This window comes from Oncorhynchus gorbuscha, linkage group LG05 (genome assembly GCF_021184085.1).
Source record: "Oncorhynchus gorbuscha isolate QuinsamMale2020 ecotype Even-year linkage group LG05, OgorEven_v1.0, whole genome shotgun sequence".
Taxonomy (NCBI): Eukaryota; Metazoa; Chordata; class Actinopteri; order Salmoniformes; family Salmonidae; genus Oncorhynchus; species Oncorhynchus gorbuscha.
Window position 1 is genome coordinate 49,917,976 of NC_060177.1, and position 144,179 is coordinate 50,062,154.

Below are 144,179 nucleotides of genomic sequence, written 5' to 3' on the forward strand. Positions count from 1 at the left end.
ACAGAAAATAGAGAACATCAGAAAGGGAGTAAATATTTTTTACGGCACTTGTATTGTCGTGTTTTTTTTTCTTCTCAAATGTTTCATGTTTTTCTTCTCTATATTCTAATTTTTTCACTGCATTGTTAGCAAAGAGTGCACAAGTAAGTATTTCACTTTACTGGTGTTCACCTGCTGTACCCTGTGCACATGACAATAAACTGTGAAACTTGATTCTGAATCCCCTATGGAGCAGTATGCACTAATTCACTTATTTACAGAAAGGAGGGAGGGAATGAAATGGTTCCCACACTTTTACAAAATATTGACTGTAATTGACTCAAGTCTATCACTCAGCAAAGAACATGTTTCTCGTTATCAAACGCTCGTTACAGGGATATCGGTATACAGTATACCAACCTTTCCAAACATGTATTGTATCCATCAATAAAATGATTGCAGTATTTTGGAAGAAAATTACCACATTTCCTTGGCCATTTCCTGTTTAAGTTGCATGATCTGTACCTGATCTCTGCTACGTGTTGTCCAGCCTGTCTGAACATGAAACACACTAACCTGGAGCAGCTGTCTGAGAAAGGCCCTTATCTCCCTCCCCTATTACAACCCTCCCTGGTGGGTTTGGACACTGCCTCTCCATCACTTTAGGGGGAGGGAAGAGAGGGGCCTCCCTTGTAAAATCCCTGTGAGCCCCTGTCTAGTCATGTGGTGTGTTGACTGGAGGATGAAATGATGAGTAGAGTAGTGGCACGGACAAGGTCAATGGCAAAGCACTATAAGCAAGGCGCTCTGGTTACAGTTTAACTTCAGGCACAGATCTAGGATCACCTTACCCAAATCCTAACCTTGTTGGTAGTGATCATTTGCTACCAAAATCAAAGTTTCAAACTTCAGAAGTCCAAGCCCCATGTCATTGGTTTTGTTGAACATCTCTGCAACTCCTCTGTGTTACTATTGATGACTGACTGGCTGTCCAAAGGTGATTAACACCTTTCCTATGATTGACACCTATCCTATGATTGACACCTGGTGCCTACCCTCCGCTTATGACTGACACCTGGTATTGACACAAGACAGTTGTGCCGTGCTCCCCTCATCCTCTGAGCGCCTGTTTGCAATTGCTAGCACCTTCTCTTTTTTTCTTTCCCCCTCTGAAATATTTTTAAAGGGGGACTGAACTTCCAATTAGGCCTGTGTTACGGTCGGCATTCCAGTTCATCCCAAAGGTATTTGGTAGGGTTGAGGTCAGGGCTCAGTGAAGGCCAGTCAAGTTCTTCCACACCGATCTCGACAAACCATTTCTTTACGGACCTCGCTTTGGGCAGGGGGCATTGTCATGCAGAAACAGGAAAGGGCTTTCCCCAAACTGTTGCCACAAAGTTGGAATGACAGAATCATCTAGAATGTCATTGTATGCTGTAGATTTAAGATTTCCCTTCAATGGAACTAAGGGGCCTAGCCCGAACCATGAAAAACTGCCCTAGACCATTATTCCTCCTCCACCAAACTTTACTGTTGCCACTATGCATTGGGGCAGGTGGCGTTCTCCTGGCATCTGCCAAACACAAATTCGTCCGTCGGACTGCCAGAGGGTGAAGCGTGATTCATCACTGCAGAAAACACGTTTCCACTGGTCCAGAGTCCAATGTCTGCGAGCTTTACACCACTCCAGCTGATGTTTAGCATTGCCATGGTGATCTTAGGCTTGTGTGCGGCTGCTCGGCCTTGGAAACCCATTTCATTGTGGTGACGTTGAACAGTAATTATGCTGACATTGCTTCCAGAGGCAGTTTGGAACTCAGTAGTGAGAGTAGCAACCTAGGACAGACAATTTTTACGCGCTACGGTCCCGTTCTGTGAGCTTGTGTGACCGATCAATTCGTGGCTGAGCCGCTGTTGCTCCGAGAAGTTTCCACTTCACAATAACAGCACTTACACTTGACCGGGACAGCTTTAGCAGGGCAGAAATCTGCATCTCCCCTGCCTCACATCCCCCTCCCCACAAAAAAACACAAACTACCGTCATCTGTTTTCATGGTTTACCAGTCTAGGCCAGAAAGCTGTAGGGAGGGGGTATAGTAGGTAACTGGCGGTCAACCCAGGGATGATTACAGTGTAGACATGCATGCAAAAGACACACTTTTAAAAGTGCCCCCAGGGGGCTAGGACCATCTTCACTACAACAGGCCGATAACTTCTGCTCCAGCTCTCATCTGGTCTGAGGAGTCCCTGAGACAAGGCAGTGCTTTCACACAATTAGCCTGCACAGCTAGCCTGCCAACCAGACCTGCCTGTCAGCTTTGATTAACAGAGGCCCCTTTTCAATGACTGCTTTTAAGGGCTGTCATTAGTGTTAACTTTGCACAAGGAAACTAAACGATATATGACTTTTGTATTTGCAGTGGTGGACAGCCAATCTGGATGTGCTTTCGAGGTTGTTCTCAGCATCACAGACAAACTGAGGTTTTGTCTATAAACGGGTTTTCTTCCAACCGTTTTATCTGAGTAAAGTACATGTCGAACACAATATGGCCTGGTGGTAACAGAATATGTATCGGCAAACTTTACAAATGTAGACAAAACAAAATAGCAAGACATGATGAGATATTTTAGTTTTGGTAAAATATACTGTGTGAGAAATGTCGTTTGACACGATTTTATGCCCAAATATTGTTATAATAAACATCATATCGAAGTAAACCTGGAGTAACGCAATGATATGGTGAGTGGTCCTGCTACTACGACTTGGGAATTCTTGCAGTTTATTAGGCTACAGATTAAATAATTTGTGAAAGTGTACAGTGATCTTGATGGTCCTTTCCAATAAATATCGAGGGTCTGCTTCTGGTGGCATGATCATCGATGCTTGGCTGCCTTTTGACAAATAAAAAATGATCTCATCATGTAGTCTAGACCTACAGTACATGTATCTAAACTGTTGTCTAGACAGCGCATGCTAATAACATAGTGGGCACTCTCACTATATATTTTATTTAACCAGGTAGGCCAGTTGAGAACAACTTCTCATTTACAACTGCAACCTGGCCAAAATAAAGCAAAGCGGTGCTACACAAACAACAACACAGAGTTACACATGGAATAAACAAACGTACAGTCAATAACACAGTAGAAAAACTCTATATACAGTGTGTGCAAATGGCAATAAATAGGCCATAGTAGCGAAGAAATGACTATTTAGAAAATGAACACTGGAGTGATAGATGTGCAGATGATGATGTGCAAGTGGAAATACTGGTGTGCAAAAGTAAATAAAGGCAATATGGGGATGAGGTACAGGTGGGCTGTGTACAGCTGCAGCGATCGGTAAGCTGCTCAGATAGCTGATGCTTAAAGTTAGTGAGGGAGATATAAGTCCCCAACTTCAGCGATTTTTGCAATAGGTTCCAGTCATTTGCAGCAGAGAACTACAAGGAAAGGCAGCCAAAGGAGATGTTGGCTTTGGGGATGACCAGTGAGATATACCTGCTGGAGTGCGTGCTGCGCGTGGGTGTTATCGTGACCAGTGAGCTGAGATAGGGTGTATATATATACGTTGTCTGCAACAAAACAATGTTACATTATATATATATATACTGTATATACGGTATATAATGCAACATTGTTTTTTAATGAAACCATCAGTATAGTAAAAAATTGTATTTTTTATTCAGTACATGGGAATTTAACCACTGTCAAACCCTGATCTGTTTCAACTGTCTTGGTGATTGTCTCCACCCTCCTCCAGGTGTCGCCCATCTTCCCCATTATCCCCTGTGTTCTCTGTTTGTCGGTTACCAGTTTGTTTTGTTTCATCAAGCCTACCAGCATTTTTCCCTCTGTTTTCTAGTTCCCAATTTTGACCTTTTCTGCCTGCCCTGACCCTGAGCCTGCTTGCCGTCCCATACCTTTGCCCCACATATCTGGATTTACTGACCTCTGCCTACCCTGACCCTGAGCATAACTGCCGTCCTGTACCTTTGCCCCAACTATCTGGATTACTGACCTCTGCCTACGCTGACCCTGAGCCTGCCTGCCATCCTGTACCATTGCCCCACCTATCTGGATTACTGACTCCTGCCTGCTCTTGTCATGTCTATTGCCTGCCCCTGTTGGATTAATAATCTGACGTTGTCTGCATCTGGGTTTTACCTTGAAACGTGATAGTACGAACTGGCCATGACTGACCCAGCAGACCTGGGCCAGCTGCGCAACACCATCTCCTCCCAAGGAGCCACCATCGGTCGGCGAGAGGAATTATGGCCTTATGGAGGGGGTACAAACGTTGGCTCAAATGCCATACCGGGCGTTGGGCTTTTTGCAGGAGCAATTCCGCGGGATGTCTGGGAGGCAGCCTACCACAGTGGTAACCCCATAGACCTTCAGTAACTCAGCTGTCTCATCAGTCACTCCACCTTCTCGTGAGCCCTGCTTAACTCCACCGGAATGCTTCAATAGAGAGCTGAGCACCTGACGGTCGTTTATAGCTGTGTGCCCTCGTCTTCGAGCTTCAGCCGTCCTCTTTCCGCTCAGATTGCTCCAAGACAGCCTTCCTCATCACGCTGATGTCCGGGAGGGCTCTCACCTGGGCTACTGCTGTATGGGAGAGGTGAAGGTTTTTGATGCCCCGTTCTCTGGGAGAGAAGCTGCCCAAAAGCAAATCCAGCTTCGGCAGGACTCCCGCAGTGTGGCAGACTGTGCAGTGGAGGAGGTCAAGGACAAGCTTGCTGCTCGGGAGTTACCTACAGATCTCAATTTCCTCATCGCGTTGACCATCCACATTCGTGGTGATTATGGGGACGGCGGAGGGAGACGAAATTCATGTTTGCCTGCAAGTCCAGGGATTCCACCTGGCCTCCGAGTCACCCCGGAAGTCCCCGATGGTCTTGTTGCCGAGAGAACACGAGGCTTCCTGACCTCCCCCGAGAGTCGACGAAGACGGCCAAGTCACCACTTCCCGAGCCTATGCAACCAGGCAGAGCTGGGCTGTCGCCAGTGGAACGGCATTACAGGATCAACACGAAGAGTTGTCTGTATTGCTGGACTCTTGGTCATTTTGTGCCCTCTTCTCCTTTAAAAGAACAGGCTCATCAGTAAAAGTGAGTACTCTGGTGTGCCATATGGAGAACTTTTCTGCTTCCCTTGCTCACATCCATTTTCATGTCATTCTGCTGTGGGGAAACCAGCCTAAATCCTCCAGGTCCTCATTGACTCTGGGGACAATGTCAGCTTTTTGGACTCTACCCTGGCTTCCGAGCTGAACATCCCCACTCAGTCCCTCTCCATTCCCATGGATGTTAGAGCACTGGACAGGCGCGAGATAGGCTGGGTCACTGATAATACCACTCCCATCAACCTTTTTATTTGTATCTTTATTTAACTCGGCAAGTCAGTTAAGAACACATTTTTACTTTCAATGACGGCCTAAAAACAGTGGGTTAACTGCCTTGTTCAGGGGAAGAATGACAGATTTTTACCTTGTCAGCTCTGGGATTCCATCTTGCAACCTTTCCGTTACTAGTACAAGGCTCTAACCACTATGCTACCTGCCGCCCCTACGGGTGTCGGGGAATCACAGCGAGACTATTCAATTTCCGCTCATCAAGTCTCCTCAGATTTCCGTGGTTTTGGGATTCTCCTGGCTCCAGCGATACAATCCCCTCATCAACTGGTCAGGGTGCCATCATAGGCTGGAGTCCGTTCTGCCACGCCCATTGTCTGAAGTCTGCGAATCCTGCCCCTGGATGTCTTCCTTAGGGCTCTGAAGGTGCCCCAGACCTCTCCGCCATCCCACCGGAGTACCAGGACCTCTGGGAGGTGTTCAGGATCTACTGAACGCCTACCACCTGGTGCGGATACAAGAGGGGGACGAGTGGAAGACCGCCTTCACCATGGCCAGCGGCCACTATGAGTATGAGCTTCTCGCTGTGAAGATGGCGTTGGAGGAAAAGAGGCACTGGCTGAAGGGGCGGAACATCCGTTCATTGTGTGGACCAACCACAAAAACCTGTAATATCCCCGCACCGCCAAGCACCTCAACTCCAGGCTAGCGAGATGGTCTCTGCTGTTTACCTGGTTCACCTTTTCCCTCTCTTACCGGCAGGGTTCCAGACTTGCCACTATAGCCCCATGTTTACCACCCCGGAGCCCGAGATCATCCTTCCTACCTCGTGCCTGGTGATTGCACTCAGCTGGGGTATAGGGAAACAGGTCTGGGAGGTGCAGCACCCACTTCATTCCTCTCCCCAAACTACCCCGCAGCCAATGACATTGCCCAGCTCATGGTGCAGAACGTCTTTTGGATCCATGGACTGCCCGTGGACATGGTTTCTGACCGGGGTCCTCAGTTCTCGTCCCGGTTCTGGAAGGCATTCTGCACCCTCATTGGGTCGTCGGCCAGCCTGTTCTCTGAGTTCCACCCCCAGTCCAATGGGCAGTCGGAGTGAGCCAACACGGACCACTAGACTACTCTGCGCTGCCTGGTCTCCGCCAACCCCACTACCTGGAGCTAGCAGCTTGTGTGGGTGGCATACACACGCAACACCCTTCCCTGCTCTGCCACGGACCTATTGCCATTTGAGTGTTCCCTGGGGTATCAGCCATCAGACCCGGCATGATCTTGGGCAGAACGTATGACAGAGGGTATATCCATCCGGGATCTGCCTCTCCGGGTGGAATCCCACAAACCTTCCCCCCAGGGTTTATCTGCTCATTTCTCATCTCTAAAATAATTAGCCCCTCTGATGTTTGTCTTCTGTTGCCCCGTACCGTTCGTATACACCCCACTTTTCATGTGTCCAGAGTTAAACCCATGTCTCACAGCCATTTGTCTCCTGTTTCCAGGCACACCCCTCTGCCTCGTCTCATCGACGGCCAACCGGCATACACGGTGAGGCGTCTCCTGAAGGTTTGACCTCGGGGCAGGGGTTCCAGTTCCTGGTTGACGGGGAGGGTGATGGGTCCCTACCAGGGACATCCTGGACACAGGCCTCATCGTGGATTTCCAACGCCGACACCCCGGTCAAACAGGTATGCGCCCAGGTTGGACTCTGGGCGTATCCCCCTAGGGGTGGGGGGGGGTGTAACTGTCACTCCCTCATGTGTTTCACCTGTCTTTGTGATGGTCTCCACCCCCTTCCAGGTGTTGCCTATCTTCCCCATTATCCCCTGTGTATTTCCAGTGGGGCAAAAAAGTATTTAGTCAGCCACCAATTGTGCAAGTTCTCCTACTTAAAAAGATGAGAAAGGCCTGTAATTTTCATCATAGGTACACTTCAACTATGACAGACAAAATGAGGGGGAAAAAATCCAGAAAATCACATTGTAGGATTTTTTATGAATTTATTTGCAAATTATGGTGGAAAATAAGTATTTGGTCAATAACAAAGTTTATTTACAGCGGAGGAACACACACATTCCCACCGTGTATCCACTGTAATGATAATGGAGTGAAATGTCAATTTTATTTAATGAATGATCATATAGCAAATTCAAGTCTAATAACATATCTAAGCACATAACAGGTGTGGTGGTCCCACTTTCCCCCACGTAAACATGTTGTCTTGCAAAGGTAGGTGAAACATCATTACATTCATGTTCTATTAACTCTCCTTTATTCTTTTTTAGTTGAGTCATTGGTTCAAAAACAAGAACTTTTAACTATTTTTGATAAACATGTTCCTAAACCTGGCCACGCATTTTTTTCCATTATGAAATATTTCATGGAGAGGTGGGATATTACACCTGAGAAATATATGATTTATCCCAAACAAAAAAAGTTATAGTGCACATATCATCAACTATTTTAGGAAATGTTAAGTCGAAGACAGGCTCCATGAGAAATCCATTAGGGATTTAAGAATGAACAGGCTCCTCTGACAACGATTTCGCAATGTAATCTCTTTTTAACAGTTTTGGTCACACACCTCCCCAGAGGTCCATCCAGCCTCTTTATCTGGCAGTAGCCAATGAACGGGATTAGCAGACAGGAGGTAACTAAGTGTGGTCCGGCCTCTCCACTGTGTGGAAGCACAAGGAAAGGGCAATTCACTTACTGTCAGATCACTCACTGGCTCTGTCGGGTCAAGTCAGTGGTCGTTCTCAGTTACCAGACCAAATCAGAGCTGTAAATTAGCCTAAACTACAGTTGTAGTTGGATAACCACAATGCCTCAAATATAAACGCTGGCATTTTATTTGCGTTGTCCATTGTGAACTTAATGAAATACTGCAATAGTTATTAGTGAATTTACTAACTTCTTATATTTCTGTACAGAAGATGAGATTATTTTGTTTAATTATCACCAATTCCCCGGGCGGTATGGTGGCAGGAAAAAACTGTTGCGCAAATGTTGACGTTTTTGCATCATTTGTAGCCCAGTTGGTTCGATAGGGCTGTATATGAATTTTGTCCAGTGGGCGACCATCTCCCTCTACAGTTGTGAGTGTGGTGTCCAACATGTTAGCTAGCACAAGGCCGTTAATATTGGGACAGTTGATTATGTTCAGCCTTTGTTCCTTTGCAAAACAATTTTGGACACCGTTTTATTCCAAAGGAATTCGTTAATCATCTACGGAATATCTTGGATGAAGGTATGGACAAAAATATAATAGCTCTGGTTGATAATTTGTATATATAATTGAAACATACACTGAGTGCACAAAACATTAAGAACACCTTCCTAATATTGAGTTGCACCACTTTTGCCCTCAAAACAGCCTCAATTTGTCGGTACATGGACTCTACAAGGTGTCGAACGCGTTCCACAGGGATGCTGGCTCATGTTGACGCCTATGCTTCCCCCAGTTATGTCAAAACTGTTGAGCGTGAAAAACCCAGCAGCGTTACAGTTCTTGACACAATAAAACCGGCGCGCCTGGCACCTACTACCATACCCTGTTGAAATGCACACATACACAATCCATATCTCATTTGTCTCAAGGCTCAAAAAAATAATTATTTAACCTGATTCCTCTCCTTCATCTACACTGATTGAAGTGGATTTAACAGGTGACATCAATAAGGAATGAACAAGGAACAACTTTAGTCTGGATTCACCTGGTCAGTCGATGTCATGGACAGAGCAGGTGTTCTTAATGTTTTGTACACTCGGTACATCATTATTTTGTATTTATAAAATTTACCGATGAGTACGTCTGTGTTCCAAACTGTTCCATTGAGAACGGTCCGACCAGTGCAAGTGATGTGTGTGATGTAGCAACAATCTTATCGGATGAGTATGTTCTTGTTGGACAGAGGGTCTAATTATGTTTTTTTTTCTCCCTCCCTAAAGTGTCCACTCAATTTTCGGACGGGCAGTGCGCTCCTCCTCTCAAACACTGACAAATTAACACAGCAGCAGTGATTGGAGAGGAACAGCGCGCCCGGGAAATAAGTGCTAAGCGCCGGACTTGCGGATAACATATTCTTGGGCACTTTTTTACGCATGGTAGTAACTGGAATTGTAAGGATATTAACAGATTCTTTCTCTATTTCATGGAGTTAAAACCGTGTTTAAGGTAATGCTTTGTATTGTTATTATTATCATTTATATTATTTAATTAAGCATTTTATTAGGGTTTGTTGAAATTGTTGAAATCCTCAAGAAGTTTCAATTTACTTAAAACATCCAGATACTTTGCTTTAGAATGTGTTATAAACATTAATGAGCCTTTATGATGACCTTTCCAAGGTTTATCATATTGTGTTTCTCTATTTGCCTTGGAACAGGGATTCAATAATAATCTAGAGCGACAAGTTACATTTTCAGATGTTTTATTTGAGCATCGTTTGCGGAGGATAGCTTCATTGGACAACACAGTTAAGTACGTGCAGCTTTTGTAGGCAACGTTGCCTTGTCCGTGTAGCCTAACTCAAAGTGTGTCCACATTTGAAGACTAAATGTTGTATTATTCTGTAGACTGTGTAGCCTGATAGGTGAAACCGTTCCACTCAGTTACGCGCCACCTTTCTGAAAGTGTATATTCTAATGGTATTGGTCAGATCAAGTCCTTAAATGTAAGCAACATTGACATAGGGTAGCCCACAGCTGTTTTCATATATACCGTAGTGGGAAAGGTTGACAATTAAAATAATCTCTGTTTCACAGTTCAAACTCGTAGCAAGGTGCATTTTATAGTGACATACAGCACTAGCCGCTTAATGGCAACCCCTCTTTTATCCTCATATGCGCCAAACACCTGTAACCAATTATACACCGTGGAGTGACGCTAATGCAGTATTCTTATATTATTCACCCAGCATGACTGCATTTAATTTCCCAAAACACTGAGAAACCTATTGAGGATTTCAACAATTGTATAAACTACGTGCTTGCACATATGCGCTTTTATGCACAAGCAGGGAGAACGAATAACACACACTATGTAAACCTATTTGTGAATTCATGCACAGTGTAAATGGTTATTGAAAAAATAGTTTAAATTGTAAAACAAGGCTATCCAAATTATGGCGCGCTATACACTGGTTAATGAGACTGTAGGCATAATCTCGTCCACCCAGACGGCTCTCTAGCAATTTTGCCTTGAAATGAGGCTAATAATATAGATAAATCAATGACAGAACGCGATGCCGTGCCACAGACAGACAGATTAATACATAGGCTACAACTCACTGACTACCCCCTCCACCTCTAAAAAATAAATAAAAAAGACACCTGTTTCTTTCGATAATTGTTCTTTTTAGGGTTGAGTGTATTGATTCACCTCTAGACTCGTATCACTAATTAACATGCCACAGAGTTTACCCGCCCTGAACTCTCCCGCAATCCACTCAAAGAGTGATATCAGATAAATGTGTTTCTTTAACATTTTTAATTGTGTTTACATAACCGCAGTGTAAATGAGGCCACTCACAGGCACTCTTCAGCGTCCCCCTTTATCCACACGTTTGTGATTTGACTCCACAGGAGGCTACCTCCATGGGGTTCTCAATCTCACCACCCACGCATTAGGAGGAAGTGACCAGACTGACAAATTACCCTTAGAGCACCTTTGGGGCATGATACTAGCAGTAGAGAGACCATGGATGCTTGTTCTGGGCTGTGAAATGACACTGCATCCAATTTCCCCCTATCAGGATTCCCTTATCATCCAGTTAGCTCCCCCACTCACTTCTGAATATGCTGACATGGCAATTTTATGAAATCTTCACTGTAATGAATGTGTATTTTGCCCACTTGGGTCTTGCTAGACCTTATAGCAGATGGGGGTATGTCTCATTATAACTATCAATTAATGCATTGCGTTTCCATCCCACCTTCAGGCTCAAGATGATACTGAATGTAAAACATATCCTGTGGTTATACTGCCTGTGTCAAACTGTATCTGGGCTTGGTAAGTGTAGCCTACTACTACTACTACTACTAATACTACTACTACTACTCTCTCTCCCTCTATCTCTGGGTGTTTTGCAAGTGGTCAGACACAACTTTTTGACCTCCAGTCAATTGCGAACTACAGTGTTGTATTGGTTTCCATTCTGTAATCATTGCTGTTACAACCCCATGTCTCACAGCAGTAAGGTTTCACCCCAGTCTTCAAGTGATGCAGACTGCACCAAGTCAGTGACTGTGAGCCCACAGCCCTGCTATCCTAGCAGGGTAAGGTCAGCCCTGTGCTAGGCAACAGTTGGCAGCTAGAGCCTCAGGTCCTTGGCCCTATCTCTGGGTACAGACATGACACCTTTCAAGCCCAGGTCCCAGTCTAGATTCGGCTAAAACAGCTGGATTCACATCTCAGCACTAATAAGTCTCTCTGTTTAGAGCCCTGGCTCATGCCTTAGGGGCTGTCCCACACCACTTACAAAACATTCTGAACATTGTTGCTCGGAACGTTCGGCGATTCCCTCCAATGGGATAATCCTGTTCCGGTGGCCTAGGTGATTCAGCCTGTTGCTCTGACATTGCGTCTGGCATTGTGAGGGTGTGCACTGTGTGTAGTGTGGCTCTGACTGTCATATAGACCGAGACTGGGAGTCACTTTGTGTGGATAACTTTATACAAAGGAATAGTTAAAGATAGGGAATTGTGAATAACCTTGCTCTAGAGGACTGTTGGCCTGTCTGACCTGCTGCCTGAAAGTGTTTTCCCAACTCCAGTACTCGAGTCCCCCAAAAACCACACATTTTTGTTGCCCCAGACAAACTCACCTAATTCAACTCATTGAGGGCTTAATGATTAGTTGACAAGTTGAATCAGGTGTGCTTGTCCTGGGCAACACAACAAATGTGTGCTGTTTGGGGGTAATCAGGGACTGGAGTTGGGAAACACTGGTCTAGAATGACCCGATGCGATGCTAATTTCACAGGCATTATCTGAACCCGGGTCTCACACAGGAGAATCCAACTTCTTGACCGTTAGACTTTGGGCAGAGGGCCAACAGTCATTTTGAAGTCTCAGCAATGGCTACCAATCACGAGACCATGAGCAACCATGTACCTGACACACGTCCTCTACATTTACCCTACATTCTCCACTGGAAGTGCTTCTTAGTCTGACTAGGCATAATCATTTACATTTTACATTTAAGTCATTTAGCAGACGCTCTTATCCAGAGCGACTTACAAATTGGTGCATTCACCTTATGACATCCAGTGGAACAGCCACTTTACAATAGTGCATCTAAATATGGGGGGTGAGAAGGATTACTTTATCCTATCCTAGGTATTCCTTAAAGAGGTGGGGTTTCAGGTGTCTCCGGAAGGTGGTGATTGACTCCGCTGTCCTGGCGTCGTGAGGGAGTTTGTTCCACCATTGGGGAGCCAGAGCAGCGAACAGTTTTGACTGGGCTGAGCGGGAACTGTACTTCCTCAGTGGTAGGGAGGCGAGCAGGCCAGAGGTGGATGAACGCAGTGCCCTTATTTGGGTGTAGGGCCTGATCAGAGCCTGGAGGTACTGAGGTGCCGTTCCCCTCACAGCTCCGTAGGCAAGCACCATGGTCTTGTAGCGGATGCGAGCTTCAACTGGAAGCCAGTGGAGTGAGCGGAGGAGCGGGGTGACGTGAGAGAACTTGGGAAGGTTGAACACTAGACGGGCTGCGGCGTTCTGGATGAGTTGTAGGGGTTTAATGGCACAGGCAGGGAGCCCAGCCAACAGCGAGTTGCAGTAATCCAGACGGGAGATGACAAGTGCCTGGATTAGGACCTGCGCCGCTTCCTGTGTGAGGCAGGGTCGTACTCTGCGGATGTTGTAGAGCATGAACCTACAGGAACGGGCCACCGCCTTGATGTTAGTTGAGAACTACAGGGTGTTGTCCAGGATCACGCCAAGGTTCTTAGCGCTCTGGGAGGAGGACACAATGGAGTTGTCAACCGTGATGGCGAGATCATGGAACGGGCAGTCCTTCCCCGGGAGGAAGAGCAGCTCCGTCTTGCCGAAGTTCAGCTTGAGGTGGTGATCCGTCATCCACACTGATATGTCTGCCAGACATGCAGAGATGCGATTCGCCACCTGGTCATCAGAAGGGGGAAAGGAGAAGATTAATTGTGTGTCGTCTGCATAGCAATGATAGGAGAGACCATGTGAGATTATGACAGAGCCAAGTGACTTGGTGTATAGCGAGAATAGGAGAGGGCCTAGAACAGAGCCCTGGGGGACACCAGTGGTGAGAGCGCGTGGTGAGGAGACAGATTCTCGCCACGCCACCTGGTAGGAGCGACCTGTCAGGTAGGACGCAATCCAAGCGTGGGCCGCGCCGGAGATGCCCAACTCGGAGAGGGTGGAGAGGAGGATCTGATGATAATCTGTGTTTGGGAAACCAGCCAATCTTTTTAGCGCTGATACCCAGGAAGAACAAGGAATCAGTTGGTCTTATGGTTCAGGACAACTTTTAAGGATGGAGACATGCCTTTCCTGTTCGACCTCTGTTTTGTGGGTGGAGAACATATATTTTATGTAATACACTTTTTTCTATACAGCACATTGTGAATATACAGTATTTCACTGGAAGGCTCCCCACCCATCATGTTGAGGATGAGGATTGACTTGCCAAGGGCCAGTTTGGTACTATGATCCATGTTTTGTTCTATATAGTCTTGGAGTGAATGTAACACCCTCTGTGTGTGTTATTGAATGAGAGGTTCATAGCAAAATAGCAATGCTCTTGACAGTAACACTTTACATTAAGTTGCCCCTATTAATATTTAACTACACAGTAATAACTGTAGTAACAACATAGTAGTTACATCGCTGTTTCTATGTAATTACATGTAATACGGTTGTGCCTCTAACAGTCGTTAGACAATTTGAACAGGGAATGTGTAATTACACATTCAAAGGTTATTCCACATGTGTAATTGCTGATAGCGCGACAACTTTATTACCGTGCATTTACGTGGAATTTCCTGCTCTACATACTCTACTTTGCTGCTACTGTTCATTATCTATCCTGTCACCTAGTCACTAGTCAAGATTGTTATATTGTAAGTGCAATGTAATTAAAAATAGTTATACATATTTGTCTCCTGTCTCCTAATTTCTCCTGGTCAGCCTATTGTCTGCAAAGGTTGTTACATTGAAACTACATAGTCATCATAAAGGTGAACAAACTGGGTTACACTTTACATTAAGTTGCTTGCTCCTGAGTAGGTGCATGTACGCCATAGATGCGCGTATGTAACTACAATGTTCTTACGTTACACTTGATTTGGTATAGCCTTTGAGCCAGGTCATAACATAGAAATGAAGAAATAGAACATGACCGGTAGTTAACGACAGGGTATGCCTTGTTACAATTGTTGTTGCCAGGTCCTAGCCCATTTATCAACCCTGCTATTAAGTTCCAAGTTTTAATGTCATGCACACAAGTATAGTGAAATGCCATTCTTGCAAGCTCTAAACCCAACAATGCAGTAATCAAAATCAATGTAGTACTACAAATATCATAAGGTAGAACAAAGACACATGACTAGGGCTGTTGCAGTGACCGTATTACTGCCACACAGGCGGTACTGCCACACAGTACTACACGAGTCATGAAGGCAGTCAAATTGCATGTGACTCTTCATTCATGGTAATTCGGCTTCTCCAAGCTCTGATGCTGCAGATGGTCTTTAGTAGCCTACCAAACTTGCCAACTGCCTGGTGTTCAGCACTCTATTTACCCTCTAATCACTCTGACTTCAAAGAAAATGTGTTCAAAACTCTAATCAAACACTTCATGAGAGCCCATGAGCTCATGTTGCGCAACATTTCTATTGGCTATGCAAGTGCACCAGAAAACAAAGTGATGGCCTGTACTAAAAAGAGGAGGATCCCATCAGCTTTCCATATTTATTTCTCAACTTTCCTAATATTAAGCACATAGTTTATCTTTACAACAGGAGTATAGCCTACCCGACAGGTATGAAAATGAACCATGGTAAAAGCGTCCTCAGTTCGCTATTTTAGTACCTAGATGATATGTATTTCTTCCCGTTGTCCCTGTTTCGAGATAGGTGCATGATAATGGTCCATTCCAAGTCAAAACACATACAGTACCAGTCAAAAGTTAGGAAACACCTCCACAATCACCCAGACCTCAACCCAATTGAGATGGTTTGGGATGAGTTGGACCGCAGAGTGAAGGAAATGCAGCCAACAAGTGCTCAGCATATGTGGGAAATCCTTCAAGACTGTTGGAAAAGCATTCCAGGTGACTACCTCATGAGGCTGGTTGAGAGGCTCACAAGTGTGCAAAGCTGTCATCAAGGCAAAGGGTGGCTACTTTGAATAATCTAAAATCACTGTTTTGGTTACTACATGAATTCATATGTATTATTTCATAGTTTGATGCCTTCACTATTTTCTACAATGTATAAAATAGTAAAAATAAAGAAAAACCCATGAATAAGTAGGTGTGTCCAAACTTTTGACTGGTACTGTATATTATTTAGTAAATGTAAAAGACAAGATTAAATCAAGAATAGTCTGATGGGTGACAATATTAGCCTATCACTTATATATTATCACTTGTGAATGATGCCCAAACATAAGAAACTGCCTTTTGTGACTTTTTAAAATCAGAGCAACACGTGTTGCTACGTGTTGCTACCATGCTGTGTTTTCATGTGGAGCTGCCATGCTATGTTGTCATCTTAGGTCTCTCTTTAGGTAGTGTTGTGTTGTCTCTCTTTGTAGTGGTGTGTGTTTTGTCCTATATTTGTATTTAATTTATTTATATTTTTTAACCCAGCCCCCAGCCACACAGGAGGCCTTTTACCTTTTGGTAAGCCATCATTGTAAATAAGAATTTGCTCTTAACCCACTTGCCTAGTTATATAAAGGTGAAATATATATATATATATTTTAAACTCATGTAGCCTAGCCCAAAGGCCTATATGTTTTGAAAAGGTTTGTATCACAACTAAAGTGGCCAAATAGCTTCTTAAAATTAAGCACATTCATTTGCTTTTACAAGGGGTTTAGAGTCTAACTGGCATTCAAAAGCAGCGTGTGAGTTTCAAGTTTGGGGAAAATCATTTTCACCGTAAAAATGCACCTTTATAATAAAAGCATTACATGCATAATCACATTTGCGGTCACTTTTGATAATGGTGTTTTCACGCTAATTGAACATTTGTGTTTATAGCCTACTGCCATGTGCGCATTGCTGCGCTTATAATGTGAAGAAATATCCTGATAGTTTCTCAACATTTTAAGCTAAATCTTCTAATCTGTTGCTTCCGCCACATTGCGTAAAAAAGGTATTTTGATGCTAGTGGTTGTATTAATTTGGGATCTATTGCATCCCACAAATGTCCCAGACTATGTAAGAAATATGTATTTCTTGCACAGAATAGAATAGGTAAACCTTTGTACTATGGGGGATAGAAGATTGAAACAGGCTAGTGATTTTGCTCTTCGTTAGGCCTACTCATCTTGTTGGCTGAAAAAAAAAGTAAATGTGGACAGTTCTTCCAATATCTTCAATATGCACCTCGGAATTAGATAAGGATGCGTGCAGTTGCGTCCCCGGTGTATCTGTCTTCACTTGGAGCCTATGAGAAAGACCCGATCACGTGGTGGAGAGCCATGTGAGTGAGAGGTGCTTAGGAGCATGCAGCACTCAGGGAGAAAGGCACAATGGCCACTGGCTGCAAAAGGCATGGATTTTTGTGCTGTACGGCCACAAAGGGGATGCCGCCGTGATATTCGAGGAACTGTCAAGTTCTGAGGAAGTGAGGAAGTGTTTACAGCCTGCGCAAAAAAACGAAGCAGTGCTCTCGCCTTTCAAGTAACTTTTTTCAAATCATCATTAGAGTCGCATTATGCAACCTTACAATATATATACAAATCTAAACATACAGCCCATCGTTTGTAGAACAACTAAAGTTACATGAGTAATTTCAAATGAAGGGTATTGGAGTACCTGTTTATGTGTTAACCACTCAACACAGAATAACCACATGTGTGCCCAATTTAGAGAAAATATTTATATTTTATTCAGCTTGGTTCAATTGTATTCTTCATACTATAAAATAATATAAAATAATGCCATGGAATTCTAAGCAAATCTTGTCTGCCAAATGAACTAGCGTAGCCCACAGCCATTTGGAATAGCCAGATCAGGACCTAACATAAGGACAACTCAAAATATGCTATCAGATTCTTCTGAAGTAGACTACATTTTCTTCGCATCATGCTTCTTTAGACCTGTCTAAAATAAATCATGGATATATTGTGAAGGTGTAGGCTATATTACAGGGATTTATTCAACTTTTTATTTGATTTTAAATGTAGACGTTCCAAAGGTCTGCATCAGTGTGCATATGCCAGGAGATGCTAATTGTGTTTATGTTAATTAACGGTCAATTACCATGAGCCTGACAGTTATTTGCCTGACAATCACCGGTTGACAAAATTTGGTGACCACCACAGCCCTACACATGACAAATAAAAATAAGAAATAAGAATATTTATTATTATTATTATATTATTAAGAACACGAGAGAGTAAGAAGCTATACACAGGGTCGGTTCCAATACCATATTTTCAATGTGCAGGAATACTGGAGTGATAGAGGTAGATATCTACAGTGTCAGGGTAAGGTGACTAGGCATCAGGATGTATGATTAACAGGGTAGCAGCAGAGTTAATGAAGATTGTATGTGTGTAGAATCAGTATAAATGTGTGTGCATGTTATGTGTGTGTTGGAGTGTCAGGGTGCGTGAGTGCGTAGAGTCCTATTAGTGGGCATAGAGACAATGCAAACATTTAAATAAATACAAGGGTCAAACTGTGGAGCCATTTTGTAAGCTATTTAGCAGTCTCATGGCTTGGGGATAGATCCCTTCAGGAGCCTGTTTACATGTGGATTCAATGGTAATACAAGCAAGTGGATGTGTAATTACACATTCCTTGTTCCAATTGCGTAATAACTGATAGCACTACAACCTTGTTACATGTAATTACATACTTACACCAATGTGATTACATCGTCGTTACTACAGTCATTACTGTGTATTTACATAGTAATAGGGGCAACTTAATGTAAAGATTTACCCACTTGACTAATTAAGCCTCTATAAAGGCTGACTTAAACTTTGAATGGAAGGTTTTACTTTGTGTTAAGATCGTGTCACAGACTACATAATCACATAGGTAGGTAGTGTGGTCAAAGGGGACAAACTTGAATCAACATATTGTGTTTTTTGTTGTTGTCCAGTATCACCCATGCTGGTACTGTGCCCACAGCTAACATTGTTATTCCCTGATTCCATTGGTTGTGAAAAAACATGCACTTGTTCAGTATCCTATCTATTTTCACTGCCTTACCGAGACTTGTTGTACTTTGTTTCCCAGTCTCCAACACATTACCCATGGCGAGGCCCGTGAGTGGCTCCCTCTCGGGGAAGGTAGTTTTGCCGTGCCAATTCTCCACCATACCCACTACCATGCCCGCCATCAACGCCAATGGCACCACCCCCAGCACCGACTACCTGCGCATCAAGTGGACCAAAATTGAAGGGGAAAAGGAATCCACAGTGCTGGTGGCCCAAAATGGCAAGATTAAAATAGGCTCCACCTACAGGAACCGTGTGTCGGTGCCCAGCCACCCAGAGGATGTGGGGGATTCTTCTCTGACCATGGTGAAGCTCCGAGCCAGCGATGCCGGCACCTACCGCTGTGAGGTCATATACGGCATCGAGGACACGCAGGACACGGTCAACCTCAATGTCAACGGTTGGTGTCATCTGGGTTTTTTTCTGTCTCTTTTCACCACTGTTATTTACGCCTCTCTAAAATGTATAAGAGGTCGAGTGAAGGTTAACCTTATAACAGTATGCCTAGTTCAGTCTTGTGTGCTATTGATTTATTGTTGTTGTCATGACGCTTATATTTGGCATTAACGGTTTTGCTGATGCTTACTTAATCCACGCTCAAAACATTTACAGCTATAAGTATAGTCAGTTTCTCTGCTCGTTCCCTTATGCTGGAGCAAAAATCCTCTCGGCACATTGACACCCTGGTAAGTTAATGAGCCAAGCTTTGAATGTAGCGGGCGGTGGCGGATACGTTTGAGTGACAATTCAAAGCACTTTCCTTCACTGTGCCAATCAGTAAAGATGAAATGAAGGAGCACGTGTGTTGACTGGAGACTAGGGGTTTCCTGCATTTTGTGCCACGGGCACACATTCTCACTAGAGATGTATCTCGTATGGGTTTTCTTCAAGGCCGTTTCTGATTGTAAACAGTGCGTAGTGGATGGGCTCGTTGAGCCTTCTCATCAGGACAACTGCATGATCAGAGCAAAGACACACACATAACGGGCAGTCATCGATAAGGTGTTACCATAAAAGTTTAACCTTGCTGTTTATAGTCCATGTTCCAAGTTGGTTAGAACAATTCCATAGCTATGAAATCTGCACCGTAGTCTCATATTACCATATCAGTCTGGTAATATGAGACTACGGTGCAGATTTCATAGCTATGGAATTGTTCTAACCAACTTGGAACATGGACTATAAACAGCAAGGTTAAACTTTACCGCTGATTACCGCGCACTATCATTTAACTTTGTAGGGAACTGTGGTGTAAATCTTAACTTAATAAGCCTCTATTCCCCCATCTTTATTTTGGGAGTTACTTTATCTGGGAGACATAGCTCCAATTTGGGATATGTTGAAAACAGGTGTGGGTTGACATGGGATAGCTTTGGCTTTCACAGAGACCCAACCGCTCATCTCTCCAACTCGCATCAATTATAATCAAGGCATCAGTCAGTCAGCTTACACAAATATGGGAAGTCAGGGCCATGGCATTGTCTTTAAATCATCCAGAGTTATCTTGTGGTCATTGCCGAGGATTCTAGTAATCTTCCACTAAATTGTAATATACTGTATCATCACAAGAAATGTAGACCCTGATTTATTTCACACGTGTGCTATTTAGCCTTGTTCACACTGCAGTCCTTAATGCTCAAATTGTTTTTGTTTTTCAAATCCGTTTGGGAATACTGACTGTACAATCAAAAAGTGACCAAATCGGATTTGTGTGTGTTCAGAGAGGAGTAATTTGCTGACATGGCTACGCTAGGTGTCATAGCAATGGCGAGTGAGGGGGCAGTAGTGCAGGCCGATATCTCAGAAGTTATGTAGCAAGCTAAGGTGACAACAATGCCTGCCATGGACAGAATCAGATTTGTATCTGACTTCAAATCATCTACGAAGGTGGTTTGAAATGTGGCTTGAAATATCCTATTTTTGTCTGTTCAGACTGCAGGAAAAAGAACAGATTCGAATTGGATATGCAAACATTTTGATCTGTTTCACTTCAAACTGCCAACGTGACCAAGGCTTTTAGACATTACCCCTGATTCAGTTGTACTCTTTTACTTTTTTTTACACAGGACCTAATTTTGTCTTCATGTATGTATGTGTTTATTCCCAGGTGTTGTGTTTCACTACCGGGCAAGCACCAGCAGGTACACCATGAACTATGAGAGTGCTGTCCAGGCCTGCCAAACAATAGGAGCCTCCATTGCCACGCCTGACCAGCTGAAGTCAGCGTATGAGGACGGCTTTGACCACTGCGATGCAGGTTGGATCGCAGATCTGTCAGTTAGGTAAAAAGGAAAATGATTAATCTCCAAAATATCGGTATTTCTAAAACAAGAAATAGAAAGTTGGTTGCGATTTCAGTTTAATCCACCAGAAAAGACAGAACAAATATTGTGTTTAAGCTCAAATGTACTAATTGACAAAGAAACATTCAATTATATCATAAATAGGACCGGTGGAGTAATGTCACACACGCAGCTAACAAAAATATATGGAAATGTCTGCTCTACTCAAATTTACAACCAACTAATTGCTGTATTACTGCAAAAATAGAAGAGGCGAGTAGAAAGGGGAACAAGTAAGGAGCTTATCTTTTGGCCCTGCATTAAAGACCAAAATTAGGGAAAGAAAATTGCGATAAATAAAAAAGTATACCAGTTTTATTTAAGGACCAAAAAATTGACAGCTGTGCCATAGATATTGCAAAATAGTTGGGAAGAGATTTTCAATGTAGCGATTCCATGCCACATGGTTTATGAACTGATAGGGAAAACAACGCCAGATTCAAAACGTACAATTTTTCAATTTAAATTATTATGCTAAATTCTTGGAACCAATAGAATGCTATATATATATATATATATATATATATATATATATATATATATATATATATATATATATATATATATACACTGTATTCTAGTCCATTTGTGTCGAAGACAAAGTAGACATCTTTGGTTTAATCAGAAAAGGACTGGCTCCCAGGCTACTGGTAACTGGTTTTTACAGGGCATAAAGTATAAAACTGCTTGGTTTACCCGCTCTGCCATAGTTGTCATTGGCCTGAATGTGAACTGCACATATACTGAGATTGTTCAAGCCAGTGACAGTTCCAGCTGTATTCTAAATCACCTGGCAGTCCCTTTTGTCTTTGTCATCATTTTATGGTTTGAGGTTGACTGACACAATGACATTTCCGGTTGCAGATCAATTACATTATCTTGTCTTTTCTTTGCATGTTTAGATACCCAATCACTAGACCGAGACCAGGCTGCTATGGAAACCTGCAGGGGAAGCCTGGGGTGAGGACATATGGACCTCGAAAGGCCACAGAGACCTATGATGTGTACTGTTATGTGGACAAGCTGAATGGTAAGAGAACGAAATGTGGGACATAGTGGCCTAGTGATATATACAATGAAAATCTATGCAAGATCAGCACATCCAATGGAACCACGCACAGGTGCTCTGTACACTGGTGCTAGTTAGGGGAGAAGTGAGTTTCTATACACCTGGAGATGGAAAGAGGTGACAATGTACAATTTAAGTCTTTGTCTGGTATTTTAATGTAAGCAAGTAAATTCACCTGGTGTGGCATTTCCTCTCCAAATATTTACTGGGCTACTTCTTGTTTTGTTGACTGTTTATAACATATTTTGGGGTATGTAAATAGAAATGAGTGAAATGTACAGTAACTCTTATGTAAAAGAGTGCAAAGTGCCAAACGTTTTTTTTCCCCCTGACAATCACAGCAATCAACAGAGACAAGCTGTCAGTCTCTCAACATTGGAACAGGCTCTAAAAGGTTCTAAAAAAAGACACCAGAAACTGTGTGATAATGGGAGCTTTAAATGTTGCTGGCACCATAAAGGAAAAGCTTCAGAGCTGCCAATGCACTTCATCCACTCTTTGTGTATCCTCCATGCTGAGCCTGATGACAAATTGAACCTCAGTTGCAGCGTGCCCCGTTGCTCGTTTATAAGCTCTAACATCACTCATCAGGCTGCTAAACTGAAGGCACACTTTTAGAAAGAAAAGCGCTTTCTAAAACCGAAAAGGGTTCTTAGTAGGTCTCGATAGGAGAAACCTTGGTAGAAGCATTTTTGGTACTAGGTAGAAGAACCCTTTTGGTTCCAGGTAAAACCCTCTTTGGTAAAGGGTTCTACCTTGAACCAAAAAGGGTTCTCCTATGGGGACAGCTGAAAAACCCTTCTGGAACCCTTGTTTTCTAAGAGTGCAGGCGTGAGATTAAAGATATTTGGGCTACTCACATATATCCCCCCACCACATCAGGTTGAGGGTCATATGGCTAAGGGGATGTCATTCTGGATCATTGGATCAGTCAGCGAGGAGTACGATAATATCATTGGCATGTGTAACGGTGGTGTATTAGTGGTATTGATTTTTATGCAGTGTGACGGGGGGCCAGCTGAGGAGCAGATGTAGTTGCTCAAGTACGGTGTCTGTTCTGATGTGTTAGATTATGTTGTCCAAGTTAAACACACAAGCCAATAAGTGTTGTCATCTTCATTTAGTGGGAAACCTACATTTTGAAAGATTAATTTGACCACATTAACTATGGACTGCCACACCCACGGTGGGGGACCTAATGGCATGATAGACAGACTGTCTTTGTGAGTGCAAACACATAGTCAGCATTGCTAGCCCACCTCAGGATAATGGAATGAATGCTGCACTGTAGTCCCAAATGAGCACGTTTGGGCCCAGAGCCCTCCACAGCATTGACACTAGGTTGCAATTATGGGTCTATATCCCCCCCATATCCATATCGACTGGATATATTGAAGCACTGTCACATAGAAGTTTATGAAAAGGTAAATCTACATTCTTATAATAGTGAGGACTGAATTCAAATGTAGGTATAACTTAGTGTTAACACTATTGTTTGTGTAAGGAGTTACAGTTCAGTATTTCAGCACACTAGATCAGTCATGGCAAACATAGACTTTGCATGAAAATATCCTGATAATCAGTCACTAGAAAGTCGCCTTTTACATGAAACCCCTATTTGTCTCAGGTGAGGTATACTACGCGCCCGTGACCCATAAGATGACGTTTGAGGAGGCAAAGGAGGAGTGTGAGAACAGGAACGCCGTCCTGGCGTCGCCGGGTCAGCTCCACTCCGCCTGGAGACAGGGTCTGGACAGGTGTGACTACGGCTGGCTGGCCGACGGCAGCGCTCGCCACCCCGTCGCGGTACCCAGAATGCAGTGCGGCGGCGGTCTGCTGGGCGTCAGGACCATGTATCGCTACAGGAACCAGACTGGCTTCCCAGAACCCATCACCCAGCTGGGAGCATACTGCTTCAAAGGTAAACATACATAGGCATTTTACTGTTATATTCTCGTGAGCAAATGTTACATTTTGGATTTGAAAGAGCACTCTAAGAGCACACTATTCATAGAGTTTAGTATTTTTTGCTCAAGGCCAGCGCTGTGAGTAATTGTGATGTTACCCTCTAAGGGTGTAGCTCCTGCACCCCTCCCCAATACTCATATTTGCAGCAACCTCTCTGACACAAATAATGAAATATCTACAAAACAGCCTTCTTGCAATATAATGTCTATAACTCATCTTGAATCAACTGTCAGGTTTTTTGCATGGTCACTTTCGTGTTTCTTTTGTTTGTTGATGATAGAAGATGAAACACAGATGAAACACATCCCTATGCAGAGCGAAGGAAACAAACAGATGAAACACAGATGAAACACATCCCTATGCAGAGCGTTGTGTGTTTTGTGCTAGAGCTAGGCTATGTAGCCCAGCACAGTGAATTACTGACCTCACTGCATGTGCTTTTGGGTTCACCGCCCGTTACCTCTAGGAACCAAAATTGGGATTGGCTCACAGGAGTGTGAAATCATCATTCTAAACTCATGCTGCCTTTGAACTCGATGCATAGCTCAATCTGATACTAAATGGAAGATATATTTACCAATAATGTATTGGAGAGTCCGACACAATCATTATCTGTCCGGTTTTATCCCCTGTATTACTGTACTTCAAGGCAGGACACGTGTTTTTGTTTCCTTTCTCTGTGGTTAGCCTCGGATAACCACATTGGCGCAGTTGAGCAGTGAAAACAGTCACGTACTCCTTCATAAAATATACAATATATAAGCTGTTAAAATACTTCATAGTATACGGTCCCTTTAGAAAGTATTCACACCCCTTCACCTTTTCCACATTTAGTTGTGTTACAAACTGAATTTCAAATGGATAAAATGTAGATTTTGTTTTCCTTCAGATTTTTACAAATTAATAAAATATGAAAAGCTGAAATGTCTTGAGTATTCAACCTCTTTGTTATGGCAAGCTTAAATAAGTTCAGGAGTAAAAATGTTCGTAATAAGTAACATAATAAGTTGCATGAATGACTACCCCATCTCTGTACCCCGCACATACAATTATCTGTAACGTCCCTCATTCGAGCAGTGAATTTCAAACATGGATTCAACCACAAAGACTACGGGAGGTTTTTCAATGCCTCGCATGGAAGGGTACCTATTGGTACATTAAATAACCCTTTGAGCATGATGACGTTATTTATGACACTTTGGATAATGTATAAATAAACTCAGTCACTACAAAGATACAGGCTTTCTTAATTACTCAGTTGCCAGTGAAGAAAGGGACCGCTCAGGGATTTCACCTTGAGGCCAATGTTGACTTTAAAAGCAATACAAAGTGTTACGTTTGGGGCAGATCCAAGACAACACATTACCCAATACCACTCGTCATATTTTCAAGCATAGTGGTGGCTGCACTATGTTATGGGTATACTTTCTAATCATTAAGGACTGGGGATTTTTCAGAATAAATAAGAAATGGAATGGAACTAAACACAGGCAAAATCCTAAAGGAAAACCTGTTTCAGTCTGCTTTCCACCAGACACTGGCAGATGAATTCACCTTTCAGCAGAACCATAACCTAAAACACAAAGCCACATCTACACTGGAGTTGCTTACCAAGAAGGCAACGAATGTTCCTAAGTGGCCGACTTAGAGTTTTGACTTAAATCTACTTGAAATTCTATGGAAAGACCTGAAAATGGTCAACAACCAATTTGACAGAGCTTGGAGAATTTTGAAAATAATAATGGGCAAATCGTGCACAGGGGTATGAATATTTCAATAAATGTCAAAAAATGTCTAAAAATGGGTTTTCACTCTGTAATTATCTGGCATTGTGTGTAGATGGGTGAAAATGTTTTGATTTAATCAATTTTGAATTCAGGGTGTCACACAACAAAATTAAGAAGGAAAATATATTTAATTAGTTTACTCCAATTAGGGGAGGAGTGGTAGGTTAAGGGGGAAAATAATAAAGATGGAAATAATCATTTACTAAGAAAAAACATATGTATAGGGGATTAGAAATGATGCAGACAATTACATTGATAGAAGCCACAATCCATTAAAGCTGATCCACCCCCCCCCCAAAAAAAGTTAAATAAATCAAGGGGTATGATTACTTTCTGAAGGCACTGTACTTATCTGATCGAAGTTAGATAAACTGCATCTGAACATGACTATATCCGTGTGACTAAAAGTGCAGATACAGCACCTGTCAGCCTATCTCTCTCTTTCCTCCTCTTTCAGATTGTTTCGGCTGTCAGAGTTTCCCCTTTTCCATCGCTCTCACTTGGTAGTTATCGGAGCAGACGTTAGGTTAATGGACGAAGCTACTGGCCGGACTTCTAAAGCCAGTCAGCCTCGGTGACCTCTGACCTGGCCTTTCCATCTTTTTAAAAGAGGGTCAGCGAGATAAGCTGCCCCCTACCAGGCTATTGGGTCTCCCAGAGAGACGCTAGCTCTCCGTGTGATAAGTCCCCATAGGGTTAGGAGGTCACACAAACAGGGCACCCTGACCTCCCGCTTTGTGTATTCCATTTTAGCGCTCTCTGTGCTTTTTTGGTTTTGTTCTCACCTAAGTGCTTTTCAAGTAACCCCTTTTACATTGGCTGGAATTCTTCACAATTTCCCCTTGCAGGAACACAAAAACACCAAAGAAGATGTTGTATAAACATTAGTCAGTTAGATGAAAGAGTGGCAGAGGAGGAAAATGGAGGGATAATTGGTCCCTGGACTGGAGAAAACAAAGGCCCCAGTAAAAGTGACCGCACACAAACATCCGTGAGATAATGCACTCCCTCTGCTTTCTTATAGACCAGGGTCTATTTATACTGTTAGTGAAAAAAGTTTCTCAAGCCTTACATTAGAGATAGCCGCGTGGAGAAGGAGGGCAAGTACGTAGTAGTGAACAGTTGCCCTCTGCTTTACGCAGTCTGTGTCGCGCCACCGAGGAGAGGATACTGAAACTGTCACACTGTCTGTGCCTATGTCTGTACGGTATATGAGAGAGGGAGAGAGAGAGAGGGTGAGAGAGAGTGTGAGTGGAGAGTGAGAGTGGGTCAGACTTTGGGACAGGGTGAGAACAAGCAAGGATGTGCCTTCTGAACAATCAAGCTTTGATCCAGTCACAGAGCAGTCTGGGAGGAATTCAGTCTTGGTCTCTTAGCAGCTTAACCTCTGTTATTCATACAGTGCTGTAACTTATAGGGAGGGATCATAATTATGATTAGTCTTTTTAACATGAATACTGGAGTAGCAGCCCAAGTGACCACGAATACAAATAAATCTAAAAGTCAGGAGCAGGACCACAGGGAGGGAAACACTAGTAAACACAGAGACTGTGGGAACACAGGCATGGAAGAGACCAGAAGACAAGACTCAGGGCCACTCCACAAAACCACACCAGAAGATGCCGAAAAGTTTATATGCTGTTTAATTGACTCTTAAATGGCCCTGTGAATGCCCGTAGACACAGTAGGACATGTAAAATGAATGTTCAACGTGTGCACCGAAATAGAAAGCTTTGAAAATGACCTCACCGACATTATCTGCTTTAGCGAGGTAAGTTAGCCCGTGTTAGTGGTGGGAATGGGGGGAAAAGAACGTTCAGAGTGGATCAACATGATAATATTGGACTTCAAGATACCGTTTACGACCATTGCTTGGTAATGTCCACTCTTGTTATGGTCACAAGCCTCTGGGGGTGGATACTGTGCTCAAGAGAGTCCCCTCCATACCATTTCAGAATTATATAATTAGTTCTTAGAGAGTGAAGGTGAATTTATGGTTGGACCAGGGGTAGAAACAGTAGCTGTCAAAGCTTTGTGGGTAAGTCCCACAAGACAATGATGTCTCTTTAAGTGTCATGTTATCTCTAAAGACTACTTCTCACTCTAGGGTTCATACTGAAGTCTATACTGGCGTTGTGTTGCATTGAGAGTGGGTAGTGCTGTGTGAAACCTGGTGGACTGAGTGAGTTGGCAAGGTATAGCCAAGACAAACGTGCCATTCTGGTGCCAGCCAAGGAGCCTCAGACAGGAACGGGATAGTTTGAAAATAGAATGAAAGATCCCAGATTAAATAGTTATGTGGTCCAAAAATAAAACGCTGGGATATTAATTTACCGTCTATTACTCACTCTGATTTTATGTAACAAAGTATTTTTGGGCCTGGCCAAATTTTCCTATGCTGGTCATTGCTTATTTTGGTCTGCTGTTTTTTTTGACCTGGGGATTTATTTGACAGTAATACACTTTATTTATCTTTCTCTATCCTCAGCTTGGAAGAAGGGGATAAATCAGATGACGTGGGTGGAAGTGTCTGTGGAGGGTGCTACTACATCCCACCCCATGCTGGCCACATCCGCCATTGGTACCACCACAGCTCTCTCTCCCCTGGACAGAGGCAGCACTACTCAGACCCCAAGTTTTGAACTTGTTTCAGAGACCGGAGAATCAGCCGAAACAGTGGCCCCTTCGTCTATGTTCTCAACCAGCATGGTATCGCCTCGCCCCACCCCGGGAACACATGAAGGCGATCTTGAGGAGGTGACCTCGCCACACACCACTGCCGCTGCAAAACAAGAAGGTGACATTTTCACGACAACATCCTTCCCCGATTACAATGTTGATGACTTTGAGGAAAGCCCAAGCCATGTGGAGTCGGTCCCTCCCCGTGGAGACACGTTCCAAGCTCCACCCACAACAGGAAGTCCACATCCTCGTGATTCTACCTTTCCTGCTCCCCCTCAGGCCACTGCAGTCATCCAGGTAGAAGATGCCACACCTGAAGTGTCCGTAGATACCGCCGTGGACCAGCCATCGGGCACAGTGTCTGGGGAGAGATTGGCTGAGCCCACAGAAGAATCAGAGAATCACTATGTGATAGAAGTGGGCACAGTTCAGCCTGACATTCTTCTAGAGGCCTCTCCAAGCACAGAACCCATGTTTGCTCACGGAAGCGTAGAGGAAACCACCCTGGAAGGGATCACTGCAGAGATTACCTCTGACCTGATAGACGCCCAATCAGTTTCGACAACCGAACCAACTGAACCAATCACCACTGAGAAAACTAAAGATGAACCTGTTAGTACTGAGGACACTACATATGAGTCCAGTCTACGTGTAACTGAACAGCCGTCCAGTCTTGAAACCACAGACGATTCCACAATGGTGATGGCCTCCGCCACTCCAGATGCGTCTGTAAGTGGAACTACTTCTCAACCCTTTGATCATAGCGAAGTGGAGGCCACTGCCCCACCCACAACAGCAGAGGTCCTTGAGGGATCCCCTAATGCAGTCACCACTGAAACTGCCCCACCCACAATATCCACTGTCACTCCCAGTATGGTTGTGACCTTATTCACTGAAGATGTGGAGGGCAGTGGAATGAGTCCCGAAACCATCGTTGACCTGGGCTCCACTGCTGCGGTCACCTTGTCACCTACACCAAGGTCATCATCTACAGTGGCAGTAAATACTGAGGACAGAAGCACTCTTAGCCCCCACACTGATTCATCAAGTCCCGCTGGCACAACAGTGTACCCAGAAAGAGAGCCATACTCTGAGGGCCTTCATTCAACGACCCCCTCCCCAGACTATGTTAATGAGATTGGAACTGCAGGTTTTGTAGAGGGTACCCCACCCGTTCCGCCAACCCAAGCGGTGCATGACGATCCCTCAACAAGCACCTCTTCCACCACTGTCATGGATGAAGCAACCATGATTACCACCATCGTGTGTGATACAGAGCCCAACTCCGGCATGGAGACCACCACCCCAACACAATCAGGAGGTACAAGATCAGCAATACCAACAAAGTCATCATCAAAGCCTTTAGATGGCTCAGCAACTGATGCCCCGACCACACCCTCATCCCAATACTCAATCATACAAGTTGTCACTCACCCAGCTGAGACAGAAGGCGCTTCTAAAGCTGAGCCCACACAAAAACCTCTTCCTCATGATGTAGAGACACCAGCCATTCTGTACAAGGAGGATGTGAGTCAAACACAGGACCCACCAAGTGATCCCACTACCACCACTTCACATGCAACCGTGACCTCTAAGGAACCTTCCTCAGTGAACCCAACAGCAGCCGCCATTCTCATCGACAGTGAGACGTCAGTTGAGTATGTGAGCTCAGGTGATCAGGTCATTGAAGAGTCCAACGCTAACTTTCCTGAGTCCCTCAGTGAAACCTTGACTGAAGTCCAGGACACCACCACAGACATCGATACAGAGTACTTGTCATTTGCTCCCTTGATCTCCTCCAGCGCTCCAGCCACTGTGGGCCCAGATGGACTCCCCATCCAAGTTATCAACATCAATGCCGACGAGCAGAAGCAAAACGAGTCAGGTAAGAAGAATACCTCTTGTTCACTATATTATATGATATAGGCTCGACATTTTAGGTAAATGTTGCTCTGTAACAATTCAGAGTTCAGTGACCTATATAAAGTTTGTTATATAAAGGTCAAACTCCAAGTATCTCTCCAGATGATGTCTTTTCCTGACATTAATCTTGTCTGCATGAGTTAATTGCGGTAGATATAGTTTGCTGTATGTCACCTGGAAAGACCAGTACTTTCTGTATTAGGATTAGGCCTATTACATAGTAATGTGGTGCATAAGGACTAGTTCTTCAGATCAGCCCCTGCCTGGGATCCTTTATGTCTGCTCTGGTAGGAGGTCAGATGTGTTACTGTTACTGCTGTGTGACTTCAACTTGATCACTTTCAAACTGTTGACTTGCCAAAAAGCTTATTGAAAACATAAGCATAGTACATGTTTTGGTTTTACTGTGGAGAGCAGCTCTTTATGTTTTGGCCTAGGCCCTATGTGACAGAGAGTGGTTGTCTGTAACATAGGCATGTGTTAACACTTATAGCATACTGTGCTGCAGCTCTCCCCCAATGCACATGGATGTACAGTAGAGGGTTTTTTGGCAGATACAGTAAGACCATGTGCTGTCCAGGGTCCTGAAGTGGGGGTTTTGACTCTCAGCCAAGGAGAATGCATGTGCTGCTCTCTCTTTCTCTCTCACACACACAGACATACAGACATACGCATACAGGCTACATCAGCATCTGGTTTGGTTGTCGTTCATTTCAGTACCTTTATGGAACATATCCCATCAGGTTTTCTCCAAAGCTTACACCAATCATAATTTTAGCTATAATATTTATAGTTTTTTGGCTTTGCAAATGGTGAAGCTCTCCTCTTTTGGAATACGCTAACAGTGTTCTGATTTAGCATGGGTGCTAACTATGCTAGATGATTGAACACATCTTCATGGGTGACAACACAGTTAGCTATCTAGTTTATCATGTATCTCTACGTGATCAAAAACGTTCTTTTGGTATTTGCTTTTCATTAGTCAATTGTTGATATCGACCCAAATCGTTTTGCATGTCAGCAATCATGTTTTTAAGATACATCGCTTTTAAAGTACAGAAATACAGCCGGTATGATTGTCATTACAGAAACAAACACATTAAAATACTGTAGAATGAATATGTCACAACCAAATCTCTATCTTTTATGTAAATGGGATGTTACAGTGCATTTGGAAGGTATTCAGACCCCTTCACGAGGTGACAGAGCTCCAGAGTTCCTCTGTGGAGATGGGAGAAACTTACAGAAGGAAAACCATCTCTGCAGCACTCCACCAATCAGGCCTTTATGGTAGATTGGCCAGACGGAAGCCACTCCTCAGTAAAAGGCACATGACAGCCTGCTTGAAGTTTGTCAAAAGGCACCTAAAGGACTCTCAGACCATGATAATCAAGATTCTCTGGTCTGATGAAACCAAGATTGAACTCTTTGGCCTGAATGCCAAGAGCTTGAAAGGATCAGCAGAGAAGAATGGGAGAAACTCCCCAAATGCAGGTGTGCCAAGCTTGTAGCCTCATACCCAAGACAACTCAAGACTGTAATCGCCGCCAAAGGTGCTTCAACAAAGTGCTGAGTAAAGGGTCTGAATACTTACGTAAATGTTATATATCAGTAAAAAAATGGAATATACATTTATATACATTTTGCTTTGTCATTATGGGTGTAGATTGATGAGGGAGAAAACTATTAAATACATTTTAGAATAAAGCTGTAATGTAACAAAATGTGGAAAAAGTCAATGGTTCTGACAACTTTCTGAATGCACTGTAATTTAAGGATCCGGGCACTTTTTAGTCATTTCACTTTCGCCAGTGATTCATTTACTCATTCTCGTTGTGTAGTACAGGGGCTCTGAAAAAAACATATGACATATGCTCAAAGAATACCCAAAATGCATCCTTTTAGAAATGGGAACACTCTCAGTAGAGTGATGCAGGTCTTTAGGCGATTGTACACATGAAATGGTCTGCAACGTTATATTCCATTTTGTGCGAATCAAGCTATTTCCACTATTCAGCTGTTCCATTCTCTGTGTAGCCTGCTGCTAGAATGGATTGAGTGGTAACAACCAAATGTCATTGGTAATAGTGAGAGGTTCGCATGTCTTGGCGGTATGGTTATTGAACCTCTGTAACCTTTTCACTCATCATTGTTAACGATTCATTCAGGATTATCCACAATCATCGTAGCATCCACATCAATATAGAAGTGTTTAGAAACATATTATATTCTTATTTACAATAAAAGTGACTTCAAAATGACACAATGGATTATTTACATTGGGCACAAAAGTATCTGAAACACAACCAAAACTAACCGTAAATGTATCCAACAAATTTGTAGTCACAAGCTTGATGAGGTCATTACGTGCTAGCAATATCGGACCATATACCAATTTTGACTAATCGATTTATAAGAATCTTTAGGGGTGTCAGTAATTTTTGAGAAAAAATGCATTAATTGTTCAACCAAATCCCTGAGCAATTGTATTCATGTCGTATAATTGTATATTGGAGCAAACAATACACATGTAGCTCAGTATATGAGGTATTTATTTTATTTCATACAGTCATTATTGCTCATCTTTATCAAGGGTGTTAATCATTTCAAACACCACTGGACATCCATCATTCCCATAATTGAATCACACATTTCAAAAACCCATTTCATAGAGAATGTTACAAACTGGACTACACTGTATGTAGCAACGTATTTTGAAGAGATGGTGATTGGGTCTAAATAGGTGTTTGGTAGTCTAAAATCAGTGTACTTGTCTTTAACGGCCATTTTCTGAAAGTCTCTCCCCACACACTCTCCCCACATGCCAACAACGTTTTCTGCATTCTGCATTCACCAAATTGTGTGTGGTTATCCTTAGACATAGTCTCCAGACGTGCATAGAGAATTGTTGATATGTAGTCCTAAACATTTTTGGGGGATGACATTTGTCTTCTAAAAGATACACCAAAAATGCATTTTTACCTACCTTTCTTTAGTATTTTACTGCTGGAAAGATTGAAAAACCTATTTATCCACAATCTGCTATGTATACATTCAGTCCTAGAGTACCTTAACAAAATGAAACCAACATATTTAGGCTGACTTCATCCAGTGTTCAGAATGTTTTTTTTTGTTTTTTTTTGTGTGATCTACAAATATGCACATATTTAATGAGGAATCACATCATTTGCATATTTTACATACACTATTTAAAATGAATTGTAATACAAAAAAGTTAAACATTTGTGTCCACATTCAACTGGTAAAGGTTGATTGTGATATGATTAAGGGAGAAAAATGACCTTATTAGGGTGTGTTGTCTGGCCTTAATTAAAATCATCACAACATTTGTCTCTATATAGACCACTTTAGCGTATTTTAAAAAAAAAAAAAAACTTTAAAAGACCAAGCAAGAATCATGTAGGCTATTTAAAAAGACCCTTCGAAAATGACAGAAGAAAAGCCCCTGAGTATCAGCCTATTGTCAGATTTTTACATGATCATACACTGTAGTTACAAAGCTCAAAAAACAAATAAATACCATGACTTTTAATCAAGTCAGTGGATTAAATAATAGTAAACAGGTATATATATATATATATTCCATGTCCACCCTTCCAGACCTATCAAGGGACCTCTTGCAAAACCCGTTTTTTTTTGTTATTGTTTTCCTATCCCCCCTAGCTAGCTCGCAAATTCCTCTGTGGGTCCTCCCTCCCACATCCGTTGACAGACTGCAGCTTAGTGCCTGGACCACCTCAACTCGGTCAGTCAGTCCAGCTGAACAGATGTCCAGACAGACATGGGGGTCATAGGGAAATAAACACTGAATGAAAAATGAAAAAGGCCACAATCTCTCGGCATGCAGCTGTTTATTGTATTAACAGGGTCTGGTGGTCAGCATAACAGTGAGGCCTCCGGAACCTCAGTTATGTAAATTATGGCTTAGGCTTACTCCCCCCACTTTTCTTTTTCGCTATCACTGGTAATTCTCCTTCATGGAGGCAGCCGCAATGGTGTAAGACAACGGAATGCGGTGTGTTGAGTTCCACAACTCACCTCACAGTCAATCGGCCAGTGGAGAGATTACTGAGCAGGAGTGTCTTACGACTTAGTAGGCAGGTTATTGGTTGGATGATGGTTGCTCAGAGTGGCAGTGTGTCTCAGGCTAAATTACTCATAATTGTTGAGTAATGCTGGGGTATAGAAAGGATAGCATAATTATAATATTTTACCATGAGTCATAATGCCACTGTTCAGTGTAAGGCCAGTAGTTTCTCCTGTGAAAAAAAGTGGCCTTTTAACATGTGTCAGTAACATTACCTCACCCACTTCACATTAAGAGTATATGGGAATGTTTTATACTTTTGCCCCTTGAGTCAGAGGATATGGCTGGTCTTGGAGAAAGTTGATGTAGAGAAATATGAGGAGAGAAGGAATAAATGCACATACATGGTTTCCAGCACAGCAATTACTCTATGTTATAACTGTGAGCATCCAAACAGAGCTATGCACTCAAGCGTTCCTGACCTAAAGTGGTGCTACACTAATTGTAAATAATTATAGTGTTCTGGCACAGTGGTACAAGACACACATGGTTTGGGACTGCCATGGGCAGATGGCTGCCATGGAGCCTGGGTACTGGTGATCTGGACTCCCTCTCCCTCTGAGTGCAGGCCTGCAGGTGCAACCTGGGGATGAGAGCCAAAGCTGTGTGCAGAGGAGCCACACCAAAGACCAAGGCCACACCCTCTGTGCGTGTGTGTGTGTGTGTATATGTGTAACTCTCTCTGCCAGCCTGGCAGCAAAGGAGGAGGCTTGGCAGCCTACCTGACTAAGCACAGATGCCTGTCATCACACTGCAGCCTGAAAACCAACTCAGGGCTGATGTCCCCACTAAAGTGTAAAGCATAGTCCACAGATGCTGAGACTCCATAGTCTGACGCACACCCGAAGACGCACCTCCCCACAATTCTCAACCAAAGCCGCTCTGGTACACGTCTTCTATGAATTTGAAGGTGTTGACAGTTGGAGAATTTGCTTTGAGCTGCGCTGAGAATTTGAAAAGTATATTAAATATTTTAGAACACTGCTGTGTGTACTCGTACACGTTTTGTACTATGATAAACATTTAAGGCAAAGTCTCCCCTCTATGTGCAGCCAGGCCACCTGTGGTACAGTATTTGACTTCCATCCACATCTGACGACTTCGGGAGAAGATGTGGAAACCGGCCACCAGGGGCAACTGTTACCTTCAAGTAGGATTCAGTTTTACTAGGGCATTGTGGACAGGGATGGCGGATGGGCTTAAGCATCTGCCTCTGATGCCAAAGGTTCGACATTCGATGTCTGGGAAACATGGATGAACATATGCCTCCGGTGTCAAAGGTTGCATGTTTGAATCGAACGATAGAAAGTTTGTTTGAGATTTTTGTTTTAAGTCTATCCCAAAGCTTAACTCTTACCTTAACCATTCGGAGTTAATGCTTAACCGTGACATTAAACACTTCGAAATTTGATGTTTGCAACAACTTTTAAATTTGACATTTGAGAAACATGGATGAATGTCTAATTCTGACATGGGACTGTGGAAGTTAGTTGCTCTGTAAGGACAGCTGAGCGCTGGTGTTGTGGTGGCCTGACTAGAGAGGGAGATGATGGGTGTTTTAGTGGCATATTGTTTGGTGCGACCAGGACGTTCACAGAAGAAACCCCTGTTTTATGGAAATTGGCCATCTGAAAGATACTGTCCGTTTTGTACACTCACTGGAGTCATAGTAAACAAAGGGCTTGAGAAGTTAGAATAAGCATTCACATCTCCCAGATCAGAAAGAACAAACAGATTCCATTGGTGTACATTGGTATTTTCCACTTATAATTTGATCGTCAGGTTTTAGTGTGTGGTCCAACCTTATTATGTGCTCTCCAGTGCAAAACGATTCCTTCAAAGCAACCACATTAACTACCTGCCCATTGAATTGCAGTAATGAGATACACAAGGCCCTGTGGGGCTGGTGAGTTGTGTTGCTGAGTTCATGATTTGCACACAACAGAGCGTTTGTGCCTGTCCTCAGCATGGAGCACTGCTCTTCCTCCCGAGCCACCGCTGGCCTGGGTTTATGTGGGCGTCTGTTTTTATTTGAACAGATTCGTAATACGGCACCAGGAGCTTGGGCAACGGCCACTGAGCAACTGAGGATGGAAGGGACAGGGGGGAAGCGGGGAGCCATGGCAATTGTGGTGGTGGGGAGTAGAAAGGGGAGGGGAGTGGTTGTGAGTTGGGGCTGTCGAGTGAGGTAAGGTACGGTGATTAAATAGGGTTGTGTGTGTGTGTGTGTGTGTGTGTGTGTGTGTGTGTGTGTGTGTGTGTGTGTGTGTGTGTGTGTGTGTGTGTGTGTGTGTGTGTGTGTGTGTGTGTGTGTGTGTGTGTGTGTGTGTGTGTGTGTGTGTGTGTGTGTGTGTGTGTGTGTGTGTGTGTGTGTGTGTGTGAGGGGTTGGGTTATTGCTCTCTTGTGTTCCCAGGCTCCACTGGCCTTAAACAGGTGTCAGACTCCTGCAGGTGTTCTCTCTCCCAGCCACTAATCTAGCTGAGCCACAGCTTGTGGGAAACTCCACTTTTCAGATGGGGGAGAGAGAGATGGATGGAGGAGGAGTGAATAGTGAATGAATAACCATTATCCCCTACCCTGGCGTTGGTTGGATTGCAAGTCACAAGCCAAAGAATGCAGAGCTGTTCACTATAACAGAGAGACCACAACACTGCTCTGTGTTAAGCCATTTGCCACCTGCTTCATAGATAGTTATAGTTTTGTCTGAACAGGGAGTGAAGCACAAAGTTTGTTAAAATTTTTGGAGAAGAAGAAAAAAAAAACAGGAGTGTGCGCCTCAAGGGGACGCGTGAGCACTTCTTTTCCAAAGGCTTTAGGCAGTTGTGTGGGCCGATCTTCGGATGTTGCGCATGTTCGTCTCCAGGGAGACACTGACATCCAGTGGATCTGCTCAGGGCAGGAACAGGATGTCTATCTTTGCTCAGGGCCTAAGCTGACTTGGGGTCTGAGAGGGACCTTGCAGCCCAAAGGGCAGAGGCTTAATAAGGTCAGTGTTACACCGAGCATTCAGCACAAGTATTCAGACCCTTGATTTTTTCCCACATTTTGCTACGTTATAGCCTTATTCTAAAATGTATTTAATTGTTTTTTTCCCCTCATCAATCTACACAATGCCCCATAAAGACAAAGCAAAAACATTTTTGCTAAAGTATAAAAAAAAACTGAAATATCACATTTACATTAGTACTCAGACACTTTACTCAGTGTACTTTGTTGAAGCACCTTACAACCTCCAGTCAGCTTGGGTATGACACTACAAGCTTGGCACACCTGCATTTGGGGAGTTTCTCCCATTCGTCCCTGCAGATCCTCCAAGCGCTGTCAGGATGGATGGGGAGCGTTACTGCACAGCTATTTTCAGGTCTCTCAACTTCAAGTGGTGTGTCTGGCCACTGTGCTGCAGAGTGCTGCAGAGATGGTTGTCTTTCTGGAAGGTTCTCCCATCCCCACAGAAGAACTCTGGATCTCCCTGACCAAGGCCCTTCTCCCCCGATTGCTCAGTTAGGCCGGGCGGCCAGCTCTAGGAATGGTCTTGGTGGTTCCAAACTTCTTCCATTTAAGAATGATGGAGGCCACTTGGGGACCTTGTGGACCTTCAATGCTGCAGATATTTTTTGGTACCCTTCCCCAGATCTGTGTCTCGACACAGTTCTGTCTCGGAGCTCTACGGACAATTTCTTCGACCTCGTGGCTTGGTTTTTGCTCTGACATGCACTGTCAACTGTGAGACCTTATATAGACAGTTGTGTTCCTTTCCAAATCATGTCTAATCAATTGAATTTGACTCCAATCAAGTTGTAGGAACATTTCTAGGATGATCAATGGAAACAGAGTGCACCTGAGCTCAATTTTGAGTCTCATAGAAAGGGTCTGAGTATTTATTTTCGCAAAAATCCGTAAAAGACTGTTTTCGCTTTGTCATTATGGGGTATTGTGTGTGTGAGGAGTTTTTATTTATTTAATCCATTTTAGAATAAGCCTGTAACATAACAAAATGTGTACAAGTGTCTGAATACTTTCCGAATGCACTGTATGCAATCAGTGTTCGAAACATTAGGAACACCTACCTATAATGAAGTTGCACCCCTTTTTGCCCTCAGAGCAACCTCACTTCATAGGGGCATGGACTCTACAAGGTCTCGGAAGCACTCCAGAGGGATACTGGCCTGTGTTGTCTCCAATACTTCCTACAGTTGTGTCAAGTTGCCTGCATGTCCTTTGGGTGGTGGATCATTCTTGATAATTACGGGAAACTGTTGAGCATGAAAAACCCAGCAGCATTGTAGTTTTTGACACACTCAAATCGGTGCACCGGGTAGCTACTACCATACCCCGTTCAAAGGCACTTAAATCTTTTGTCTTGCTCATTCACCCTCCGAATGGCACACATCCACAATCCATCTCTCAATTGTCTCAAGGCATGAAAATCATTCTTTAACCTGTCACCTCTCTTTCATCTATACAAATGAAAGGGGATTTAACCAGTGACATCAATAAGGGATCCTCGCTTTCGCCTGGATTCACCTGGTCAGTCTATGTCATTTAAAGAGCAGGTGTTCCTAATGATTTGTACATTCAGTGTGTATGGATTAATAATGCTCCCCGTAAGAGCCTGATTGAAGCATCAGTGCCAAACAATGTGAGGTAGGCCAGATGACATCGTAAAGCATTGAGCTGGCGAGAGTTAATTCAACTGCAGGAGGTAGGACAAACATGGGATTGATTTGATTTGTTTGGAATACCACTAAATACAGCTCCAGGTCATTGAACACTGACAGGAGAACTGTGGAGGTTTGGGAAAATGCCTTTCAATTCAGGTATTCATAGGAATGTCTTGTAGCACAAGATCAAATGTGTTCATCTGTAGATAATCCATGCTCTATTAAACATTTAACTTGGTTTTGAATCATGACGATGCTCTGACTTTCCAGTCTTAATATGCACATTCACAAAGAAATCAACCCTGTTTTGTTTAGGAAGGTCATAAAACAAAACATGCTATAAGTCAATTTATTCCAAGAGAACAGAATAGCACGTTTTGAGTAGCATTTATCTGTGCTTAGTAGCCGAGGCTATGGCTGCGTCATGCCAATCTATGGCTGCTCCATGCCTATGAAATCATCTTGTTCGTTTAGCAGACATCACAGGCCCTACCCTAACACAGTCAACACACATATATTTTACAGTAAGAATATAATGGAATATAACATAAGAAAATAGAAAGGATATTTCTTCCCAAAAGGCTATTGCTGATTGTCACCAGTAGCCTACTCAGATGACGGACACTCACAGGAGCCACAGTTATTCTAGGAAAAAGTGATATATTGAAACATAGACCGTCAGTGTAATGTGTAGAGTTTTTTGACAACCAAAAAATGTCATTATAAATCTTGGAATATGCTCTTTCTGCAAGTGTATAGCAATCAAAATGTCTGGCCTGCATGGACCTCTGTAGGAATGCATTAACTAAGGCTAGCCACACTATTGCTCATCATAGTGTCATTGTCATGTGTTTCATTCACTCTCTCATCTTTTCTCCCCATTTTCCTCTCTCTTTTCAGTGGATATGACTCTGCCGATCTTAGACACTCTGAGTCAGTTCCCTGTGTTCTCAGAGGTGCCTGACCTGGGTCAGTTCCCTGTCATCCCTGTCGTTCCTGACCGGGCCACCCCCTCCCTGGTGGACGGTGAACCTCTCCCGGGCCGTGGAGAACCTGACTTCTTCTCCTCTGCTGCCATCACCATGACTCCAACGCTGATCTTCATCAATGGCAAACACGAGGTGACCCTGGAGCAAGAGAGAAGACAGGTAGAGGAAGAAGCAGGGAGAGGAAGAGGTGACCAGTTTGAGGAGAATCTGATCGCGCTGGGTGGCAGTGAGGAGGAGGTGATGACCCCCACTGTGTTTGATTACTCTCTCATAGAGATACCTGATACTATACCAGATAAGCCTGATCATGAGGAGAGTCCTTTGGAGTCCACGGGGGACCCATTCTCACGTACCCCACTGCCTTTGTCGATGTCCACTCTAGATCAATTGTTTTATGACTATGGGCCTGAGGTGGTTCATGTGGAGTCAACTCCTACCACAACCCCAGAGCAGGTTGAGGAAACCACACAAGGCCGTACTATGCAAACAGATGTGACTGCAACCTCTGCACCTGTCACAACAATGGTGGGAACCACTCCGTCCAAAACGGAGCAAAGAGCTGAGGGTCTATCATCTGGTTCAGAGACCACAGAGGGACCAAGTGACGTCATAACTACATCCACTGCAGCAGTGTCCACTGTTTCAATATCTGGCACAGCAGTGAGCAAAACCTCAGAACAAACCCAAAGCCAAACAGCTCATGCACCCAAGACTCCTGAGGGAAACCAACATATCAGCACCTCTGTGTATGGCAAAGAGGTGGAGGGGTCAGGGATACAACCCCCAGATGATGACAGGGATGCTGAGGTGACTCAGCCAGAAGGGGAAGAGCCCTCTGTTTCACCCACAAAAGAAATACACGTGGCCACTGATGACAATGACACTGCAGAGGTAACAAAAAGCACCTCTGTTCTTCCGGATTTTGACATCTCCATTCAAACCCCTCTACTGTCTGTCTCGACACGCTCTTCTGGTGATGTTGAAGATGCATCAGTGCCAGCGACCATAAATGACATTGAGGGCACCACCTCAGGCCAGGAGAAAGGATCAGCACAGGTCACACACACTCCTGAGGAACCAGCTAGCATCACTCCGCCTCCCTCAATGACAAGTGGCCAGACTCATTTCGTAGAAACAATCAAGACTGAGGTGATGCCATCCAAAGAGGCAGGCAGCACGGAATCACCTTCAATGATCTCTACCACAGCTGAATCTTTGACAAGCCAGCAAGATGGAACAACGGTTAGCCTTCCTTCAGTGTCTCCCACAGTGAAATACACTACTGCAACACGTGTAATGTCTGTACCAGGGGAGGAGAGCTCAGGAGACCAAACTCTTGAAATGTCCACGACCAGGTCTCCATTATCCAGCACAGAACAGATTTTGTTAGGATCCACAAAAACATCACCAAGAACAAGTTCAGCAGACACTACACAACAAGCAACAATGGAAAGAGAGGTAATAGCATTCACCGAAGGCACAACAAGCACAGAAAAATATTCAGTTGTTACTATCATTGATGAGACTGAGACAAGCTCAGCCTCCACTTCCACAGATAAAGAGAGTCCTAAGAGTCCAGTGACATCTCCAATGCCAACCAAAGAATCTCCTGCAACATCTCCAATATATGGTACTATTCACATGGTTAAGACAACCATGGCATCTCTCTTAAACTTAGTCAGCCGATACACCACACAGGGCACAGTTGTGACAAGTGCGGTACCTAAACCAGAAGACACCATAAGCAAAGAAAAACCTTCACTTACCCCAAATCTTATGGAGGAGGAAAGTTCAGGTGATCCTGATATGTCTACTAGCATAGGTACTGAAAGACATCTCTCTCCTCTTTATAGTATAGTCAAAGCAGAAGAGGATGTGACCACAACCTCAACAGCAACCAGCGAGGCTACAGAGAGACCATCAGCAACTCCTGTTATTGATGACACAGAGACTAGCACAACCGTCACGTCTAAAGATGAAGAGAGTTCTGGAGAAAAGACAACTCAGATGTCAACTAAGGTGTCTCCTGTGACTACAGCATTTCCTTTGTTTAGCACGGGCAGAAAGGAGGATGATAGATCAACGGTATTATCAAGCATTGAACCCAGTGAAATGTTTGATCTATCATCAACAGTCGCACCTTCTGTAACTATCAGCACAGCTTTTTCTAGTGGTTCTGCAATGGATACTGAGGTAATAGATGTAAGCTCCACCTTATCCTCTACAGACGAAGTGACAGGTGACCAGGCAAGTGAGGTTTTCACCGAAGACACTGCAACTGACACAGTGTCGTCTCTGTATGGCCCTGATAAACCAGTAATTACTACAACAGTGTCACATAAAACTGCAGAGAGTGCAGTTACAGAGCAGACTGATAAACTGTCAGGCTCAGAAAAATCTTCATCTTTTCACGTTACAGAGAAAAGCTCAGTCCTTGATTCCACAGACGAAGAGAGCTCAGGTGATCAGACTCCTGATATGTTCCCCACCGAGTCTACAGCCACAAGTGGCGCTACATTGTTCAGCTCAATCAAAAAGGAGATTGAGATGACGACCACTAAGCAACCTGTAGATATAACAGTCGGAGATGCTGCAAATGAAGAGACATCAGTCACAGAAAAGCCCTCCACTGTCCACATAAGTGATGAAACAGAGACAAGCTCGGGAGACCAGATGCCTGATATGTCTACCAAACACACTCCAACCAGCACAGTCTCCTATCTGTTTAGCACTGAGAAACCAAACTATGTAATATCTACAACGTCACATGAAACAGAGGAAAGTAAAGCCACAGAAACTTCTGCTACTGATACAGAGACCAGCTCAATCCCCTCTGCAACAGATGAAAAGAGCTCAGTTGACCAGCCTTCTGATACGTTTACCAAAGAGCCTGTCAATACAGCGGTTTCTTCTGTTTATAGCACAGTCAAAGCAGAGCAAATGAAAACCACTGCCATGCCAGACGTAACGATCCCAAAAGGAGAAAGTGAAGTTACAGGTCAGACTGAGAAACCACCAGACTCAGAAACACCATCAGTTCCACCTATCATTGGTGACGCAGTGATGAGCACAGTAGTCTCCTCTACAGATGAAGAGAGCTCTGGTGACCAGACAAGTGATACCACAGACTCTGTGACTACAACAACCACAGCACATTCTCTGTTTATTACTGAGAAACCAAAACATGCAGTGACTACAGCATCACATGAAACTGCAACAGCTGACACTGAGACCGCTACCGCCACAATTATTTCTGTATACAGCACAAAGAAAACAACAATGTCACAAGACACTGCAACAGTGGAGACTGTCACAGGCGTCACAGAGAGGCACACAAACACAGAAAAACCTTCAGGTACCCCTGTTACTGGTTACACAGAGACAAGCTCAGTCACATCCACTACTGGTGAGAAGAGCGCTGATGTTCAGACAATTGCATCAGTACTTACCATTATAGATGGGGAGAGCTCAGGTGATCAGGCCCCTGATATTTTTACCCAAGACACTGCAACTACCACAGTGTCCTCTCTATTCAGTACAGAGAAACTAGGACTTCTAGGGACTACAGCGTCATCTGAAACTGCAACAGAATCATCCCAAGACTCGTCCATGAGTCCCGTGGTGACCCTCATAGATCCGACGTGGGAACCGATGGGGACATCAGCTATAGTGTTCGACACCTCAGAGGAAGTATTAACTGAGATAACAGAATCTAAACCAACCAAAGAAACGGGAAGGACACCAGGTGTTCCCATTATCGATGACACAGAGTCAAGCTCAATCCTTGATATGTTTACCAAAGACACTGCAACCACCAACGTATTACCTCTGTTCAGTACAGAGAAACTAGGGCATGTCGGGATTACATTGTCACATGAAACTGCAACAGGTGAGACATCAAAGGTGACAATATCTGCAGCATATTCTTTGTATAGCACTGAGAAACCTACAACAATGTCACAAGAAACCGCAACAGCAGAGAGTGGAAAGACCACGACAACTAAAGCAACATCTCTCTACAGCACAGAGGAAACTGCAGAAAGTACAGCCGCAGATAAACCTTCAGTCACTTCTGTTTCTGATGGCACAGAAAAAACTTCCTCTTTAACCACTACAGATGAAGAGAGTTCAGGTGACCAAAAAAGTGAGATTTTTACAAAGACTTCTTCCGTGACACCTGCGTCTTTTTTGTACAGAACAGAAGCAACAAGTTTAGTTTCCATTACTGTCACATCCTCCACGTTGCCAGATATGATTGAAGTGGTGGACTATGACACTAGTGAAGAGCTTTCACTTCTTGAATCTATACCTTCCGCTGTTCAAACAACCACAAAACCTGAGGGAGAACCTACAACCGTCAGCACCGCCCCTGTTACAAGTTCAGTCCTCACCTCCACGGAAGAAGAGAGCTCAGGTGATCAGACACCTGGAATGTTTACCAAAGACACCACAACTACCAGAGTGTATTCTCTGTTCAGTGCTGAGAAACCAGAACATGTAACGACTTCAGTATCAAATATTACAATCTCTGCAACTTCTTCTCTGTATACCACTGAGAAACCTTCAAAAATATCAGAAAAAACTGCAACAGCAGAGAGTGGAAAGGTCACTACAACCACAGCAACGTCTCGGTACAGCACAGAAAGAATTGCAGAAAGCACAGTCACAGAAAAACATCCAGTTTATCCTGTTTCTGATGGCACAGAAACAACTTCCTCTTCATCCACTACAGGGAGCTCAGGTGACCAGATTCCTAATATATCCCCCACAAAAAGGGCTTCAAGCACAATCAAAACAGAGCTGGAAACAACAACAACACAGCCTGATATAGAGAAAACAGTGAGAGTGAAAACAGGAAGATTAACTCCAGTTATTGCTGATGCAGCCATCAGGTCTATAAATGAAGAGACATCTGAGATGTCCACCAAAGAGACTCCAGTGACAACAGCGTATCCAATGTACACTACTGTTCAGATGATCAAGACAACCATGCCCTCTCCATCAGACTCAGTCAGCAGATACAGAACACAGGAAGCTATTGTGATAAGGGGTGTGACTGAGCAGAAAGTAGAAACCTCAAGCAAAGATACACTCTCAGTTACTCCTGTTATGGCAGGCACTACTATTACATCTCCAGTAATAACGTCTACAGATGAAGAGACCTCAGGTAAACAGACCCATGAAATGTTCACTGCTGTGACTTCTGCAACAAAAGTCCCTCTTCTGTTCAGCACAGTCACAATGAGGGACGAGGTGTCTACCAAATCAACAAGCGTTGGACCCAGTGGACATGCTAATGGGGCATCGACAGTGTCACCTTTTGGGTCCCCGACCACAGCAGGTACTGCCTCCACTTCTTTGGACGTTACCACAAAGACAACAGATGCAACTGTCCACCCATCAGTCACTGCAAATGTCGAAAAAACAGCATATTTTATATACACCCTCACAGAGGAGGGCTCAGCGGACACAACTGAAATCTTTACCCAGGAATCATCAATGACTCCCGTGGTTACCCTGACAGATCAGACATGGGAATCAATGGGGACATCAGCTGCAGTGATCGGCACCTCGCAGGAAGCAGTAACTGAGATAACAGAATCTGAACCGACTCGACAAACAGGAAAGACATCAGGTGTTTCCAACATTGGCGATACAGAGACAAGCTCAATCCTTGATACTTATTCCAAAGAAATTGCAACTACGACAGTCTCCTCTCGTTTCAGTACAGAGAAACCAAGCCAAACAGTGTCGGCGTCGTCACATGAATCTGCAACAGCTGAGACTTCAAAGACGGCTCTTACTGCAGCTTCATCTCTACATAGCACAGAGAAACCAGGACAAGTAACAGAAAATAATTTTGTTTCCCATATTACTGACGACACAGAATCAAGTTCAGTCCTCATCTCTACAGATGAAGAAAGCTCAGGTGACCAGACAACTGAAATGTTTACCAATACATCTTCCTTAGCACCTACATCTTCTTTGTACAGCACAGAAGCAACACATTTAGCTTCCATTACTGTCACATCATCCACTTCACCAGAAATTGATGAAGAGGTGGACTATGGAATAAGTGTAGAGCCTCCACTCGTTGAAACTATACCATTTACCATTCAAACAACCACAAAACCTGAGGGAGAACCTACCATCGTCAGCACTGCCCCTGACACAAGTGCAGTCCTCATTTCCAAAGACGAAGAGAGCTCAGGTGACCAGAACCCTGATATTTTTACCAAAGACACTGCAACCACAACAGAGTCCTCTCTATTCAGCACTGAGAAACCAGTACAATTAGTAACTACAGCATTCCATGAAATTGTAACCCCTGAGACTTCAAAGAATACAATCATCACATCTTCCTCTCTGTTTAGCACTGAGAAACCTACCACAGCGTCACAGGGAAGGGCATCAGCAGAGAGTGAAAAGACATCTGCGACTTCCCTCTTCGGCACTGAGAAACCAGGACATGTAATGGCTTCAGCGTCACAGGGAACTGTAACAGCAGAATGTAAAGGGATTACTATTGCTACTACAGATCCGTCTCTACGTAGCACAGGCACCATTGCTCATGTTGAGAGTACCATCCCAGAGGAGATCTCAGGAGTTCAGACTCCTGATATGTTTACTACACAGTCAGATGCAGCACCTATTGTCCCAGTGTACAGTACAGTTGGAACAGAACAGCAAGAAGAACCAACAGGCTCAGAAATGTCCTCAGCTATTTTCATCATTGATGAAACAGAGACAATTGCCATCCTCACTTCAGAAGAGGATATAAGCTCAAGTGGTGCCACAACTGAGATGCTCACCAAGGAATCTGTTGCAACTACGGCATTCCCATCAGAGTCAGTTAGTGAGTACACTACATCAAGAACAACAGTGAGCTCAACAGAAGAAGACAGTTCTGGTGACCAGACCCCTGATATGTTTAGCAAGGTGCAAGCTACGATAATTGAGTTTGTCAGTAGTTATACCACTCCTCATTCATCAACTGGACAGGTGACAGAACAAACTGGGGCCTCAACACAGGTTACTCACAGCACCTCTACACCCATAGACATGGAGAGATCTGGTATATCAACTACAGAGGATGACCAAGAGACAACTCAGCCAGAGGGTCCAGGTGAAGAGGTACCAGTGGAGACCTCCACTAATCCACAGGACCAGTTCACTGTAGCCACAGATGAGACGGAAATCAACCAGACAGAGAGTACATCTGATGCTCCAAGTGTTGCATCCTCAACACGGTCAACACAGATCAGCCAAGCATCTATGTCATCCCAATATACTGTCTCCACTAGTACAGCTGAAAACATACAATCAGCCACTGCTTCATTGCCTGAGCAGGGAAGTGGAGACTTCACAGAACCCTCTACTTCAGAAAGTGAGGGCAAAGAGGATGAGAGTTCAGGTGATGACACATATGCTGTTACAACAGCCCCAGTGCATACTACATCATCTTCAACAGACTCAATGGTTACAAAATCAGTAAGCACAGAGGTAACTGATGGAACCAAGGTGGTTGAACAGACTGCTGGCTCTGACTCACATGTGGCGGCCTCAGTGGTCACATTCACAGATGAAGAGAGCTCTGGCTACCTGACACCTGATATGTTTAACAAGGAATTTGCTACAGCAACATCACTAGGGTCAGAAGCTGTGATGACCAAATCTTCCTCCCCAATAATCAGCAGTGACCCCTTCCAAAGCACAACTGTAGGAACAGTCATCACACCCACAGAAGAAATATATGAAACACCGTTGTACACTCCCGCTGCAGACATTGAAACTCTGGAGCTTTCTGTGGACCAAACAACTGGACGAGCAAGCACATCAAAACCCTTTGTCACTTCCTTCACTTATGTAGACATGGAGGTCTCTGAAATCTCACCAACAGATGGTGTCCAGGAGAAAATCCAAGCAGAAGAGTCAGGTGAGGAGGCACAAGTGCAGACCACCACTGAACCACAGGACCATTTCATTGTTGCAACCAATGAGACTGAAATCAGAGAGACTGAAAGCACGTCTGAAACACCTCATGTTGAATCTTCAACAGAGTTCACACAGTCCCAGAAATCCACATTAATCCAATCTCCTTCCATGTCAAGCACAGATAATACAACAGAGGCTTCCACAGCCTCTTTCACAGAGCAGGGTAGTGGGGACTTGACAATAGACTCTACAGCTGAGGCTGAAGGGACAGAGGACTTGAGTTCAGGTGATGACATCTCTGACGTGTCTACTCGGAAACCTGCAAGCACAACTTCTCCTCCCCTGTCTAGTACAGCAACAACAAAGCAGGATTTTAACACATTTTCTTTCAGCACTGAAACAATCCAAGAAACAGATGTTGAGCTTGATGTAACTATATCATCTGGCACAACTGCAAAGGTTACTTCAAGCAAATCTCAGGCCCTGGAAAGTGATGTGACAGATAAACCATCAGTTGCTTCCATTTCACTCACAGACAAAGCCAGCTCTGATGACCAGACTCCGGATATGTTTACCAAAGAGTCTGTCACTGCAAAATTCTATTCTGTATACAGCACAGACAAAACAGAACATGTCACATCCATGACTCGAGATTCTTCTCTGTTCAGCACTGAGCAACCAGGAAAAGTATTGACAATAAAGTCACATAAAGTTGCAATATATGATACTGCAAGGACTGCTACAACTTCTGTTTCTTCTCTATACAGCACAGGTAAACCATCAATTGCTTCCATTTCAGATTTAACCTCCACAGATGAAGAACGCTCTGGTGACCAGACCCCTGATATGTTTACCAAATACTCTGTAAGTACAGTTTCTTCTCTGGATAGCACTAAGAAACCTACCACCACGTCACAGGAAACTGCAACAGAAGAGAGTGAAAAGACTGCTACAGCTACAGGAACTTCCATGTTCAGCACTGACAAGCCAACACAAATACCGACCACAGATGAGACTGCAGGATCTGCTCCAACTTCACCTTCTTCTCTTGTGTAGCACTGAAAAAACATCAGTTGATTCCAATTCAGCTTTAACCTCCAAGGATGAAGAGCGCTTTGGTGACCTTACCATTGATATGTTTACGCAGGAGTCTGTCACTGCAACTGTTATTTCAATATACAGCACTGACAAAGCAGAACAAGTGACAACCACAGTACCGTCATTTGTAATGACCACAGGAGAGAGCGAAGTTACAGAGAAAACATCAGGCTCAGAACAACTTGTTACTACCGCCACTTTCACACCATCCACTTTGCCATATATTGACGAAGTGGTGGACTATTTACCTTCACCTGTTCAAACTACCACAAAACCCGAGGGAGAAGCTACCATATTCAGAGTTCTCCCTAACACAGAGACAAGCTTAGTAGTTTCCTCTACAGATGAAGAAAGCTCAGGTGACCAGACCCATGATATGTTTACCAAAGAGTCTGTCACTGCAACATTGTCCTCTCTTGTCAGTACTGTCAAGACAGAACAAGTCATGACCACACCGATGTCAACAATAATGCAAGCTTCTCAGACTTCCATATCACCTCACTCTGACTACGCCACTCCCAAGACAACGGGTGTCGATGACATATCAAAACGGACGGCGTTCACAACCAAACAACAACCGTCAACTGAGAGAGACACATTCAGCGAGGCAACAGGTCAAACAGAATCCATTGTGTCAAGCACACCAGGCCCAGATGAGGAAGGTCATATCAGCCCTGACACAGAAACTACCATCTTTCCTGAGGCTACACAGCCCCCTGTTACTGTTACTGGGAGTGATCATACAACTATGAGTGAGCATACAACACACCAATTCCCTACAACCAAAAGAGACCATCCTACAATGAGAGTCCATACAATGAGTGATCATTTAACCACTGGAGACCACACTGTAGCAGGGGACCACACCACTGTCAGAGACCATACAACAGTGCCTTTTGGTTCACAGTCACCCATATCCACTGCCATCCCCTCTATTATCTATCAGGGTGTCACTGACCAGCAGGTTATGATCATCACCTCAACCAGCAGCCAAACCAAAACTAACCAGACCCCCACCATGGTGCTGCGTGGTACAAAACCAGCAACAAGCCCAGTTATCATATTTACAGAAGAGGCCATAGATGAGGACGAACTGTTCTCCACTGTTGTGGACAGCATGACCACAACCCCTGAGATTATCACTAAAGATGACACAATAATTGATGCTGATACTGTGACAATGGTGGACCCCTCCTCACAATTCCACCCCACCATATTTGCAGAGGAAGCAGGGGGAGTCACAGCCCTTACCATGACACCACACTCCTCAATTGCAATGACAGAGGAACCTGAAGGGTCTGGGCCCGATTACGACTTGTCTTCCACAATTGACCCACCGAGTCTGGCTACAACACATATCCCGTCAGTCACCTCCGTAAATATATCTGAAGAGGCAAGTGCTGAGACGACAAGCAGCTCTACAAAAGTTGAAGATTCAGAGACTGTAATAACAACCACCACATCATCTGTAGAGTATGTCGAGGCATCTAGTTCAGAGGTCATGTCCACTGTAGCTCAAACCACTCAAGCCACAACTGTTTTCACAGAGTCCGGCTCTCAGACGGCCTTCACCACATCATATATATTTGTTAATGCGTTTTCCAGAGATGGTGTCACTGAAGAGCTGTCCAATACAGAGACTACTCCTTCTGCTCCTGTATCATCCCATGCATCAACTCACCCCATAGATGCAAGCACACAGACCACAGTTAGCAGTGAGGATGATGAATCCCTGACAGATGAGATGGAAGTATCCACCACCCCTTCTCCTACTACTATTGAATCTGCGGGAGAAGGCCCTTCTGAGGAGGATTCTGAAGTGGAGAACACAACAACTTTATCTAGTTCCAAGCAAGCCACCGTGGTGTCTTTCACTGCTACACAACAGACGTCAGTGTCAACTGAGGAAGACAGAGAGACCGTGAAATCAACCAGTCCACTGCCTGGTGATGAGTTTTCTGGAGATGACAATTCTGAAGGCTCTGGAACCTCCGCCTCTGTCGTGGAGACCTCCCAAACCACAACTCCCACCCCAGACACGAGCTCAACCGCTACTGAGAAGGGTGCAGTGACAGAGGTTACAACTCCAGCACCTTCATTCTCAGAGGAGGGCATCTCTGGGGAGGACTTGACAACTTGGACACCCAAACTCTCTGAAACCACATCCTTTCTGAATAGCACAGATAAATCATCAGTTGCTTACACTTCCAATTTAACCTCCACAGATGAAGAACGCTCTGGTGACCAGACCCCTGATATGTTTACCAAAGTCTCTGTGACTACAGTTTCTTCCCTGGATAGCACTAAGAAACCTACTACAGCGTCACAGGAGACTGCAACAGTAGAGAGTGAAAAGACTGCTACAGCTACAGTTTCTTCTCTGTTTAGCACTGAGAAACCATTACAAGTAACAACAATGTCACATGAAACTGTAACAGATGAGACTGCAGGGACTGCTACGACTTCCGCTTCTTCTCTGTATAGCGCAGTGAAACCATCAGTTGTGTCCATTTCAGAAGTAACCTCCATGCATGAAGAGAGCACTGATGACCTGACCCCTGAAACGTTTTCCAAAGAGTCTGTTACTGTAAGTGAACAAATTACAGCCACAACTACAGTTTCTTCTCTGTTTAGCACTGAGAAACCAGGACAAGTAATAACATCGTCAAATGAAACTGTGACAGATGAGACTGCAAGGACTGCTACAACTTCAGCTTCTTCTCTCTACAGCACTGAGAAACATTCAGTTGCTTCCATTTCGGCTATAACCCCCGCAGATGAAGAGAGCTCAGGTGAGCTGACACCTAATATGTTTGCCAAAGAGTCTGCAACTACAACAGTTTCTCCATTTGACAGTATTGTCAAAATGGAGCAGGTAACAGCCACAACAATGTCACCTGAAAAATCAATAGCAGAGAGTGAAAAGACTACATCTACCACAGTGTCGTCTCTGGTTAGCACTGAGAACACAGAGAAAGCTTACTCCCAGCTGAGTTTGTCTGTCCATTCCACTGTTGAGCCATCTGTAATGCCCGATGTGGTGGTCCAGTTTGTCACAACCTTTGTCCCCGAGGTGGACATGACAATGCCTGGGAAATCTTTCCATCAGGCCAGGTCTGAGATTGAATTTACCCAACATCCTCTCATTGACATCTCATCTGAAAAAACTGCAGAGGCCACCACGAGTCCCATGTTGCTTGAGGTAGATTCAAGGGACTCCATTGACACTGTAACCACACCTGCACAGGGCTCAGAATCAACTTTTGTTGCCACAGCTGCTACAGCAATACCATTTAAATCAGAAGTTGAATCTTCAAGCCAGGGACTTACAACAGAGAGAGTTTCTACTGATACAGAGGTCAGCTCAGAACAAGACAGTGAGGTCAACAGGACTTGCACTCCCACCAGTATCTCTATAAAGGAGGAAGCGACCGGGTATATTGTTACTTCTCTAGTCACAGACATTGCCACTGCAGTGTACAGTACACCTGCTTCTGCTGTGGTCACATCTGCTTTGCCAGACATTGAGGAAGAGGCGGACCATGAAAATATTCCAGATCTGTCACAGGTTGAATCTGAATCTGCTCATCAAACAACCACAAAACCAGAGGGAGAACCTACAGCTGTCAGCACTGCCTCTGACACAAGTTCAGTCCTCACTTCCATCGATGAAGAAATCTCAGGTGATCAGAAACCTGCTATGTTTACCAGAAAGTATGCAACTACAACAACTACAGTTATTTCTCTGTTTAGCTCAGAGAAACTCACAACATTATTACAGGAATCGGTAACAACAGAGACTGAAGGCACAGACCAAACCGAGGGACCAGCAATTACTCCTGTTATTGATGAGGCAGAGACGAGCCCAGTCCTACATGTAATGACAACAGCAAAATCACCAGATGCGAGTGCTGCTTTTGATCAGACCACAAAAGCATCAGACTCTGAGGAGTCTTTTACTCCAGGTGTTGATGACACAGAAACAGGTTCAGTAGAAGGGACAACTCCAATGGCCACCCAGGAGTCTCTTGAAACAGAAGCTCATGTGCACAGTAGCACAGCCAAGCCATTGCAGACAACCACATCACCAGTCTCTGAATATGTGAGTGCCCTCACCTCTGCTAAAATAACTGGTGAGAGTGAAGAAACAGAACAGACAGAATCAACCAGCACAGAACAGCCATCAGACATTCCCAGTTCAATGAAAAGCACTGTGATCTCAGTCCTACCTGATACAGATGAGGAGAGTTCAGGTGACCAGACTCCTGATATGTTTACCAAAGAGTCTGTCACAACTTTAGCTTCATTGCTGTATAGCACTGGGAAACCTACTATATCTTCACATGCAACTGTAACAGCAGAGACTGAAGTCACAGAAGAAACAGAGAGGCCATCAGGCTCGAAACAGCCGTCATCTACTCCTGTTATTGATGAGACGGAGACAAGCCCAGTCCTCTCCTCTACAGACAAAAGTAGTTCCGGTGATCAAACCCCTGACATGTCTACCAAAGAGTCTGCCACTGAACAAGTGACAACCACAGCAATGCCACACGTAATGACCACAAGAGCACATAGTGAAAAGATGGCACCTACAAAAGTGTCTTCTCTGTACAGCGCAGAGAGTGACCTCGCCTCTGATGAAATAACTGCTGAGAGTGAAGGAACAAAACAGACGGAATCAACAAGCATAGAACAGCCACCGGGTGTTTCCAGTTCAATGGGAAACACTGTGAGCTCAGTCCTACCTGATACAGAGGAGGAGAGCTCAGGTGACCAGACTCCTCATATGTTTACCAAAGACTCACCAGCTGCTACAGTTTCTTCTATGTATAGCACTGAGAAAGCTACAACATCTTCACAGGAATCTGTAACAGCAGAGAGTGAAGTCATGGAGCAAACAGAGAGACCAGCAGGCTCTGACAAACCGTCAGTTATTGATGATACTGAAAGCAACTCCGTCTTACCTTCTACAGATGACAACAGCTCAGGGGACCAGACAAGTGAGAGTTTCGCCACAGATGGTTTTGCACCAGAAGCTCCTCTCCTGGCTAGTACAGCCCCTCCAATTGTCTCTGTCCATTCCACTAAGGTGACAACGGAGGCCAATGTGATGATCCAGTTTGTCGCAACATTTTCCCCCAAACCAGACTTGACAACACCTGAGGCTTCGCTCCAAGAGGGCCTGTCTGAGATTGCATTTACCCATCGTTCCCAACCGGACATATTTTCTGAGGAAACGGCAATGCCCACAACCAGACCCATGCCGCCTGAGGAAGATTCAAGCCAGTCTGTTGACACTTTAACAACACCCGCTCAGAGCTCTGAATCAAATTGTGTCTCCACTGCCTCTCCAGTGAAGACTGATGCTGTACCATCTACATCAGAGGAAGAGGAACAGGTTGAAGCTTCAAGCCAGGTACCTATAACAGAGGATGCTTCTCCTAGTGCAGAGGGCAGCTCCGAACAAGAGGCCGAGGTCAAAGAAACAGACATTTCTGCCATTGGCTCTCCTCTAACCGAGAAAGTGTTAGAAACTAAAGTGTATAGAACACCCACGACAGACGTTGATGAAGAAGTGGACTATGAGAGTGTTACAGAGCCCTTACAGGTTGAGTCGGAAACTTCCCTCATTGAAACCACCACAACACCTGAGGTAGAAGCGACCACGCTCAGCAGTGTCCCAACGGAGGCTCAGAAGATTGAGCATGCGTCATCAAGTTCAGAGAGCAGTTCATCGAGCAGCTCGGAGGAAGTGTCAAACCCGTCTGTGACTCAGTCAGCATTGACCTCCTCCGGCTCTGAAAGCAGCTCAGGAAGCGGCTTGGAGAAAAAGGTGACCATAGTTTCCCCTGTGAAGCCGGAGAGTGACACAGCAGAGGAGACCACCCCATCCCTCTCTGTTACTCAGGCAGAACTTGCAACCGCCATCACTGATTCACCCTCTCTCACGCATCCCAGGGCTGAAATTGAGCCAGCGGGTTCTGAGAGCAGTCCCGAAGGAAAGACGGCTTCTGAAGTTGTTACTCCTGCCACTAAGATGCCAATGTGGGAAATGCCAGAGTACACAACTGTATCGACAGCTGAAACACAGAGCCAGACAGAATCGGTCTCTATGATCCAAAGCACTCCTTCATCTGTGTCTGAGGAGGAGGAAAGTGTGGACTATGATAATATATCAGGACCTACGTTAGTCGAGGGTGAACCCCCCATCAAGGTAGTGGAAACTATCACTTCAGCTGAGACTGGAATGGATTTGGGCCAGATGACTGTTGTTGAGATTGCAGGTATGTCATTTTAAAAATGGTGGTATGTCATTTTAAAAATGATACAATGCTATTGTGTGTAATGGAAATAATATCATCATATCATACTTTTTAACATTTGTCATTTCACATTTGTCTTCTTCTAGAATGTGATATCAATTGAATGTTTGTTTTTCTCATTTTACTTCTGATCTAACCCACAGGCATCCACTCCTGCACTGAGAACATTTGTCTGAACGGGGGCTCTTGCTACAGAAGCGGACGTTTCCAATCCTGCAGCTGTGCCCCTGGCTACAGTGGGGATCGTTGTGAAACAGGTATGCCAAGAATGTTTTTTACTAAGCGTTGTAGAGTGTGATGATCAGTTCTCTATATGCTAATGAAATACATTTGAAAGAGGACACATTTTGGTGGCTTACTGGTGTAGCGTTGGGGGCATTAGCCATGTGCCAACATTGTTTTTGTTTACCTATGCAGTGTAATCTACCCATGTTATTTTTAAATTATTTTCAGACATTGATGAATGTCAATCCAACCCCTGTCGCAATGGAGGTACCTGCATTGACGGCATGAATTCCTTCACCTGTGTTTGCCTCCCGAGCTATGCTGGATTGTATTGTGATGAAGGTATGCTTGTTACAATTTCCACGGGATCTGTCAGTATGATCCTCTCCGTGTCGAACATAATCAGCTGAATCAAATCATTTGATCAGATATTGGTTTTTAGGTTGTTTCAGGCTTCCAGGCTTTCAGGCTTTTTAAACGTTATGTCCTAACCTACAGTGTATCCACACATCAGAGCACTTGTACATACAAGGGAGAATATGACCGAGTAAAATAAACTACGTCATTGTTCGTAGCAATGGTGTGAGGTGCTCCATCGCTGGTTTCTAATTCACACCGAAAGACATCACACATCATTGAATTTAGGTAACAGAGGGAAGACATTTGGCATTGTTTTGAGAAAAGTGACGTATCTCCAGATATTGTGTGTGTGTATGTGTGATCCATCTTTATATGTGATCAGTTACCTGCGCCCTTGGGAAATAGAGTGGGACGACGAGACCGAGTCATTAAAACACTGGAGTTAGAGTAGAAATGGAATGGTCACCTCCCACCTCACAGTACAGCTCCATTCAGTGCCTTCTCCATAACACCTGCTGCGTTCCACTCACAGACAGTCTCTGAGTCATAAACATCTTTATTTATGTCTTCAGGACATCCACATTTTACAGGCCTTAGTGTCGGCCTCAGGCACTCATACTATTAAGATATAGGGTAGTGTTACTAAACACATTGCCAGGGGCTACAGTCTCTACAAATTCCACATGACTGGAAACACAATGGCCTAATAAAGAAATCACAGACATTTGGTTGATGCCCACCCAGTCAAGTTGTAAAGGAATTTACCAGTACAGGTGTGCTAGTCTTAATCAGCTCAACAATGATGCAATCATTCACTGGTCTTAAGCAGTGAATGTGAAAGGAATCAGTAGACCTTACTGGATTTGTTCCACAGAACCTGGGTCGGGACACTCGTTGACATTGATGGGTGTGATAACTAAGGATGATGCCATCCAGACTAACTCATAGCCTCTTATTCGAGTCTATAGCTTCGCTGCACCCCATTTTGACCCTAGTGTGTTGACCAAGGGCGTCATCCACATTGGCCAGTTTGTCCCAACCACACCTCGAATGTTGCTGCCTTCACTCATCAGCGAGCCAGGGCCGGATCCTGTGTGCTAAGACCCAGCTGTTTTCTAAGGGTCTCGTGCCAGAGGAGAAACAGTAAGGTTGGACAAACAGAGAAAAGGCCACGATTAATCCATAGGGTTGTGCAGCTGTATCGAGGGAGTAACCACGACAAGAGAGAGAGAGTAAATAGTAAATAGAAGTAAATAGACGTGTCACAGTAGTACACACAAGCACACAACACACACATGATTGCATCATGACAGGGTTACAATCAAAATGGTTCATGAAATCTGATATTGAAAAAATGGTGCTTACACAGGCAGTCCAATTCTGATATTTTTTTTCTCCACAAATTGCTTTTGGACCAGTCACATCAGATCTTTTTCCGAGCCGACCAAAAGACTAATAAGTATAAACAAGATCGGAATTGGGCTGCCTATGTAAATGCAGCCCTTGTGTAATGAGGTTAGGAGATGTTATTCTGTTAGAAACTGAGGGGATTGATAGCTAAACAATGTGTAATGCTTCATACTTAGATTCTTATTTTGGAAAACGCCTGGCATGGTTCCAATTACAGTAACGGCTGTAGGAACCGCCAGCTGATGCTAATCTATATTAGGAATTGCCAGCTGATGCTCAACTATATTCTAGAATATTAATTGGTACCAATTCAGGGGTTTCCCAACAAAATTATCCATATATGCAGAATGTGACCTGTGAACCCCTGTAACTATTCACCTAACAGAGCTATATCAATTACATTCCAAAACCGTGGTCTTACAGTATTTCACGTTTAATTAGCTATGCTGAGAACAATAACCTTACAATTGTTTAGCGTCGACCTGAGATTTGGGGAAGACACAGTACACACAGCTATCCAGGATGTTCGTGTGACACTCCTGCTGTTGTCGACCCTGAGTGTCTTTCTTTGTTTGACCTCACCACTCGTTTAGTGGTGCTGGGGGGTAAAGGAGACAGCGGCCATATCCTGACCCTGAGAGAGAGAAGTACACCGAGAGCGACAGCGCTAATTAGTGTGTCCGAGATAGCAGCAGAGCCAGACGCACAGTACCCTGCTCTCTGTCTTTCTCCCAAATATCTCCTTAATCTATTTGTTATGCACTGGAGGATTAGTAACAAACAGAGATAAACATGCAGATAGAACCAGGCTCCGACAGGTGTTGGACAGATTGGACATTCTTAAATCTTAAGGCAGACTCTATATTTTTCAGTGAAATAATAATGAAAGGGTATTGGAATACGTGTAACCTTTGTATCTACTAATCATATTACCTCTCTCTCTCTCTCTCTCTCTCTCTCTCCTCTCTCTCTCTCTCTCTCTCTCTCTCTCTCTCTCTCTCTCTCTCTCTCTCTCTCTCTCTCTCTCTCTCTCTCTCTCTCTCTCAGACACTCAGACGTGTGACTATGGCTGGCATAAGTTCCAGGGACACTGCTACAAGTACATCCCCCAGAGGAGGAACTGGGATACAGCGGAGAAGGAGTGTCGGGTACAGGGGGCACACCTCACCAGCATTCTCTCCCATGATGAGCAGCAGTTTGTCAACCGTAAGTGTGATATCACACACGCACGTACACGACACACAAACAACACTGTAAGTTGCACACAAGACACAACCAACTAGTCGTTCAAAGCATTTGCATTACCGGACAGGCAAGCAGACAGACACTCTGGCAGAGAAGAATACTCAATAACACAGTATTAACAACATAAGTTACTTCTACGGCTTGTCACAGACAGTATACCTCCTAAGGCCCAACCCCTGCAGGGTAGCAGCCAATAGTAGGATTATCCTATATATATATATATATATATATATATATATATATATATATATATATATATATATCTGGAACGGATTTCCAGAAACACCAGGGGATTTCCAACACATGTATCCCCATGCTGCTCGCCTTAAAGTCAGCATTTGCTCATCTCATCAGTGTATATGGGCTGTGGAGCAAAAGTTAAAGAGGCATAGTGGATGACTTCAGTAGTTTTCTGGCTGGTTGGCAGCGCCAGCAGAGTAGACGACAAATGTCTCGACAGAGAGATCTCTCTGTTTATGGAGGGACTGAAAGACACATAAATGAGGCAGTGGAATCAAATAATTGACCTCCTGTGTTTCATTGTGCCATGCACGCCAGGTCTTGGACAGGACTACCAATGGATCGGCCTGAACGATAAGATGTACGATAATGACTTCCGCTGGACCGACAGCATGCCCATGGTAAGAAGGGGTTCTCACACTTTTTTTGCCTCAATAAACAGTGTTGAATCCTGTTAAATATGTTGCTGACACCACCGTCTTGGTGGCCATCACCTGAGTGGCGCAGTGGTCTAAGGCACTGCAATTCAGCGTCACTACAGACACCCTGGTTCAAATCCAGGCTGTATCACAACCGGCCGTGATTGGGAGTCCCATAGGGCGGCGTACAATTGGCCCAGCGTCGCCCGGGATTGTCCTGCATAGGCCGTCATTGTGAATAAGAAATTGTTCTTAACTGACTTGCCTAGTTAAAGAAAGGTTACATTGAAAAAGATTATCCTGGAGGAGTGAAAAAATAAACTCACTGTGGTCACTTTCTCACGACGTACACTACTTTGTCCTCAACACCCTGTTGAGCGCACTGGCTTGGTGTCACGCTACACCATATGTCCAGTGACATCGGGTCCCACTCAATGACAACAATCTCTGTCATTCACAAACTTTAACAATAAAAAAAGAGCCACTAGGTGTGCCTCAGTATGTAGCGTTATGCGTCTGCTCAAGTGGAAGTGTGTTTGTTTATGGTTTTGTAAACTTACTGCAGATTCCCCTCACGAAACAGGAAAGTGGTTAATTACTACTTTCAGCTACGTTAAACAGATTAACTCTTCACTTCAAAGATAAGAGCCCACCATCACCAGGGGAGGCTGGAAGGGGGAGGGACAGAGAGTGCCTGGGGGGCAGGAGATAAGTTGTGTCCGTTTGCAGCAGGATCCCCTCTCAGCTGAGAGAGATAGGAATGAAGGTGTCAGTGATGCGGAATCGAGAGGAGCTGACAGGCACAGACAGGTACAGGCCTCCCCCTCTCCTCCCTCTCCTCAGGAAGCACAGCAGGCACCCGGGGGAAGGGCCACCAACCAGCAGCCAGACACACAGATGGGCAGCACCTGTGCACGGCAGCAGATAGAGAGAAGGGGGGGTAGGGTAGTGGGCCTGGGTGGGTGGTCAGCTTTACTGTATCTTGGCTTTATCTGGGAGCAGAGTGTATTAGCATAACTGGTATTAAATCATGTCTTGCTTAAGACGCTGGACAGAAGAAGAAAAAAACACATTAGAAGTACACTACATTTCAAAAGTTTGGGGTCACTTAGAAATGTCCTTGTTTTTGAAAGAAAAGCACATTATTTATCCATTAAAATAACATAAAATTGATCAGAAATACAGTGTAGACATTGTTAATGTTGTAAATGACTATTGTAGCTTGAAACAGCAGATTTTTTAATGGAATAACTACCTAGGCGTTATCAGGCCCATTATCAGCAACCATCACTCCTGTGTTCCAATGGCACGATGTGTTAGCTAATCCAAGTTTATCATTTTTAAAGGCTAATGTATCATTAAAAAACCCTTTTGCAATTATGTTTGCACAGCTGAAAACTGTTGTACTGATTAAAGAAGCAATAAAACCGGCTTCTAGACTAGTTGACTATCTGGAGTATCAGCATTTGTGGGTTCGATTACAGGCTCAAAATGGCCAGAAACAAATAACTTTCTTCTGAAACTTGTCAGTCTATTCTTGTTCTGAGAAATGATAGCTATTCTATTTGAGAAATTGCCAAGAAACTGAAGATCTCGTACAACGCTGTGTACTACTCCTTTCACAGAACAGCGCAAACTGGCTATAACCAGAATAGAAAGAGAAGTGGGAGGCCCCGGTGCAGAACTGAGAATGAGGACAAGTACATTAAAGTGTATAGTTTGAGAAACAGGCGCTTCACAAGTACTCAACTGGCAGCTTCATTAAATAGTACACCAATACACCTGTCTCAACATCAACAGTGAAGGGGCGACTCCGGGATGCTGGCCTTCTAGGCAGAGTTGCAAAGAAAAATGCATATATCAGACTGGCCAATAAAAATAAAATATTAAGATGGGTAAAAGAACACAGACACTGGACAGAAGAATTCTGCCTAGAAGGCCAGCATCCCTGAGTCACTTCTTCATTGTTGCTGATAATGGGCCTCTGTACGCCTATGTAGATATACCATTAAAATCAGCCATTTGAAGATACAATAGTCATTTATAACATTAATATGTCTACACGGAATTTCTGATCAATTTTATGTTATTTTAATGGGAAAAATGTGCTTTTCATTCAAAAACAAGGAAATTTGTAAGTGACAACAAACTTTTGAACGGTAGAGTACATATACAGTTGAAGTCAGAAGTTTACATACTTTATTTTAAGGTTGGAGTCATTAAAACTTGTTTTTCAACCACTCCACTGGGAATGTGATGAATGAAATAAAAGATGAAATTGATCATTCTCTCTCTCTATTATTCTGACATTTCACATTCTTAAAATAATGTGATGATCCTAACTGACCTAAAACAGGGAATTTTTTACTAGGATTAAATTCAGTCAGGAATTGTGAAAAACTGAGTTCATATGTATTTGGCTAAGGTGTATGTAAAAGTCCGACTTCAACTGAAACACGCACGGCCTTGATTCTCAATTAATTAAGGACATGTATAAATTCTACTGTGTGTGTGTGTGTGTGTGCATTGTAGTGTGTGTGTGTGTGTGTGTGTGTGGGGGGGAGCCTGTTTGATTATTTTGTGGAGGATGCAGGGGGCTGTTGTGGGGTTGCCCACGCGGGTGTTTGTTGAGTCAGTCAGCAAAGCAGGAAGCTGATGTGTTTTCTAACCGTAATAACAGGGTCCCTGCAGGGGGCCTTAGGGAAGGAATGGGGAGAGAGGGGGGGGGGTCACAGCTTTGAACAGACTATTTGAACAAAAAGCCTCGCTGAGAGATGGTAGCTCTGATCAATGCAGCAGTGCATTCCAAGCAGCTCTGAAGCTGTGTCAATATATACTCTACATGTACAGTTGAAGTCGGAAGTTTACAAAATTCCCTGTCTTGGGTCAGTTAGGATCGTCACTTTATTTTAAGAATGTGAAATGTCAGATTAATAGTAGAGAGAATGATATATTCCAGCTTTTATTTCATTCATCACATTCCCATTGGGTCAGAAGTTTACATACACTCAATTAGTATTTTATAGCATTGCCTTTAAATTGTTTATCTTGGGTCAAACGTTTCGGGTAGCCTTCCACAAGCTTCCCACAATAAGTTGGGTGAATTTTGGCCCATTCCTCCTGACAGAGCTGGTGTAACTGAGTCAGGTTTGTCTGTCTCCTTGCTCGCACACACTTTTTCAGTTCTGCCCACAAATGTTCTATAGGATTGAGGTAGGGGTTTGTGATGGCCACTCCAATACCTTGACTTTGTTGTCCTTAAGCCATTTTGCCATAACTTTGGAAGTATGCTTGGGGTCATTGTACATTTTGTGAAGTGCACCAGTCCTTCCTGCATCAAAGCACCCCCACAACATGATGCTGCCACCCCTGTCCTTCACGGTTGGGATGGTGTTCTTCAGCTTGCCAGCATCCCTCTTTTTCCTCCAAACTTAACGATGGTCATTTTGGCTAAACAGTTCTATTTTTGGCAGTTTTGGAGTAGTGGCTTCTTCCTTGCTTAGCGGCCTTTCATGTTAAATATAGGACTTTTACTGTGGATATAGATACTTTCATACCTGTTTCCCCCAGCATCTTCTCAAGGTCTTTTGCTGTTGTTCTGGGATTGATTTGCACTTTTCGCACCACAGTATGTTCATCTCTAGGAGACAGAAAGTGTCTCCTTTCTGAGCGGTATGACGGCTGCGTGGTCCCGTGGTGTTTATACTTGCATACTATTGTTTGTGCAGATGAACGTAGTACCTTCAGGGGTTTGGAATTTTCTCCCAAGGATGAATCAGACTTGTGGATGTCTACAAAAAAAAATCTTAGGTCGTGGCTGATTTCTTTTGACTTTCCCATGATGTCAAGCAAAGAGGCACTGAGTTTGAAGGTAGGCCTTTAAATCCACAGATACACCTCCAATTGACTCAAATTATGTCAATTAGCCTATCAGAAGCTTCTAAAGCCATGGAAAACATTTTCTGGAATTCTCCAAGCTTTTTAAAGGCACAGTCAACTTAGTGTATGTTAACTTCTGACCCACTGGAATTGTAATACAGTGAATTATAAATAAATTGATAAAGTGAAATAATCTGTCTCTAAACAATTGTTGGAAAAATTACTTGTGTCATGCACAAAGTCGATGTCCTAACCAACTTTCCAAAACTATAGTTTGTTAACAAGAAATGTGTGGTGTGGTTGAAAAACAAGTTTTAATGACTCCAACCTAAGTGCATGTAAACTTTTGACTTCAACTGTTTGTGTGTGTGTGTGTGTGTGTGTGTGTGTGTGTGTGTGTGTGTGTGTGTGTGTGTGTGTGTGTGTGTGTGTGTGTGTGTGTGTGTGTGTGTGTGTGTGTGTGTGTGTGTGTGTGTGTGTGTGTGTGTGTGTGTGTGTGTGTGTGTGTGTGTGTGTGTGTGTGTGTGTGTGTGTGTGTGTGTGCATTGTAGTGTGTGGAAGCAGAGTTACACTGATTACTCCAGGCATATATTGTATGTGGTATGTGATGACATAACACTATTGTATGTTGTTGGAAATGTGTCCACGACAGGAGGTTGATGGCACTTTAATTGGGGAGGACAGGCTTGTAGTAATGCCTGGAGTGGAATAAGTGGAATAGTATCAAATACATCACACACATGGTTTGAATCCATTCCATTTGCTCTGTTCCAGCCGTTATTTTGAGCCGTCCTCCCCTCAGCAGTCTCCTCTGGTGTACACTCTTAGAAAAAAAGTGTTCCGTAAAGGTTCTTTAGCTGTCCCCATAGGAGAACCCATTTTGGTTCCATGTTGAACCCTTTTTGGCTCCATGTAGAACATTCTTTGGAAAATATTTTTCAAAATAGGGTTCTTCAAAGGGTTCTTCTGCGGGAACAGCCGAAGAACAGTTTTAGGTTCTAAATAGCACGTTTTCTCTTCTAATATTGTATTGTACAGTGACGATAGCAAGGCAGTGAGAAGCCTCCGTCTCTTAACCCCACTCTCACCTTGTTCGGGGAAAAAATCCTGATTTAGGAAAATGATATTGTTGGTGTAGCATTTGGAATATACTTTCAATGGATGAATTGATAATATTCTGTATTCCAAAATGGATCTGTGTCCACCATCTTACAAATTGGCAACATGACATTGTATTTCTAGTAGAAACCTTATATTTCTCATGACTATTTCCATGCTGCACAGCGCATATTCTGTAGCAGTGTAAATGTGTATCTGAGCAGGGCTTACATGCTCAGTTTATTCCTTGACCTCTTTTCTCTTCCTTTGTTTGGCTTTGAAGTGAAGCCTCTCTCAGAAAACTGTACAATTATGTCATAGTGTAGCTGGTCTTGCAGTATCCTTTGGGGTCTCTGAGGCAGCAGCGTGAATGGGGTGATGTGAGGGTAGAGGACAGAGGGGTGGATGGGGTGAGGACAGAGAGGTGGATAGGGTGAGGATAAAGGACAGAGGTGGAGGGGGTGAGGATAGAGGACAGAGGGGTGGAGAGGGTTAGAATAGAGGCTAAGAGGGTAGTCAGAGAGACAGAGGGGTCAGTTTGAATGTTGGGGAAAATGAAAAGTTATTTAGCTTACCCTAAGTAACAGTACATTTTACAACTCTTCGCCTGATCTTGTTTATAAGTAAACACGTGTTTAAATAATACATGTAATTTACAAATGTTTTTGCTGTGATGTCTATAGGGCCACAGCATGACCATTATAATAGTTACAGATGTGTCAAAAGTCTGTATTGATCTGAACAGGAAAAGGGAAAATAGTGCCCCCGTGTGGGGAATCTAAGAATCACATACAGCAGTCACATTCAGAAATTGCCTCACCAACCTAACTACACTGAACAAAAATATAAGCGCAACATGCAAAGTGTTGGTCCCATGTCTAATGAGCTGAAAATAAAATATACACACAAAAGCGTATTTCTCTCAAATGCACAAATTTGTTTACATCACTGTTAGTGAACATTGCTCCTTTGCTAAAATAATCCATCCCCCTGACAGGTGTGGCATATCAAGAAGCTGATTAAACATCATGATCATTACACAAGTGCACCTTGTGCTGGGGACAATAAAAGGCTACTCTAAAATGTGCAGTTTTGTCACACAACACAATGACACAGGTGTCTCAAGTTTTGAGGGAGTGTGCAATTGGCATGCTGACTGCAGGAATATCCACCAGAGCTGTTGCGAGATAATTTAATGTCTACCATAAGCCACCTGAAATGTCAATTTAGAGAATTTGGCTGTACGTCCACCCGGCCTCACAACCGCAGACCACGTGTATGGTGTCCTGTGGACGAGCGGTTTGTGGATGTCAACGCTGTGAACAGAGTGCCCTATGGAGACGGTGGGGTTCTTGTATGGGCAGGCATAAGCTATGGACGACGAACACAATTGCATTTTATTGATGGCAATTTCAACGCACAGAAATATCGTGAAGAGATCCTGAGTCCCATTGTGAGGCCCATTTCTTTTAAGTTATCTGTGACCAACAGATGCCTATCTGTATTCCCAGTCATGTGAAATCCATAGATTAGTGCCAAATTGATTTATTTAAATTGACTGATTTCTTCATATGAACTGTAACTCATTAAAATCTTTGAAATTGTTGCAATATATTTGTTCAGTATACAGTACATACTGAAAGGCTATTGGTAACACAGACTGAAAATGTGAAACCAATGGCATTTGTTTTATATTTTCAACAGCAGTATTGCTCCCTCCTGTTGCATCAAACAATGCATCTTACACATTATTGGTAAAAGCCCAAGTTCCTTTATTATCAATAGAATCTAACTTGGTACACTTATGTGCAATAGCAAGGGGAACTGGTGGGTCATGTTAGGGGTAAGAAATATGTGTGATTTACTGTGATAGTGAATTTACTGATTGTGTAGCCTTAAGACTGGACTATCACTGACCATACTGTTCCAATTGTACCCCAGAGATAAGCAGTGTTGTCAGCATGCTGTTAGCTGTCGTTCTTAGGGAGACAGAGTATGTGTTTCTGTATTGTATGGGGTAGGACAAAGTGAGACACTTGCTAGTGGAACATCTCTAAGTTGTATTTACGGAGATCCTGGTCTGATCCTATTTGATTTAGTGGTATTCCAATTGGTTGTTTATGACTTATGATTTATTGATGATACACTGATCATATATTTGACTTGTGTTTTATATTGTATTGCCTCAGATTTTATATATGTTTCTCCAAGATGTTGAAATAAACATAATCCTAAACCTGATGATGCTGAGGTGGATGCTGATGAGGACGACGATGAGGACGACGATGATTATGATGCTGCCTGCTGCTACTGATGATGATGAAGATGATCATCTTTTCATAATAGTTTGTTTGTGTTTTTTTCTTTCCCTCCCCACCAGCAATACGAAAACTGGCGCCCCAACCAGCCGGACAGTTTCTTCTCATCTGGAGAGGACTGTGTGGTGATGATCTGGCATGAGGACGGCCAGTGGAACGATGTGCCTTGTAATTATCACCTCACCTTCACCTGCAAGAAAGGCACAGGTAAGACAAAGTTTTTTTTTTTGTTTTGTTTTTTTGAAAACAATACTTTTCGCCATATTTAAAAAAAGGGAGTGTGTTCACCACAACTACACAATGTAAAACATGCAGTGCCTTGTTGAGAGCTATTTCAATCCACTGACTGTGTACATTATTCATTCATCAATCCGTCCATCCATCCATCCATTAATCTATTCAGCCATCCATTCAGCCATCCATTCTTCCGTCTACCCCTGTGTGTTCTCCTCAGTGGCCTGTAATCAGCCCCCTCTGGTACAGAATGCTCAGACCTTCGGCAGGAAGAGTTCACGCTATGAGATCAATGCTCTGGTGAGGTATCAGTGTAAGGGCGGCTTCATCCAGAGGCATGTGCCAACCATCCGTTGCCGTGGAGATGGCCGATGGGACATCCCCAAAATTGCTTGCATGAGTCGTAAGTACAATAGATTGATTAATTGACTGATTCTAGTGAGGATACATTTGTTTACCGGTTTTCACTCCACATTTTCCGACAAAGTGCTATTGTTTCTTCCTCAGCATCAAACTCCCAAAGGGCATTCTCAAGGAGGCACCAGAAATACAGCCTGTTCAGCAGTAACAACTACAAGTGGCGGTCCGACGAGGCAGAGGCCCGACACCGTCCTCACCATCGAGGAAGGAGATTGAGGAGATCGGTGAACAGGAGAAACAGAAGACAGTGATCGCCGTGGTTAGGCTAGGTTACGCCTGCTCACAATCTGCACAATAGGAATGCATGACTGTCACTCATGTGGAGATGGGTTTTTTTTTACGAATGAAAAAAGAAAATACATTTGAACAAAAAAGGAACAAAACAAACAAACCCAAAGGAAATGTGAAATGTTCTTACCATTTTGATGATGGAATCTTGGAATGAAGTGCCTTTTCAAAGAATATTCTGATATAGGAACACTAATTTATAACAACGCCAAAGTGGATACCTTCCACTGGCTACTGGAAATTAATGAAAAATAACCTCTCATGAGTGTGCTGGGGAAGAACTTCGAACCAAATAGTGTATTCATTAGACAGTCCTCTATTTTACACAGACTGAAGATTGTTCAACTCTTACATGGTGAAAAAGATACAGGCAAAGACCAGCTTTTGTGAAATTATTGCGCTTGTGTTATGCAAAAGAATTCAAAACATTTTCAAATAGTCTGTGCTACGCAGCTCCTAACGCTCAAATGAATCCACAGTAACCAATACATCTCCCATTAAGGTCCTCTCCATATCCTTGGGTTTAACATCAATAGAGTTCCTGTTGTTAAACATGATTACTGTATGTATTTCATGCAGTTTTTCATCCAAGATTTCATCTTTACCAGAGGAACGGAGCAGGCCCTGAGACTATTGGATGGCACACATCACTGACCAATCAGATTTCAGATCACTGAAAGAGAAAAGAAACATGGGGGATGCCGAGCCAATCAATTTAGAGTGCTTGTGAGGTCAGCTTTGAACAAATAACCAGTTCCTTATCATCAGCTGCAGCCTTCATCCCGTCTCATCCGTGTGTTGTAAAGATAAATATACAGTTGAAGTCGGAAGTTTAAATAAACCATAACCAAATACATTTAAACTATGTTTTTCACAATTCCTGACATTTCATCCTTGTCTGTAATACCAACATGTTTTAAAAGAACAATAAGGTAACCTGCCTAGAAGACTACTGACACATAGCACTCACGTCTGTCACCATGAAGTGCTTTGAATGGCTGGTCATGGCTCACATCAACACCATCATCCCAAAAACCCTAGACCCACTCTAATTTGCATACCCAAACAGATCCACAGATGATGCAGTCTCTATTGCACTCCACACTGCCCTTTCCGACCTCGACAAAAGGAACACCTACGGTTGAAGTCGGAAGAATACATACACCTTAGCCAAATACATTTAAACTCAGTTTTTCACAATTCCTGACATTTAATCCAAGTAAAAATTCCCTGTCTTAGGTCAGTTAAGATCACCACTTTATTTTAAGAATGTGAAATAGTCGAGAATGATTTATTTCAGCATTTATTTATTTCATCACATTCCCAGTGTGTCAGAAGTTTACATACACTAAAATAGTATTTGGTAGCATTGCCTTTAAATTGTTTTACTTGGGTCAAACGTTTCGGGTAGCCTTCCACAAGCTTCTCACAATAAGTTGTGTGAATTTTGGCCCATTCCTCCAGACAGAGCTGGTGCAACTATGCCTCCTTGCTCTCACACGCTTTCCCAGTTCTGCCCACACATTTTATATATTTATTAAGCCATTTTGTCTCACCACTTTGGAAGTATAATTGGGGTCATTGTCCATATGGAAGACCCATTTGCAATCAAGCTTTAACTTCCAGACTGATGTCTTGAGATGTTGCTTCAATATAACCACATAATTTTCCTTGATGCCATCTATTTTAATTTTCCATGATGCCATCTATTTTGTGAAGTGCACCAGTCCCTCCTGAAGCAAAGCACCCCCACAACATGATGCTGACACCCCCGTGCTCCACGGTTGGGATGGTGTTCTTTGGCTTGAAAGCCTCCCGCTTTTTCCTCCAAACATAACGATGGTCATGATGGCCAAACAGTTCTATTTTTGTTTCATCAAACCAGAGGACATTTCTCCAAAAAGTATGATATTTGTCACCATGTGCAGTTGCAAACTGTAGTCTGGCTTTTTTTTATGGTGGTTTTGGAGCAGTGGCTTCTTCCTTGCTGAGCGGATTTTCAGGTTATGTCGATATAGGACTCGTTTTACTGGGGATATAGATACTTTTGTGCTCGTTTCCTCTAGCATCTTCACAAGGTCCTTTGCTGTTTTTCTGGGATTGATTTGCACTTTTCGCACCTAAGTAGGTTCATCTCTAGGAGACAGAACGCGTCTCCTTCCTGAGCGGTATGACGGTTGCGTGGTCCCATGGTGTTTATTCTGGCATACTATTCTTTGTATAGATGAACGTGGTACCTTCAGGCATTTGGAAATTTCTCCCAAGGATGAACCAGACCTTTTTTTCTGAGGTCTTGGCTGATTTATTTTGATTTTCCCATGATGTCAAGCAAAGAGGCACTGAGTTTAAAGGTAGGCCTTGAAATACATCCACAGGTGCACCTCCAATTGCCACAAATTATGTCAATTAGCCTATCAGAAGCTGACATAATTTTCTGGAATTTTCCAAGCTGTTTAAAGGCACAGTCAATTTAGTGTATGTAAACTTCTGACCCACTGGAATTGTGATACAGTGAATTATAAGTGAAATAATATGTCTGTAAACATTTGTAGTAGATGTCCTAATCAACTTGCCAAAACTATAGTTTGAAAACAAGAAATTTGTGGAGTGGTTGAAAAACGAGTTTTAATGACTTCAATCTTCAAAAGTTTATATATACTTCTGACTTCAACTGTATATGAATAGATATTTATAGAATATATAATACGTTGACAATGGGCGCTGTTTTCTTAGGTCAATGCAAAATGACAGAATGAGATCAGATTGAGAGAATGTGCTCGTGAAACACTCCAAAAGACCTGAACAAACACCTTTTTCAACAAGAGATGCGATATAATTTATTTTTTCAAGCTGCTTTTCCTCTTCTTGCTATGCTATTATGTCATCAGTGAAATATTCTAATGATGCAATCAGTTGGCCTGACAGCAGTCTCAATACTTTGTACATGTATCGTACAGGCTTTGCAGGAGACAGCTATCATCACAGTATTAGTCAATGTGATGAAGATATTCCTTTACTACACACTACACTAAATTGACCTTATAGTTTGACATTTAGGGGTCAACAATGGACCAAAGTGTAGGGCTTCAAACAGCTGATTATGCCTTGTCCTCGTCACAATATTACCAAACACTTTTTTTTGTGTTGCACAATTGAAGACTGTAATCAATTTGTGGAGTCCCCAACAGTTTGCTTTTTAAAACCATTTTTGTCATGTATGTTTCTCATTTTGCCAGTTGTGTTTTAGCATTAAAGTGCACATAATAACGTCTTATATTCATAGCATAACTTTTTATTTTACAATGTGAATGTCTGGGATGTTTGTGATTTCTTTTTTTTAAGAACAAGACCTGCTCTCCGTCACCCCCCAAAAATAATAAATGTTTGTTAATTTTACTTAGGCTCCTTTTTGTTTGTAACCTCACCACCATTACATTCACTACCAGTCTGGTAGAGGCTAGGTTTCAAACCATATTCCAAACCATGAATTAATGTTCAGAAGTAAGCTTAGACTTTTTTGATCTGTTGGTCAGATCAACATTTGCCCTACAGTAGTTCCAAGACATGACATTTACTGTTCAAATCTTTGTTTACAAGAACAGCTACTGTCAATGAACTGGGATAGTTACTTTCACTTGAAAATCTTGAGTAACTCCTGAACATGTATCCAGGAGGTACTCTATTCCTGCCTGAATGTTTTATTGCACAACAAAGAAACATCCAGTCAACGGCAGTCCTGTGGGTGAAAACAGCTTATTGATGAGAGGTCGAAGGAGAATGGCAACAATTTTGCAAGCTAGCAGGCGTGCCACAAACAGACAAATAATGGCGCAGTACAACTGGCGTGCAGAGCGGCATCTCGGAACTCACATCTCCACGATCCTTGTCAAGGACGGGCAATTGCAGCAGACAACCACACCGGGTTCCAATCCTATCAGCTAAAAACAAGAAGAAGCGCATCCTGTGGGCACGCGATCACCAACTCTGGACAATTAAGGACTGGAAATACAGCGAGTCCAATTTACTTGAGCGGCCTGTACAGTCCACAGAACTCAACCCAATTGAGCAGCTTGGAACCGCCGTCCAATCTGGTAGCAACTGTGTGATGCCATCGCGGCAGCATGGACCATCATCCCTGTGGAATGCTTCCAACACCTTGTAGAATGACCCCAAAGAATGCAGGCTGCTCTGGAGGAAAAGGGGGTCCAACCCAGTACTAGAAAGGTGTACATAATAAATTGTATTTTAAAATGCGAGTGATATGACAGAACAAATTAATTAGAGGAAATGTTATGGCTACCAATGCAAGACTCCGTATTGTTGTACAGTTCACAATCTAAAACAACCCCCTCACACTTTGAAGCACAAGTCATCTCCACATCAAATCAAGCTTTATTTGCCACTTGCTTGAAATGCTTACTTTACAAGCCCTTAACTAACAATGCAGTTCACGAAAGAGTTAAGAAAATCTTTACCAAATAAACTAAAGTAAAAAAAAATAAAAAAGTTAAAAAATAAAAAAATAACAATAACAAGGATGTATACAGGGGGTACCGTTACCGAGTTATTGTGTGAGGGTACAGGTTAACGAGGTCATTTGTACATGTAGGTAGGGGTAAAGTGACTATGGATAGATAATAAACAGTGAGTAGCAGCAGTGTAAAACTTTTTCCATTCTGCTACCGCTTGTCCTGTGGTAGCAGAGAGAACAGTATATGACTTGGGTGACTGGAGTCACCGGCTTTCTAGCCAATCGTCGCTCCATTTTTCACATGTCCATTTGTTTTGTCTTGTTCCATACACACCTGGTTTTCATTCCCCAATCAATCTACATGCATTTAACCCTCTGGTTCCCATAATGTCTTTGTGTGTAATTGTTTCATGTTCATGTTTTATTACGCGCTTTACTTTTGTTATGTTCTGTGTTTTGAGCTCGTTTGATTTATGTAGTGCTCTCGGTTTTGAAACAAAAATAAAAGTGTGCCTGTTAACTATACTCTGCTCTCCTGCACCTGACTTCGCCTCCCGTACACTCCCTGACAGCCACTGTCTTTCAACTGCACTAAGAGGTGCCATTCCTTCAGAAAAACCTGATTCAATTGATATTTATTTATTCTTAAAATACTATACCTGCTATGTATACTCTAATTATGTAACACATTTTATGAACAAAAACACATATTTAGCAACACATTAATGCAAGATATCCATTTGTCCACCCTGTTGAGTGAATGTCCACCCTGTTCAGTGTACAGTACATATATAACAGTGTGGACAGTTTGAACTAAAATGAGCAACTATGCTCCAAGTGATTGTGATGAAGCTAGGATAATGGTTGCCACTTGAAAAGGAATTTGCATTGTTTGACAAAAATATTTGTTTGTATTTTTGCATAACAAGTTATGCTTTCCCACATCACCTCACCAAACATATAATGATTAAAATGTAATACTATGAAATCTAGATACTCACCAGGTTCACCACAGTTGTTTTCCCGCAAAGGAAGTGACAGATTTTCCTATTTGTGATGTCATTGTAGAACATTTATATTTTCTTAACCTCTCTGGTACAAGTGGGATGCTAGCATCCCACCTCGACAACAGCCAGTGAAACTGCAGGGCGCCAAATTCAAAACAACAGAAATCCCATAATTAAAACATACAAGTATTACACACCATTTTAAAGATAAGCTTCTTGTAAATCCAACCACAGTGTCCAATTTCAAAAAGGGTTTACTGCGAAAGCACACCATGTGATTATGTTAGGTCAGCACATAGTCACAGAAAAACACAAGCATTTTTGTTTTGTTTGCGCGTTTAGTCCAGTAATCAAAATGCACAAGGCTCGAGCACTAAGTCCAGACAAAAAGTCCAAAAAGTTACATTACAGTTCGTAGAAACTGTCCAGCCTCACTAGCCAATTGACCCTAGCTGGCTGCTTATAAGATTAGATTTGTGCAACAGGGTTAAGCAGTTGGATATAGGGGGCGCTCTTTTAATTTTTGGATGAAAAACGTTCCCGTTTTAAACAAGATATTTTGTCACGAAAAGATGCTCGACTATGCATATAATTGACAGCTTTGGAAAGAAAACCCTCTGACGTTTCCAAAACTGCAAAGATAGTGTCTGTGAGTGCCACAGAACTGATGTTACAGGCGAAACCCAGATAAAAATCCAATCAGGAAGTGCCACATTTTTTGAAACCGCCTCATGCCAATGACTCCTTATATGGCTGTGAAGGAGCGAGGAGTCAGCTTACGTTTTCCACGTTTTCCACAGCATTGTGACGTCTTTTTATGCATTTCCATTGGAGAATGGCTGTAAGAGACCATATAGGGCGAGTGGTCGCATGGTGTCTCCCAGAGAAAACCTTGCGTAAAATACTGAGGTAGCCATTTTTCCAATCGTTTCTTATGAGAAACCAACTGCCTCGACGGATATATTATTGAATACATACGTTAAAAACACCTTGAGGATGTATCCTAAACAACGTTTGCCGTGTTTCTGTCGATATTATGGAGTTAATTTTGAAAAAAGTTTGATTCTCTCAGCCAAGCATGATGAACAAACCGGAGCTATTTCGCCTACAAAAATAATATTTTGGGAAAAAAGGAACATTTGCTATCTAACTGGGAGTCTCCTGAGTGAATGCATCCGAAGTTCTTCAAAGGTAGATGATTTAATTTGGTTGCTTTTCTTATTTTCGTGAAAATGTTGCCTGCTGCCAGCAGAGCTAGCATAGCATTATGCCATGATAATCTTACACAAATGCTTGTCTAGCGTTGGCTGTAACGCATATTTTGAAAATCTGAGATGACAGTGTTGTTAACCTCTTCAACCTATGGGGGCGCTATGTCATTATTGGATAAAAAAACGTGCCCGTTTTAAGCGCAATATTTTGTCACGAAAGATGCTCGACTATGCATATAATTGGCAGATTTGGAAAGAAAACACTCTGACATTTCCAAAACTTCAAAGATATTATCTGTGAGTGCCCCAGAACTGATGCTACAGGCGAAACCAAGATGAAACTTCAAACAGGAAATGAGCAGGATTTTTGACGCTCTGTTTTTCATTGTCTCCTTATATGGCTGTGAAAGCGCCACGAATTAGCCTGCCCTTTCTATCATTTCTCCAAGTTGTCTGCAGCATTGTGACGTATTTGTAGGCATATCATTGGAAGATTGGCCATAAGTGACTACATTTACCAGGGGTCCGCCCGGTGTCCTTTGTTGAAATTGTTGCGTAATCTCCAAGCTGCTCGCATTCATCCATGTGATTGAGACAGAGAGTAGACCTCCAGGAATGATATATCATGAAGAGATATGTGAAAAACACCTTGAGGATTGATTCTAAACAACGTTTACCATGTTTCAGTCGATATTATGGAGTTAATGTGGAAGAAAGTTTGGCGTTTGGATGAATGAACTTACGTTTTTTTTTGGTAGCCAAACATGACGTCCTCCGATACACAACCCAATCAAGCCACACTGTTTCTTAACACAGCGCCATCCTACCCGGAAGCCATTCGAACCAATGTGTCGGAGGAAACACTGTGCACCTGGCAACCTTGGTTAGCGCGCACTGCGCCCGGGCCCGCCACAGGAGTCGCTGGTGCGCGATGAGACAAGGATTTCCCTACCGGTCAAACCCTCCCTAACCCGGACGACACTAGGCCAATTGTACGTCGCCCCGCGGACCTTCCAGTCCCAACCGGTTACGACAGAGCCTGGGCGCAAACCCAGAGTCTCTGGTGGCACAGGAGGATTTGGGCCACCCGGGAGGCTGCACATGCCTTTTAAATGGGTTACCCATATTTTCTTTAAAGGCTATTTATAGGATTTGGGTACCCATATAAAACAGGATACATTTTTTTCAAAAGTTGCTAATATATGCATATAAAAAATATTATTGAATAGAAAACACTCTAACGCTTCTAAAACCATTTAAATTTTGTCTCTATGTAAAGCAGAAGTGTCAGGGCATGCATTCTCCCAAAATCTCTCTTGTCATGGAAAAAGTTGCCCCGACTTTGACGTCATCTTAAACGCACTTCCCAAAAGGCTACAGCTCTGAGAACAGTTTCTACGTGTTCAGCACGAAGCCTGCCTTCTATGGGGCTTGTCATTGTGTGAATCGCGCACTCACACGACGTTGAGCGTGCCGAAAGGTCTCGGTCACGCCAAAAAAAAGTGCCCTGTATGCACGCTCTGCTCCCGCTCTCTCTTTTCTTCAGGATCAATGACAAGACGTGTGTGTTTAGCTTCGTCCTCAAAATTGCTGTACATCTTTATAACATGTTAAAGCTTAATTATAAACATAGTTTGACAAGTTTACTCGACATATAATATATATTTTCGACGTTTTGGTGCGCATCCACTTGAATTTTGCCTACATTTTGACCAAAATGAGGCTATTTTGAGAACCGAAAGACGCAGACTTGAAAACTAAAGGCTGTTTTTGGTAAGTATAATTCCTTCCAGGTCTTTTGATGGAAGAACAGCAAAGGTAAGGGAATATTTATGTGTTTTTTGGGTTTCTGTCGACTCCAAGATAGAGGAGCCAGAATGCTACATTTTGGAGCGCCGACTCCCTATTATAGCCTAGTAAACGCAAAATGTAATGTTAGAAATAAAAGTAACACAGAGTTTGCATTTAGAAGAAGTGTATCTTCCTATACATATGTAAAACATGCATATTTAGTCAAAGTTTATGATGTGTATTCCTTGTTAGCTGACGTTATCTGCTGGAGCTATCGTCATTTCTCCGGACATTTTAGTAGCATTTTTTGAACGATGCATCATTGTAAACAGAGATTTATGGATATATATAGCATATTATTGAAAAAAAATGAAAGTACTGTGTAACATGTTATATTACTGTCATCTGATGAAGATTTCAAAAGGTTAGTGAAATGATTTTTCTTTTAATCCTGCGTTTGTTGGTTGCATATTTTTTCCTACTTGGCTATGCTAATGAGCTATGTCTGCGGTGGTGGTTTGAAATAAATATGTGCTATGTTTTCGCCGTAAAACATTTTAGAAATCTGACTTGCTGGCTAGATAAACAACTTGTTTATCTTTCATTTGAGCTATTTTACTTGTTAATGTGTGGAGGTTAAATATTTTTAGGAATATTTTTGCACATTGTGCGTTATGGTAATGAGCTTGAGCTGTAGTCACGCTACCCGCACAGGAATGGGAGTCTTAACAGGTTTTAAGCAATGGCTTTTTTCTGGACACTCTTTTGTAAAGCCCAGCTTTGTGGAGTTTACGGCTTAAAATGGTCCTAGCTCATTCAGGGTTATCTCTTTGGTCTCTTTGTTATCTCTCTGATTAATGCCTTCCTTGCCTGGTCTGTGAGGTTTTGGTGGGCGGCCCTCTCTTGGCAGGTGTGTTGTGGTGCCATATTCTTTCCATTTTTTAATAATGGATTTAATGGTGACCTGTGAGATGTTCAAAGTTTTTGATATTTTTTATAACGCAACCCTGATATGTACTTCTCAGCAACTTTGTCCCTGACCTGTTTGGAGAGCTCCTTGATCTTCGTGGTGGTGCCCCTTGCTTAGTGGTGTTGCAGACACTGGGGCCTTTCAGAACAGGTGTATATATACTGAGATCATGTGACAGATCATGTGACACTTAGATTTCACACAGGTGGACTTTATTTTAACTAATTATGTGACTTCTGATGGTAATTGGTTGCACCAGATCTTATTTAAGGGCTTCATAGCAAATGGTGTGAATACATATGCACCTACCACTTTTCCGTTTTTAATATTAAAACAAGTTGTTTATTAACCAATTTGGACTATTTTGTGTATGTCGATCACATGTAATCCAAATCCAAATCCAGGTTGTAACGCAACAAAATAGGAAAAATGCCAAAGGGGTGAATACTTTTGCGAAGGCACTGTATCGTGCATCCCTAGTCTAAAATGTATCAACTTTACTTTGAAGACTATGTCATTATGCTTCTATTGTTATGAAGGCATACACACATAAGGATACTTTTGAAATTTGATCCAGTGTCTATTTTTTATATACAATTTTGAATGATTTATCTTGAGGACAAAAAATAACACTTTTAGTGATATTGACCCAAATAGTGAAAGCTGCTGGGAGACATCTGAGTATGACAGCGTTGACATGGGAAGAGGCTTGAGATGACATCAATCAGCCGAGGGTGGAGTCATGTTTTACTGGATATTAGTTATAGTGGTAGTACTGCAATAGAATGCTCGAAGACTGTTGGCTAATGGGCGGGAATTCAAGCAGTTCATTGTAGATATGCCAGCTAAGCCTGTGATTTGTGTGCAAGTAACATTGCTCAAACCCGAATACGGAGTTTATCATCATATGTAGTGGTTAGTAGGGACAGAGCTGTAAGGGGAGGGGGGTGCCACCTTCATAAAGCAAGGACTTCCCTGCAGGATGCTAGGCAGAGGTATTGAACAGGACTACTGTATGTGGTGGTGGAGGTGTGGTTGAGAGGAGTGGTGCTAGTGGTAGTGAACTACTATAATCCAGATATTTGGACCTGGAAGTGCTGGAGAGGGTGGAGGGCAGGATAGAAGTAAGATAATATGGTGTGGGGATTTTAATGCCCTCAACACGCTCTGGGGAGGAAACAGATGGAGGGAAATGGCCAAGTGTTAGAAAATGTGATAGAAATGAAAGATCTGGTGTGCTTGAATGATGGCCGAGGGACCAGGATTAATGTAGCCACAAGGAAAGAGTTTGCCTTGGAACTCACTCTGGTATCTAGTGCGATGCCAGGAATCTGTGAGTTGGAGGTATGGGAGGAGTCGACAGTAGGGAGTGATCATTACTCCATATTATGCCCAGTAGGCCGGAGGGAGGTGGGCAAAGTGGGATCAGTTTCAGGAGCTGGGTGAGCATGTGAGGCCTCGGGTGGAGTGGGCATTGGATAGTATGAATAATTGGTTGAGAACAGCATTAGTGGGGGCAGCTACTGAGACTATACCTAAGAGTTCAGGGAGGAGGAGGAGGAGGAAAGCAGTCCCATGGTGGACGAAGGAGTGTGGGGAAATGGTGAGGAGTAGGGACAGGTCATTTAGAGTACTGAAAATGACGCATAACGCCCAACATCTGTCAGGCAAAGTGTTCACGAGTGAGCAGTAACAGACGAGGGGAAGGCAGAGATGATGGCCAACGCGTTTGTAGAAGTGCATAGCTCTAGATATTTGTCAGAGGAGGGGCAGAGGGGGAGAGAGAAAATGAGAGAGGAGCATCCTGAAGTACTGGAAAGGAGGGAGAATGTAAATGATGGTTTGAATGCATCATTTACCACGGCAGAGGTGAAAAGGGCAATAGGTAAGGCAAGGTTAACTTCACCTGGGAAAGATCATGCGTTATGTTGGCCCATCTTAGTGATGAGGCACTGGATAAGGTTTTGGTGTTGTACATCACAGTGTGGGAGGAGGGGAAACGACCAGACAGTTGGAAGGAGGCAGTAGTGGTACCAATCTGGAAGCTAGGGAAGGACCCAATGAGGCCAACAAGCTATCTGCCAATAGCTTTAACATCACATGTATGTACGATTATGGAATGTATGATTACGGAGAGGCTAACTTACTTCCTGGAGAGCAGAGGGCTAGTAACGCCACATCAGAGTGGGTTTAGGTAGGGAAGGGGAACTATGGACCCAGTGCTCTGCTGAGAAACAGAGGTCAGGATGTGGAGAAGGCGTATGATATGATGTCGAAAGAGGGATCGTTAATCAAGCTTAATATTACAGGGGTAGGAGGGAGAACTTACAAATGGATAAAGGATTTACTGTTTGGAAGATCTATCCAGGTGAGGGTGGGAAAGTCACTATCAGGCACCTGGTGGATAACGGTACACCATAGTAGGGGAGAGTGATTAGTCCTTTGTTGTACTCAATCATGATCAATGATGTTTACTCTCAGGTACAACCGGATATTGGGAGGTCGTTATTTGCAGATGATGGGGTCTTATGGAAGAGGAGAATAAATGTGCATAGTCAGGAAGGTTCAGCCCATCTCCAAGGCGACTGATTATGACTCCCTCACGACGCCAGGACAGCGGAGTCAATCACCACCTTCCGGAGACACCTGAAACCCCACCTCTTTAAGGAATACCTAGGATAGGATAAGTAATCCCTCTCACCCCCCCCCCCCCTTTAAGATTTAGATGCACTATTGTAAAGTGACTGTTCCACTGGATATCATAAGGTGAATGCACCAATTTGTAAGTCGCTCTGGATAAGAGCATCTGCTAAATGACTTAAATGTAAATGTTAATGTACATGAAGCAATTGATGAGGTAGAATGCTAGGCATTAATGTGGGGATTCAGGTTCTCTAGAGAAAACTCAGACAGTGTTCTTTACCAGGATGAAGGTGGGAGATAAAGTATGCTTGAGGTTATATGGGCAAGACTAAGAGAGGGTGGGGGGGGATTCAGGTTCCTTGGGGTTTATTTTGACACTAGGACCAGACTGACCTGGGCAGAACACATTGAGAGAGCTATGGAAAAGTGTAAGAAGGTGCTAAATGTGATGCGTTGTCTGATGGGGAAGGATTTGGGGGCTGGGCGTTCCTCATTGAGGACCATGTATGTTGCATTGATCCGATCTGTAGAAGACTATGGCAGTATAGTTCAGTAGCCCAGACATCCTTACCAAGCGACAAGGACTCAGAATATGTAGTGTGGTATTTCGGACGTCCCCAGTGGCTGCACTATAGGTGGAGGTGGGGGCTACGCCATTGCATATTAGGAGACAGCAGCTGGCAATTCATTATTGGGTCAACCTACAGGGACATGGGGTGTCTCATCCTGCAAAAGGGATTTTACAGGCATGCTGTGAAGATAAGCAAAGACAAAACACAAGCTTTGGGTGGGTAGGTAATACCCAGGGGAAGGAGATGGGACTGTATGGAAGGGAGTTTAGTCCAACGGTAGCTGTTCCTGTAAATCCACCATGGCCACTCCCGCCTCCAGTCACTGATCTAGAAGTGTTGGAGAGACTACAGAAAGATATGGAGGGAGGATTTTGTGGCCATTTACACAGATGGTTCAAAAGATCCAAGGACACGTACTGGCTAAGCATTTGTAGTGCAGGAATGTGGGATGGAAGTCAGGAAACGTATTACAGATCATCTGGCTGTATATATACAGCGGAACTGATGGCTGTACGGTTGGCTTTGCAGTGGGTGGAGGAAGTCAAGCCAAACAGAGTAGTTATTTGCTCTGATTCATGTGCAGTGTTAATGCCTTTCCAGTCCTTTGGGTCACGTAGCAGACAAGACCTGCTTTATGAGGTGCTACAACCCCATGGCAGGATTAGACAGATAGATATACAAAAAAGATTTACTTTGGTCCCAGCCCATTTGGGGTTGGAGGGGAACGAGGCAGTTGATATACTGGCTAAACAAGCACTTAGATGTGGGGATGTTGATGTTATAGTTTCAATGAGCAGGGCAGAGGCAAAAAGACTTGATGTGGACAGTGATGGTGCAGAGATGGCAGGAGCCATGGAACAGAGATACTAAGGGCAGGCTTTTATTTGAAGTACTGAGGAAAGTCAAGGAGGGGACGGCAGATAGGGACAGAAGAGAGGAGGCTATTTTTACAAGATTAATGGTGGGACACAGCCAGTTGAATAAGTCCTTAAATGTGATAGGAAAGCATCCAACAGGAAAGTGTGATTATTGCCAGGAAACAGAGACCGTGGAGCATTTATCGCTACAGTGTGGGCAATATCAGAAGGAAAGAGAGAGGCTGAGGTCTAGTTTGAGGGAGAAGGGGATACAGGAAATTATTTTAAAGAGTATATTGAGTAGGATATCATTAGATATAGTCTCAAATATGTTGTTATCTTTTTTAAGAGCAAAGAGGCTGTCAGGTAGGATTATTTTCCCCCGTCTCTGGCCCACACTCCAGTACAGTAGGTGGCAGTAATGCACCATACCGTTGGATGCCAACCGCCAATAAACCCCACAGGAGAAGAAGTAGACTAATTTGCCTCAAGCACACCCACACTTCAACAAGGAAACAGCGCCTTGAGGTAGGTTAAATTATATGATTATACTATACCAACACTTCAAACGTTATTCTAGTAATATTTCACATTGCTAGATCATGTACGTTTAAATGGGCATGTTTATACATGGCACGCACAGCAAACACTTGACTTTGATGCCTTACGTGAAACAAACTGAACACACTGGATCCAATGGGGAAAATAAGTTGACTGTGCTGTTGGAATAATTTGTTTTTCTCGTTCCAGGAAAAAAATATGGCTAGTTCTACCAACGTGATTACTCAACTACTCAATCCAACATTCTCTTTTGTTTCAGGATCCTTGGCTATACCTTGAAGAGAAACAATAAAGAGTCTTTCTTCAACCAATAATTTGTTTCAGTGTTCATTGTCTACAAGTCATGGACATGCACTCCATGACAAGGTGCTTGTTAAGTTCTCATTGTGTAGACTGCTGCACTGTCAATAGAGGAGACTTGATTTGTGATTACAGGTCTCCATCATGAAACGCAGATGTCCCGCTTTTAAGCTCCGGAAAACAAGGCTCTCACGTGTTTTTTTTGGGATATCGGATGCTTTCTGGGACCTCTTCTGTTTTGGAAAGGAAATGTGCAATGGCGTTCGCTGGTTTCCTGTTCGTCTCAGGTCTCCGCCTGAGTCTAATCAAATTGAATTGGTCACACACATATTTAGTAGATGTTATTGCGGGTGTAGCGAGATACTTGTGAACATTTTTTTATTTATTTTTAATAATGCGAAGTTCCTTATGAACTGGAAGCAGAGATGCCATATCTGTTGGCGCCATCTTAAGATCACCCCAGCGCCAAGTACAATATTCATTCATTTCTGTGGCATCTCCTCATCCTTAATCTGGATTTCAGTGATGAGCATGAAACAGGGGCTCCCGAGTGGTGCAGCGGTGTAAGGCACTGCATCTGAGTGCAAGACTACAGTCCCTGGTTCGATTCCAGGCTGTATCAGATCCTGTGATTAGGAGTCCCATAGGGCAGCACACAATTGGCCCAGCGTTGTCAGGGTTTGGCTGCGGTAGGCCGTCATTGTAAATAAGAATCTGTTCTTACCTGACTTGCCTAGTTATAAAGAATATATATAAAAAATATGGAAAGAAATGTAACCCCCTGACACACACACATACAGTCTGTATACTCATGACTGCTTTGTAAACAGCACTGTCCCTATTTACCTCTACATAGTTTTTTATGGCCTTAATGCCATTTCCAGCCATCTCCCTGGCGGTTGCAGTGCGTTAAGTAGTCTTGGAAGAGGGTGTCACATGACCTCTTTAAAGTGTCATGTCAATCGGTTCATGGGATAATTAACACCCTTACATTCTTGTGAGTTTTCTTTCCACTAACACAAACGTATCCCCATTCAGTTTCACCACAGTTAGAACCACTTGGAGATAAAGCTCCCTTACCAAAGCAAAGAAAGTAGAAGTGTAGTCTGTCCTGCTTTCTCACTTGTTAGATAAGAGTAAATTGAAGCACAGCTGGCATGTCTCCCATGGAGAAGTATTAACAGCCAGAGGAGATAAAGGGGAAATACACATATTTATAGGTTTGGTCTTGATAATATGTAGATGTACATGTTTATAACTTTGTATTTTTTCAAGTTTATTATGGACACTAACCTCCTCCACAATTTAAGTGTTTTATGTGAAATCCATGCCAGGTTTGCACAAAGTAGAGCCTTCTTTTACAGCCTTCGGGAAAGTATTCAGAACACTTCACTTTTTCCACATTTTGATACGTTACAGCCTTTTAGAAAATGTATTAAAACATTTTTTTCCACTCAATCTACACACAATAACCCATAATGGCAAAGCAAAAACAGGATTTTGTACATTTTTGCAAATAAGCTGAAATATCACATTTACATGACTATTCAGAACCTTTACTCAGTACTTTGTTGAAGCACCTTTGGCAGCGATTACATCGTCTTCTTGGGTGTGATGCTACAAGCTTGGCACATCTGTATTTGGGGAGTTTCTCACATTCTTCTTTGCAGATCCTCTCAAGCTCCGTCAGTTTGTATGGGGAGCATTGTGGACAGCTGCTTAACAACATTCAGAGACTTGTCCCGAAGCCACTCCTGCGTTGTCTTGGCTGTGTTCTTAGGGTAGTTGTCCTGTTGGAAGTTGAACCCATGCCCCAATCTGAGGTCCTGATCGCTCTGGAGCAGGTTTTCATCAAGGATCTCTCTAATTTGCTCCATTCATCTTTGCCTCGATCCTGACTAGTCTTCTATTCCCTGCCGCTGAAAAACATCTCCACAGCATGATGCTGCCACCCCATGCTTCACCGTAGGAATGGTGCAAGGTTTCCTCCAGATGTGATTCTTGGCATCCATGCCAAAGTGTTCAATCTTGATTTCATCAGACCAGAGAATCTTGCTTCTCATGGTCTGAGAGTCCTTTAGGTGCCTTTGGGCAAACTCCAAGCTGGCTGTCATGTGCTTTTTACTGAGGAGTGGCTTCTGTCTGGCCGCTCTACCATAAAGGCCTGATTGGTGGAGTGCTGCAGATATGGATGTCATTCTGGAAATTTCTCCACAGAGGAATTCTAGAGCTCGGATTGTTGGTCACCTCCCTGACCAAGGACCTTCTCCCCCGATTGCTCAGTTTGGCCGGGCTGTCAAGCTCTAGGAAGAGTCTTGGTGGTTCCAAAGGTGGTGGTTTTCCATTTAAGAATGATGGAGGCCACTGTGTTCTTGGGAACATTCAATGATGCAGAATTTATTTGGTGAGTCTTCCCCAGATCTGTGCCATTACACAATCCTGTCTCTGAGCTCTACGGACAATTCCTTCGACCTCGTGGCTTGGTTTTTGCTCTGACATGCATTGTCAACTGTGGGACCTTATATAGACAGGTGTGTGCCTTTCCAAATCATGTCGAATCATTTTAGTGTACCACTGGTGGACTCCAATCAAGTTGTAGAAACATCTCAAGGATGGTCAGTTGAAACAAGATATACCTGAGCTCCATATCGAGTCTCATAGCAAAGGGTCTGAATACTTATGTAAATAAAGGATTTATTTTTTATACACTTAAAAGAAATGTGTAAACTGTTTTCACTTTGTCATTACGGGTATTGTGTCTAGATTGCTGAGGATTTGTTGGTATTTAATCCATTTTAGAATAAGGCTGTAATGTAACAAAATGTTGAAAAAGTCAAGGGGTCGGAATATTTTTCGAATGCACTGTATATCATTCTCTATTGTAAACTCAGCAAAAAAAAGAAACATGCTCTCACTGTCAACTGCGTGTATATTCAGCCAACTTAACATGTGTAAATATTTGTATGAACATAACATGATTCAACAACAGACATACAGTACATTGAACAAGTTCCACAGACATGTGACTGGAATAACAGAAAATGAATAATGTGTCCCCGAACAATGGGGGGGTCAAAAGTAACAGTCTGCATTAAGTACTACAGTGCATCTCCTCCTCTTGGACTGCACCAGATTTGCCGGTTCTTGTTGTGAGATGTTACCCCACTCTTCCACCAAAGCACCTATAAGTTCCCAGACATTTCAGGGGGGAATGGACCTAACACTCACCGTCCGATCCAACACGTCCCAGATGTGCTGAATGGGATTGAGATCCGGGCTCTTCGCTGGCCATGGCAGAACACTGATATTTCTGTCTTGCAGGAAATCACTCACAGAATGAGCAGCATGGCTGGTGGCATTGTCATGCCGGAGGGTCATGTCAGGGTGAGCCTGCAGGAAGGGTACCACATGAGGGAGGAGGATGTCTTCCATGTAACGCACAGTGTTGAGATTGCCTGCAATGACAATAAGCTCAGTCCGATGATGCTGTGAAACAGTGCCCCAGACCATGACGGACCCTCCACCTCCAAATCGATCCCGCTCCAGAGTACAGGCCTCGGTGTAAATCTCATTCCTGCGACGATAAACTCTAATCCGACCATCACTCCTGGTGAGACAAAACCACGATTCGTCGTTTGCCAGCGATGGTGGGTTTGTGCCCTTAGGCGACGTAGGCGACGTCTGTAAGCTGTTAGTGTCCACAGGTGCATGTTCATTGCTTATGGTTCATTGAACAAGCATGGGAAACGGAGTTTAAACCCTTTACAATGGAGATCTGTGAAGTTATTTGGATTTTTCTGATTATCTTTGAAAGACAGGGTCCTGAAAAAGGGACACTTATTTTTTTGCTGAGTTTAAATCCTAATGTTTGATACACACAGAGTATTAGAGGCTTATTTTGGATATGTATTTTCAATCAAAAACTGCATGCTACACTGAAAATGGAGACAGGAGAGAATGTCCTTCATTTGAAAACTTCTATGCTCTGCAAACAGCGTTCTACTGCCACAATGGCAACCTCAGCATTTCTAAAAACATAATTCATGTTTGTTAGTTCAGGTCCAACGACGACAGAAATACACAGAAAAACAACCTTTACAAGGAGGGTAAAAAGTCACAGCATCAAAAATCTATCACCAAGTTTTTATGTTCAGTTTGGTTTTTTGTTTAAAAAGGTACTAGGCATTAGAAAACAAATAATACCTCCACCGAGGAATGTGTCAGTCTATTTCACAGTGTATTTTATCTAACTGCAGTTAGTAAATCAGGTTCAACCAAATAACCACATGCTACCTGTCAATGCCAGATCTAGGAAAGAGAAAAAGGTTAGCCGAAATACAACACACAAAAAAAATGAAGATGACCACCATCATTTGTATGATCAGTTTTATTGGCAAATATTGGCTAGTGGTTGTGATTTCAGTCAACACAGATCTCAGTTGTCGAACTCCTGCATGTCCTAGGGGACGATTAGTATTCTAATGCTAAGACAATACAAAGCAATAACATATATAGACCACAAGTCAGATGCAATATTTCTAGTCTCTCATTTTCCCCACTTTATATTTGTTCTGAAATGCTTTGTGACTCTTTTGATCTTCGAGTCTGGACTGGACCAACCTCTTCAAGTCAGGATTTGAGTCAGACCCTGCGTTTTTATTTGTGCGTGAAGTTAAAAGCTGCTCAACATCGTTTTGCCAGAATTATACAATTGGCAGTTCTCAAAGCAGGTCTTGGGTGGCCTGGATGGATCACCCAAAATGGTCACCTGGCTTAAGCAACAGGGTCTTAAAGGGGGTTGCATGCCCTGAGAAGTTTAATGTAAGCCCTTTGCAGCTCGTAACTTAGGCGATGATGTACAATCAACCCAAATCCTTTGCAACAGCAGCAGTTTGTCAATGTGGATCCCTGTTTGGCTGCCATTCCAGTGTTACACAGACATACAGCTGTTTCTGTAGTGCTGTTAAATACCAATATCAGAGTTCCCGCTTAGTTTGCAAGGATTCACTCCAATTGTATTGCAATCCTGATATGTATTTGGCTGTGAGTGGATGGCTTGGTCATTGTTTTTAAACACTAGGCCTATTGTACGCTGAGATTTTTCCTTCACTGACTTTTATCTGAGGAGAGAAAGGTATCAGTAAAATAAAAGCAGAAATACGAGGTGTTTTTCAGAGATTAAGGTCTGTAAATTAATAGCAAACATTTCTGAAATTCTGAAACAATATCCTAGTTTGCTGTTTCAGGAAAGTTAGCTTGAATCTCCTTTGTGAAATGCCCCTCTGCTCAGATGAATATTCACTTCAGATTCGGATTGAAATATATATGTGATTTTTTTTGTGGTAGCATTACTGTGGAAGCGTTACTGAAATCCAAATAGACTTCTGCCATAGTCAAACAGTGGTCTTTATGTTCATGCAATTTAGCTCATAAGCTGCTAGATAGGCCACAGTACGTATTAGTTAGGGCTCTATTCAATCAGATCTGCTTTAGCCGTCATTCGCACAGGGGTTGTTTTTGCGGTGTTGGAACTGTGTTAGAGCTGTCAAATCCACAAGTGGCTCCTGCCATTATACCTAAAAGGGATGTTGCAATTGGCTGCACGGAGTAGAATTAAGAGAAATCCCTTGTAGCCTTGTTTCCAGGTTCAAACACTGGAATGTGAGACGTAATCTACGTAATACGGTGACAGAAATCCTCATTTCATTGAATGATTTTCAATTAGAACATTACTTCTCTGTAGCCTACAATTTTAATGCGAATGGGACGGTTGTGGCTTTGCAACCGTGATCAAGACCAGCTGCTCACCAATTTGACAGCTCTAATGCAGTTCCACCTCAAACAGCGCCAAATCAAACCGCTATATAGGTGTTGGCTAAAGCTGATCTGATTGAATCTAGCCCTTCGAAGATAACTCATCCAGTCCATTTCAACCATAGTACCGTGTTATTATGTGACCAACATTTTGTATAACTAAAAATGGTATTGTCATATTATATGAGCAACGTATTACATGACTGAAAATGTTAAGGAAAATAGCATTGGATCGGTTGTGGTATGAAAAATGAGATTTTACAGTATTCATTAAAACAAATGTATCACAGTATTGGTAAGCTGATGCTACTTCATGCAAATTAAGTCCTGATATGCATCTTTTGTTTATTGGTGGTGTTGTTGTTGTTTTTCTTTGATGGTGATATGGGTTTGGTGCTCAGGGCTAAGCCCTTTCCTCTTCACTGCTGGCCCTTGAAGCAGTAGACGCCGAAGAGCTTTTGCTTCTTGTCGGGGAATCCCACGAAGCGCACAGCCGCCTCTGTCGGGCTGCAGTTCCTGCGGGGTCTGGAGATGGGGTAGCGGACACTGCCGTCAGCCAGCCAGCCAGAGTCGCAGCGGTCATAGCCGTTCAGCTTCCATGCAGCATACATCTGACCCACCTTGGCGATCTCAGCTCCGTCATCCTGGCACGCCTGAGCAGCCTCGTTGAACGTTAGCTTGTCGGGCTGCACAAGCCAGTAGAAGCGGCCTGAGGTCAGAGAGGGAAGACGGCCAAAGGAAAACAGAGGATTTTGGTTGGGTTGCCTCATTTTAAAGAGAGGTCAATTAGATAAGCTGATGAACTCTTCCCTACTGTAACGTATGCCGATCTATTTCTACTACTTTTGTTCTAATAATAGATACTGCATGTCCAATGACTTCCTCAAAAACAACCATATAAAGCAGACAAACTCACCGTTGACGGCAGAGGTGAAGCAGAAGACATCGTAGCGGCTTTTGGACTTGTCGCGCTGGCCGTAGCTTCTCAGGCCCGCACCGGAGTTGACTCCTCCACAGGCCTGTCTGGGGTTGGTTATGGGGTACTGCACGGAGCCGTCGTTCAGCCAACCGGCATTGCACCAGTCAAGGCCACTCCTCCAGGCCTTGTAGAGCTGGTCGAAGGAGGCCACCACAGAGTCCTGGTCCAGGCAAGCCTGCTCGGCATGGTGGAAGTTGAGGTTGTATCGACCCAGCCGTGGGGAGTAAGGGAACACCACACCTGGGAATGAGCAAGGAGCTGGGGTTAATATCATAGCTAATGTGGCTCTTAGGCTACATGGAGCACCCATTCAGGTAAATGCCAACTGAACTCGCTATTGTTGTTATTCTATTGTAAGACAACTATTAGCGAGTCGGAATCGATTGTTATCCATTTTATGACATACTCTTTTTTGAATGTGTCCTTACGCGAATGTTTCTTTTGTGTCTTTAATTGAATCACCACAGCGGATAGAGACCCATGACATAGTTATGCATGTTATATAACCACAGTTCATGGAAACCTACCGTACATTAAAACATACAGACACACATAAAACACGGTATATCACAGCATACTCTAGGAGAGGAATAATATTCTAACACAAAACATTTGGATGTATGTTTTACACACTCACCCTCCTGTGGGTTTGCAGACCCAACCAGCCAGTAGGATAAAGAATGTGTGTGGTCCTTGGGTCTAGACTGGACCATTCATGAGGGATTGGGGGTTTCTGACATACGATCTGATAGTATATGTTAGTGAGTGTAAGCTATTGCTGTTCTTGGTTCTGCAGCTCCTGGTGAGTGATAAAAGAGCAGCCGCCCTCCAGAGAGGATTCAGACTTTTCTAACTGATTAATTCTGTGGTATTCTGCCCCTCAGCAGGGAAGGGAGATACATCTCACGCTGTTTACGTTTTAATTAGGCTGTAACAGCCAAGCTAGCAAATACATTAGGCCAGAACAAGACTCCAAAGCACTATAACACAAAGCACAATCATCAACTGTGTACAGCAAATGGAACCTCTGGTGTCAATCATTTGGTGGTTCAGTTATGTGATTTTACAGCCGTAAAACAGCCCCTTAGGCATTATGGTTATGTAATTGAATTAATTCCCTTCTTGACTCAGACTTCGCTGGTTCACTCCTCGGTTGTCCTGACCAGTATTTTATGTGTGTCCGGCCTACAAACAAATGTAATCCCTTATATGTGTGAAATGTAGTCCAGTGTGCCCAGTTGGAAGAGCATGGCACTTGCAATGCCAGGGCTGTGGGTTAAATTCCCATGGGGGACCAGTATGAATTTGTATGGACTCACTACTGTGACTCACTCTGGATAAGAGTCTGCTAAATGCCTAAAGTGTAAAGTAATGTGAGGGAAAGGTGGCTTTCGTTTGGCTGTAGTGATTGTTGACATACTGTTTAGGAGATGCAATGTTCTTGGAAAGCGGCAGGTAGCCTAGTGGTTAGAGCGTTGGACAATAAGCGAAAGGTTGCAAGATTGAATCCCCATGCTGACAAGGTACAAATCTGTCCTTCTGCCCCTGAACAAGACACTTGACCCACTATTTCCTAGGCCATCATTGAAAATAAGAATTTGTTCTTAACTGACTTGCCTTGTTAAATAAAGGTACAAATAGAAAAAACACTGAATTGGACTTTAACATCCCTTCTTTATCCCTTGTTAATGTACTTCATGTCACTGCTAGCTAACAGAGAGGGTTGCATTTGGCCCTTGGTGGTTTAGAAACAACTAAGAGCCGATAAAGCAAAAACTGTAGTTTCATCTTTGACACAAGCCTGCATCCCATGGTAGCCTAGTGCTAGCTGAGTGCTTGACTGTCAGATGTATGCAGCTGCAAACAAGAGAACATTTAATTGGATTACTTTGAGGGAAAATCACAACCAGTACTGAGGCTTTTCATTGGGCATGACTTTGTTCCAATGTTAACAATAGACAGTCGTTCCAGCCTGTTTTCATTATGGCCAGCTAGCTAGCTGTTCTCTATTAAAGATCCCTTTTCTTAACCTGGAGCAGAATCTGCTCAGGCGGTCTTGGCCCAGATGGGAACTCTGACCGTGTAATAGTATTCAATAGATTCAGGCTGACTCAGTTTTATGAATAGAATGTTAAAAAAAGGTTGTATTTGTGCCACATATTAAAAGGAAGAACAGGACTCCTTTCACAATTATGTAAATAGTACTGTATGAGCAAGGAGGATGTTAGAATCGATGCGGAGTGGGATTAGTTGAGATGGAAAATGTGTTTTCATGTACTGCAGTGAAAGGCTGTGTGAATATTATCAGCACAAACTCTGAAAAATGAACAAAAGCTGTCTTTTTTTGTCTTTTGTATTTCTACACAAATCAATATAATGGTGGTGAGGTGTTGAAAATAAGGAAACAGGCTCTGGTCTTGAAACCATTATTTCTTGGCTCTGGTCTTGAAACCATTCATTTCTTCCAAACAGTAGTTTATGGGTAGGGTCATGAAAACCTCCTGTCCTTATTTACAGGGTAACAAAAGTCTATTAACACCATAAAGACAGAACAGTGAGGACAAAATTAAATGGAGGGTGGTGACGTGATGTGTGGGATGATATGGCCATCGCTGAGCAGGGGGAGGAAGTAAAAAGATAAAGATTTACCGTCGCTGTAGCCTACACTATCTTGCACCTCCAAGGTAACCTCATGAATGACATCGTCCATGCCATCGATGACTTCACAACGGAACTTTCCCATGTCGTCCAGGGACACGTCGTTGATGAGCAGTGAGGCGTCATCATCGTCAGCCTCCAGCAGGCGGACACGGCCCAGGAAGCTGCCGTAGCTCTTCTTGTGGAAGCCCATGGACACCAGCACATCTTCCTCCAGTGACTCATCCGCAGACAGCTTGGTCCACTTGATCCTTATGCCCACGCGGCCGAAAGACATGCCATGCTGGCGGTGGAGCCGGCATGGTAGGGTGATGTTGGAGCTGCGACTGGCAAACACACGGTTCTGATCACCAAGTTCAGTCTCTGTGAAGGACAAGAAAAGGTGTAGTGTAAGTCAAGAGTTACTAAAGCATCAGAAGAATACAGTAGAATATATAACAAAGTTGCATTAACTTCGTCCACGGGACAGTTGAGCTAACGTAGGCTAATGCGGCTGGCATGAGGTTGTAAGTAACAAGAAAAGTTCCCAAGACAAAGGCATATCTGATATTGTTAGAAAGCTTAAATTATAGTTAATCTAACTGCACTGTCCAATTTACAGTAGCTATTACAGTGACAGAATACAATGCTATTGTTTGAGGAGAGTGCACAGTTTTGAACATGAAAAGTTATTAATTAACAAATTAGGCAAAATTTGGGCAGTTTTGATACTAAATTTTGATCATAAATGCAATGGGTCGTTGGATCACTCCAACACTTTGCAAATACACTGCTGCCATCTCGTGCCCAACATCGAAATTGCTGCTGGGCTGGAATAATACATTATGGCCTTTGCACTTGCATTTCAAAGATGATAATACAAAAAATACAAAAGAACGGTTGTTTTTTTCTTTGTATTGTCGTTTACCAGATCTATTGTGTTATATTCTCCTACATTCCTTTCACATTTCCACAAACTTCAAAGAATTTGCATATCCTTGCTTCAGGGCCTGTTACAGGCATTTTGATTTGGGTATGTTTTAATGTTTTGAGTAATGCATTTATTTTAAAGATTGATGTGCGAGGACATACACTTTTACAAGAATCAAGATGGCCCTCAATAATTATGGTCTTGCATGCATTTCATTGGCAAGCATAAAAGCATTAAAAGATCTCTGAAAAATGCCCCTCTCAACATTGCCTAGAAACACACACACACACACACACACACACACACACACACACACACACACACACACACACACACACACACACACACACACACACACACACACACACACAGTGGTGTAAAGTACATCTTAAGTATTTTGGGGGGTAATCGGTACTTTACTTTACTATTTATATTTTTGACAACTTTTACTTTTACTTTTATTCTGTAAGAATCTAGTGAATTAAGTATATTTTAAAATAAAAACTTTAAGACTTTCACTCAAGCAGTATTTTACTGGGTGACTATCAGTTTTACTTGATTAATGTTAAAGTACATTTACTTTTACTCAAGTGTAACATTTGAGTACCTTTTCCACCACTGCACACACACACACACACTCTCCCCCTTCCCCTCTCTGTAGTGGCCTATCAGCTATATCATAAAGTAGCCCTTCAGTCCTAAATAGATTCAGCTTTTGGAACCAGCCAGCCTCCCGCCTCTGCAAATCATCTGTACCTAGCTCTCACCAAACTATATACCATGACCAGCTCTGGCAGTTAACAAATTCAACGTAAATCCACATTAACCCCCCAAATTAAATGTTTATTTTTCACCCGCCCCAGCTGACTTGTGTAAAACATGAGTTGGGCATCCTGCTATTCAGCATTTACAAAATAAGGTGACTAAACGGTTTGCAAACAGACACGTTTTCCCTCATGTTATGGCCATCATCATTCTTTCCCAAACTCCCTCCCTCCCTCCTGGCCTCCCTCCGAACCAGGCCACCCTTCAGTTCAGAGAGGTAGCTGCTATCAGTCACTCCACGTGAGTTCCCACAATCTCCCTGACCTCCAGGCCCTTTATGAGAGTGGTGCTTGTGGTTGCCTACACACAGCCCACTGAGCCCAGGCAGGGTTCATAATGGGATGCACTTGACCCATGTCCCACTCACCACTGGTGCAGCCACAACCGATAAAGCTGTGTGTAGAGCCCCAGGATATATAGCCCCCTGGGCCAGACAGACCAGCCAATGGTCACCACACATCAGCCTCTTCTTAAATATATGGGGTAGTAAATTAAAGGGTTTAAATAGCACAATGCTGACACATCACACTTCAATGAACTATACAAACTTGGCAAAAAGACAAACAGTTTGTCTATATGATTGAGAGTAAGAGTAAAATAAGCATTTCCTGTTATATATGCAGTGGTGGAAAAAGTACCCTATTCGTATACTTGAGTAAAAGTCAAGATACCTTAACAGAAAATGACTCAAGTGAAAGTGAAAGTCACCCAGTAAAATACTACTTGTGTAAAATGTTTTGTTTTTAAATATACTTAAGCATCAAAAGTAAATGTAATTGCTAAATATATACTTAAGTCAACATTAAGGAAGTATGGAAACACATATCTGGTGAGAAAATGTGCATATTGTTTTTATGGAGATTTTAGAAAATTCACATTTACATCTGTCGCCAATTGGATGGAAATCTACAATAGCTTATGACTCGAAAGGGGACTTTCCAAAGGCTGCTGATGATTTCTACAGGCATAATCTCCTCAAAAGGGAGCGGGTGTGAAAATTCTGCTTTGTTTGAGAACGTTATGTACGGTAACATACAGGCAGTGGTGTAAAGTACTTATGTACAAATACTTTAAAGTACTAAATTCATTTTGGGGGGAATCTGTCCTTTACTTTTTTTTTTTTTTTTACTTTTACTTCAGGACATTCCTAAAGAAAATAATATACTTTTTACTCCATACATTTTACCTGACACCCAAAAGTACACATTATGTTTAGAATGTTTAGCAGGAGAGGAAAATTGTTAAATTCACGAACTTATCAAGAGAATATACCTGGTCATCCTACTGCCTCTCTGGCTCACTAAACACACATGCTTTGTTTGTAAATAATGTCTGACTGTTGGAGTGTGCCCCTGGCTATCCATATATACAAATAAAAACATGTATTTTTGCTGTCTGGTGTGCTTAATATAAGGAATTTGAAATGATTTATACTATATCTTACTTCCTCGTCTAACCTGTGCCCCCGCACATTGACTCTGTACCGGAACCCCCTGTATATAGCCTCGTTACCGTTATTTTATTGTTGCTCTTTAAGTATTTGTTATTTTTCATTTTTTTTTTTATTCAGTTTATTTAGTAAATATTTCTTAACACTTATTTTTCTTAAAACTGCATTGTTGGCTAAGGGTTTGTAAGTAAGCATTTCACTGTAAGGTCTACAGCAGTTTTATTCGGCGAAAAAAAATTCTGTGTACATTCGGAATTGTTTGGCGAGCTACTCATAGGTGATTGACTGGTTGGAGACCCCTGGCCTATATGATGAGATTATTGTTATGGACAAAAGAGCAAGATTATTTTTTTTTTCAAACTGCAGCAAAGCATCCATTATCATGTTACTAGAATAAAACCCTCAATATTTTTTGGCAAGGACAATCAAGCTCATCACCTTGTAGTTTCACCACCCTGTGAAGTTCATCATAATTTATATTGTCTGTATCCTAATAAACTGCATGCTTTTCCACGTGTTCCCACAATCTCCCTGACCTCCAGACCCTTCACAACAATATTTGTGCATAAAAGCGTTTCCTCCGACATATCTCGCATTCTTAATTTTACCGACACAAAAAGATGCCACCTTGTCTAGTGTATTTTGATTTGTCGACATTTGGAAAGTTTACGGAAAAAAACGTTCTGTTTCAAATAGGCCTGTAATTACATTTTTTTTATCCGACAAGTACTTTACTCATAAAAAGGTTGGATAGATACCTTCTTGGTCAAAATATGTCAGCAGCTACTAACTAGTGTCCGCAGTCGTCCTAGTCGGTGTGTAAGCTTAACAAAATTAATATGCTTCTCTCTCTCCCGCTTTCCCTTCCTCCCTTCTGTGTCTGACTGTCTCTCCTGGTTTCTCTATTCCTCGTTCTCTCCTTCCTTGCCTCTTTATTTGTCTCTGCCAGGTTCTCCTTGAGCCACACCAATGCCATGACTGGAAAATGGTTCTACTGTCTCTTCAACGGGCAAAACCTTTTCCACGTGTGCCATTTACAGATGCAAGAATCGCTACCAGGTACTCAAGGTGAACAGCCTTCCGCTCTGATCATTTCTCCCCCACACCCCAACTTCTTCCACCCCTGATTTACCACCCAACCTCTCTAAAACCCATAACCCCATTCTCCCATGCACACAGGGCAAATAGCCGACATGTGGCTCAGCTTAATAGTGGCCTACACGTTATCAGTTGCACGCTATCCTGCGGAGGGGTTTAATGAGCAGAAGCTGTGCTGCCTGACAAATGTAATCTCACCCTATATCCCTAACTCCAACCGCTCTTTCATTTCCTTCCTTCCCTCTGGGCTGCAACTCACTCACCACCATCCCTCCCCTCCATACCCACCTAGACACCTCGCCTCCATGCAGGCAGGCGCACCAAACGCATGCCAAAGGGTTTACTAAGCAGAACAAAAAATCACACTTCTTAAAAGAATGGGGCATGGAGAGTTTCATGAAGAGGCCCAGTATCTTTGTATGAATTCTCCCTCTGTCACTGGCTTATGACTCAGAGCTTCTCTCTGCCTCATAAGTTCTGGACTTGGGAAGCCGTTGAGTGAAGTTTCATTGGAAACTGAAAGCCCAGAATGACTGATCAAACCGGGAGCACATGACAACATCAACGGTAGTCGGCCAGATGTGACACCATCCAGGATTTATCCCTAAATGTTTCTGATTCCTATTCAACAGATACGAGGTTAAAATAATAAAAAATAAAAAGTAAACTTGTTTGTCTGATTTATAGAAACATTGTTCTAGCGCTCATAAACCACTGGCTGAGGTTCATAATCCCTGAACATATGAGGCTGGGGATGGGGTGTACATGGTACAAATAAGAGATCTCATAGCTACCAGGAAACACTATGCGGTTGAACGTAAACTAAATAAAACCTGTACAATGAGACTCCATACAGCACATAGACTGACCACATGCATATGAAACATCAAGAACAGACAGATCCTGTACAAAAAAAGACTATGCAAAGAATGCCCATGTAACGATATATTGGTGAACAAAGAATGACACTGTAAAGATATATTGGTGAACCTTTGCACCCAAAAATGTCAGTAGAGATGTGAGTGTAAGACTGCTCTTTTACCCCTGTCCCTGCTACCTGAGTTACCAGTGGAGATATATTGCCCTTGAGTGTATGTGGCCCCAAGTAATATACACTGCACTCATAAAGTGACAGCTTGGCATGTGTATTTAACCACTTGGCAAGCAGCTAAATATTCTGTCATATATCAAGCCTTAGCTTATTTATACAAGACTATTTCTGTGGGGTCAAGGGTTCCCCCTAATTGTCAGATGTAACGTATAGAAACGGCTCATTAAACCATTACCCCCCCCCCCACACACACACACACATATTTTGTTAAGGGTGGGGAGAAAATGAAAGAGAGGAGGGAATTACTAAATGAACACATGTGCATGACAATTAAAAAGTACAGCAGAAGCCAAGACCTACTGCCATTTTTACGATCATACACAACTCTCTCTCACTCCATAAATGCTTACAGTACCGCGTTATTGGAAACAGCTGTGCCTTTTGAGAGTGTAGTAACGTAGGGCAATAAATGAACAGTAACATCATAATGGAATAAATTAACAGTAACATCATAAAGGAATAAATGAACAGTGACATCATAATGGTCCAACGTTGCCATGCGGCATATACTGTATGTTCGGCGTCTACAGAAGTTAAATAATGTTATCCTAACCTTATGTTAACTTGGTGTAATTGTGGTCTTTGAGATGTTGAAGGCGCAACCGAGGAAGTTGATTAGTCACTAATTAGCCTATAAGCCTACATCAGTATGTATACAGTGAGAGAGTATGTTACACAGCTGTAACTACATGTGTATCATTGAGTGATAAACCACACCAACCCAGGCCTGCTAGACATGCTATCCTTTACAACATCCTACAGCTCTGCACAGCTAGCCTGAATCAATAAGAAGATGGAGTTAACAGGCATAGCTGTGACCAAGGCACACACCTACACACACACACACCCCTGGCACGTGCCCAAAAAACATCCACTCTCTCTCATACACACACGCATGCATGTACGAGAGACTGAAAAACAGCTTCTATCTCAATGCCATCAGACTGCTAAACAGCCATCACTAACATAGTGCCAACATACAGACTCAAATCTCTGGCCACTATAAATGGACTAAATAAAAGGTATCACTAGTCCCTTTAAATAACGGCACTTTAATAATGTTTACATATCCTGCATTACTCTTCTCATATGTATATACTGTATTCTATACCATCTACTGCTTCTTGCCTATGCCGCTCGGCCATCGCTCATCTATATATTATTGTGTACATATTCTTATTCCTCCCTTACATTTGTGTGTATAAGGTAGTTGTTGTGAATTTGTTAGATATTACTGCATTGTCGGAACTAGAAGCATTTCGCTACACTCGTATTAACATCTGCTAACCATGAGTATGTTTTTTTATTTTATTTGACAAACACACACATCCACACAAACGTCAACTCCCCCCATATACATTTTTATGTTGCGGGTAACAATTTCATATTTTCTGAAGTCTCTACTAACCAAGGATAAGGGAGCCAACCTGATCCCATCTTCCACTTTTACCTTGCAATCCTATTGGACATCATTCCACTTGCCAATCAACATTGTCCACCCGTGTTATGTTGTCGTATGCTATTGACTCTACATCTATTGTTCCATGGTAATATACGAAGACCTGCAAAAAGGAGAGGGATCGCCTAGTTAGTGTTGAATGTGCAACATAACCTCCACTTCATGAGCTAAATTATGCAACAAATGTTTCGTTAGATTGTAACTTTCCGACAGTAGCCAGCTGACAGAAAACATATCCTTGTACAATCATTTCTCCGCTGCAGATAGGCTATAATAGCATACTGATGCGTGCATCTATCGAAATGCGATTTGATACTCACTCTCCAATTTTTTTATTGGGTTAAATCAAATATGCTTTTATTAGGCCAACATTTATTAATTGCCTTCATTTACAGCATGATGCAAGATATTTCGTTTGCAAGCCAGGGCCAAATTGCCTTCTTTGAGCGAGAAAGAGAATGTGATAATTTTATAAAATAGAAAAGAGTGATAACATTTTTGCATTAAATAACCTACTTCCTGAAAGTTGTGTATCGATTATATACTGTCTAGTATATGTGATGAATGATTATTACTGGCAAACTACAGCTGCAGTGTTACTCCTTGGATTACCACATATAACAGGATTCCCCAACTGGTGGTTAATTTGGCCCACAGGTGGTTTTTATTTGGCTCAAGTTTTCGGACCCCCCCCCCAAAAAAAAACACAAAACCAAAGTTGTTTTTTTCATAGCTTTTTTTTCTTCTTTGTTGGACATGAAAGCCTGTAAAAACACTAGGAACTCAACTCCAAGTATCCCCCACGGATAATAGAAGGACACGTGATCACATACAAATGTAAGGAAGGTTTGAACTTATTATGTCATTGTCAATTCTTATATCTGTTTGGGCATGATGTAATAGGCTACGTGAGTGAACGTTTATGAAGACAGACGGACTCATGGAATTATTTGATTTGGATGGATGGTTGACGTGACAGAAAGGTAGGCAAACTATTTATTTTTCTAAAAGGTGGGTGCAACTTTGCTTGAATATTTCTCGAGAGCATAACATGCGTGTGTTGTGTCACAGCACTGGCCTAACCTTTATAAATAATTGTGAAATAAAACAAATAAACATGCTCAAACCTCTGACATCATCAGGCCATTAGTAGTAGAACAAATGTTTAGTAGTAGAACAGACAAGAAAGACAGAACAGCAGCATCTCATCTACAGACTCTGAGGAAGTGATTTTTTTTGTTGCCTTTTGCCAGGATTCCTCTCTCTACCGTGATAGAGCGAACACATGCTGAAACTCAAATCCCCTGAGTCAGCCTACAGGACTGGACAAATTCATTCAAATACTCTTCACTTTTTACATCGAGACTCTAGTTTGAGCTAGAACCATATGTTTCTCAGTGGTATTGTACTATTGCATTTGGCAGTAAGATATCTCACAGTATTTGGTGTAGGCCACAGGTGCCATTTTTAAGTTAAACTCAATTGTGTAGCTTGAGCAGGTGCAATCTCAAAATGTCCTCCTCCAATTTTCCACTTCTCACTCCCTCCTACTAAATACATTGTAAAGGAACAAAAAAAAGGCCAAGTGGTCCATTTGTAGACATAATAATCAATTATCTACAGTTTACCAGTAAACAATTTTGAACAATTCTGAACTAGAACCCAATTTGAGCTAAATTAAAAACGTACACATTTTCATTCTAAAAATAGTAGTTTGGTCCATATGCAGTGTTAAACCGTTAGTTTGTGATGTGTGGAAGCAAGCCATTGTGACTGACAGGCTGATTTATGCTCAGCCAGTAGCTCAGCCGTTAGTCAAAACCGTTAGTCAATGTGTCAGTGGTGAGTCAGACTGTGAATGGCATCCCAGAGAGGGATCTGTTACCAACCACTATAATGACCCTGCTGTTATATTACTCTATGGTCCCACTTTACCGAGGCCTCATGGCACGCACATGCACACCCCTGCACGAACACACACACACAGAGACACATCGCACAGACACACACACACTTACCTGCTGCGTCGACTGGTGCAGAAGCAGTGCTGTCGGTATCACTGTACACACTGCTGGCCAGGGTCAGAGAAAGCAAAGCGGTGCAAAGCAGAGCTCTCATTTTCTTTTTTTTTTCACACCAAGGGGCCGCTTCACTGGAAATGCAAAGAACTTCAAAATGAAATGTCACACTAATTTGCTAGGGAGCAAATGTATCAAAATCAAGAGTTCTTTGTTTGTTTTCTTTCTTTCGTTCTTTCTTTCTTTTACGAGGTGTGCCAGTAACCCTGGTGCAGCAGCCGCCGGTAGTGCTACTGGAAAGTTTGGGCTCCTTAGAGGTCCACACACGTGCCTTTTATTGTAGCCCAGCATGGCTGAGACCACTCCCCCTCAAAGGGAGAGAGCCCATCATCCTGGCTCTCCTTCACCTCCCCACAATGTTAGGTGTCTCCGCGCTGGTCTCCCTGAGGTGCAGAAAAGTTACACTATACTGTCCTCCAAGTGTCCTTCAGGAGAGTCCACTGAACAAAGACACATATTCACAAATATTTGTATTGTGTCCATTCATGTCCAAAGCAAAAAATACCTTTATCCACTCATTTTAATTACTTTCTGCTTTTTGGTGATCATTTTGTTCCTGTGACCACAATGCTGCTTCTTCCATGTTCTGTAGCGAGACTGCAGCACAACCTAAACTATTATAGTACTTTTACTATTGCTGTAAGTCCTGCTGTAATGTTTTACCTCCGGAACTGAAATCCAAGCACCTTTCCAGTTGAGAGGGGGAAAAGCATCATCTTAAATAGAGACGTTCACGTTCTTTATTTTCCCCTAATGGCGTCCTTTCTTTGGTTTCTCAGTCTAACCTTCTCTGTACAGTGAAAGCCTATTTTCATTTCCTACCACTTAAAGTTGTTCTATGGCAGATGATTGCAATAATAACTGACTAGATGGAGACACTATACGTAGATAGTGCCCTCTTCAAACTCTAATCTGGAAACCTCTTCAGGTCTTTCTAAACTGATTCGATTGGGCTGCTTAGGGTATTCTGGGGTATGGCGGGTGAGGGGAGTGTGTGGTCTGTCTTAATCATTTTCTCAGCCATCCGGATGGTCCTTGAGTGACGGCAGCACTAGGACGGAGGGACAAACCACAGATTGTGCCCTGGGCCCCTCGATCACAAGAGTTGTTACAGCTGGGGAAATTCAAACTTTTTATATATTTTTTCCTCTCTGTCTCTCTCTATTTTTTTTTAAACACCCTGAGATGTGACAACACCCCTGTCACAGAAGACCCTATGGGCCCTTGTTGTACAGACTAAAGACCCAGCTAATCACATCTTCCACACCTAAAGATTCCATCCACCGGAGATAGTACATAAGGTTTGATTTAAGTCATAAGTCATAAGTCTAGCGATGAGCATGGGGGAAGCATAAACATAAATACTATAGACCCCTAGTCTCATGGCAGAGATAGGAACTCGGAACGTAAGCTAGCCAGGTGCAATTTCAACCGTCTACTTTAAGTTGGCAGCGGTAGGATTCAGTACAGTTTTTTTATCTAAAATGCAAGGGAACATAATGTATGGTGCAATATATCGCAGAGATGAATACCTTTGCCTATACTTTCAACAGATTCTAGTCCTGTGGTAGTTAATGTTTGAGCAATTCCAAAGTAATTACAGGGACAATGTTTGGCAGATCGTATGAGCACTACATACCTGCTCTAGGCTGGTAAATAACTCTAATGAATGGCTCTGTAACCACTGGGGGATTTCACCTCAACATACAAGTCTATCCAGTGTTTACCTCTAATCAAAGCAAGCACCACTATGATTGTGGTAATTTTCACCCCCCCCATTGAGAGAAACACTTACAAACAAACCACAAGGGCAAATGTAGATCCAGCGAACACACCCACCATTCTGCATACAAACTTACAATGCTATTGAATCAGTTATTCTTGGATGTCAGCAGGTTTTAACAGTATTGTTTTACTCAAATTCTCAACAGGAAGAATCATGTGTGTTTGGACACACAATCAACCTTTTGAGGACTTAACCGATACCTGACGTTCCCCAACTATTGGCTTTCTCGGTTACTTTAGCATTCCATGCTTACATTTTTTTTAATCTGATTTTCCCAAGGGTTTTCATTTCCAATGGCAGCCTTCCGCATCTAAGATGGAAGGTGGCTGAGCTACAGCAATGTTTGTCAGACCATGAGACGTCACAGAAACTTCAGTAGCGTACGAATGGTGCTCTACTTTCCCCCACAAGCGTCACAGGACTCGTCTGAAGTTAGTACCGCCGATCTGACAACTTCTGCCTGTAGTGTCCGCACAGTTTGGGCTACAAACTAATATGAGCCCTCTATGGAAAGGGAAGACTCTTACGAACGCGTACATGTTTTGACCTAGGACACCCACAAACCTCACAGGACTTGTCTGAAAGTCGCCCAGTACCAGTTTCAAAAAAGTTATGGAAGTGTATATATGAAAGTAGTTTAGTGCAACAAAAATAAGGGGTTAAATATGGGTAAATAATTTCCTATTCTTTCTTATATCTGTCAGATACAGGACAGACACTTTAACACAAACTTCCTTTTAATAAATGTTTTGACGATCTGTTTTTCATGTTTGAATCTGTTATTCAATGTGTCTTGAATAGTCAATGTGTCCTCCTCTTTAGGCTTAGATTCTTAAGGTTTAAACACGTTTCCATCCATAGTTTTATGCAAGTTCAGTCATACCATATAAAACAAATGACGACAGCTGTGATGGAAACAGGAAGTGTCAGTACAATTTCAGAAATGTCGACAGACAATTTGCTTACTCTACATGGTGGGATCTTTTTGTGTCGGTAAAAGGAATTCTGTGACAAATTGCGGGGTAACGATTTCTTAGGCAAGTATTGATAGAACAGAGATGTTATGTTGTGGTGTCCTCTTACCACAACTTGAAAAAGCATGCATTGTTTATTTAACTAAATATTAAATAAATTGTGATGAACTTCACAGGGTGGCAGGGTAACTTCACGGGGCGGCAGGGTAGCCTGTTGGTTAGAGCGTTGGACTAGTAACCGAAAGGTTGCAAGTTCAAATCCCCAAGCTGACAAGGTACAAATCTGTCGTTCTGCCCCTGAACAGGCAGTTAACCCACTGTTCCTAGGCCGTCATTGAAAATAAGAATTTGTTCTTAACTGACTTGCATAGTAAAATAAAGGTAAAAAAAAAACTGTGTGTTGAAAGTTCAAGGTTATGAGCTTGGTGCTCCTTTCCAATAAATATTGAGATTTTAATCTGTATGCCAGTGACATGACGATCAATGTTTAGCTACCAATTAACAAACAAGAATCTTATCCATCTTATATTATAACCTCACCTGTCAACCTTATCAACTAACTGTTGTATGCATGAAAACCAGATTGGGCAAGTGTGCCATTTATCTCAACATCTTGCGTGACAAAACCATCGATAGATTGGAAAATGCAATGGAAGCACATTGAATTTACATTTTATATACAGCACATCACTTTTTTTTTATGTGCACAGCCTTTTATCTGTAACAAATCTGTTTTTATTGAAAATGCAATAAAATAAAATGCACATTTTTAATAATCTCATGAAATTCTGTCCCAAATTGGATGGAACCCAGCTAGTGTTTCGAACTTAATCACTGGCAATTGGCCTTTAACACCATTCTGTTGAAAGACTGCTTAAAAGCCTCTCATTTGATGTTTATTAGGATCCCCATTAGCCACTGCAAAAGCATCAGCCTCTCTTTCTAGGGTCCACATGAAATGTGACATAATACATAGTACAGAACATTATTAGTCATGGACTGAATTGCATACATTTTAAATGTCGCACACAGCCTATAGTACATATCAGTACATGCACACAATATCTATGTCTAATACATAGTACAGTACAAATTACAAAACAGTATATATATAAAATGGCTGTGTCTCTTCACAGTCCCCTTTGAGTAGTAAGCTGTTCTTTTATCAGTTATTTAAACTGGATTTTGTCACGTGCTCCCTCTCCGGCCTCTAGGTCACCAGGCTGCTTGTTATGGAGCACAACTGTCACCATCGTTACGCGCACCTGCGAATCGTCAGACTCACCTGGACTTCATCACTTCCCTGATTACCTTCCCTATATACTGTATGTCACTCCCTTTGCTTCCTTTCCAGGGTGTCATTGTTTCTGTTTCAGTTTCATGTTATTGTGCTGTTAGTGTTTCTTGTGTTATATTATGTTCCATTTATTTGATTAAAACACTTATTCCCTGAACTTGCTTCCAGTGCACATCTCACGTCTCAGACTCTCAGTGCACGTCATTACAGTTTTATTGCTAGCTTGAGTTACCTGGGGTGGCAGAGAGCTCCATGTAGTCATCATGGCTCTGTTCTGGAACTGGGGCCTGAAGAGACCACTGGTTGCATGTCTTCTGTTTTACGGATGAGTGTCCGAACTGTGTGCCAACTGCTTGAACAGTTCGGTACAGTTCAGTACCTTCAACACATTAATACCTCACATTAAGATCAATAGAGTCAATTTAAAGTCAATTTCTCTGCAAATTTGAGCCTGAAAAGACTGGCATGCATGTTACTGACACTTTCCCTCCGTTGTGTAGTTCCTTCGGAAAGTATTCAGACCCCTGACTTTTTTCACATTTTGATATGTTACAGCCTTATTAAAAAATGATTGAATAAAAAAAGTCCTCAGCAATCTACAAACAATAACCCATAGTGACTTTTGCAAATGTATAAAAACACAAACAGAAAACTTTTTACATACAGTGGGGCAAAAAAGTATTTAGTCAGCCACCAATTGTGCAAGTTCTCCCACTTAAAAAGATGAGAGGCCTGTCATTTTTATCATAGGTACACTTCAACTATGACAGACAAAATGAGAAAAAATCCAGAAAATCACATTGTATGATTTTTAATGAATTTATTTGCAAATTATGGTGGAAAATAAGTATTTGAGGATGACTGCCCTCTGGCTCCTGGTCATCTTCCATAACTTCATTGATGTGTCCTCATACAATGCCTTTGTGATATGGAACAAGATCAACCCTACCTGGATGCCCGATAAGCAGAACAAGAGGAGGGTGTTCCTGAAGCAGCTGGGAAAGGCACACGTAACCCCACACATTCAAAGAAGGGAGCGCCTCCCCCGCACTGCAGCCTCTGCAGCACTTCTGAAAGCTTTTTCAGGGGGCTGAATCTTGTCCTGATACACCTGAAGCTGCAGCTAGGGAAGGGAAGAGGATATGCCAATTATGCCCCCCAAAGAAGGACTGTAAAACAAATACTATGTGCTGCACATGTGAGAAACACATCAGTAAAGTCCATGCACACACACTTGCATACTGTCATACATGTGCTTATTTTATTTATTTATTTGTTGTTTTTGCACCTTGGGAGTGGGGGCAATTGTTAAACAAATGGGAGAAGACTAGTATTTTGTAGTTGAATTCCTCATTGTACAGTATATAAGAAAATATGTTACGGTTATTGTTTCCCTTCAATAAAATGCATTCAAAACTACTTTCTGCACATTTCTGATACATTCTTAGGCTATACAAGTGCTTTGTCTTGCTAAAAAAATGGTTTACACCTATGCAGTACCCTTAGCCATAATAATAAACCTCTACTTTAGTAAAGAAAACATTTATGACAGGTGTGTTGTAATAAAAATGAGTGGTGTCCACCAACTAGATGCAGTCTTTCTGCATTGTGAAGAGGGAGGGAAAACACAGATGTTCACAAAGTTTGTGATCAATGACAGATTTTTTCTTCATGCAAAATATATTTGGGGTTTAGAATTAAATTAAGTTACTTTATTTTAGTAGTTTTGTGAAGGTGGGTCATTTTTTTACCGTTAGGATAAGGGAGTGTGCAGAATGTTAAGACTACATCATGTTTAATATATAGCTGCTCCCTGGGTTTCCCGCCATTGGTGGCCATGGGACAAGATCCATCTGACTGCACGCATCCGGGGGGCCATCTGGGACCCCTTGGCCCCATTACATAAATCTCCACAAAGGCCTGAGGAGAGCAGGTCAAGGCTGAACAGGAAGAGGGTATCCATGTTTGCCACATTAAACACCTCCAAACGTGTTTCTAATCATCTTCACAGGCACAGCATGTGATATGGGACAGGAATATTGCTGGTTAATGGCACACAGACAACATTCTGCTTATATTAACATTAAAATGTGGTTGGCACAAAGATGGGAAAATGAGCTAGGTGCGTTTAGAAAGGGCTGGACTCATGCGTGATAAGAAGCAATGAGACACCACACAGCTGTTGCAAAATGGTTTCAGCCTCGCATCAGATCAGAGAGGATCAAAATCAATGGGATTTGTTAAGCTTATCTTATTATGGACGTACTTAGTCATCTGATCTTGATCAAAGATAGCTCGATTTACAGTAGAGTTCCTTTAGCACTGCACCTCCATTTATATACTATCTGTGTGCAATGGGTGATGTCCACGGTGGCAATAGAATGAGTGTCCTTTGCCCTTGCAAGGTCCTAATCACTGCACAGCATATCAAAAACATAAAATGCTAAGGATTAGCATTTGGCCCATCTGTTTGATTTTATATGGAAACACTCAATGCTACATTGGAGTTATAAAACCACCACTCCATGAACAAAGAGAGGTTCAAATGAGAAATGTCTGCACTGTGCCGCCATGAAACAACTATGTGAGGAACACAACAAATGCACATATTTGGAGCATGAGTACCCACAACCCCCTCCAAGAACCACCCAGATCAGCCTTTGAAACTTTACACAGCTTTTGATATACACTCCACACACAAGAGGGTATAAAACACACATTGGATCAGTGAATGACTGCAAGGCAGGTTAAGAGAATAAGACCCATGTGTTAATTGCATTTTCTTTCTCGACCTCTCCCAACCTTCTCTGTGTGTTCTCTTTGGGGGGCAAGGAAGTACATTTGAAACAAGTCCGATATCGATATAATTTGAAAGGCTTCTCAGCAAGGAAGAAGCCACTGCTTCAAAACGGCCATAACAGAGCCAGAAAACGGTTTGCAACTGCACATGGGGACAAAGATCGTACTTTTTGGAGAAATGTCCTCTGGTCTGATGAAACAAAAATACAACTCTTTGGCCATAATGACCTTCCTTAAGTTTGGAGGAAAAAGGGGGAGGCTTGCAAGCCGATGAACACCATCCCATCCATGAAGCACAGGGGTGGCAGCATCATGTTGTGGGGGTGCTTTGCTGCAGGAGGAACTGGTGCACTTCACTAAATAGATGGCGTCATGAGGTAGGAAAATTATGTGGATATATTGAAGCAATATCTCAAGAAATCAGTCAGGAAGTTTAAGCTTGGTCACAAATGGGTCTTTCAAATGGACAATGATGCCAATCATACCTGCAAAGTTGTGGCAAAATGGCATAAGGACAACAAAGTCAAGGTATTGGAGTGGCCATCACAAAGCTCTGACCTCAATCCCATAGAAAATCTGTGGGCAGAACTGAAAAAGCGTGTGCAAGCAAGGAGGCCTACAAACCTGACTCAGTTACACCTGCTCTGTCAGGAGAAATGGGCCAAAATTCACTTAATTTATTGTGGAAGGCTACCCAAAATGTTTGACAAGTTAAACAATTTATAGGCAATGATACCAAATACTAATTGAGTGTATGTAAACTTCTGACCTCTGGGAATGTGATGTTAGAAATGAAAGCTGAAATAAATCATTCTCTCTACCATTAATCTGACTTTTAACATTCTTAAAATAAAGTGGTGATCCTAAGTGACCTAAGACAGGGCAGTTATACTTGGATTAAATGTCAGGAATTGTGAAAATGTATTTGGCTAAGGTGTACGTAAACTTCAGACTTCAACTAGATACTTTTGTACCTGTTTCCTCCAGCATCTTCACAAGGTACTTTGCTGTAGTTCTGGGATTGATTTGCACTTTTCACACCAAAGTACGTTTCTAGGAGACAGAACGTGTCTCCTTCCTGAGTGGTATGACGGCTGCGTGGTCCCATGGTGTTTATACTTGCATACTATTGTTTGTACAGATGAACGTGGTACCTTCAGGCGTTTGGAAATTGCTCCCAGGGATGAACCAGTCTTGTGGAGGTCTACAATTTATTTCTGAGGTCTTGGCTGATTTCTTTTGATTTTCCCATTCTGTCAAGCAAAGAGTCACTGAGTTTGAAGGTAGGCCTTGAAATATATCCACAGGTACACCTCCAACTGACTCAAATGATGTCAATTATCCTATCAGAAGCGTCTAAAGCCTTGACATAATTTTCTGGAATTTTCCAAGCTGTTTCAATGCACAGTCAACTTAGTGTATGTATAACTTCCCACATGAATTGTGATACAGTAAATTATAAGTGAAATAATCTGACTATAAACAATTGTTGGAAAAATGACTTGTGTCATGCACAAAGTAGATGTCCTAACCGACTTGCCAAAATTCTAGTTTGTTTTCAAAAAATGTGTGGGGTGGTTGAAAAACAAGTTTTAATGACTCCAACTTAAGTGTACGTAAACTTCCGACTTCAACCGTATATGGCTCCACTTTGGCTGCAGATGTCAACCATTCCGGCCAAGGAAGGTGGGAGCAAATCATGATGCACACTACTGGGCGTTCGGCTATTGGCAAGGGTAACTTATTCTCTGTGGTATGCATGTCGTTTTTGCCAGAGTTCATCATATAAACACATTGGACAAACATGTAGGGCTCGTAATGAAAAAAAAAATCTGATCTTTCAATTTCTTGTAACCCTTTGATTGTTTTAAAAAGCCCAACTACAATTATTAAACCTCTTATGACTGCTACATACAGTATAACTGTAAATCATGTCATTGTTGGATGGAGACACCACTGGGTGCTCAGCTATTGGCCAGGGTCACTCTGTTGCTCTCTCTTTTGTTGTTGCTAGAGTTAATGAAACAAATGTTGTATAAATATGTGGGGCTTATATTATTGACATTGTTATTGAGATGCCCTTTGTTGCAAAGCCTTGATTATTTATGGTGGTGCTATAGCTGGCAGTCAGGGGACAGTGCACTTTCTTTCATGCCAGCTAAATGCTGGCTGTAACCCCACAGCTGGCGTAGTATAGAGACATTGAGAGTGCTTAGAGGGCCATGACTCTATGGAACAGCATATATCTGAATCAGTGACGTGTCATCAAACAAATGACCCATGGTCTGAATGCATAGCAGGGTATAATTAGGGTTTTAATAGGATTCATGTGACCTCTGTGTGAGACTACAGCTAATGGGCTCTGCATATGGAGTCAGCCATATTGGATTGGGACACAGGGTGAGGCTCTGAAGTGGGCACACACTCCTCATCATTTCCAGTCAGGCTCTGGTAGAACCAGTATGGGGAGGAACCCGCATGGTCTGTAGCCTTTGCATAAGTGCTGGCATGCTTCCCAAAGTGTGTCAGGAGTGTGTCTCCTCACTGGAGAGGAACAATCAACAATCAAATGCTATGTTTTTCTCTACATCGGTTTCAGGTGCTTTTAAAAAGGAGAGCTAAGCATCTGACAATTGTGTCTCATTATGGGTTCTGAATGTATGCCGTTTGAAAGGGAAACATTCAAACCCCAAACAATATACTTTTTCATAAAATATCTCTGAAGATGAAGAAAGTGTACGCTCCATAGAACCCAGATGTGATTACAGTACTTAGTCAGTCTCATAGCTTGCTGTTTAAGTTCACTGGTTGCCATCACTAAGCACACTGGTGTTATTAAAGCACATTTTTAGGGTGTTTCCTCGAGTGGTACAGTGCTGTACATTCATCATTTACGAGAAACCGAGCTACATTAGTTACTGTTATATTCCTGTATGTGATCATACGTTGAACATGTCAGCTGCACCAACGTGTCACTAATCAGTGGAGGGGGTGGTCTAGCCTTCTTTACGGTGGCCTGTAAGCCTCACTCTCACCCTCCCACCCAAACCATTTAGCGACGTTTGCTGAAATATCAGACCCTTTGACAAAATTAAATGCAAAAGTTGCACTCCTCAGGAGACAAATTACAGGAATAAGTCCTTTGTACAGTATTTTCTGTACTCAGAATGAAACAAGGGCTCTTAGGCCTCTCTACGGTCCAGAAGCAGATGCTAAGGTGGCACCATGAAGACACATGGCTCTGGGAGATGTCGAACAGATAACATATCTGAGAAACAACCACCCCTCTTCCTCACAATGAACCCTGGTACTAAGTCACAGATGCAACACAACCCAAATGACAATATTATAACAATAGTGGTGAATCATTAGCTTTGTGGTCTAGGCATGGTTTGGTCCAAGTAAAAGGACAGGTGAAGATGAAAGACAGGGGGGCTTTAAGTGCCATTATTCGCACTGCAAGCCTTTGGATGACGGGTTCCTCCATTCAATGTTTCTTTGCAATCCAAGAGAGTTCTACCTTATCCAAGCAGCATTCTATGACCCTATTGAAATTAATTGATTAGTCTGGGAGTGCCTTCACAGAGTGTTAGTAAGTATGGAGGCCATATGTAGCTGAAGTCAGCTTCTATGCATGAGGAAAAGCTGAAACCGAAGACAATGGGAATTTGAAAGAGGTTCGTCATGGGGGAGTGGGTAGGGAGGTGGATTCATAACAATCACTGTTCTCTTGCAGATTTAGTGAATGACCCAAGAGATTGGACAGGGACAGGTTTTCAAGCCACGTGTTTTTTATTCGTAATTGATTTAGGGGCTCGTAAAAAGTCACACAGTCCAAGATCCCAACTGAAGTCCTCGCCAAGGACAAGGGTGGGGCTTTGCAGATCCACCTGGCATTGCAAACAAAATACAAGCTTCAAATGTCTTCTGCGCGTCATGTCAGTTGTTGAATGTTTGTTTTTAATTTTAGTTTAATCAACATCATATTTTATTGTAAGCAAATAGGTAATACAACATGGATGTAGCTCTAGTTCAAATCGTTAAAGAGGGCTTGCAGATTGAAAACACATGGCCAGTTAACAGTGTTGGAGTTTAATCAGAACTGTATCAATTGATAAAAGGAAGATGTAAAAGCACTGGAGGGATCACAATGGATTACAGTATACACCAGAAGCCAAACACTTTGTCAGTGACCCTATAGATCTCCTTTAGATTTAGAAGAACCATGTCATAGCACAGCTGGAGAGGACCAGGGAACGAATCTAGAACACAGCTACATGCTGAGTGTGTGTGTGTGTGTGGCTGAGAGGGATCACTTTCCTAATCTAATAGCCCACATTGTACCCTGGTGGAGAGCCAATATCTCTCCTATGTGAGTACCGTAGGGAAAAAAAAGCTGTCAGATGAAAGGATAACAGAAATGGATAACTGGGGAAATGAACTTCTTACCATGTTGGTTATGAGATAGGAAAGGAAAATAATGAGATGACAAGCAGTCATAACAAAGCCTGTGTTTAGTACAGATTTGTCAGTAATTTCCCACACAGTTGTCAATCTTCTTTCCCCATCACATATAATTATGTATCTGTACAGTATGGAAAGCCACATATGAAGAAGAACTGATCGGAAGAGTCAACCCTGGTCTAGGCTGTTTCTGCTCATATTTGAACACCACTCCAGATCTCTCACTCAATGGTGTTTGACCATGACCAAACCGATACCATTGCAGACTAACAAGCAAAATAGCCTGAAGATGAGTTTGGAAGGGAGATAAATTGATGCCAAATTAACATAACCTATATATGTTTTAGCGTTTAAGTCTTTCGTAAGTGGGGCGAACAGTTATTCACATAATTTACAATTTCATCCACAATGCATCACTTCAGATTGGAGGTTCAAGGTGACGTCCACATTTTCTCTCATTGAACACCATACAAACGTCTCCGTGATTCATGAACTCATTCTACGTTAAAATGATTGCAAATTACAGACCCAGATTAAGCCAACCTTTTTTAATTGACTCTTCATTGGGTATGCATTTTAGTCCAAGAGTAGGCATAATCTGGGTCTGGCAAACCGGCCCTAAATGTCCCTGTTTTGTAACACCACTCCATTTTAATATCTGCATGCGCCCAGATCATGTTACTGACCCTTGTATCCTATTCTGGGACGAAGGGTTATCCTCAACAATCATCCAACACCTACACAAAGACAGGAAAAGCTCTAAAAATGGGATTGGCCAAGTGAGGGCAAGCCATGGTTTGGGAAAGGGTGCAGGTAGCTACCGAGTCATTGGGTTTTGCCTTGAAGAATGGGCAAAAATCCCAGTGGTTCGATGTGCCGAGCTTATAGAGACATACCCCAAGAGACTTGCAGCTGTAATTGCTACAACATATGGCTCTACAAAATATTGACTTGGGAGGGGGGGGGTGCTCAAGTGTAATTTTTTTTGTCTTATTTGTTTGTTTCACAATAAAAAATATTTTGCATCTTCAAAGTGGTGTGCATGTTGTGTAAATCAACACACCCCCCCAACATATATTTAAATTCCAGGTTTATATGGCAATACAATAGGAAAAATGCCAAGAGTGGTGAATACTTTCGCAAGCCACTGTAAGAAGCTTCCAGCCCCTTCTTATTAATTGTATATGTTGCTTTAATGTCTACTACTCGAAAGTCATATTTTTTCACGCTCAAAAATCTCCCATGGCTTCATTTCTAAATGTCTGCGCAAGAGTGAAAGAGTAACGGTTAATGTAATTGGTTGTAAATTATTAGAAAAGGCTACCTGTATTTGACATTGTGCTGTTATTTCGCTGACCACTAGATGTTTTAATTTTATTTTTGGCAGTGAAATGAGGCTACTCAGGTGAGAAGAAAAATAACTCACCAAAATATATAGCCCTGTTGGAAAATGTAAATGTCCTGTTTGAAAATGTGAATTAAAAAAAATTATATACACACCTCCATTCAAAAGTTTGGGGTCACTTGGAAATGTCCTTGTTTTTGAAAGAAAATTACATTTTTTTCCATTGAAACAACATAAAATTGATTAGAAATACAGTGTAGACATTGTTAACGTTGTAAATGACTATTGTAGTTGGAAATGGCAAATTTTGTATAGAATATCTACATAGGTGTACAGACGCCCATTATCAGCAACCATCACTCCAGTGTTCCAATGGCACATTGTGTTAGCTTATCCAAGTGTATCATTTTAAATGGTCGATTGATCAATAGAAAACCCTTTTGCAATTATGTTAGCACAACTGAAAACTGTTGTTCTTATTAAAGAATCAATAAAACTGGCCTTCCTTAAACTAGTTGAGTATCTGGAGCATCAGCGTTTGTGGGTTCAATTACAGGTTCAAAATGATCAGAAACATAGACTTTCTTCTGAAACTTGTCAGTCTATTCTTGTTCTGAGAAATTAAAGCTAGTCCATGCGAGAAATTACCAAGAAACTGAAGATCTTGTACAGCGCTGTGTACTACTGCTCGCAAACTGGCTCTAATGAGAATAGAAAGAGGAGTGGGGGCCCCGGTGCACAACTGAGAGAGAGAACAAGTACATTAGAGTGTCTAGTTTGAGAAGCCTACGCCTCACAAGTCCTCAACTGGCAGCTTCATTAAATAGTACCCGCAAAACACCAGTCTCAACGTCAACAGTGAAGAAGCGACTCTGGGATGACGGCCTTCTAGGCAGAGTTTCTCTGTCCAGTGTCTGTGTTCTTTTTCCCATCTTAATCTTTTCTTTTTATTGGCCAGTCTGAGATATGGCTTGTTCTTTGCAACTCTGCCTAGAAGGCCAGCATCCCGGAATGGCATCTTCACTGTTGACATTTAGACTAGTGTTTCGCGGGTACTATTTAATGAAGCTGCCAGTTGAGGATGTATGTATAGAGCCACGTTATCATTATTTATTGTGTATTTATTCCTTGTCTTATCATTTTTCTGCTTTGTTGGGGAGGTCCCATCAGTAAGCATTTAATTGTTCGTCTACACCTGTTGTTTATGAGCCATGTGACAAATACAACTTGATTGATTGATCTTGTTGGTTCAAGGCTTGGTGTATCGGTACCACTTGTGATGCAGTAGCAAAGAGAACAGTCTATGACTTGGGTGACTGGAGTCTTTGACAATATTTATGGCCTTCTTCTGACATGGCCTGGTATAGAAATCCTATCTGGCAGAGGCCTCGGCCCCAGCTATGTACTGAGCAATACGCACTACCCTCTGTAGTGCCTTGTGGTCGGATGCCAAGCAGATGTATAACAAAGCGGTGATGCAGCCTGTCAAGATTCTCTCAACGGTGAAGATGTATAACATTTTTGAGGTTCTGAGGGTCCATGTAAAATATTTTCAGCCTACTGATTTCGAAGAGACATTGTCATGAGTTCTTTTTTTTATTCTCTTGGTGTTTGTGGACCATGTTAATTCCTTAGTGATGTGGACACCAAGGAACTTGAAGATCTCGACCCGCTCCACTACAGCCCCGTTGATGTGGGTGGGGGCGTGCTCGGCTCCATGTCCTGAAGTTCACAATCAGTTCCTTGCTCTTGCTGACGTTGACGGGAAGGTTGTTGTCCTAGCACCACACTCCTCCTTATATCCTGTCTCATCATTGCTGGTTATCATGCCTACCCGTGTTGTGTCATCGGCAAACTTAATGATGGTGTTGGAGTCATGTGAGGCCACACACTCGTGGGTGAAAAGGGAGTACAGAAGGGTACAAAGCATGCTCCCATGAAGGGTCCCCATGTCGAGGGACAGCGTGGCAGATGTATTGTTACCTACCCCCAACAACAGGGGGAAACCCATTAGGAAGTCCAGTCCCAGTCCCAGGCTTGGAGGGCACTATGGTGTTGAATGCCAAGCTGTTGTCAGTGAACAACATTCTCACATAGGTGTTCTACTTAACCAGGTGGAAGAGGGCAGTGTGGAGTGCAGTAGAGATTGCATCATCTATGGATCTGTTGGGGTGGTATGCAAATTGAGTGGCTCCAGGGTGCCTGGGATGATGTGAGCCATGACCAGCCTTTCAAAGCATTTCATGGCTACAGATGTGAGTTCTACGTGGCGATAGTCATTTAGACAGGTTACCTTGGTGTTCTCAGGCACAGAGACTATGGTGGTCTGCTTGAAACATGTAGGTATTAGACAGGGTCAGGGAGAGGTTCGTATCTAGTCATCTGCCCCGGCGGCCTTGTGAATTTAACCTGTTTAAATGTCTTACTCACACTGGCTACGGAGAGTCACACAGTCATCTGGAACAGCTGGTGGTCTCATGCATGGTTAAATGTTGCTTGTATCGATGAGAGCATAGAAGGAATTTGGCTCGTCTGATCGTCTCACATCACTGGGCAGCTCATGTAATTTATGTACGTTCATTGTGGGGATGACGTCGTCGATGCACTTATTAATGAACCCGGTGACTGATGCAGTAAACTTCTCACTATTATCGAATAAATCCCAGAACATATTAAAGTCTGTGCTAGCGAAACAGTCCTATAGCTTAGCATCCACTTCCGTATTGAGCCTGTTACTGGTGCATCCTGTTTGAGTTTTCGTAAGCAGGAATAAGGAGGATAGAGTTGTAGTCAGATTTGCCAAAAGGACGGTGAGGTAGATCATTGCATGTGTCTGTGTGGAGTAAAGGTGATCTAGAGCTTTTTCACCTCACGTTACACAGGTGAAATGCCTGGTAAAAATGAAGTAAATCAAATTTCAGTTTCCTGCATTAAAATATCCGGTCACGAGAACTCCACATCTGGATACACATTTTCTTGTCTGCTTATGATCCTATACAGCTCGGTGAGTGCGGATTTAGTGGCAGCATCAGTTTGTAGTGGTAAATAGACACCTATGAAAATGACAGATGAAAACTCTCTTGGTAGCTTATCATGAGGTATTCATACTCCGGCGAGCAAAAACTTGTGACTTCCATAATATTGGAGACTGCACACCAGCGGTTGTTAATAAATAGACTCACCCCTCCCCAAGGCTGCCATTCGTTCGAGACGATGCATGGAAAAACGTGCAAGATACTGTATATTTTGTCCTTGTTCAGCCAAGACTCAGAGAAACATAGTTCTCCAGGTCACACTGATAGGATAGTCTCCAATGGTGTTCTCCAGTGACTGTGAATTCACCAACAGAACAGAGGGCAAGGGTGGTCTATTTGTTTGCAGAAGTAATTTTGTTAGGAAGCTGCCTCGCCTGCCTCTTTTTCATGTCCACTTCCTTTTTTGAGTCCTTAAAGATTGTAACTTACAAATGTTAAGATCAGCATTAAAAAAACATACAAAATAATTGGTCAGGAGCCCATAAAATGCCAGACGAGAAGGGAAGAGGGTGCCAATGCTTAGACATTGGCTTACGAGGCGAATGCACCCTTCTGACATGTCAAATACCTGCATATGAACCCCGTCATTCACATTGATGCTATTACTCGAATGGGTCTATACTAGAAGGAGGTTGATGAAGTGTAAATCAAATCAAATCCAATTGTATTTGTCACATACACATGGTTATCAGACGTTAGTGCGAGAGTAGCGAAATGCTTGTGCTTCTAGTTCCGACAATGCAGTAATAACCAACAAGTAATCTAGCTAACAATTCCAAAACTACTACCTTATAGACACAAGTGTAAGGGGATAAAGAACATGTACATAAATATATATGAATGAGTGATGGGACAGAGCGGCATAGGCAAGATACAGTAGATGGTATTGAGTGCAGTATATACATATGAGATGAGTATGTAAACAAAGTGGCATAGTTAGTGGCTAGTGATACATGTATTACATAAGGATGCAGTAGATGATATAGAGTACAGTATATACGTATACATATGAGATGAATAATGTAGGGTATGTAAACATTATATTAGGTAGCATTGTTTAAAGTGGCTAGTGATATATTTTACATCCTTTCCCATCAATTCCCATTATTAAAGTGGCTGGAGTTGAGTCAGTGTGTTGGCATTAGCCACTCAATGTTAGTGGTGGCTGTTTAACAGTCTGATGGCCTTGAGATAGAAGCTGTTTTTCAGTCTCTCAGTCCCAGCTTTGATGCACCTGTACTGACCTCGCCTTCTGGATGATAGTGGGGTGAACAGGCAGTGGCTCGGGTGGTTGTTGTCCTTGATGATCTTTATGGCCTTCCTGTGACATCGGCTGGTGTAGGTGTCCTGGAGGGCAGGTAGTTTGCCCCCGGTGATGCGTTGTGCAGACGGGCGGGGCAGTTGCCGTACTAGGCGGTGATACAGCCTGACAGGATGCTCTCGATTGTGCATCTGTAGAAGTTTGTGACAAGCCAAATTTCTTTAGGCTCCTGAGGTTGAAGAGGCGCTGCTGCGCCTTCTTCACGATGCTGTCTGTGTGGGTGGACCAATTCAGTTTGTCTGTGATGTGTACGCCGAGGAACTTAAAACTTACTACCCTCTCCACTACTGTTCCATCGATGTGGATAGGGGGGTGTTCCCTCTGCTGTTTCCTGAAGTCCACAATCATCTCCTTAGTTTTGTTGACCTTGAGTGTGAGGTTATTTTCCTGACACCACACTCCGAGGGCCCTCACCTCCTCCCTGTAGGCCGTCTCGTCGTTGTTGGTAATCAAGCCTACCACTGTTGTGTCGTCCGCAAACGTGATGATTGAGTTGGAGGCGTGCGTGGCCACGCAGTCGTGGGTGAACAGGGAGTACAGGAGAGGGCTCAGAACGCACTCTTGTGGGGCCCCAGTGTTGAGGATCAGCGGGGTGGAGATGTTGTTGCCTACCCTCACCACCTGGGGGCGGCCCATCAGGAAGTCCAGTACCCAGTTGCACAGGGCGTGGTCGAGACCCAGGGTCTCGAGCTTGATGACGAGCTTGGAGGGCACTATGGTGTTAAATGCCGAGCTGTAGTCGATGAACAGCATTCTCACATAGGTATTCCTCTTGTCCAGATGGGTTAGGGCAGTGTGCAGTGTGGTTGAGATTGCATCGTCTGTGGACCTATTTGGGCGGTAAGCAAATTGGAGTGGGTCTAGGGTGTCAGGTAGGGTGGAGGTGATATGGTCCTTGACTAGTCTCTCAGAGCACTTCATGATGACGGAAGTGAGTGCTACGGGGGCGGTAGTCGTTTAGCTCAGTTACCTTAGCTTTCTTGCGAACAGGAACAATGGTGGCCCTCTTGAAGCATGTGGGAACAACAGACTGGGATAGGGATTGATTGAATATGTCCGTAAACACACCAGCCAGCTGGTCTGCGAATGCTCTGAGGGCGCGGCTGGGGATGCCGTCTGGTCCTGCATCCTTGCGAGGGTTGACACATTTAAATGTTTTCCTCACATCGGCTGCAGTGAAGGAGAGTCTGCATGTTTTAGTTGCGGGCAGTGTTCGTGGCACTGTATTGTCCTCAAAGCGGGCAAAAAAGTTATTTAGTCTCCCTGGGAGCGACATCCTGGTCTGTGACGGTGCTGGTTTTCTTTTTGTAACCCGTGATTGACTGTAGACCCTGCCACATACCTCTTGTGTCTGAGCCGTTGAATTGAGATTCTACTTTGTCTCTATACTGACGCTTAGCTTGTTTGATTGCCTTGCGGAGGGAATAGTTACACTGTTTGTATTCGGTCATGTTTCCAGTCACCTTGCCCTGATTAAAAGCAGTGGTTCGCGCTTTCAGTTTCACGCGAATGCTGCCATCAATCCACGGTTTCTGGTTTGAGAATGTTTTAATCGTTGCTATGGGAACGACATCTTCAACGCACGTTCTAATGAACTTGCACACCGAATCAGCGCATTCGTCAATGTTGTCTGACGCAATACGGAACATATCCCAGTCCACGTGATGGAAGCAGTCTTGGAGTGTTGAACAGACCTCAGCGCGGGAGCTTCTTGTTTTAGTTTCTGTCTGTAGGCAGGGATCAACAAAATGGAGTCGTGGTCAGCTTTTCCGAAAGGAGGGCGGGGCAGGGCAGGGCCTTATATGCGTCGCGGAAGTTGGAATAGCAATGTTCCAAGGTTTTTCCAGCCCTGGTTGCGCAATCGATATGCTGATAAAATTTAGGGAGTCTTGTTTTCAGATTAGCCTTGTTTAAATCCCCAGCTACAATGAATGCAGCCTCAAGATATATGGATTCCAGTTTGCAAAGAGTCAAATAAAGTTTGTTCAGAGCCATCGATGTGTCTGCTTGGGGGGGAATATATACGGCTGTGATTATAATCGAAGAGAATTCCCTTGGTAGATAATGCGGTCTACATTTGATTGTGAGGAATTCTAAATCAGGTGAACAGAAGGACTTGAGTTCCTGTATGTTGTTGTGGCCACACCACATCATGTTAACCATAAAGCATACGCCCCCGCTCCCCTTCTTACCAGAAAGATGTTTGTTTCTGTCGGCGCGATGCGTGGAGAAACCAGCTGGCTGCACCGTCTCCGATAGCGTCTCTCCAGTGAGCCATGTTTCCGTGAAGCAAAGAACGTTACAGTCTCTGATGTCCCTCTGGAATGCTACCCTTGCTCGGATTTCATCAACCTTGTTGTCAAGAGACTGGACATTGGCGAGGAGAATGCTAGGGAGTGGTGCACGATGTGCCCGTCTCCGGAGTCTGACCAGAAGACCGCTTCGTTTTCCCCTTTTTCGAAGTCGTTTTTTGGGGTCGCCGGCTGGGATCCATTCCGTTGTCCTGGGTGAAAAGCAGAACACAGGATCCGCTTCGCAAAAGTCAAAGTGGTGCTTCGGTGACTACACTCGGTGACGGCACTCGCGTGATGAGTAAACCATGCCTTAGGAGTTCCATTGGCTTATGTAGTTCATTGGTATTATGTCTATATCTAGGCTTTAGCTTTGTGGGCTAATGTGCTTTCCTGGTACATCAAAGATCTAGGTTTGAATCCCATCACTTATATGTATAATTCTGGCACATGAATTGTTTTTTCGCAATCATTTTGCTGGGAAATTGTGATTAGCTTTATTGTCGAAAGGGCGTAGTCTAAACTTTTTTTTAGAGTGAAGTACATCGAAAAAATCAAGAGAAAACTGCAAGACTCAATAGAAGACAAAACAAGGAACGAACCAAAAAAGACAGGCTTTTGAAAAATTAACTATTTTTCATAAAATTGTACAGTTATCTTAGCTAGCTGAATTGCTAGCAGAATTGTTTACTTGTTGCTAAGCAGTTGCTAGGGACTCTCCTGGAAGAAGCTAGCTAGCTTACAAAGAATAACAACAAAAAATATCTAGTTAACAGAAGAAAGGAAGACAAAATAAGGACAAAAGAAGGACAGAAGAAAAAGGAAAAGAAAGAGGACAACAAAGTGAAACAGTCAGCACTTCTATTGCAACTTCGTATTTCGTCGTCCTAATGTAGTCTACACTGCTATCTGCCCAGCAGCTAGCCAGCTAGCATACGTCCACCGTCTACCGAATAGCAGCACTGTAGAAACTATTACACTCAACTGAACGACTTGATTAGTGTAGTGTTAGCTAGCTACATAGTTGTCTTTGCTGTCTTTGTATCCAAGATAATTGTGTAGTTTAAAGCGTGTAGTCTCAGAGTGATTATCTTAATTTACTGAGGTTAGCTAGCCAGCTATTTGTCGTCCTTAACGTAGGAGACACTGATAGCTAGCCAACAGCTAGCCAACGTCTACTGAATAGAACTTCCGCACTCAACAACCCGGTCGCATTCCGCTTCGCTCCACAGGTAGTATCACATTTTTCATTTAATTTCATTACAGCACAACGGTTACGGCTACATAGCTAGCTACATAGCCGTCTGTGTATCACAGATAATTGTGTAGTCTAGAGCAATTTTCTAGGTTAGCTAGCCAGCTATTGTCGTTCTTTTAACGCAACGTAACGTAACGTAACGTAATCAACACTGCTAGCTAGCCAGCTAGCCCCCGAATAGCAGCACTGTAGAAACTATTACACTCAACGGAACGACTTGATTAGTGTAGTGTCAACAACGCAGCCACTGCCAGCTAGCCTACAAAGTCAACAACGCAGCCACTGCCAACTAGCCTACTTCAGCAGTACTGTATCATTTGAATCATTTTAGTCAATAAGATTCTTGCTACGTAAGCTTAACTTTCTGAACATTCGAGACGTGTAGTCCACTTGTCATTCCAATCTCCTTGCATTAGCGTAGCCTCTTCTGTAGCCTGTGAACTATGTGTCTGTCTATCCCTGTTCTCTCCTCTCTGCACAGACCATACAAACGCTCCACACCGCGTGGCCGCTGCCACCCTAATCTGGTGGTCCCAGCGCGCACGACCCAGGTGGAGTTCCAGGTCTTCGGTAGCCTCTGGAACTGCCGATCTGCAGCCAACAAGGCAGAGTTCATCTCAGCCTATGCCTCCCTCCAGTCCCTCGACATCTTGGCACTGACAGAAACATGGATCACCACAGATAACACTGCTACTCCTACTGCTCTCTCTTCGTCCGCCCACGTGTTCTCGCACACCCCGAGAGCTGGCATCGGGATCCTTATCTCTCCCAAGTGGTCATTCTCTCTTTCTCCCCTTACCCATCTGTCTATCGCCTCCTTTGAATTTCATGCTGTCACAGTTACCAGCCCTTTCAAGCTTAACATCCTTATCATTTATCGCCCTCCAGGTCCCCTCGGAGAGTTCATCAATGAGCTTGATGCCTTGATAAGCTCCTTTCCTGAGGACGGCTCACCTCTCACAGTTCTGGGCGACTTTAACCTCCCCACGTCTACCTTTGACTCATTCCTCTCTGCCTCCTTCTTTCAACTCCTCTCCTCTTTTGACCTCACCCTCTCACCTTCCCCCCCTACTCACAAGGCAGGCAATACGCTCGACCTCATCTTTACTAGATGCTGTTTTTCCACTAACCTCATTGCAACTCCCCTCCAAGTCTCCGACCACTACCTTGTATCCTTTTCCCTCTCGCTCTCATCCAACACTTCCCACACTCCCCCTACTCGGATGGTATCGCGCCGTCCTAACCTTCGCTCTCTCTCCCCCGCTACTCTCTCCTCTTCCATCCTATCATCTCTTCCCTCTGCTCAAACCTTCTCCAACCTATCTCCTGATTCTGCCTCCTCAACCCTCCTCTCCTCCCTTTCTGCATCCTTTGACTCTCTATGTCCCCTATCTTCCAGGCCGGCTCGGTCCTCCCGTCCCGCTCCGTGGCTTGACGACTCATTGCGAGCTCACAGAACAGGGCTCCGGGCAGCCGAGCGGAAATGGAGGAAAACTCGCCTCCCTGCGGACCTAGCATCCTTTCACTCCCTCCTCTCTACATTTTCCTCCTCTGTCTCTGCTGCTAAAGCCACTTTCTACCACTCTAAATTCCAAGCATCTGCCTCTAACTCTAGGAAGCTCTTTGCCACCTTCTCCTCCCTCCTGAATCCTCCTCCCCCCTCCTCCCTCTCTGCAGATGACTTCGTCAACCATTTTGAAAAGAAGGTCGACGACATCCGATCCTCGTTTGCTAAGTCAAACGACACCGCTGGTTCTGCTCACACTGCCCTACCCTGTGCTCTGACCTCTTTCTCCCCTCTCTCTCCAGATGAAATCTCGCGTCTTGTGACGGCCGGCCGCCCAACAACCTGCCCGCTCGACCCTATCCCCTCCTCTCTTCTCCAGACCATTTCCGGAGACCTTCTCCCTTACCTCACCTCGCTCATCAACTTATCCCTGACCGCTGGCTACGTCCCTTCCGTCTTCAAGAGAGCGAGAGTTTCACCCCTTCTGAAAAAACCTACACTCGATCCCTCCGATGTCAACAACTACAGACCAGTATCCCTTCTTTCTTTTCTCTCCAAAACTCTTGAACGTGCCGTCCTTGGTCAGCTCTCCCGCTATCTCTCTCAGAATGACCTTCTTGATCCAAATCAGTCAGATTTCAAGACTAGTCATTCAACTGAGACTGCTCTTCTCTGTATCACGGAGGCGCTCCGCACCGCTAAAGCTAACTCTCTCTCCTCTGCTCTCATCCTTCTAGACCTATCGGCTGCCTTCGATACTGTGAACCATCAGATCCTCCTCTCCACCCTCTCCGAGTTGGGCATCTCCGGCGCGGCCCACGCTTGGATTGCGTCCTACCTGACAGGTCGCTCCTACCAGGTGGCGTGGCGAGAATCTGTCTCCTCACCACGCGCTCTCACCACTGGTGTCCCCCAGGGCTCTGTTCTAGGCCCTCTCCTATTCTCGCTATACACCAAGTCACTTGGCTCTGTCATAACCTCAAATGGTCTCTCCTATCATTGCTATGCAGACGACACACAATTAATCTTCTCCTTTCCCCCTTCTGATGACCAGGTGGCGAATCGCATCTCTGCATGTCTGGCAGACATATCAGTGTGGATGACGGATCACCACCTCAAGCTGAACTTCGGCAAGACGGAGCTGCTCTTCCTCCCGGGGAAGGACTGCCCGTTCCATGATCTCGCCATCACGGTTGACAACTCCATTGTGTCCTCCTCCCAGAGCGCTAAGAACCTTGGCGTGATCCTGGACAATACCCTGTCGTTCTCAACTAACATCAAGGCGGTGGCCCGTTCCTGTAGGTTCATGCTCTACAACATCCGCAGAGTACGACCCTGCCTCACACAGGAAGCGGAGCAGGTACTAATCCAGGCACTTGTCATCTCCCGTCTGGATTACTGCAACTCGCTGTTGGCTGGGCTCCCTGCCTGTGCCATTAAACCCCTACAACTCATCCAGAACGCCGCAGCCCGTCTAGTGTTCAACCTTCCCAAGTTCTCTCACGTCACCCCGCTCCTCCGCTCTCTCCACTGGCTTCCAGTTGAAGCTCGCATCCGCTACAAGACCATGGTGCTTGCCTACGGAGCTGTGAGGGGAACGGCACCTCAGTACCTCCAGGCTCTGATCAGGCCCTACACCCAAATAAGGGCACTGCGTTCATCCACCTCTGGCCTGCTCGCCTCCCTACCACTGAGGAAGTACAGTTCCCGCTCAGCCCAGTCAAAACTGTTCGCTGCTCTGGCTCCCCAATGGTGGAACAAACTCCCTCACGACGCCAGGACAGCGGAGTCAATCACCACCTTCCGGAGACACCTGAAACCCCACCTCTTTAAGGAATACCTAGGATAGGATAAAGTAATCCTTCTCACCCCCCCCCCTTAAAATATTTAGATGCACTATTGTAAAGTGGCTGTTCCACTGGATGTCATAAGGTGAATGCACCAATTTGTAAGTCGCTCTGGATAAGAGCGTCTGCTAAATGACTTAAATGTAAATGTAAATGTAAACTATTTTGGACCAATATATATTTATTTGTGATAATAGACGGTCAATTTGCCATGAAAAAATAAGCACTGGTAACAACAACAAATTTCTCTTTTTGTTTCTTTTTGACCATTTTAACTGAAAACAATCACAGTAAGGTACAAAATTTTTACTCATAAATTATTTGAAATTGAGATAAAAATTCCTTCATCTCTACAGGATTTGTGGGTCCCATGCAGGACGGTTGAGCAAACGTAGGCTAATGCGCTTAGCATGAGGTTGTAAGTAACAAGAACATTTCCCAGGACATAGACATATCTGATATTGGCAGAACGCTTACATTCTTGTTAATCTAACTACAGTGTCCAATTTACAGTACCATGCTATTGTTTGAGGAGAGTGCACAGTTATGAACTTGAAAAGTTATTAATAAACCAATTAGGCACATGTGGGCAGTCTTGATACAACTGTTTGGACAGAAATGCAATGGTTCATTGGATCAATCTAAACTTTAACTTTGCACACACACACTGCTAACATCTAGTGGCCAAAATATAAATTGCACCTGGGCTGGAATAATACTTTAGGGTCTTTCTCTTGCATTTCAAAGATGGTACAAAAAAATATATATATAATTTTGTTTTTATTATCTTTTACCAGATCTAATGTATTGTATTCTACTACATCAATTTTACATTTTCACAAACGTCAAAGTGTTTCCTTTCAAAAGGTGTCAAGAATATGCATATCCTTGCTTCAGGTCTTTAGCTACAGGCAATTAGATTTTGGTATGTCATTTTAGGCTAAAATTGGAAAAAAGGGATCCGTAAGAGGTTTTTAATCACAATTGTTCAAGTGTTTAATTCCTCTTTTTGTGAGGCAGAATCTAAGAACAATAATATTAGCATGTGGTCTTTTAAAAGAGATCCATTGGAAATGTAAATATTCAAATGTCGATCCACGTGTTAAACAACATGTTACTGACTGAGTGTAACCAATGCATGGTTAACTAATGGTATGACTCCAGCCCTGTCTTTACCACATCCTAAACAAAACCCCTCTTTTGATAGGGGTCCGGTTGTGTATCTGGAATGATCCATTTGAACAAGAGCAGAAAAGTTTGAATCCATTTTTCTTTCCCCATTTTCCCCTTCTTTCTTTCCTGAACGGACCCCTGTTTGAAGTGGAATGGCCATTGGTCTTGAAGCGGTCATTACAAACTCAGTCAATTCCTCAACATCAGTGCCCCAGTAATTACAGCCAGGCTCCCAGAACCCCCCACTCCCTTTCCCTTCAGATGTGGCTTCACATGCAGAGCTCCAGGGCAACATGGAGACACCCTGCTCTCCTCCTCCCAACACAATCTGCCTCCTTCCTCCCTTTTCAAAGAGCACAAATGGAAATGACGACACATTCACAAAAAAACAGTCTATTAAAAATAACAGGGAAGGAGGATTTTTTGTTTTTTGATTATAAACACTCTCGCTCCAACTTGCTGGTCCAAACTTACTTTCTCTCATTATTGGTTTTATAGCGAAGCTGGATCGTTTCCCGGCATCTGAAAGGGAACACTTTCAGGGGCCAGGGGGGCGTATGTTTCGCCCAGACAGAGCGGCTATCATCACACTCAGAGGTTAGTCTTGGCGGTTTAGGGTCAGTGACTCAGAAACCCACTGACGTGCATTAGCCCTTCATGAGTTTCACCGCTTACCACCGACTACACAAACGAATGGGGTGGTGATATAAACTTCTAGAAGGATTAGCGCTAACGTGATTCAACAAAAATAATCATTATGTTTTACTGCGAGTCCCTCGGCGAGGTTGGAGCTTTTTAAACTTCCCAAATGCCACCTTCCAATGTAAAGTCAAACAGGAAGTCAGTCTGATTATTTTTTCTGGACTTTTAACCCCTCGATTTCCATTCTGCTCTGTAAACTCAATGTCCATATGTTTACAAAACAATCAATTAGACAGTGCGTCTCTCTCACCGTCCCGCTTCCATTATCTCAGCCGCAGAAGGAAGTGCGGTTGAGCCCGGAAGCAGACCACCCTAAAACTCCCAAACACCACCAGGGCTAGAGACCACCCCCAGTGTTGAGGTACAGTCCCCAGATGTTGGCATCCTGTGCCAGGCATTTCCTTAGAGGTCCTGTGGATTAATCTCAACAACTGAAGAAACTAGTGGGTTTAATGGGAACTTTTGCTTGAATTGTGTCTCTATCTGTTCCCCTGTGCCTTGTCGCAGTGCCACCATCAACATTTCTGCCTATCAGATACAATGTAACACATTCAAGAAGCCTGACTGATGAAAGGACTTCCTTTGCGAGTAATAGACCCGCCAATTTCTGAAAAATGGAATTGGACAAGCCTAAATATGAGTCTTCACATGCAATTGAAACCATTTAGTTTATCACAAAGAGAATGGATCATGATACTTTTATTCCCACACCCAAGGAACTTTACTTCCAAAGTGGGTGTTAATAACATTTTAAATTCATGATTTCCTTTGTAGACAACCACATCTATGTTTCTACTCTGACAACCAGACATGGGATACGGGATACGGTCACTTATTTGAATACAATGTTTCACTAATGTTTAGATTTTTTTTGTCATTTAGCAGATGCTCTTATTCAGAGCAATTAGGCTGAAGTGCCTTGCTCAAGGGAACATCGACATTATTTTCACATAGTCGGCTCAGGGATTCGACCCGGCGACCTTCCGGTTACTGGCCCAACACTCTTAACTGCTAGGATAACTACCGCCTGCCCGTGTATCCTTCTTTGTTGTTCTTTGTCCCACAGAGTAATGTTTTGTTAGGTACTACTGCACTGTCATCAGTGATAGGAACATAAGCTTTTTGCTACACCTGTGTTAACATCTGGCCTTAATGACCGTGTACTCTTGTAATCTCCTTCCGGCACAGCCTGAAAAGGACTGGCCACCCCTCTCTAGGTTTCTTCCTACATTCATGCCTTTCTAGGACGTTTCTCTGTGCCAACATGCTTCAAAATCTGCATTGCTTGATCTTTGGGGTGTTATGCTCGGTTTCTGTATAGCACTTTGTGACAACTGTTGATGTAAAAAGGGCTTCATAACACATTTGATTGATATGCCAAATATGTGAACGCGACCAATGAAATTGTATTTATTTTGATTTGACATGTCGCTCAAATCCCTTCAATCTTTCTTCCTATCTCCCTCCCTTTCCCTGTTAATATCTCTCTCTCACTGCCTCCCTCCCTTTCCCTATTAATATCCCTCTATCACTGCCTCCCTCCCTTTCCCTGTTAATATCCCTCTCTCACTGCCTCCCTCCCTTTCCCTGTTAATATCTCTCTCTCACTGCCTCCCTCCCTTTCCCTATTAATATCCCTCTATCACTGCCTCCCTCCCTTTCCCTGTTAATATCCCTCTCTCACTGCCTCCCTCCCTTTCCCTGTTAATATCCCTCACTCACTGCCTCCTTTCATCATTCCTCTCCTCTCCCTTTCTCTTTAACCCTTTAAAGAAACGCCTATGGATTTCACACTTTTCCAAAGGCTGAGTCTTCCATTCACATGAACAGACATCAATTTACAAAAATCCCTATGGAAGACAAGAAATAGAACACAAGCGAGAGTTAAAGTGGAAAACGAATAAGAAGTTATAGGATGGGAATACAAAAAAATCCTGTCCTCTCCACTCATGTCCTAGTGGTAAGCTGTACAGCATGCTCCATGTGTCTCAGCCGGTTTTAAATCAGCTGTCTGACTGGTTGATTGTGCTGCCAATATAAAAGAGCTGCAGCTGCCTCTCTCTCCCTGTCTGCGTTCTGTCCCTTTCCCATCTAACCAAGTGTCCCCGCTGCAACATGTAAATTAATTCCACATGTTCTCACATAAGAGGAGTAGGGGCTGAAGGGGGAAAGGCGGGTTGAGGCCTGAACTGTGCTCGGCAAGTTCATCTTTAAAAGCTTACATCAGTCGTATAATGAACCAGATGCTGAAACGGGCAAACACTGTTGCACTGTCAATGGGGGCAGCTACAGTATAGGGATGTTACTTTATGGAATCCATTACGTACGTGTCCCATATGCACGTACACTGTGTTTAGGCCATGCCATGAAAGGAAAAAGGAAAACAAATTACCAAAGGCTGCATATTGATATCATTATTTTTCACTATGCAGCCTATAGCATTCAATTCCTCTGGACTGAGTGCACTACCCCTCCCTGATGGGCAGTAAAAATTCAGTGGCTACCTCACGTCAAGCTGTTTCTCAACCGTCACGATGTCTTTCCCACCAGCAGGCAGTAATGGAATTAAAGGCATGAAAAGAAGGGAGAATTGTAGGGACGCATTGTTAGAAACCTTATTGATGAAAGAGAGAGAGTAAAGGAAATGAGACCCCTACATCAGCCATATACAGTACATTCTCCATCCCCCCTCACTCTGGCTATAAGTAGACAGTCATCCCCCAGCTGCACAGATGTGCTGAATGCATTTTTCCACAGGCATTTAAAGATGGAATCTGCAGTAGGGGGAACAGCGCCACTGGCCTCCCCACCAACCTTTTATATTGTTTTTGTTGTCAAGATGAGGGGCTACGCTCAAAACAAATGCAGTACATATTGTGCACTTCTATCGCATGTGCAATAATATCAGAGGGGAAAAAACTGTGATTGTTGTTTGCAGTAACTTATTTCTTGTTGTAATATTGTACACTGACAGTTGCTGTTTCACCATTAAGGATTCCAGCTTTGAAGGCATCTTCCGTAATGAGTATTTTGAGTAAAAGTGCAAAATGTGCCAACATGCACCCTGCATCTGTCACGAGTCCGACCGAGGGTGTTTCCCCTTCCCGGGCGGGTGGCGCTCGGCGGTCGTTGTCACCGGCCTATTAGCTGCCACTGATTGTTTTTCCTCCCCCTCCTTGTATGTTTAGTGGTAGCACCTGTTCATGTTTAATTAGTTTGTCTTTATTAGACAGCCGGCCCGCCTGGTTGTTGTGCGGGATTATTTCATTGTAACCTTCGGCTCTGTTGTAGAGGTACGTGTTAGTGCCTAGTCGTTATTTTTTCCATTGTACTTTTTGATTCCCTGTGTTTGGGAACGTTACTTTTGTGAGCACCCTGTGGTGCGTTGGTGCTAGTAAAAGACGCACAGCATTGAACTCTGTCTCCTGCATTTGACTCCACACCCACGACACCCGGAGCATTACAGAATCCTGCACCTATCAGATTGAATGGAGTCAGCAGGAGCAGCAGCCAACCCTCTCCCATCGATGGAGGAACGGGTTCTCCACCACACCACCGTCCTCCATCGGATCGGATCCGCGATGGATCAAGTGATGGAGAGAATGGACAGATGGGAGAGGAGTGGTCTCCTCTCTCCACCTTCGGCACCCACGGTTCCGGACTCCCCATCTCCCGACTCCAGCACCCTCCGTCTGACGCTACCGAGGGCTTATGATGGAGCGGCGGCGGGTTGCCAGGGGTTTCTGCTTCAGCTGGAGCTATACCTGGCCACCATCAGACCCACTCCCTCAGGAGCAGAGAGGGTGAGTGTCCTCATCTCCTGCCTCACGGGTCGTGCTCTGGAGTGGGCAAACGCAGTCTGGAATGGCCCAGACCCAGTGCAGGAGCACTACACAGAGTGTTCCTGCCGCTTCCGTGCCATGTTTGATCACCCTCTAGAAGGCCGAGCGGTGGGAGAACGACTATTTAATCTCAGGCAGGAGAAGAGGAACGCCCAGGATTACGCGCTGGAGTTCCGGACCTTGGCAGCCGGATCTGGGTGGAACGACAGGGCCCTTATGGACCACTACAGGTGTAGTCTCCGAGAGGACGTCCGCCGGGAGTTAGCGTGTCGGGACACCACTCTGTCACTGGATCAGCTGATCGACATGTCCATTCGACTGGATAATCTGCTGGCTGCCTGCGGGCGTTCAGAGAGGGTTCTGTGCATTCCACCACCCAGCCCCTCCGCTCCCATTCCCATGGAGTTGGGAGGGGCTACGCCGAGGGGTACCGGAGGAGGAGGCCTTCCCTGCACCAACTGTGGTCGGAGAGGGCACACGGCTGATCGGTGCTGGGGGGGTCCGTCTGGGAGTAGAGATGGCAGGCGGAACGCTTCTCGGTCACCCCAGGTGAGTCAGCATCAAACTCACCCAGAACCCCTTGTTGGCCACATGTTTGTCTTAACCTCTTTCCTTCATTTTTTCCCTCTTCCCAGCATAGGGCGCTAGTCGATTCAGGTGCAGCTGGGAACTTTATGGATCGCGGACTCGCCCTTAAGTTAGGGGTTCCGCTGGTGCCGATAGATTCTCCTTTCCCCGTGCACTCCCTAGATAGCCGGCCATTAGGGTCAGGGATGGTCAGGGAGACCACGGTCCCACTGGACATGGTGACGCAGGGGAATCATAGGGAGCGTATCAGTTTTTTTATTATTGAATCGCCTGCGTTTCCAGTGGTGCTGGGGACTCCCTGGCTGGCCCGGCACAATCCTAAAATTTCGTGGAGACAGGGGGTTCTCCAGGGGTGGTCAGAGGAGTGTTCTGGAAGGTGTTTGGGAGTTTCCATCGGTGCCACGTCGGTGGAGAGTCCAGACCAGGGTTCCACGGTGTGCATTCCCCCCGAGTATGCCGATTTGGCAATCGCTTTCAGTAAAGTGAAAGCGACTAAATTACCACCTTATCGACCGGGAAGGGATTGTACGATAGATCTCCAGGTGGACGCTGCGCTTCCCAGGAGGAAACGTTGGCAATGGAGACATATGTCACGGAGTCGCTGGGACAGGGGTACATTCGGCCCTCCATTTCATCCGTCTCCTCGGGTTTCTTTTCTGTGAGGAAAAAGCAGGGAGGTTTGCATCCATGTATCGATTATAGAGGTCTAAACGCCATCACAGTGGGGTATAGTTACCCTCTACCTCTCATCGCTTCGGCGGTGGAATCATTCCACGGAGCGCAGTTCTTCACAAAACTGGATCTCAGGAGCGCGTATAGTCTGGTGCGTATTCGGAAGGGAGACGAGTGGAAAACCACATTTAGTAGTACATCCGGCCACTATGAGTACCTCGTCATGCCGTATGGGTTAAAGAATGCTCCAGCCGTTTTCCAATCCTTTGTAGTCGAGATTCTCAGGGACCTGTGCGGGCAGGGAGTGGTTGTTTATATCGATGACATTCTGATCTACTCGGCCACTCACACCGCGCATGTGTCGCTGGTGCGCAAAGTGCTTGGTAGACTGCTGGAGCATGACCTATACGTCAAGGCTGAGAAATGCGTGTTCTCTAAACAAGCCGTCTCTTTTCTGGGATATCGCATTTCCACCTCGGGGGTAGTGATGGAGGGTGACCGCATTAGGGCCGTGCGTAATTGGCCGACTCCAACCACGGTAAAGGAGGTGCAGCGGTTTTTGGGTTTGGGTAATTCAATCTGACCATTAATCAAGAATAAATGTTGGTTGTGTTTTTCAAAAGGTAGCGATTAGGATAGTTCCATTTCAGTCTGTACAGTACTCTCTGTATAACAATGGGGAGTCACACTCTCACAAATTTGATTGAAGAACTGATGTGATAAGGAACGACTCACCCCCAAAAAGCAACAATTGTTGAAACAAGAGACTGACTTTGCGCCAACTTAACTGTCATTTTATAGTAGAATGTGCTCGCCCCCTGGACGTTGTGTGCTGGAGTTTGTATTTGTTCTTCTAGTTCCTAACCACAAACCAATTAGTTATTCTTCGGATTGCTTGGCTTGGCTGTAGCAATGGGTGAGATGGCTAACGAGACCAAAACAACGAAGGCTAACAACTCGGGTTCGGATTCGTGACCATGCTCAGGTAGATAAAAAGTATTGTCTCAGTGCATGCTCTGGCTGCCCTCAATTGAATCAGTTATTGTGTGGGACTAGGGGACAGTGTCAATAACATTGGCTTGACTGCAGCTGACACTGTTCCCCTACTCCGCGGTGCAGGTTCTCTTGACAATTGTGTAGCATTCTTGAAGGGGCTTGCTGTTTTATGATAGTGAAGTCCTCTCCCGGGTACCTTGGCAGAGTCTGAGTTACGGGACGCAGAGATGGATTGCATCTTTTGTCGGAGCAAATGTCTTATCCGCCTGGGCAAATGTCTTATCTGCCTAGGTGTGGTGTATGCGGGAGCTGCCCGAGCTTATCCCGGCGTCTATACGTTCTGTCGCCAATTACGAGAGGGTACTCAAAGAGAAAGGGCGGCCAGGTTTGGTGGGTACGCCCCGCTGCTTGTCTCTACCTCGGTCAAGCACCGCTTGTCTCTCTTCCCAGACTTGTCGATGAAGGGTCCAGTCCCACCTCGGTGGTCCGGTCCTCGAGACCAGGCTAGCTAGCTCTAGCCAGGTTGGTTAAGTCGCAGAGGCAAGCTAGCTACCTCTGCCTCCCCACTGTGGACTTGCTTGGATAGCTCTCTTGTTAAGTACATGTAGCATTAAGTCGCTTGGTTATTCTAAACAGACTGATGTGCGGTCGAAGTAGCTTGCTAGCCTAGCTTGTACGAAATGCCTCCTGGCTAACGTCGGTTAGCATACATACTCGTACCTACTGATGAGCCTGGTCCTTTACTGGAGAGTTGGATATGTCATGTCCTGGAGTACCACAACACAGACAATTTTAGGACTCATCATTGTAGTCTGTATAAAAATGTGGGGTGGACCTCTTTAAGAAGAGGACTGCATTCTGTTTTTTATTTTTTATTTAAATCTTACAGAAACTTCCTTCATATTAAGTTAAGAATCATAAGCAAATCAAATCAAATCAAATTGTATTTGTCACATACACATGGTTAGCAGATGTTAATGCGAGTGTAGTGAAATGCTTGTGCTTCTAGTTCCGACAATGCAGTGATAACCAACAAGTAATCTAACTAACAATTCCAAAACTACTGTCTTATACACAGTGTAAGGGGATAAGGAATATGTACATAAGGATATATGAATGAGTGATGGTACAGAGCAGCATACAGTAGATGGTATCGAGTACAGTATATACATATGAGATGAGTGTGTAGACAAAGTAAACAAAGTGGCATAGTTAAAGTGGCTAGTGATACATGTATTACATAAGGATGCAGTCAATGATGTAGAGTACAGTATATACATATGCATATGAGATGAATAATGTAGGGTAAGTAACATTATATAAGGTAGCATTGTTTAAAGTGGCTAGTGATATATTTACATCATTTCCCATCAATTCCCATTATTAAAATGGCTGGAGTTGGGTCAGTGTCAATGACAGTGTGTTGGCAGCAGCCACTCAATGTTAGTGGTGGCTGTTTAACAGTCTGATGGCCTTGAGATAGAAGCTGTTTTTCAGTCTCTCGGTCCCAGCTTTGATGCACCTGTACTGACCTCGCCTTCTGGATGATAGCGGGGTGAACAGGCAGTGGTTCGGGTGGTTGATGTCCTTGATGATCTTTATGGCCTTCCTGTAACAACGGGTGGTGTAGGTGTCCTGGATGGCAGGTAGTTTGCCCCCGGTGATGCGTTGTGCATTCCTCACTACCCTCTGGAGAGCCTTACGGTTGAGGGCGGAGCAGTTGCCGTACCAGGCGGTGATACAGCCCGCCAGGATGCTCTCGATTGTGCATCTGTAGAAGTTTGTGAGTGCTTTTGGTGACAAGCCAAATTTCTTCAGCCTCCTGAGGTTGAATAGGCGCTGCTGCGCATTCTTCACGACGCTGTCAGTGTGAGTGGACCAATTCAGTTTGTCTGTGATGTGTATGCCGAGGAACTTAAAACTAGCTACCCTCTCCACTACTGTTCCATCGATGTGGATAGGGGGGAGTTCCCTCTGCTGTTTCCTGAAGTCCACAATCATCTCCTTAGTTTTGTTGACGTTGAGTGTGAGGTTATTTTCCTGACACCACACTCCGAGGGCCCTCACCTCCTGCACCAAGCACCAAACCGTTCACAGGAATGAATAACATTAAAGATACCTACAGTCTCCACAGATTTGGGAAAATCTCTGTTTTGATTTATTGGCTCTAATTTGTGGAACAGAGTTCACTGCAGTTAGATGTACTGGTGCCACTCAGGCAGTTTACATTATTGATTGAGTACCTCTATGTAGCTGAATATGATTTATTTTATTAAATATGTTTTATTATGTTGTTTTATGCACATATGTGTATATTGTTTTATTATGCTGTTTTAATTGTAATGTACACAGGGCTCTCTTGTAAAATAATGTGTCATCCCCAATCTAAACGACCAGTCGGAGCGAGACAACTCTTTGTTGCCTCGTCTCTGCCATCCCTACCACCTGGATCCAGCAACTTGTGTGGGTGGAGTACGCAGGCAACAACCTTCCCTGCTCGGCCACTAGTCTCTGGCCCATCGCGTGTTCCCTGGGTTACCAGCCTCCACTCTTCCCCGAGGAAGAGGTTCACATACCCTCAGCCCAGATGTTCGTCCGCCGCTGTCGTCGTTCCTGGAAGAGAGCTTCTTAAGACCACCTCAAGGTATTAGTGACAGGTGGACCACTACCAGACTCCGGCTCCAAGTGGACCACCACCGGACCTCGGCTCCACGCTATCGTCTTGGGCAGAGGTTATGGCTCTCCACCCGGAGTTCTGTAAACTTTCCCCCCACTTTATCGGACCTTTCCTCCATCTCTAAAGTCCTTAGCCCACTGCTGTTTGTCTTCTGTTGCCCCACATCCTCCGTAGACATCCCACTTTCCATGTCTCTAGGATTAAACCTCTGTCTCACAGCCCTTTGTGAGACTGTTTCCAGTTTCTGTGAACTGAACTATCCACCTCCTGTGTCTGCATCTGGGTCATGACCTGAGTCATGATTGGTTGTCCCATTCTGTGAGATTGTGTGGTATACCACTTTGCAGCTGGGCTGTTTTTGCTCATAGACATTTCCACTTCACAATAACAGCACTTACAGTTGATCGGTGCAGCTCCAGCAGAGCAAAAATTTGACAAACTGACTTGTTAGAAAGGTGGCATCCTATGACTGCGCCATGTTGAAAGTCACTGAGCTCTTCAATAAGGCCATTCTACTGCCAATGTTTGTCTATGGAGATTGCATGGCTGTGTGCTCAATTTCATACACCTGCCAGCAATGGGTTTGGCTGAAATAGCCAATAGTGTATGTTGGAAGCTTGTCCATATTTAATGCCCTGTCTGTTACCTCACATTCCAATTTGTTCTCTGGGTTCAGGGGGTATATAAATTATCCCAGCGTGAGAGTAATAAGTTGGCATATAAATATGTTCTTGGACTGATGGAAAATAAATGTCTTAAACTTTATTCCTCAATTTTACGTTTTAATATAAAAGATAAATGCAAACTTCATCACACGAGACACATCCACAGCCAAACACAACAGGTTGTGCTGACAAAAATCTAAACGTAAGTTAGCGACCTAACAGCTGGACTAGTTTACAATGTACCACATCTCTGGTGAGTACAAGAGACTAATTAAATATTGTTTTGAACTGAAAAGCGTGTCAGCTAAGCTAACAGCAGATAAATTATTTGATGGCAGCCATGTTAATTTACATTTGACAAGCGAAAACTTTATAATCCTATAATGCCATTCACTGTAATGTCGCATTCAAAACAACTGGGAACTCGGAAACCTCAGACTTCAGTAACTGGGAACTCTGAAAATAATGAGAAGAATAGTCTAGAATGAGTTCCAAACAAACGTGAGATAATGGCAGTAAAATGGCATGACAGACACAGTGTCCATGTTCTGTCCACTGTCCACACCTCCAAAATATCAGACACAGGAAAACTGGATTATGTCACCAGAGAGAGGAAAATGAAGCCAGACTGTGTCTTGGAGTACAACAAGAAGATGGGAGCAGTTGACATGCAGAACAGTTTTGTTGAATGTGCCAGAAAGTCCCTTTAAACCTTTTTAGGATAGGCGTCCCGCTAGCGGCACACCTCGACAACATCTGATGAAATTGCAGAGCGCCAAACAATTTACATAAATAGTCATATTTAACATTCATGACAATATTAAGTGTCATACATCAAAATAAAGCTTAACTTCTTGTTAATCCAGCCGCTGTGTCAGATTTCAAAAAGGCTTTACGGCGAAAGCATACCATGCGATTATCTGAGGACATCGCCCCGCATACAAACGCATACAAACATTTTCAAGCAATGTAGAGGAGTCACAAAAGTTAGAAATAGCGATAAAATTAATCACTTACCTTTGATGATCTTCATCTGGTTGCACTCAAAAGAGTCCCTGTTACACAATAAATGTTTGTTTTGTTCGATAAAGTTCCTCTTTATGTCCCAAAATCTCAGTTTTGTTGGCACATTTTGTTCAGTAATCCACTGGCTCAAAGGCGGTCACAACAGGCAAACAAATACAGCCTAATGGTATTGTAAAGTTTGTCGAAACATGGCAAACGATGTTTATAATTAATCCTCAGGTTGTCTATTGTCTAAATAATCAATAATATTTCAACTGGACAATAGCGTATTCAATAGAAAGGAAAAGCAACGAACAGCGCGCAATAGGACAAGCGTGCAAAACAGAAAATGGTCTCATTCTTCCTCATTTTTCAGAATACAAGCCTGAAACAATGTCTAAAGACTGTTAACATCTAGTGGACACCATAGAAACTGCAATCTAGGTACTAACCCATAACATACTGTATAGGCAGGCAGTTGAAAACTACACGCATCAAAACAATCTCACTCCTTGGGTGGATTTTCCTCAGGTTTGTGCCTGCCACATCAGTTCTGTTATACTCAGAAACTTCAGTGTTTTCTATTCAAATCTACCAATTATATGCATATCCTAGCTTCTGGCCTTGAATAACAGGCAGTTTACTTTGGGTAACTCAGTCATCCCAACTTCCGAATACTGCCCCCTATCCTAAAAAAGTTATTAAATGGTACAAGAAGCTACTTTTTCACCTAATAGACATAGCTCTCCTCTCAACGACCACATTGTTCACCTGTGATGCGGCAGCTCCTTGAGAACCACCACACTCCTCGTCCTTCTGCTGTGTTCAGGCCAGTGTGTGCGATGCCCGAGCCAGTCTCAAGAGGGGGGCATTTGCCCGAATATAAATGTTACGATTATGGCGTCCCAATTCCATAAACAATGAGGGGAAAAGGAGCCCCTGTTATAACTCAGTAGCCCAGTCATCTGCTCCACACTACAACATCAACGCTCCAATGTACAGACCCTGCTTTCAGTTAACACAACTGATGCATGGGGAAGAAATTAAACAAGCCACATCTGGAAGTGATCGCTCTTCCCACACACTGAAAGGTTGTTGCTGACTTTAAACATATCGCTATACAATAGGAGGGAGAAGATGGATGAAAATAGATCAATCTATCTCAAAATGCTATCCTTATACATGGCCAATGTCTGAAGAGTTTGGTTACATCTCCATCATCTCCAGGCCATCCATCCCCTTGTTGCATTGAATAAAAGAAAATGAAACCTATGGAAAACTCCAGAGCGTGACGGAATAACGTTGGTTGCAAATGTGAGCCTTTATTGTTTGTGACCCCATACTGCCTTCCATTACTTCTCCAACCTGAAGTGCCTAGAGCTCTCTTTTCATATTATATGACCCTAGGGCTGTAAATGAGCAGGCTTAACAGTGGCTCATTGTTGCCTGGGAAAACAACAACATTTGGTAACACTTAATTCTGAGGGGTCCCATATGAGCTTGTTCATGTACATAAGAGTGTATGAAAAGACACCATATATGTGTCTCTCTACTTCCCATGAATGGCCCCCCCTGAAAAACATATGAAATCATGTACAGTGGGGCAAAAAAGTATTTAGTCATATTGACATGCAATATGCTTTGTGGACTCCACCAGACAAAATGTTGCCCTCTGTTTTTGAGATGAGAAACAGGTGTGGTTGAATTTATGGTCTTGGCCTTAGGACTATATATATACACACTGCTCAAAAAAATAAAGGGAACACTTAAACAACACAATGTAACTCCAAGTATATCACACATCTGTGAAATCAAACCGTCCACTCTAGTAGCAACACTGATTGACAATACATTTCACATGCTGTTGTGCAAATGGAATAGACAACAGGTAGAAATTATAGGCAATTAGCAAGACACCCCCAATAAAGGTGATAACCACAGTCCACTTCTCAGTTCCTATGCTTCCTGGCTGATGTTTTGGTCACTTTTGAATGCTGGCGGTGCTTTCACTCTAGTGGTAGCATAAGACGGAGTCTACAACCCACACAAGTGGCTCAGGTAGTGCAGCTCATCCAGGATGGGACATCAATGCGAGCTGTGGCAAGAAGGTTTGCTGTTTCTGTCGGCGTAGTGTCCAGAGCATGGAGGCGCTACCAGGAGACAGGCCAGTACATCAGGAGACATGGAGGAGGCCGTAGGAGGGCAACAACCCAGCAACAGGACCGCTACCTCCGCCTTTGTACAAGGAGGAGCAGGAGGAGCACTGCCAGAGCCCTGCAAAATGACCTCCAGCAGGCCACAAATGTGCATGTGCCTGCTCAAATGGTCAGAAACAGACTCCATGAGGGTGGTATGAGGGCCCGACGTCCACAGGTGGGGGTTGTGCATACAGACCAACACCGTGCAGGACGTTTGGCATTTGCCAGAGAACACCAAGATTGGCAAATTCGCCACTGGCGCCCTGTGCTCTTCACAGATGAAAGCAGGTTCACGCTGAGCACGTGACAGACGTGACAGTCTGGAGATGCCGTGGAGAACGTTCTGCTGCCTGCAAAATCCTCCAGCATGACCGGTTTGGCGGTGGGTCAGTCATGGTGTGTTGTGGCATTTCTTTGGGGGCCGCACAGCCCCCCATGTGCTCGCCAGAGGTAGCCTGACTGCTATTAGGTACCGAGATGAGATCCCAGACCCCTTGTGAGACCATATGCTGGTGCGGTTGGCCCTGGGTTCCTCCTAATGCAAGACAATGCTAGACCTCATGTGGCTGGAGTGTATCAGCAGTTCCTGCAAGAGGAAGGCATTGATGCTATGGACTGACCCGCCCGTTCCCCAGACCTGAATCCAATTGAGCACATCTGGGACATCATGTCTCGCTCCATCCACCAATGCCACGTTGCACCACAGACTGTCCAGGAGTTGGCAGATGCTTTAGTCCAGGTCTGGGAGGAGATCCCTCAGGAGACCATCTGCCACCTCATCAGGAGCATGCCCAGGTGTTGTAGGGAGGTCATACAAGCACGTGAAGGCCACACACACTACTGAGCCTCATTTTGACTTGTTTTAAGGACATTACATCAAAGTTGGATCAGCTTTTCGTGTGGTTTTCCACTTTCATTTTGAGTGTGACTCCAAATCCAGACCTCCATGGGTTGATAAATTTGATTTCCATTGATCATTTTTGTGTGGTTTTGTTGTCAGCACATTCAACTATGTGAAGAAAAAAGTATTTAATAAGAATATTTCATTCATTCAGATCTAGGATGTTTTATTTTAGTGTTCCCTTTATTTTTTTGAGCAGTGTATATATGTATATATGTATATATATTACAGGTATATAATGGTGTCAAGGCATAGGAACTAACAGGTTATAAATCAAACAACTCAATTATCACCACATAGGTTGTAATATGGCAAATTGTATCCTGCCATGGCTTCCCTTGGGATTTTACCCACACACCGCTACTGAAAATAATCAAACAATAAAAAAAAGTATCAAAAGATTGAATTGTCATAAAGACTGTAAAATATCTTACTACTGCATATCCACCTATTTTAAATCATTTTTATTTCACCTTCATTTACAACTACGACCTGGCCAAGATAAAGAAAAACAGTGTGACACAAACAATATGAAGTTACACATGGAATAAGGAAATGTACAGTCAATAACACAATAGAAAACTCTATATACAGTGTTTGCAAATGAAGTAAGATTAGGGAGGGAAGGCAATAAATATGCCATAGTGGCAAAATAATACAAATTCAGCTATTAGACACTATAGTGATAGATGACCAGAGATACTGGGGTGCAAAAAATAAATAATATGGGGATGAGGTAGTTAGGTGGGCTATTTACAGATGGGCTATGTACAGTTGCAATGATCTGTAAGCTGCTCTGACAGCCGATGCTTAAAGTTAGTGAGGGAGATATGATTTTCCAGCTTCAGTGGTTTTTGCAATTAGTTCCAGTCATTGGCAGCAGAGAACTGGAAGGAAAGGTGGCCAAAGGAGGAGCTGGCTTTGGGGGTGACCAGTGAAATATACCTGCTGGAACGCGTGCTATGGATGGGTGCGCTATGGTGACCATTGAACTGAGATAAGGCGGGGCTTTACCTAGAAAAGACTTATAGATGACCTGGAGCCAACGAGTTTGGCAATGAATATGAAGCGAGGGCCAGCCAACGAGAGCACACAGGTCGCAGTGGTGGATAGTATATGTGGCTTTGGTGACAAAACAGATGGCACTGTGATAGACTGCATCCGATTTGTTGAGTAGAGTGTTGGAGGCTATTTTGTAAATGACATTGCCGAAGTCAAGGATTGGTAGGATAGTCAGTTTTACGAGGGTATGTTTGGCAGCATGAGTGAAGGATGCTTTGTTGCAAAATAGGAAGACATGCATTTAGTTTTACTTGCATTTAAGAGCATTTGGAGGCCACGGAAGGAGAGTTGTATGGCATTGAAGCTTGTCTGGGTAGATGTGGATCAGAGAATCACCAGCAGCAAGAGCGACATCATTGATGTATGGTGTCGTTGCTCAAACATTTGACAGCGGAACAATGTCAACATATTTCTGTTAAATTTTGGTCATTTAGCAGACACTCTTATCAAGAACAACTAAGGTTATGTGACTTGCTCAAGGGCACATTGGCAGTTTTTTCACCTAGTCAGCTTTGGGATTCAAACCAGAAACATTTAGATAACTGGCCCAATGCTCTTAACCACTAGGCTACCTGTCACCCATAGCACATGGAAGTCCATAACACATGGTCCATTCCACATGGAGCTTCAGAAAATCACTCAGGGTGCAACCAAAGAAGAGAGGAAGGTGTGTGGGTGAGGAAAGAGAGAGGAGAAGAGAATGACAGGAGAGATAAAGAGAAAGGGGAGAGCGAAAGGGGAAGAATTGAGAGACTTGGAGGTCAAAGGCAGAGTTGTTATTAAAAATAAATCCTATTTTATAAATAATGTCTTTGTGGTAGAAATGTAGCAAAGATACTGAACAAATCATCATAGCATCAGCATTTCCAGATATTTATTTAACTAGGCAAATCAGTTAAGAACAAATTCTACCGGGGAACAGTCGGAATTCAGGAGCAGAATGACAGATTTGTATCTTGGGGGTTCGATCCAGCAACCTTTCAGCTACTGGTCCAACACTCTAACCACTAGGCTACCTGCCACCCATGGTGGAATGTCATTCTTAACTTAACTTCTGGAAGCACATGACAGCCTGCTGGGCATTTGCCAAAAGGCCCCTCAGACCTTGAGAAACAAGATTGACCTCTTTGGATTGACCTCTTTGGGCAACAAGCTTAAGCTCACAGCCACCGACCTTAATTGGGGAGGAACGGGCTCATCGTAATGGCTGGAGTGGAATCAGTGTAATGGTATCAAATACATCAAAAACATAGTTTCCAGTTGTTTGACTAAGAGCAGTCCTCTCCTCAGCAGCCTCCAATGGTTAGATTGTACTGTAGGGTAATTTTCTTTCATAATCTTGTGTTAAAATGTATAATGGATTATAAACGAGTCCAGTTGGTGGCGGTAATGCAAAATATTGGATGCCAACCGCCATAAAACCTCATTTGAAGAAGAATTTGCTGTGCAAAGGTTGGAGTACCATGAGAGAATGGGAGCCAATCTAATGTTAATCCTAATCAAATTGATATTCTCCCAGGGAGTTAAAAGTTGACTGATATGCATCATCAACATTCCTTATATGTCAATCAGTATGAAAAGATGGAGTAGTCCACGTTTGTCCAGTTTTGACAAAAACAAATTCAAGGAATTCAACATTTTCTTTTCAGTTTCAGGCTGTCCTATTCAATTTAATGTAACTTAGCCTATACTGCAGGGTCGGCCAATACAAGCATTCCAAGTAGTTGTATTTAATGACTTCATTATGTCATTTATTTTCGCTTATACCGCAGAGTCTTGAAGGAAATTGGCTTCTGAACCCTTCCAATTAGTATCTTCAGAAGGCCTCTAAGCCTCTAAATCCTGGTTGATGTTTAATATTATATGTGACTCATTTCAGGAAACTAGGCGTAGGTTGCTACTTTGTATGCTTCTACTTCGCAGGAGAGGCACTTGAATGTAAACATTTATCAGAATGCATTTTTTGGCAGTAATCCATTCTGGAACATGTCAACTTTCCTGTGTCTTAACACACTTGTATTCCATCCGTAAATACAAATAAAATTGTTAAATTATGAGCCTAGTTGGTTTAGCCACAGAAAAAGTAAGGAACTTATAGATGGGCTGGGCATGCCGAGAGATGAGATTGGATTGGTCTGCCATGTTACACGCTTCTGTCTATAAACTGCTCAGTACAGTGCCTTGCAAACGTATTCATCCCCCTTGGTGTTTCTTATTTTGATGCATTACAACCTGTAATTTAAATGGGTTTGTATTTGGATTTCATGTGACATACACAAAATTGCGAAATTTGGTGAAGTGAAAAAAAAAACTTGTTTAAAAAGAAAGAAAGATATAACTACAAACAAAACAAAGTTAAAAGGTTCCAGGCTGCCGTGAAGTGTTCATCCATGTATACAGGTAAGAGTCTAGTTACATTCAGATATAATCCGTTACTAATTTTATCAGAAAATACTTTTCATTGCAAGTTAATAAAGCGTACTGTTAGCTAGTGAATGTTAGCTTGCTGGCTAACATTATGTTTATGATATGTGTTAAGCGGAGCGACACAGGAACCAAAAAGCTGACTCAGATGAGGAAACAGGGATGAATTAACCAAAATATGATTTGTTACACAGGGAGATGTGGAGTGCAGATCCGGGGAAGTTCGGATGAGTTGCAGAAAAAACAGATGTGGAGACTGAGGTTGGAGTTGGTTTCGTGTGGAACAGGGTAAACAGTTCCTGAGGGGAATCCAAGTAGTGGTGGTGAGTAAAATCCAGAGCAAGGTAATTGGGTGGTGAGATGTGGAACAGGAGAGAGGAACCAGAGACAGAGCGATACTGCAAAGAGAGCATGAATGGTGACATGCAGGAAACCAGGCACAGCAGAGCAAAAGGATCTTGAATAATCATAAATGGCTAGAATCATGAACTGACTGAGCAGCTGATTACAATCTGGCAAAGTGGAAGTGGAGGACTCTTGATTATGGAACGAGTTGCAGCTGATAGGGATCTGCTCTGACTCCAGCACACCTGTCTCTAACCACAATTCACACAGAGAGGAAGAGAGAGAGTGTACAGGGGGAGTAACTGCAGGTCAAAATCAAAACAAACAGATCCGCAAGGAAGATGGATTATTTTAAATATGCTATTGGACCCAAAACAGATCTGGCTAATTAATCTATTAATCCACACTTTAAAAATTATATATATCGGATAATCTATTAAACT

The 144,179-nt window shown here is 43.3% G+C and overlaps 2 protein-coding genes across 2 annotated transcripts; one reads left to right on the forward strand and one right to left on the reverse strand.

Annotated features, from left to right (window-relative positions):
* The first annotated feature begins 18,811 nt into the window (after positions 1-18,811).
* LOC124034887 (versican core protein-like) lies at positions 18,812-67,982 on the forward strand. The gene is made up of 11 exons (XM_046348290.1): positions 18,812-19,175; positions 20,883-21,057; positions 22,020-22,147; positions 23,814-24,107; positions 55,805-55,918; positions 56,115-56,228; positions 58,704-58,862; positions 59,460-59,542; positions 66,918-67,062; positions 67,310-67,492; positions 67,597-67,982. Exons 1-11 carry the CDS (start codon positions 18,812-18,814, stop codon positions 67,758-67,760), a joined length of 1,923 nt encoding a protein of 640 aa, XP_046204246.1. The 3' UTR covers positions 67,761-67,982.
* Positions 67,983-86,552: 18,570 nt separating this feature from the next.
* Positions 86,553-100,806, reverse strand: LOC124036005 (hyaluronan and proteoglycan link protein 1-like). The gene is made up of 4 exons (XM_046350034.1): positions 100,503-100,806; positions 91,623-91,994; positions 88,911-89,213; positions 86,553-88,703 (listed from the first exon to the last, which is right to left on the reverse strand). The coding sequence occupies exons 1-4, from the start codon at positions 100,600-100,602 to the stop codon at positions 88,414-88,416; spliced, it is 1,065 nt and encodes a 354-aa protein (XP_046205990.1). The 5' UTR covers positions 100,603-100,806; the 3' UTR covers positions 86,553-88,413.
* Positions 100,807-144,179: the final 43,373 nt, after the last annotated feature.

Coding starts and splice junctions, on each gene's coding strand:
- LOC124036005 (XM_046350034.1), bottom strand. CDS start 100,602: ATGAGAGCTCTGCTTTGCACCGCTTTGCTTTCTCTGACCCTGGCCAGC. Junction 91,995..100,502: donor TGCACCAGTCGACGCAGCAG/GTAAGTGTGTGT, acceptor TGTCCTTCACAG/AGACTGAACTTGGTGATCAG. Junction 89,214..91,622: donor TAGTGTAGGCTACAGCGACG/GTAAATCTTTAT, acceptor GCTCATTCCCAG/GTGTGGTGTTCCCTTACTCC.
- LOC124034887 (XM_046348290.1), top strand. CDS start 18,812: ATGGCGAGGCCCGTGAGTGGCTCCCTCTCGGGGAAGGTAGTTTTGCCG. Junction 55,919..56,114: donor TGGGGATCGTTGTGAAACAG/GTATGCCAAGAA, acceptor AATTATTTTCAG/ACATTGATGAATGTCAATCC. Junction 56,229..58,703: donor TGGATTGTATTGTGATGAAG/GTATGCTTGTTA, acceptor TCTCTCTCTCAG/ACACTCAGACGTGTGACTAT.